This window comes from Pholcus phalangioides, unplaced genomic scaffold (genome assembly GCF_987345545.1).
Source record: "Pholcus phalangioides strain wild (caught in Gottingen) unplaced genomic scaffold, Ppha-v1.0 ptg000008l_1, whole genome shotgun sequence".
Taxonomy (NCBI): Eukaryota; Metazoa; Arthropoda; class Arachnida; order Araneae; family Pholcidae; genus Pholcus; species Pholcus phalangioides.
In genome coordinates this window covers 46,641,070-46,767,796 of record NW_028301601.1, presented here as the reverse complement: position 1 = coordinate 46,767,796, position 126,727 = coordinate 46,641,070, and the positions used below count along the sequence as shown (strand labels likewise).

Sequence of the window (126,727 nt, the reverse complement as noted above, 5' to 3'; positions counted from 1 at the left end):
TTTTTTTTTTCAATCAATAGTGTAGGTACTGCCATCTAATTTCAGATTTAAAATTAACACATGTGGTGAAGATGAAGTTCAAAGAAAAAAACTATGCTTCATTCCATTCAGTTCCTTATGAACGAAGCTCATAAACCGAGCTGGATGTTTAAACTAAAAGTTCGGTTATTTTATTTGGGCGTAAGGAAACATCCAAAACAAAGGACCTCTTAATGAGCAGACGACAGGCAGAAAGTCGCTTTGTTTGATTCCTTACAATCTAAGCTCGTAAACTGAGCTGGCTATTTGAAGTATAAGTTCAGTTATTTTTCATAACACAAGGAGACGTCCAAAACAAGGAAGCTGGAGAGAAGCAGACGACAGAAATTCTGAGGCTTGATTTATATACTGTTGGTGCCCCCATCTAATCTCAAAATTTTCAACAACTCAAATAATGATAGAAAACAGAGCAGAGATCGGTTTTTTAGAATAACAAAGCTGACCATATTTCCTCGACATAAATACGGGAAATTGGGATTCCAAATACGGGATATCGCCAAAAATAACGCTAAAATTAAACAAAGTTGTGTCGAATATTGCTGAAATTGCGGAAAAATCACAATGGTGGGAAATTAATCATTACTGCAAATTGCAGTGGATTAAAATGAATTCCACGGGGGAAAAACGTTCACTAAGGCGCATCAGATCAGGGCGGCTATACTATAGTACTATATGGCCTTGGCATCAGCTACTCTGTCGTCTGCATGCTCTGGTTTGAAGAGAAGGGAAAGGAAACACACAAGAGAGTGAAGAGAACATCGGCAAAACGCGCGGCGCACGACGTATTTGACTCAGCAGTCGGCCAATCACGCCCGACGTAAAGCGCTGTTGCGAGGCGTATTGAGCTCTGTAGGAAAACAGTCATGCTGCTTTTCTTATTGGTGAGTGGACGGCGTGTCGCGCTGGGCGAATCCCGTTGCGCGCGGCACAGGAAACCTGCTCCTAGGGAAACTTAATATTCTTAAAAAGCTTAATATTCTTATTTATATTTGTAATTATCAAAACCGGGACAATTTTGCCAAAAAGTTGGGACGGCCAGAGAAACAAAAAATACCGGGGCTGACCCGGGAAATACGGGACGTATGTTCACCCCGAGAATAATTAACATCATTGACTTTGTTATAAATATAAACCAAAAAATCATTGATCAAAATAGGGGAAAAATGCTTTTATGATAATTTACTTACTCTTACGCATGGTAATTATCGTGAAATTTTTTATGAGACGAAAATTTCGGCAACAAAATTCGTAGACTTGTATAATAATCAATAGATTAATTATATTTTTAAATAAATAACTTTTTCGATGAATAATTATATTTTTTCTACCAAAAAAATTATTTTTTGCAGAAAGAATATATATAATTATTTCTTTCCATAAAAGAATTTTGACAATATGCATAATCGAACACATAAGTGAAAATACGGATTATGTGGTCTTCCGATAGGGTTACCAGATTCAAAATGGAGTAAGGAGTACACCTGGCGCTCACCTTAGATAAAACTACTTTTCCAATTTTTTGAAACAGATGACGCCACTATACCAACGGTAAAATTTTATAAAAACGTAATTGAAACCTGGTTTTCCTAGAACTCCTTAATACAGTATATATAATTAGTATATGAAGGCGTCTTAGGTTTTCCTATAGGAGTAGGCTTTTTGCGCCGCGTTTACCGAACTAGATAATTTCGCACCGATAGAAACCTGTTACGCAATCACGCCACGCGTGCCGCAACTAGGGAGTGGGGAGTAGGCGGGCGCTGCACCAGAGGGGACACAAATTTTACTCACAAACTCTCCTTCAACATCATAAGGAAGCGCCAAGATGCGCACTTGCCCCGGTCCACCCTGGGCTCTAGCCCCATTAGCCCCACCCCCTGTAAATAAGCTCTGTCTCCAAGTCACACTTTTAGTCACTCACATGTTTTCACACTTTCTTGGTAACTTTTTCTGGTCACTCTCTAAATCCCCATTCACATGTGCAAGATTGGGGGTCGCTTTGGTGATAATTACCGGCATGAGACAACTTTTTTCCCCTCGTAGGGAAGAAAAAGGAGGGAGAGAAGCTCATCAAAAGAAGCCCATCTTTCTTGGGGTGGATTGGTGGTCGACACCGACCTTCTCTCCCATAATCCTTTGCGCAGCGAAAACTAGTATAAGCTCCTTCGTTAGCCATCTTGAATCAATCACTTCCGTTCAACCTACGTAACCAGTGACGACTTCCGGAAAGAAATGGGGGATTACCGGCATAAACTCCCATATTCTGTAGATCACTCATATGCTTGCTCACTTTCTTAGTTATTCACATGCTTGCTAGCCCTTTAGGTCACTCTTTTGATCTCTCACTGACCAGGTTCCTTGCTCTGTAGGTCATACTTTTGGTTACTCACATGCATAGGATTACACAGAGTTTTCTCGGGGGGGGGGGTTCAAAAATTGTCTTCTTTTGAAGGATTTTTTACGTTTTTTTCCTGCAAAACAACACCATAATTTTCGGCTCGTGGGGGGGGGGGGGGGAAGGGGTTGTCAGACCCTCATCCTCTCCCCTCCCTTTTGCATACGCCAATGCTCACATGATTGCACACAGTTTTGATCCCTAACAGTCTTGCAAACTCTCTTGGTCGCTTGTTTGGTCACTCACTGATTCAGTCCCTCACTTGCTCGGCAGAGGGGAATTCATGGTTTTGCTTATGGGTTATGCAGAAATGCCTGTTTGTGTATGCCTGTGGCAAGGCCGTAGTGGGGGGGACGGACTTGGAGAAATGGTCAACACCCCCCCCCCCCCCGAGATGAAATAAAATGACCGGGAAAAGGTGGCCAATCTTCTACCACTTTGGTCCCCCGCGAAATGGAAGTGGTACCCCTTCAACAGTGCCGTACGCATGGGCCTCACCCGGGGGGCCTCAAGAGAATGCGGGCCTCACAAAAATGAGAACCAGTTAAAATTTTCGAGAATTTGCCAGGTGGGATCTCAAAAAAATCACTTGGTCCGGGGGGGCCTATGATGCTCTAAAGACTGCCCTGCCCTTAAAACGAAATTTTTGGCTACGGGCCTGGCCTGTGAAATTTTGCCGTCCTTCTCCCATTCTACTAATTTTCTTGACCACTTATTCCTCAAATTTGCAACCCCTCTGAACTTGTCGCCCTCGGCTATAGTCCGTTAAGCATCCCTGTAAATTTACTTCTGTTTATAACCCATATGGCATTGAAGATTAAACAAAAGAATCATTCGAAATACGCAATGTAAAGAGGAAATCAAATTTTACTGAAAGCAAAAAGAAAGCATCTCCATAAATTTCTAGAACAAAAAAAAAATTAACCACAGGTGTATTCCCATTAGTCCCTTTTTATCTCTTTCATACCGCAGTAACAGAAACGACACCAAAGCGTTTAATGAGAATAAAACAGGAAACTTGATACTGTATAAGACTTAGAAAGAAACATCTGTTATAATAACTGAAGAACAAAAAACCAAACCACCTGTTTTTGAAAACCTGAAGGACACGAAAAAGAAAGAAAGAAGAAACACACACACACACAATCTAATTTTTGTGTTTTTAGACAATAGAAAATCTAAAGCATCCGTGGAAAATTCGCATTTTACAGCTGCCTTAATAGACAAAGCTGCTTGCGTATACTTTTGACATCATTTGCTTAAGTATAACTTGAACTATTTGAATCTGCTTATCCTCATCAACAGTCCACGACTTTACGGATGCATCTTGGGTAAGTAAGTCAAGTGAAATAATAAACCATAAAATATTTATTTTTAATGGGGATTTTTTTTTCGATGCTCCGAAAAACACATCATAATCATTCTTTTATTGCTCACTGTAATGATATTAAAGCTGTAACTTAAGGATAGTTACGGTTACGCAACTCATGTATTATTTTACTTTTTTATTTTGGCTACCACAAAGAAGAAAGGGTATTCCATTCGGATACATTTCGTCCGCGTGCGTGCGTACGTATGTAGCCTACGTACACGCAGCGCTTGATACGAAGTAAATTGTTCATAAAAATGAACGAAATAATTGTCTCGCTGAATGGGCTTTACACATTAAAATAAAACTCTTGACATAGAGAACAATACGTCCGCTTTCCCCCGTAATATGGAACCGCTGTAACACAATAAGCGTTTGTTCGAATCGGATCGACAAAATGCTTATAGCTCACATCAACAAATAAATAACGAAATACGTACACGCGTATATAATGAGTTTTCTTTTTCTTTTTCTACTTCCTTTGCAAAAGTTTAATGTACATTTCCGATCGTATTGCATAACTGGAAGAACAGTAAAAATCCCTCTTTTACGTACACTAGCAGGACAAAAAAAATTCTACCGTAAAAGAGGGGTGACCACATCGGAGGGGGTTCCTGTTGAAGCCAGGGGCATCGGAAGTGTTTCTAAACTGTGGGTGCTCGTCTTTAGTTTTATATCGGAAATTCTGGGGTGCAATTCTGAATCAATTCTGGGGTGCAGGGATCCATGCCTCAAATCACTATGGGTGCTTGAGCACCCACAGCACCCCCGGCTCCGACGCCACTGGTTGAAGCTGCAAAATACAGTATTAAAAATAACTGAAATGGTTCTTTGTTTGCAAATGAACGAAATTGTGACAATATAAGATGCGTTTAAAGTCATGAAAGTACATAATTATATATATACTAGCTCTGCCCCCTTCCGCCTTTGGCAGCCAACCCCCCCCCCCCCACTTCTCTTCCCAACATATCTTGTTTGTTTCGTCCCACTTCATCAGCGTACTATGGAAAGGGGGAAAGGGACGTGTGAAAGCACCAGTTTACTGAAGAAGCGAATTTTAATAAAAATAATAATAAAGCAACAAAAAACAAATGAGATTCATCAAGTACCCCCAGAAAACTTCCCCATGGGGGTCCCCAGATTCAATTCGCTGAATTTCAGTGGGGCCCCCCACTGGATATATCTTGGGCTACCGATGTGTTGCAAATTTTACAATGTTAAACCACAAAAATCAATGAGATACATCCAGGGGCACCCCAAAGAATTGGGGCCCCCGACTGGCTTTATCTTGGGCTTCGGCTGTTGCAAATTCTACAGCAGAAAAGAATGAGATTCATCCAGGGCCCCCAAAATGAAACCTGTAAACATGGGGCCCCCGACTTGGAAGCTTGTCGGTCATCCCCCGGTGTGAGTGCCATGAAAAATTTTCATTTGTATTTGTTTTACCAACGAATAAAATCCAGGACCCCCCAACCAATTACCAGGGACACCAATTCGCATACTTTTGATGGAGCCCCAGACTGGATATATCTTTTGCTTCCGCTATCGCAAATTTTTCAACGTTAAAGCAGCAAGAAAACAATGAGATCCATCAAGGGCCCCTGGAAATGAAAACTTTTTACTTATACGTGAAATCTCCCCCGGGTACCCCGACCCTGTGTTGGGAGCACTGCTGTTGTGTGTGTATATTATACATATACATACCTCTCGGCATGGACCCCCCCCCCCCACAAGGGCAGGGCTGACAGGGGCCACAACGATTCTTATCACTTTTTGATTTTTCACACTATAAATTAATCACAGAGGGGCCCCTGAAAAGCTGTTTTGGGGGCTCGAAATCTAAATTCCAGCCTAAGGGCTCTGCTGTAGGATGTAGGAGCCTCTCGGTACATGCACATAACATGGTCCCGATGGGTGCTACAGTTAAATGAATGTTTGACATAAAATCGTAACCGACTTCCGTAACACAAAAACGTAACACATTTCCGTCACTCAAAAACTTCACCCACTTCCGTCACTCGGTTGCTTAGCAACAGGCCCTTTTCGAGTTTGTGATTTTATATTATAGAGTAGATATTGCATAGATACACAACTGAAATTACAAAAGAAGTATTATTTAAAGTTTATATACTAAATTTACATTTTTTGAAAAAAATTATTAATAGATGTTTGGTGTGTTTTGCTGAGTATTCCAACTCCTCCAAACATTTGCCGCATGTGGCCCGCGGGCCAGCTGTTGGCAACCCCTGGTATATATCATTGGCTGAATATCTTTCGATAATTTTTAGCATTTTTTTGCTCCGTTCTTCTCACACTTCATCATTGCATCAGCATATTAACTATACAATTTCGTGACACATACGAAAACGATTCAACCAACCATTTGAAGCTTTGAAGAAGATGAGTCCGAGTTCTTGCAGTTTCTCGAGCTTTTTTTTGTCGAATCTTATCGGAAACAGGTAAATTCTCACTTTTTGCTGAAACAAACCAATCGTACACAACTGTGTGTCTATGGTAAACCCTTCGGTCTTCAAAAATTTATTTTTCCTTGCTTCATTTTAGATTTTTAGCCGTTCATTCTTCTTGCCAATGTTCTTTTTACATCAAAATGGAACATAAATGTGTCCTCCCGACATCGAATTTATTTGCGAGAGCACCACAAACTTCCATTTTACGCTTTTCACTGTACTCGATCACATCGATTTTTTCTCTTCGGAATATTTTTTCTTAGTGGTAGAGAGCGACGATCAGTAGAGCTGGCCATTTTAATCAGCGTGAAATCACGTAGAACATAATGAGCACAACCAGCAAACTGATCACGGTCATTCAGCGAACAGAACGGCCAAAAAGGAGGGAGGTGAAATTCGCGTAGACCAGATATGGCATAGATCAGTGGCTCTCAAACTTCTGTCTTCCGCGGCTTGTCAGAATAGTTCAACAAAGAAAAGCTTCATGCTATTGAATAGGGACACATTAACAAGGACAGCTCACCGCAGTGCCCCGACAATGGTTAGCCCTGCCCCGAGGAGCCACGGTGCACACTTTGAGAACCATTGCTACAATCTATAAATCTGCCTCAAAGCCGAAAAGTTCGGGGGGGGGGCAGATATTTAGAAAAATAAAGCGGAGACTGGAGCAGATACTCAAGAGAGAGCAAAATGAGGGGAAAAAATTCACGAGGGCCTAAAAAGGAGAAAGAGAAATTTTCTGAAAAGAGCAAAAGGAAACAAAAATTCAGCAAAAATCAGGGCATTTATTGAAATGGCTTGAAGATATTGTCACTGAATCCTAAAAATACGAGCGTGACAAAATAAATATGTGCAGGGCCGTCTTAACACATAGGACTAGAATCAGGTGTATTGGTGGACCCCCATGATAATTCATTCAGCCAGGTAAGGTTCACCCGGATAGGATGATGATTGAAATCAGAGTCGCCGACATGAAAAAAACATTGGGGGGGGGGGGGGGTTGAAATTGGCTATTTATCCCGTATAAACGGGACGCAAGCCCATGCGCAGGAGGTGGAATGAGTCGTTGCATTGTATACCATCCATAAATTACTGGGGGTGGGGGGGGGGCTCAAACAGCCTCAGTCCCTAGGTTCCGGCGTCAAAGATTGAGATGATCTTGAATATATATCATGTCCAGATGACACAAGACAACGCAGAAGTAATCGAAACCACAAGAGAAAATAGACCCCCCCACCTGCTTTTTTTTTTTTGGGAAAGGCAAAAGGGGCAATTGCTAACCCCCCCCCCCCCCACCCCATTCCACCTTAGCTTCGGTGTCCGTTCTAATAACGAGAGAATCACCCTGTATGTAGGATACGTCTTTTTTTTTTTGTTTACAACCTCATGGACGTGAGTTTGATGAGATGTCATTCTGAAGATGTTTGCTTTTAGGGAGAGTAGTGCGTGCATTTTCAGGAGTAAGAGGCCATTCAAGTATTACGTAAGCAGATTTTCAGCCATTTTTGACCTCCCCCCCCCACTTGTCAGCAAAACACCGCCCCCCCCCCCCTTCCGTCAGCAAAATTTCGTCAACAGCTTAGAATATTTCATATCTTCAAAAAGGGGTGGTTGATGACTTAAGCAACCTTCAAACCCCCCCCCCCCCCTGTCATCAAAAGTCAGCAAATCCGAAACCCCCTCGATGCTGACGTAATACTTGAATGACCCCTAATTACCGTATCAAGAATATTTCATTTTAACAATATTGAAGACCTAACATAATTTCAATATGGAGCATAGAAATAGAGGAGCAAGCGCATAGAAAATTGCATAAATGAGAGGGGGGGGAAGTTCCTCAGTGACTTTACTCACTTCTACCATGTATCAGGAACGGGGCGGCTCGAGAAGAAATCTGTACCCGTGCGGGACATATTTTTTCGACCCCCCCCCCCGCGTGCCACGGTTTTCTTTTTTGGTCTGCAAGCTTTTTCTCGCTCTTTCAGCTTTAATTTGACACCCCTTCTAGGGCGCTCGAGTGGCCGCAAGAGTAGCACGGCACAAGAGCCGCCCCTGAATAGGAACGTGGGAAAAAAATCATCATCATCAAGAAATGAAGGGAAAATAAATTTCGAACATCATATATGCTCAACCCATGACCCACGAGTTGTGGCCCTCGTGACCAAATGTGGCCCTCAGAGTCATCTCATGTGGCCCGTGACAAATAACCAAATCACTCAAGTAGTTTACGATAGATTATCTTAAACGACCTAAAGCATATTTCAAAAATCACTTGAGCAACAAGCGGCATACCTGCAGATTCTTCAAGTGGCCAGCGGCACGCTTCGAGATCACTTTAGCTCGCAGCGCACTCACAGATCACTTAAGCGGACCGCTGCATTTTTATAGATCACTTAATTATAGTGGCTCTTGGCGCATTTCCAGATAACTTAAATTGTCCGCGGCAAATTTCCAGAAACTCAAGTGAAATGGGTGGAGATACGGTGGACCCCCCCCCCCCCCAGCGTCAAAGGTGGAGTCGACTGATCTAATGTATATAGGTATATATGAAATGACATCATCATCATCGTGCTCCCCAGGCTTCCAAGTCTATCTCCGCCTATATCAAGTGGTAATGTGAAAATAATCTTGAGTGACTCACGGCACATTTCCAGAAAACTCAAGTGGCTCAAGGCTTATTTCTAAAAAACTCACGCGGCCCAAGGTACATTAGGCACATTTCCAGATAATTCAAGTGGCCCGCGGCACATTACAGATCACCTAGGTGGCTCGAGGCACATTTCCAGATAACTCAATAGGTTCGCGGCGCACTTTCAGAACACCTTAGTTACTCGCGCCACATTTCCAGATAACTCATATGGCCCGCTACGCGTTTCAAAACCAATGAAGTTTTGGCCCGCATTCTCCAAAACGTTGAGCACCCTTGCCGTACACGAAAAAAAAAAAATTAAACGGAAAAAAGGGATTATTATATGGTTCCTCCACTTCATGGTGGATACAGAAGCAAACAACGTCGTCATATGAACTCAACGACCTGTCATAGTCACTAACCAAAAAAAAGTAAGACACATTAGTGGAATCAAAAAAATGAAAGTGTTACATATAAATAACATCATTCTGACATGCAGTAAGAACTCGACGGAAGAAAATGTCCTCCTCACGTTTCTTCCAGATGTTGCTGAGAATTTTGCCATCCGTCAGCAATGATGACTCCATGTGCGCGTGTTAAAAAAATAAAAACCATTACGAAACTCATTCATGAAGTTTTCACATCTTGTTTTACTCACGTGATCGAATTCAACCAATGAGACTTCGTTTATTTGTTGTTTATCCAAAAAAAAAAAATACACTCACCGAAATAAAATTGGAATTTTCCATGTGTGGTTTGGCGGTTTCCACTGCCGATTAATGCACTTGACAGTACTGTTTACAAGGCCGTCTTAACGCATGGGCCCCACCCGGACACGACAAGGAGGCTTCAAGAGCTGAGGTGTATAGGCGTCGAAGTGTTTTAGACCTGTGGTTACTCAACTTGGTCTTTAAATAGCAGATTTTTATATTTTTCGGAATTAATTCTAGGGATTCAGTTCGATGCTACAAAATGCTGGAGGGGGGGCGGGGGCCTCTGGGGTCCATTGCAACCCCAGCTCCGGTGCCATTGCATAGGGGTTCCTCCCGATAATGAAATATGATACTAGGATTTTTGAGAGTATGAGATTTTGTGGGCAGGTAATCAGAGACTGATTTGTTGTTTTGCCGCTCTTCTCCCATTCTAGTCTAATTTTCTTGACCCTACTCATTTCTCAAATTTTCCGCCTCAGGCTATATAACGCCTCACTATAGCCTGCTTAGCCCACACCACCTTCCCTGTGAATACGCCTGTCTTTAAGTGACTCTTTTGGTCACTCACATGCTTATACGCTTTCGTGGTCACTCTTTTGTTCACTCACGTGCTTACACAATCTCCAAGTGACTCTTTTTGGCCGCTCTGATCAGGTCCCTCGTTTTCTAGGTCACTCTTTTTGTCATTCACATGCTTTCACACTGCTTTGGTCACTCACACGCTTACACACTGCTTTGGTCACTCACACACTTGCACACTGTTTTGGTCACTAACATGCTGGCAGACGCTTTAGGTTACTCACATGCTTGCAGACTCTTTAGGTCATTTTTGTGGTTGCTCAATGACCTGTACCTTTGTTCACTAGGCCACTCTTTTATTCACTCACATGCTTTGGCACTTTTTGCTCATTTCTTTACGTACACTGTTTCTAGGTCACTTTTTGGATCTCTCACCGACCTGCTACCTCGCTCTCTAGGTCACTCTTTATAGCCACTCAAACTGCGCTAGCAAACTCTCTAGGTCACTCTTTATAGCCACTCAAACTGCGCTAGCAAACTCTATAAGTCACTCACCGACCAGTCTCCCGCTCTCCAGATCACTCGTTTGGTCGCTCATTGACTTGGCCCCTTGCTCTCTAGGTCACTATTTTGTTCACTCACATGCTTACAAACTCTCTAGGTCACTTATGGACCTAGTCCACCGCTCTCTAGGCAGAAACAGGCTTATGGTTTTACCACCTGTGGTCTATACAAATTTTGCGGACCTTCTTTCACTCTGCTATTTTCTTGACCGCTCATTCCTCAAATTTGCCACCCCCCACCCTCACTCTAAACTTCAAAACCCAGGCTATAGCCTGCTAAGCCCCTCCCCCTCCCGCTACCTGCAAATACAATTCTGCAGGTAATGGAGTTAGGTAGAAGATTCTCCCCCCCCCCCCGAACATTCGTTTTTTTTTTGGGGGGGGGGGGGAAGCTCCATGAAGCTGTTTAAACGGCCCCGGCTGTATGAAGCAACAGTGAATTCATCAACCCGCGTCTTATTAGATGGGCCCACCCGGGAACGGCTTGGGGGAATTTCTCATCGTGATGAGATCCATTTAAAATTTTCGAAAGTATGTAAGTGGTAGAAAAATATTTCTAGTCAGGTAAAGGAGGTTTCAGGAAAAACACTTTTCCCAGAGGGCCTATGGTGCTCTTAAGACAGCCATCGTATTAATGACCTACCGTGTACAAGTGCAAGTGATGCACTGTTGAACAAATTTCTTGTTATTTGCTTCATCCATCTTTGTAAATGTTTCATCCATATTTGTAAAAATTTAAAATTTCAAACAGGATCCTTTCCTATCCAGGAAAGGTCCGGAAGTTGTGCTTTCATAACTAGATCATACCTAGGTTATCTGGGGGTTGGGGGTTACGTAGCCCATCCCTCCTACGGTGGGCAGTAAAACTGGATCAAATTACCATTGACTACGCATTTCTCTTTTATATTCTGTCCCGAGGTCCAGGGCAAAGCTAAGCAATTCTTGTGTCGCTCCACAATAGCTGTGTGCATGGAAACTCGCAAGTGAAAGAAAGATGGGGCTTTCTTTCCTGCACAGTGTTTCACTTTCTTTCTTTCACACAACCAGGGATCCACGGGTCCTCTTAGGTGTCTTTAGAAGAGATTTCAGGGTGCTCTTATGAGAATAAAATCTATGCTAGGGCTTTACTAAGATATTGATATAAAAGAGAAATGCGTAGTCAATGGTAATTTGATCCAGTTTTACGGCCGACCGTAGGAGGGGTGGGCTACGTAACCCACAACCCCCTAGATAACCTAGGTATGATCTAGTTATGAAAGAACACAACTTCCGGCCCACGGGCTGAATACAGCTCACCATCAGTCTCATCCAGCCCGCGAAAGGCGTGTTCCTGTAGAAAAATAACAGTACACACGACACGATAAAAGCCTAGGCTGGCCATATTTCCTCCATAAAAGTACGGGATCCATACGGGATATCGCCAATTAGAGCCAAAAAAAAGTCAAAGGCAAAGTAAGGTCACCAATAATAGCCAAAAAAATTTTCAAAGCCAAGTAAAGTTGCCAACTTTTAACCAAAACATTGTCTCAGACAACTAAAGTTGCTAATTACAAACAAAAAAAAATTGCCTAAGACAAGTAAGGTTTCCCATTGCAGCAAAAATCAATTGTCAAACGCAAGTGAAGTTACCAATTAAAGCTAAAAAAATTGTCTAATTGTCTAAAGTAAGGTTGCAAAACAACATCCAAAACAAAGTTGTCAAAGGCATTAATTTATTAGTCATGAGAATATCTCGAAAATTCACGTAAGCCTCGTTGAAAATAATCGAAAAAACGGGAACTTTTATGACAAAGTTGGGACGACTAAAATTACGGGAATGTCCCGTAAAATACGGATCATATGATCACCCTATATGCACAAGTCTGTCCCGCGAGCGGCAGAATTACAGCCTATCCGGCCCGAGAACTAAAAAAATATCGTGCATCTATAATCTAGGAGGTCGTGCCCAAATCTAGATCTGCCTAGGCCAATATTTCCCATTGATAGTAATAGCTCAGAAACAAAACTGAAATATCATAAGATTTTTATCCCCGGCCTCAAGACTGACGACCTGCAATGCTGTCAGATGGAGATGTAATGCCCGAATAAGGAGACCATAAAAAATCTGAATTTTTGTCCTTGGAGTTTATTTCTCAACACATTACACAAATTAAAATTCGTTTCCACGTTTTCGGACATTAAATCATAAAATTCAGAAACATTTTTATGAAATATTTACTCGGATTACACCCTGAAAAAAATATTCAGATTTCATAAACATCCGGGCATTGACTTGTCCGTAAAAAAAAACTTACGTGTATGTTTTTTAATAGAAAAATTACATAGAGAGAAATAATACAAAGCCAATTCTCGCCATGGTTTCGATTCGTTTTGGCTCCTATTTGGCGACCACGATTCCAAATGCTCACCGAGAGAGTCGGAGTCAGAGAAAGGAGAGAGAAGCAACCTCCTCCTCGGCCTCTTAAACAGAGAAACAGAACGGGCTTCGTGAGGCCGTGTGGCCGCACTTTTCTTTGGAAGAGAGTCACACACAGTCTCGTCACTACTGACATCTTTTTCTTAAGAAAAGAAAGGTTGAAGTCGTATCCTAAGTGTTACCGCCAAGAAGAAGAAGGGGAAAAAAAGGCTCCCTTCACGGATTACTGACACGCTAGGAAATAGGGAACACAGGCTGAAATATTGAGAGATAAGTTGCTTATGATCCGTGGACATCACCGCAAACGTCCGCAGCTTATCCGCATCGGAAATCGAGCAGCTCCATGGAGAAAGATGCACTAAAGGTAACGGGAAAAATTTGTTTGGTTTTATGGAAAATGATAATTGATTATATATAAATGCATTGTTTGTTGTTCTCGTATGGATGTGGCCTTTCTTTCATGGGTGAGTCTTTTTTGGCATTTCTCCCATGTTAGGTAAGTGCACACACACACTCACTCTCACATTAAATGGGAACGAGACTGGAACGTCTCTTTGTGTTGTGATTTACTTATTTATTTTTTACCGTTTTGAATGCAGCTTCCGCCAAAACAAATCGGCTTCCTGGTGGCCTTTTTTTTAACGAAACGTAATTTGTATTATATAAGAGGCTGAATGTATAATGTGGGATCGATATATGTCGGTTATTATTGTGGGTAACTTTGATTTTTTTGTTTGTGTTATAATATAACAGGATTTTTCCTCTCTACTCTCGTCGGTATCCACCGTCGAAGAGGAGATTTAAAATCGAAACTTTTGGTAACTCAGAATCATTGTTATTTTTCCGTCCCTTAAGTAGAGGCGTTCCTTAACCCCAGAGCAACCCTTACCTCCAGAAATTCCCCTCCCTTAATTTCAGAAATTGATGAAAATTCAGAATAAATGAGAGAAATAATTTCAGAAATTGATGGAAATTCAGAAATCCAGAAATTGATGGAAATTCAGAAATCCAGAAATTGATGGAAATTCAGAAATCCAGAAATTGATGGAAATTCAGAAATCCAGAAATTGATGGAAATTCAGAAATCCAGAAATTGATGGAAATTCAGAAATCCAGAAATTGATGTAAATGCTGAAAATTCCAGCGCGTTATTTCTCTCTAGATGAAAATCAAAATTTATGAAAGAAATTATTGTTACTGTAGTTGCGGGGGGGCTCCCAAAACACGGGGCGACCACACCTGTCACCCACCCTTAAAGGTAGCTCTGCTTAACCCATCATTTAGCAATGTTGCTCTCAAAAACAACATGGTTTTCCTATATTTTTCAAGTAAATGCAATTTATACATTTTGAGCTCGTTTCGGCATTTATGCTTCTAAGCAACTCCTAAACATTGAGATGTTCATGAAGTTTCTATAATTACCAGAAGAATGGCTCAAAGTGCGCATGTTTCCTATTTTCTGACAAGCCCAGCAAGAACGATTTTTAAACCCTTGAATTTTGGACGGAAATACCATGCGTGGAGGAGACATATTGCTGTGCATTCTTCAACAATGATAGAATAATAAGCTCTCAAACAATAAATGGCATTTTTCATACTATTCAAGTCAATGCAAATCTGTATCATTATGTTCCCCCTGAAGTGTAACATCCCATGTTTTTTAAATACTGACAATAATTTTTTTTTCATATAATAATATTCAGGATACCCCTCATTTGCTTAATATGACCCTCAAAATTTTTCTCTTCTGGTTATTTTAATGCTTGCCAATTAAAGGGTTAAACAGAGGTTTGATTGTATATTATAGAATTATTAGAATATATATAATATTGGTTCACACAGAAATTTATATGGGTTGTGTAAACTAGTGTGAGTGTGTGGTTACCAACGTTTTTACTTTCCTCTGAAAACCTTGATGATTACGAGACTATTCAGAAGAAAAACACTGATGTAAAGTGAAAATTATTACACTGACCTTTTGTACCGTCAAAACGAGGAATACCCGTCCCTCTTCCACCTTTTTACCAATAAAGCGAAAGTCCCCGACCGTCCTTTATACCATAAAATGAAAGACATGAACTCCCCCCCCCCCATATGTATAAATATATATACAAATAAAACGAAGGCAATACAATGTGCTAAATATCACCCATGTCTTATCATTTAGAAACGAAGCATCTCCGACCTTCATTTCTAGGAAAAATTTGACCTCGTCTAAAAAGAGTTTTTAGAACTTTATGACCAGTAAAGCCATGACCAAGCTTATGACCAGCATAATTTACAAGGAGGCTTAGCCCAGGGCGGCAAATTTCAGGAATGAGTGGTCAAGAAAATTAGTAAAATGGAAGAAGGGTGGCAAAATTTGCACCGCCATAGATCCACCTCTGCCTAGAGAGCGTGGGAACCACGTCATTGAGTGACCTATAGAGCCTATTAGCATGGGAATGACATAGAGAGCAAGGGACCGGGTCAGTGAGTGACCAAAAGAGTGACTTGGGGTTTGTGTGTGTGTGCAAGGATGTGAATGACCAAAACAGTGACCCGGAGAGTTCTCCGGGTGACTCTTTTGGTCATTCACATCCTTACACACACAGTAGAGTATGTAAGCATGGCACTGACCAAAAGAGTGACCTAGAGAGTATGTAAGCATGAAAGTGACCAAAGGAGTGGCCTAGAAAGCGTGTAAGTACGAGAGTGACCTAGAGTTGTGCAAGCATATGTACTCATAAAACAGCAAGCGTGTGAATGACCAAAATGTTGTATAAATACGGGAATGACTAAAAGAGCACGCAAGCGTGTGAGTGATTTATAGACACAGGCGTAGTTACGGGGGGAGGACAAGTGGGTTATAGCACAAGGAAGAGAATTCGAGGAATGAGTGGTCAAGAAAATGACTATATAATGGGAAAAGGGCGGCAAAATTCGAGTAGCCCACATGCAGCAAACCCATAAATCCACCTCTGTTTATGACCAGACAACCAACATATTTGTGTTTAATAAAGGCAGCCTCTACGAATTCACTCACTTAGTCATTAAGAAATTGCGTGAATTGCTTGAAGGCCTCTGGATCGGATGAAGTTCAAAGTGTTTGTCACAGGCTTGAGAACGCTGAATCATTTCCAACGCTTTACATCAAACAACCTGCCCAAACATTCTAAAACTGCAACGGAGAAATTGCGGTTTTAGAATGTCTGAATACATCTACTTTAATTTCTCTTCAATATATTGAAACAAATTTATTTTATATATATATTTACTAGCTATAATACCCAGCGCAGCCAGGGTTTTCTTCAATGAGGCTTTTTGGATCATGCGATATCTCCCTCTTTCTTTGAGGGACATACAAACCGTGTCCAAGTTAACCAATATGGCGACTTCCTGCGCGGCTCATGAAATAAACAAATCTGGATTTCCCCCCCCCCACTTGAACTTCAAGCCATCCATTTGCCTATTTCTGCTTCCAAAAATGCTTAGTTAAAGCTGTGGAATTTCTTCGATATACTTTACGGGCCCATAATTAATTTTAAAACAACCTAAACTATATGAATTTATGGTGTTCAATATTAAAAGACAATACGAAGACATTAATTTTCATGCTTGAGAGGATATAAATAAAAAGTAGAAATCAATGTTATTGCATGGATATACAACTCAAAAGTAGGTCCGGCTAATTACTTCATATTCAATTTTTTGGGCTTCTTATACCTCTAAGCGAACTCAATATTTCAGAAATCGAGAATTCAGTACAATTTTTAAAATTATTGATGTGACAGAAAACCCCACCAAATTTCCGCATTTCTACAGTAAAATTGGCAATTTTAACACTGATTTCTATGAGGATCACCCTTTTCCTGACCCGCAAAGCGATGCTGATGATGATTCAAAAAGCTCATTACTGGGAGTATTGAAACTGTGGCAAACCATTATAAAGGTATTGACTATTATACATACACACTGGCAGCGTTAAAGAAGTGACAAACCATTGTAAAGGCATATTACACATCTGAAACGCATTGCTAGGGAACCACGGTAACCAAAGTAAACGTTCCGAAAGTGATTGTTGAGGGCCCCAAAACCATTGTTGCCTGACAGATTTTCGCCCATTTCGGGCATTTGCCCAGCTCTGACGAACTTTTAATGTAGCCTATCATTCAAGTCGGATCCCATTTGGTATGTATGCAAAATTTGGCGACGATAGATCTACAATTGTAGATTTGTATAGATAACATACACACACATAGACAGACAGAAAATCAATTTTATATATATACTCGTAGATTGCTTGTTTGCCATCATCATTGGCTTACCACCCGTTCTCACTGCTACGAATTTGTTCATAACAAGTTGATATTTTTCTGAAATTCTTATTTTTGATACAGTCAAATCTCAATAAGTGTGCAACGGCCGACAAAAAAACTTCGAGTTATCGTTTGTTCGACTTATCGGAAATTCCGATTTCAGTGTTAAAAAAGAAACATTTATTAAAATAACAGCGCTATTTACGATTATCGCATAAGCAAAACATCTCAAACTACTGGATATCTAATCATATTTAATTATTGAATGAAAATACGTAAAAATAAACTAGATGTACGTATACCGTATTATGGAAATGGATTCTTACAAGATAATCGTACAAATCAAGCGAATTACATATAAAAAGTGTGTACAAGATTATTTTCTGTCAAAAAAAAAGGAGTGATTTTTGACTGTCTCACAAAGGACTTCTTTCGTGAGAAAGTCATTCACTTTTTGAAAGTGAGATAAATGGATCTACTATCTATTGCTAAATGCTGAATTCTATTGCTAAATGCTGAATTCTATTGCTAGATGCTGAATTCCATTGCTAAATGCTGAATTACAGTCGATTCGTGATAAGTCGAACTCTGATAACTCGAATTCTGTTTAAGTCGAAGTTTTCACTCAGTCACAGAACTTTTTCAACATTTGACATTTAAAATTTTCCTTTAATTCCTTTAAGTCGAAGTTTTCGGGAATGAGGGAAATTTAAAAAAAGCACTTAGTAATAGAATTTTAGCATATATCAATACATTTTAGAATTTTTAACATTTGGCAATATAATTCAGCATTTAGCAATAAAATTCTGCAATAATATAATTCTGCATTTAGCAATAGAATTCAGCATTCAGCAATATAATTCAGCATTTAGCAATAGAATTCAGCATTCAGCAATATAATTCAGCATTTAGCAATAGAATTCTGCAATAATATAATTCAGCATTCAGCAATATAATTCAGCATTTAGCAATAGAATTTCAGCATTCAGCAATATAATTCTGCATTTAGCAATAGAATTCAGCACTCAGCAATAGAATTCAGCATACAGCAATAGAATTCAGCATTCAGCAATAGACAGCAGATTCATTTGGCTTGCTTTCAAAAAAGTGAATGACTTTATCACGAGAAAGAAGTCCCTCTTTGTGAGACAGTCAAAAATCAGCGCACTTTTTGACAGAATATAATCTTGTATAGGCCCCGACACTTTATAATTCGCTTCATACGTTCGATAATCATGTATGCACCCTTTCCAGAATACAGTATATATATGTACACCTAGTTTATTTCTAAGTATTCTCAATAATTAAATATGATTAAATTAGAATAACTTATCTTTTCGAATTTCTTCATCTCCGGTTAGTTTCACGTTTTGCCAATGCGATATTCGCACATGCTGTTATTTTAATAAATCTTTCTTTTTCCCTCCCACTCTGAAATCGGAATTTTCGACAAGTCGAACTAACGATAACTCGAAATTTTATCAGCCGCTGCACTTATTCGACTTATCGGGATTTGACTGTATATTGCTAAATGCTAAAATCTATTAATACATGCTAAATTCTATTACTATAAATGCTGTTTTTTTTTTTTTAAATTTCTCTCATTCCCGAAAACTTCGAATATGACGGGAAAATTCAAACTCTTAAATATATATATAAAAAGTTCTGGGACACTGAGTAAAAACTTCGACTTAAACAGATATTCAAGCTATAAGTTCGACTTATTGGGAATCGACTATATTTTGAATAATCGACTGTATCAAAAATATATTCCCTTGTTGGGGGTTTCAGGGGGTAGAAAACATTTCCAAAAACTTTTCAGCAAGAACGTGGGGGGTAATGCTCATTCATATTTTCATCGCAAGCCAGAAGAAACAGGACGTAATTTGAGCTACCTCTTGAATACTGGAACTTTCATCGAGCGCTATTAAAAAAAACACTGTACAATTGAGGGTATATTGACTTGCGGGTATTGAGGGTATTCCTTTCAACTGGTCGGACAAATAATACGAAGCTCTATTGCTGTTTTGTTTCGATTTCAAAGTAATTCCTAATTTTTAAAGAAAAATGTCACACGAAATAATTGCACCTTTTTGAGTCAGGCATTATCTGCTTCTTTTATGTTCTTTTCCTTGAACCAAGGAACCGTCAGTAAAAGGCTTGTAATGCTCTTCCGCAATATGTAGCTGAGATTTCGTAAAAGGGCTGTTACCTGCACTTCATTCTGTTGCATAACTTTTTGACTTGAATTCTTCACACTTTTTGGTTTAAAGAAAAATATTTAAAAAGTTTTTTAAATAAAAAGCGATATTTTTCAGATCTTCCTGGATCCTCGTAGTCAGCCACTTGTACCTTTGAGGACCGCCAGTTTGACCAGCACCTCCTAGAGATAGAAGGCCTCTGCACTGTTTGCCATAAACGTTATTCAGACTACCTAGCAAGTTTGCCACATTTTGAAACACGGCATCCTATTTCGTTTCTTCTTTTTTTTGGCGTAGAATATTCCTGATTGACTCACAAATAGTGATTAGATCTGGGGCATAGAAATCGCCAATTCTGAGCCCGATCATTTCTTTTCCTCACAACGATTCTTCTCCTCACTGGCATGAGCTGGGAATTTTTTTCCCCTGAATATTCTGAGGAAAAATGGACTACTTACTGACATCACAAGCAGAGTGCAGAGGCCTTCTATCTCTAGGAGGTGCTGGTTTGACACCCCTGCCTTATGGTAATAAAATGAAGGCCAAGGCCCGCTTGTACCAATAAAATAAAAGCCAAGAGACCCTTTACAGAGTAAAAGGGAGCGGAAACTCTATTAAAAGGAAAAAATATAATGAGCTAATTGTTATCTTACCTAAGCTCATGAAGCCCCCGAAATCTTACCAAGGAGGTACGTGGACCCCCCCCCCCACCCCCTGGTTGAGAACACTAACTTAACTACCGATCAAAACGTCTTGATGAAGGCAGGAGCGTTTAGAAGTGTTTTACCCCTTCGGTAGAATATTTTGACGAATTGCACTTGATCCTGAGGGTGCCCGAGCATTCTCAGCATCCCCGGCTCTGTCGCAACTGAATGGAAGGGATAGGGAAAAAATTGAGTAAAAAAAAAACGTCACTTCCGACATTTAAAAACCACTACTGTGTGTTTACTGTCGATATTGCATTACACGCGCTTTTTTTTTTTTTTGCATACATGTAACGAAATTTCTCAAGTTTCACGGAAGGTTTTTTTTTTGAACACCTGTCATTTTTCTTCACAAAAAGAGCATGTCGTTGTTTACAAGAACGTGCTTTTTTACTGGTGAAACTCTTTTACGGACAAGGCGATTGATAAGCACCAAAAGCTATGCTTTAGGTAATTTTTGGTCCTCACTGAAGGGCCTCGGAAAAATTATCCTTATATTTTCATTATATTATCTCAGCAGTATGCTGTGTATCAACTTTCGGTGCTCATATATCACTCGGGTGCTCAACTTTTTGTGTTTATAGAAGCATGCCGCATGTCGCTTAAATGATCTGCGAGTGTGCTACGGGTCACTCAAATGATCTGGAAATGCGCCGCGGGTTATTTAAGTAATTTAAAAATGGTCCACACTCAAGTACTAACGTGCGCAAGGGATGGGTTTGTGTTTTTACCCTCCCACCCCCCCCGTGCGGAGATGTTAAGTGTAGTTTTGTGGTAAAAAATGACAACACTCCCCCCATCTCTACCGGAAGAAAAAACATAATGGAAAACCTCTCCTTTGAGAAAATCCCGCCTACGCTAATGCACTCAAGTGATCTAGAGATACGCCGTGGGTCGCTCAAATGATCTGTAAATCTGCCACGGACTAATTTGGGATAAGCATTGTTCAACCAAACGAAACTGGTCTTATGTGTGCTATGAACAAGCTCAAATTAAGTGATATAAAAATTAGGTTTTTGGTCACGGGCCATATCATATGAGCGCCACATTTGGCCCGCGGGCCATTGGTTGAGCGTGTATGCTGTATATGATATAGGATTATTAGCATGAATAAGTAGACAGCGAGAGGCCGAAACAGCTAACAGTTGACCCACCAGGCATCCATTTTCTTTACCGATTGGAGGCGTAAGCGATCCTGGACACTACTACTACTACTGCTTAACCGTGCATACACCTCGTACACATTCCACTACGTAATTTCTGACGAATCGGCACATGCCGGAATGTGTGTTCTGAGGGTATGTGTGGCCCCAACGTATTTATGTTGTGGAGTTGCACTTGTTTCGTACACAAGCTGCCATCTATCTTCCATTTTCTGAAGTAAAGATGTAAATTCCCGGATTTTCAAGCCTGTATCGTGTTGTTGTTTATAGTAGGTCTACTACTAAACCACACATGCACCTCGTTCATATTCCTCTGCGGAACTTCGTGTTGTAAGTCTTTCTTTCTTTTAAACCGAGCACAACTCAGGTCTATCGCCAGCTGTACGCAATTTACTACCAACTGAGTTGTGCCGGAAGTGTAAGTGTGTAACCTAACAGTCTGAGTGTGTGTGTGTGTGTCTAGCATTGTGTTCAGTGCTGCCATCTATATTTCAGAAGTGAAGTTTTATGGTTGAATTACATTTGTACTGTTTGTAGGTCTGTTGCTGTCTGTGGCGAGACCTTTTAAAGGAAGGAACGGCTCGCATTCGCGTCTCGAAGTGTTGGAAACCACAAAAAACCAACTTCAGCCGACCACAACTGTGGCGACGGTGGGGTTTGAACCCGGAACCTCGCGACACACGAGTCCGTCACTATGACCACTCGACCACCACAACGGCTAGGGCGTTTAGGCTGGAACTTTGTCGGGTGCCAGGCCAGATTTTTCATGGACCACCACCCCTCCCCTCCCACCCCGCCGTATGATGAATTTATGGCGTAAAGAACAATAAAATTTCAAGAATTGTCCCAGGATCTCTCTGCTGGGGCTTCTCAAAGCTGGAAAACCGCAGAAAGCCAACTTCAGATCGATCCTGAATAAGGGGACCGACCCAATGGGGAAATCCGGAATCTTCTTGCCGCTTAACGACGGCAACTAAATATATGATCGCACTTTGAAAAATTTAAACTGTTTCCGAGATTCTGAAATCACAGGAAAATTATATTGATTTATAAAAGATAAATAAATGTCTGTAAGGGGCCCGGGATTACACTATAAAAACACTTCATAAAATTTCATTTATAAAAATTCAACCAATAAGGTTAACGGTTACATTCCAGCAAATGCAACCGACGTCTTTATTGGTTGCATTTTTCAAGTTTTATAAATTAACTTTCATGAAACTTTTATATTGTAATCCCGGCCCATTAATAAACAAATTAATGTTCGCATGAATATTCATCTCGAGGCATTCGAATGACCCGAAATGATGGCTTGGCATTATAAAAAGCCGATCCATAAATTTCCTCATACGTGGAAGATCACGCATGCGTTTCGAATTACAAATACACTATACGTACGTACGTACGTACACACATACATACAATTCCGCGTTCTCTCTCTCTCTCTCTCTTACGGAATTTCTTCTCAGAAATATTCCATTCTTTTCAAAATCAAGAGCAGAACATATTGCGTGTGTATTTATTATTATCATTATTATTGTATTTTGATAATTTCTTTGGATATGTCTTCTGAACGACACGCCTAATGTTTGTTTTCAAGTATCCTTCGAAATACTTCGGAATGTGAACTGGTTAATGTGAAGATCATCTAGATTTTTTTTTTTACATGCAATTTAATGAATGAACATAATCACATATTTTATTAAATTGGCGATAATTTGATATACAGGGTGATTATGATTAAAGTTCCCGTACTCTGAGTAGTTTTTGAGGAAAAACTCATCCGAATATAGTCAAATTTTCAGGATATCTTAATGAGACCCATTGGAGAGAGTGATTTGTGCAATTAAAAAAATAGTTCAGTTATTGACCAGCAGGTGAAGTGGCGCTTTTCTATAACATTTCCTTTTTTTTTTTCTCCATGGCGTCCATATAGCGTATGTACCAAGTTTCAATGGAATACGTCCATCAGAACGAAGGCTACATAGTGTAGGTCTCTGAGTAGTTTCAGTATACTGACACTACTCAGATCTATATAGAGCCCGTTCTGATGGGCATATTCCATTGAAACTTGGTATACAAGCTGGGGGAAAAAATGAAAATTTAATAAAAAGTGCCACTTATATTCACCTAGTGGTCAAAAATCGAACTATTTCCTTTTATTGCATAAATCTCTCTCCCATGTTCTCATTAAGATATCCTGGAATTTTTGGCTGTATTCGGAGAAAAACTATTCGCAGAGTACGGGAACTTTAATTTTAATCACCCTGTATTTTGAAGACTTTTGGAAATTTGTTTATGCTAATTTTGACTTAACATTCTTCTTAAGATCCCAGCAGGAGGGTCAGAACTAGAGGGGAGGCAAAGCGGACAACTGTCTCAGAAGTTGAGAGGGGTGACAAACTTCAGGTTTTTCAAATTTTTAATTTTCTGCAACATTTTTACTTATTAAATAAATAATTTTCCCAGGGTTTCCCGATTCGGGACACGACAAAAAAGCTCCGAGATCGATGCGTTGAAAACCCCTAGCTTAAAGCCACAGAATCTACCTTAGCTTAATTAAACTTGAACTTTTCTTCAGCGCTTGGGATACGTAGAATCGGTACCACATCTACGTTATATTTTTCGAACTATTTTTTTTTTCAATAGTTCAAAAAATATGTAGTAGATGGCAGCACTGTAACAAGCATTACACAGAAACAAGTGCTTCGAGTTAGGTTCACAACACGGACATGCACATCCCAAAATGTACCAATTTGTTAGAAATTCCGCAGAGAGGAATATGGACGAAGTACATGTATGGTTTAGTTGTTAGTAGTAGAATCGGTACCAATCCGAAATTTTCGAACCACCTTTCGTCTAATTGGTTGTTTCACTGAGAATTCGACAAGTTCAGTTTCCATTGGATATATACTACTTCTACTGAACTATACACACACTTCGTAAACATTCCACAGGGGAATTTCAAAGGGCAATCCACGTGGAGTCGATGAGCAATTTTGTAGCCGTGAGTAATTAAGTTACGAGTTCAATGGTGGCGTAAATGCTAAAATAGGGAGCATTAGTAATTCAATCGCTTCCTGTATCCGGGGTTCCCATCAAAACGCGCGTACGGATGACGGCGTTTCCTGATGTCGAATATATCTGATTTCAATTTCTATCTTTATTTTGGGGAATTCCCTTGGAAATCGCTTCTCTTCTCATTTCGTTACGACATGTACGAAAAACGGCCACATGATGACGATGATGATGATCTCTTTCGTTCACGAGGAAATGACACGGGAAAAGTTTTCATTTCTTTTTCCCTCCCGTCTTTTATTGTCAAATGATGGTTTGACAATAATAAAGTATCGACAATCGTTGTTGATGCTGCGTAAATGTCTGACGAAGTTACTTGAGAGAGAGAAAAAGACTACGTGTTCCTGTATCTGCACGGAATAATTTTCCCATGGTCTTATTGGATTACTCACGCATCGGCGGATGTCTATGGGATTCACGAGGATCAGACATGTGACATCGGAGTATCGATGAACGTTTCGGAATTATTCAAGAATTGATCCTCACCGTTCGTTTCTTATGCGATTAACATTATTTCATTGATTTTCATTCTGTGACGGATCCTCCTTCCAGCAATCAGCTGACTACTACTCTGTTGGAATACCTACTGGTACTGGGATTGGTAGTAGGAGGCTCCTTACTCAAGGTATGTCACTTTTTCCTGGTATTTATTAGGGGAACGGCATTATGTGTTATAGAACAAAGATCTTATAAATAAGATCGAGAGAGATCTCTGTAACCCTGGACCGGGAACGGATCCAGAAGGAGAGGGGAGGGGGTTGATCATCCCTCCCAAGAGCCGAATTATAAGTCCCTGGAGCAGGGACCCCTAGGCTGAGCTGTTTGGCGCACCCCCCCCCCTCCAGCCAGACTTTTCACGGGCCCTTCCAAAGTGGATTTATAGCATGGGAAAAAAATTATGATAATTGTCCCGGGCCCCAGGACTAGAGCCCTGTCATCCCCACCGTTGTGGAGGGCCATGATTCTGGGGCCCTACACTTAGCTGGAAATAACCGTTTTAACATACACTTTTACATATTTACACTCGGAAATCATAGTACCAGATTTCGTGGTGTCTAGGCTCTCTATGGACAGGAGGACCCCAAGCCATGTCCGCATAGGCGAATGGGTTAAAATTCCCTGGTTACATGGATAGCACGGCTGGATTCTGAAAAAAGAAGTCACATTTTTCCAAACCATATTTTCCTTGAAAAAGCTTTATTTCTTTAAATTTCTGTGAGTCATCTTCACCATTTGTCGTGGCTCCCCTTTCACCTGATTTCAACCCGTGGCCCCTTAGACGGCAGGAGGCCCATATGGCCACCCAGGTTGTGAACCAGTTATAGAATATGGCCAGATCCATTCAAAACCAATCTCCACTTGACTTTATAAAAGAAAATTTAACATTAAAAAATTTTACCCATACTGAACATGCATCAATTCCGAAGAGGGGGGGGGTCCCCTTCTAAGAGCTCATATCCTGACGCAGTGCCCGGATTTTATTTGACGGGGGGGGATGGGCTTATGAGTAGAGTCACAGAAGTTTGATAGACTAATGAATATGTGATGTTTCAATTTAGGGTTGATTCTCTCTAATTAAGGAGAACTTTTACGAATACCCCGCTTTGTCGAGGAGAAGTCAAGCCTAGCCCTGATCCCACTCGCTGACTCATCGTTATTTATGTTCCACTAGGAATATAGCTAATAGTATAAGGAGCTTATAGTAGCTTATAGTATAAGGAATATATATTTTAAAAAAAAATACATGGAGAGAGAGAGAGAGACAAATTTCAACCGAATTTTTAACGAATTATAATATACTTTTGAAAAAATTTTAATTGAATTTTTAATCAAATTTGTAATCAATTTTCAATGAATGTTTTTGAATTTTATTTGAATTTCTAACGAATTTTAATCGGATTTGGACGATTTTCGGTTTTATTTGAAGAACTTCAATCGAATCTTTACCATATGTTAATACTCATGTACCAACTCATGTACATGAATATTCGCCGGGTCGAGGTAAATTACTCATACCATATGTTGATCGAATTTTAACAAAATTTTTAACTAATTTTAATCGAATTTATGGAGTCGGTTACAAAACATGAATAAAACAATCGATTACAATATAATGAATTTTGAAAAAAAAATGTAATCCAATTTTGATCAAATTTTAATCGAATCTTCATCGAATATTAATCAATTTTTTTTATCAAATTTTAATCGAATTTTTATCAAATTTTAATCGAATTTTACTAAAATTTATCGAATTGATTACTAATTCAACTAAAAATTTTAATAAAATTTTTAACAAAATTTAATCGTACTTTTAACGAGAATTTTCATCACATTGATCGAGTTCATAACTCACCTAAAAAAATTTTAATCGTGATAAAGAATTGATCGGAACAGCCCTAACATTTAACGATACGTCCAGCATTTAATCGAAAGTTTCACTATCAGGTCATGCGGTGAGAGGTCATGTGCGAATTAGTTCTAGCCTGTCTCGGGAAGTAGACGATACAAAATTTAGTAGAAAATCAATATTTTAGGGTCCCGCTAAATAATTTTTGTCTACGGATTACGCTCACTGATGTTTGGAGTCCCATGTCCAAGCATACTAATACTACATACATGCCCCCCCCCCACATCCAGCAACAGGGTCTCTAGCCTGGGATATTTGGTAGGCCCCATGCTAGTCTTTTCACGGGCCCCTCCCTCTATAATGAATTTATAACGTGAAAAAAACGAAAAATTTTAATAATAATCCCGGGCTTCCGACCTAGAGCCGTGTCAGCCGCACTCATGGGCAGTCAGTCTTAACGCATGGGCCCACCCGGGGACTGCCCGGGAACCTCAGGAGAAGGGGGGCTCACAAAAATGAGATCCGGTTGAAATTTTCTAGAATTTACAAAGTAGGGCTTCAGAAAAACCACTTGGCTCGGGGGCCCATGATGTTCTTAAGACGGTTCTACTCATGGGAGGGGACATGACTACACATTTCTGTATCTTTACGTCGGTCGGCAGGGGATGCTTGTCTAAATGTGGTATGCCGTATTTCCATTGGAAGACATCCACTAAAAATTTACGGAAGCAAGTTGTCCCTTTCTGGACCAGAATCGGAGGCCAATAGCACCATTTATATATTGTTACGCGCTTTGCAAGTTGGTATCCGGTGATTTCTTGGCACCTGTGCCAACGAAATCGGTTCGAAGACGAGAGGGGCGATACATTTTTATAAATGGTAGCACTGGACAAAATTGTTGGCAGGACTTTTGGCGACAGATTCCGAGTTTATGTGTGAGTGAAATAGAGAGAGAGAGGGTGGAAAGCCTTGCGATAACACATTCGCCATCTCTACAATCGATACATGGAGTGTATGTGGAGAAAGTAAGGTCATCAATGGGCTGTGGTCCTTCCGCCTCCGATCGATGAGGGATCGAATACGACCGCAGCTGTAATGGGCTTTTGTGTGAGTGTGTGTGGTTGAATGTATTTAAGCCAATTATAAAACTGAAATCGAGCAAACAATGAACAGAGTCATTTCGAGAGAAAAAAAAAAAAAGAGCCTCATGAGATGGACTTTTTGTTGAGCCAAACGTCGCCAGGATTTCCACAAAATTATTATTCATAATATTGCCTTGTGAAATTGGATAAGAGGAGTGGGGTTGGTTTACTTTATTTTTTTTTTTGAATCTCCGTTTGTTCTTTACCCAGCCAATCTTTTGGCGCCACTTGATCACGGAGAAGAGTGAAAAATAACTGCACTTGAGAGTGTTTGAGGCTGTGCTTTTTATTTTTTCATTTTGAAGCACTGCATTACGTTTGTGGCATCGTGTTGCAAAATCTTATTTTATGGCTTGTTTATTTGTTTTTGGATGAACATTCATTTATTTTTTAAATTCCCGCATAGAAACGTTTCTTCAGCTCATGAATTTTGCAACAAGTCCCATACGATCTTCTAGATATGACGTCATGGTGACCATCAATTTCAGGGACAAGCAAATGTAATATTTTACATACTTCACGTGTTTTTGTGATATGCAGTTAAGTCACTTTCGAAATCTGTTTGTACGCATGTGGTGGTTCCCCCCATGACCGACAATGTTCAAGGAAATGAATGCGTAAGTTTCGGATACACTCTCGAATAGCGTTGCGCTTATGAAAATTGTACGTAGGATGGAAATATTTCCAAAACATGAAACTGAGGTATCTTGGCGATTATCACCACATATCACCGATGTTTACCAAATTTCGATCAGTGCGATATCAAATGCGATCAGCATATGTTAACCCTTTCAGACTATGATGCCTCAAATGAGTGGGTTGGTTTTTCTTTTGACCTCAGGGAAGTTAAGCCCAGACTTCAAGATTGTGTAAGTCATGAGTTAGGAATATCATGAATATGAGCTTTGGGGGGCTTCATCAGAGGGCAGCACTTAAAGTTGAACTTTCGGGGGGGGGGGTTTAAGATGGATTCCAGGAGCAAGTGCCTCCTAGAAAAGTGTGATTTATAACAAAAAATTTAGCTATAAAATACTGGAAAAATTGTATGTGAAGATGAATATATTCTGCATCATCTTGGCGAAAAAAATTTAACGAAGCGAATTACTCCTTCACAAAAAGTTGAGAAACTTAAAAATATAAAAATTTACTGACATTTATGCTTTTAATGCATTTTTTGAGTATCAAAAATTAAAAACATTTCGAAAATTCCAAAAAGTAAATGCTCTGAAAGGGCTATTATGCGACCCAAATTTTCTGTGCAAACTTTTCGTGCTTGTGGCACTATGGAAATGTACAATTAGAATTTTATATGAATCAATTTCTCAATTAGAATTTTACATTTATCTCATGACAACCCCCTTCAACCCCCCGCTCAATATTTCGGTTTCTCAGTAACATAATAAATTATTGTGACACGCAGTTTATGGATCACAATCCAATGAAATTGTGTTCGATTTTATACCCAAAATATCTCTTGAGATTTGAGAGGAGCTCATGGTACCTTAAGCAGGGTCGGAACTAGATGGGGAGGGGGAAGCAAAGCTCGCTGTCTGCGGAAAGACTTTTTCAAATTGGAGACCGTCACGCATTCACACCTAACTTCAGCCAACACCACTGTAATGATCTTATGAATGCTAGAAAGAATAAAAAAGCCGTAGGGGGGTAATCTTTGTAGTAGGAACCATAACCTAAGAAGAAGTCGCCATTCTCTACTCAGGACAATCGCTATGATTCGTATGGCCGCTGGCGTGAACATAGATCAAAGAAAGAATACAGATTCTGCAAAAAAATGGATGTTCAACTGTTTTTCTCAAATTGTAAAAGGGTTTAGTGTTTTGTGCCACATAAGAACTGTTTCAAAGCTTTCCATATCAAACTGTAAAGCGTTCAGATTTGTTTTTACATTATTATATGCCATTTATTTATAGTAGTACCTAGAAGTATATATTTTTTTCCAAGTTGAATTCTTGTTCATGTGATTTATGCTTTGTTTTCTTACTTATACTTTGTCAATTTTGGCAATAGGCAACATTAGTTTCGTTTTTCTATGTTGCTACTGGGTTGGCAATGTTGTTTATTGACAACATCCCGTATTTTTTTTTAAATATTAACAATAATTTTTTTTCCCTAAAATGGCATTCAAGGCACTTCTTTTACTCTATATAACTTCTTAAAAAATTTGTTTTGTCCTTTGAATATTTCAATGTTTGCCAATTAAAGGGTTAAGATGTTAAAAAAAATATACTTGTAGCTAAGTTCCTTTAACGTGAAATAGCTCTTCAGCTGTGCAACACAGATGAAGGTACATTTTAATGACCGCGACAAATCATAAGCAACTCTGAGAAAGAAACTCTCTCAAAGAAAATTAGCCATTCAAAATTAGAAATGAAAGAAGATAAAACAAAACTACCAGTTACAAAGTTATAGAACACTACGAGTACAGTACGTACAAAACAACATACAGTGTACAACGAGTACGGTAAATGTTGGATGCCTAAAATACAGACTATATACAGGTTGCATAGCTAACAGAGTGTATGGTATTTTGCTGGTGAACCGTTGATCCTAGAGGCATACTTCCAATTGGAAAAAGTATCCAAATAAGGATATAAAAACTAACTATTTATACATAGAGAAAAATTAACACGTACATGAAGAGAAAATGTAAAAATGAACTTTTTATGCAGTCTCCGTGTGCCCGAAAACCCAATTAGAAAGTTGTTGCCCTGACTCTCCTGACGCCAACAAAAACAATTCAACGTTTATAAGTGCAATATTCACTGAGATATTCGAATTAGAAAACCGGAAAAATTTGAAAAAACAGTACTAAATGCGGGTAAAACAATTTTCCCGTTTTTAATCCTGTTTTTTTTTTCTACTTTCCTCCGTTTTTAGGATTCGAATATTTCAGTGAAAATTGCACTAAAGAACGTGGAATTTTTTATTTTTTTTTTTTTTGTTGGCATCAGCAGAAACAGGACAACAACTTTCTAATTGCGTTTTTGGGCACATGGAGACTGTATAGAAGGTTAATTTTTATATTTTAATAACTACAAAACCCCCTTGCAACACGAATGTTATATCTGAGTACTAAAACATATTCGGATACTTTTTCCGATTGGAAATAGTATAATGCCTCTAGGATCAACAGTTCGCCAGCAAAATGCCTCTGTAATACTGTATATGAGGCTCATTTTGTGTGAAAAAGAAGAGAAGATCTGAACAGAAAATAAACAAGTCAAGCTCATCTGAATGAGAACGTTTTATCCCCCAGGGGTTAAGCTTTTGTGTTCCACGAACCCTTTTTGCCAAAAGATGAAGTCCACGGAACCTCCCTGTGCCAATAAAACATAGGTCACGCGCCCCTTTACAAAATAGTAGTTAGTGTATACTGTATAGCCACACAAAACAAGGATTTAATTATATCCTCATCCAAGCTCACGAACCCCTGTTTTATCCGTACAGGAATGGATAAAGAGGGGAAGGAGTTATCGCCCCTCCCAAGAGCCATAAATACAGTAGAACTTGGTTAATTGGAATTTTGGATGATTCGAACTTTTACGAACTCCCCTCAAGTTTTATATCTAATTTAATGTTAAAAATTTCATGTTTAATTCGTCCCCCGCCCCCTCCCGAATGTTTTGAATAATTCGAAGTTGGAGGAAAAAAATCATGATTTTTGTACAAGCAAATCTTCAAAAAGCCACTCTTCAAATCTTCAAACAACAAATCTAAGTTTTAAAATTCTGTTTTTCTCTACCCTTTCTTCGATAATTTAATGCCCATTTTAGCATTGTTCAGCTGGAATGCACATAGAGAATGTGTACCACTCGATACCGATTATGTTGTTCAACCTATGGATCAAGGTATACCATTCAAAATCTGAATCTTTTTATCGTCATTAAGAGCGTGGAAAGTATCGGAGAGTAGAAACTGTAATAAGTTAATGAAAGTAATATTTCCTTGATAGCAATAAGAATGATAAGGAAAATTACGAAACAGTTTCATGACGGGTGATCATGAACTGTTTTCGCAAATCTGGTTTTGAGCATGGTAACGAAATTCTGCAGTGATGCTGATTCTCTCCCTGAACAGTAGAATAATGTAGCACCTAAGATCAATTATTACAATCATAAATTATTAAAATTTGGGAAACTGTTTCATAGCTGATGATGAAAAAAATTTTAATAATTGATAATTATTATCCTATGTGAACGTTGATGATTAAGTTGCAATTTGCAGTCATTTGCATAACAAACATTACACGGAAACAAACTTCACGTTAGGTTCACAACACGTACGCGCACATCCCAGCATGTACCAATTCGTTAGAAATTTCATAAAGGAATGTGTGTACGAAATGCATGTACGGTTAAGTAGTAGTAGTCCTTTCACACGCATCTAGGATAGATTAATGGGAACTTAATTTGAACTTTATTCTCCAGTGACTTTGGAATTAACCGAGTTTGACTGTACAACGGAAAGCAATTCTGTCCCGTAAAATATGGGACGTATATTCATCGTACTCCCTTTGCTACCACCATACAATTCCCTCCTCCTCCTCCCCAACATAGTTTTGGATCTGTTCGGTCATAAATTACACAAAGTGCCTTTCGGTTATCGTCGAGCTTTATTCAGAGATAACAGGCAACACATATTTAAATTACAAACATGGGCTCTCCGTCAGAAATAAGACGTTTTTAAATTTATCCTTCCAAGCATTTCTTTAAGCGGCTGTTTATCTATCGACATGCCAGGCATAGTCTGGTTATGCCTGATTACGATATTCACCAGCTGTTCGCGTCCTCTTTTTCACCAATGCTACAGATTATCACGTTTTCGCTTCACGGAACTTCCGAAGAATAAAGTAAAAAAAAAAAAATAAGCTTTTTTTAACCGTAAAAATAACTCGTATGTTAAAAAAGGGCCTTACACGACCAAACGACGCATAAAACTCGTACGCGTACTGTATGTGTGTATATATGTATAATATGGCTTCTTAGATTAGGGCTTTCATGCGCGATTCTTTTTCCCTTTGACTTCCGTCGGAATATTTCTTATCTCTCTCTATAAGCGTGGAGGCCAGGCTCTGCTGGCCTCTCTCTCTCTGTAAACCAAAATATATACATACATCTACTTTGCTTTTGTTTTGTTTTTTCTCACTCGTATAGTAGGAAGAATCGCTAAACAAATACCAAACGTGCGGCCTAGATCAGTGGTTCCCAACCGGGGGTGCGAGATGGGGAAAAAATTACACGTCGACTGATTATTAAGGAAAATTAAAATGATAAGAATTGATTTTCAATTCCATAAAAAATGTGTGAATCATACCAATATTTTGACGCCTCATCTTCTGACTCCTGCTAGAAGAAATGCGTCATATGAAATTTGCGTTGTAAAAGTTTCTTTTTCGATTAGGGCGATCGTATTTGTTTTCCATTTCGGTTGAGGAAAAAATACCATTATTTACCTAAACTATTTCGTGGTTGGTTTACATTGGTCCCTCACGTTATTAGTATGTTGTGCTTAAATTTGACGCTGTCGTGAACACACGTGACTCAAGAAAAACGCCAAAAAAAATGCAGTCAAGTGTCAAAGAAACATTAATTTATAGTTATTGCGGCTGGAAAAATAAGTGAAGACCTATTCAATGCAAATCTGTTTTTTTTCCAAATCTCAAAAATATGTTAAAAAATAGTAACTTTTTCTTTTAGTTTCGTTTTTCGATTGATTTTCAAAAAAAAAAAACAAATGAAGTCCAAACTAAATATTAGGCGTTGCCGAAAAGACAATAAACAATAAGTAAAAGAATTCATAGGAATTAATTATTGGATATAATTAATCTAATCAATTACAGAAAAAAAAATCCGAATTTTCTAACAAATAAAAAACTTATTATCCAAGGGGGGTGCGGGAAGGTAGATACTGTTGATGTGTTAGAAATACTGTCAACGTTTTCGTGTATCACTCAAATGTCTAGAACAGGGTGCACAAACACCAGCCTGCAAAAGTTGTTCCGGTAGATAAGTGTCAATACATACAACGCGATAAATACCCAGATTGACCTCATTTCTTTCATACAAATACGGGATATCGCCGGAAAAAAAAAGGTTATCAAGGCAAGCACAATTGCCAGTTACAGCCAAAAAATTGTCAAAGGCTAGTAAAACTGTAAAATTGCCGATCGCAGATTACGATGGCCAAAATGTAATTTGCCAAAAAAAAAATTTGTGTTTGACAAATATGTGAGATGAATATACATATTTATATGATTCGAATTAATTTTGATAATTAGACTCATAATTATGATGATATTTGTTTCATGAAAATAATCTTGATTTTCGATTTCAAAAATTCAACAATGCTTGCTTCTTTGAAAACAAATGAAAAAATGGGGCATTTTATAAAAAACAGTTGGGACAGCCAAAATTACAGGAATGTCTGTAAAATACGGGTCATATGGTCACCCTATAGGTACATGTTTCTGGCCCGCGAATGACAGAAATACCGCATATTTGAAACGCGGACTGTAAAGGTTGTGCACTCCTGGTCTAGGGAATGAGAGTGCTTTTTGTGATATAGCTATTTAAGTCTTCAACAAAATTCTGCTCAAAATACTGCAGTGGTTGAAACAGATGTAGTGTAAGAACCCGTATGGCTCATTATTCGATTGACCACAAAGGAATGTAACGCCGGCCAAAGGTCCCAAAATGAAGAAAACATTGAACAATTTTCAGTTGTGTACATTAATCCCTTATGCAGGTGGAGTGATGAATTGTGTATTCATCAAGTATTTGGGCTCCTCAGTCCCCTCGTAAAATTTATTGGGTGTGGGGGAGGGGGGCTCAAACAGCCTCAGTCCTCTGGTTCCGGTGCCTATAACGCTGGCTGAGATTCGTCGTGAGAATCTGTGAAGTGCATGTTTCGAATGCCAAGAATGATAGTGTTTCAGACTCGTAAATGGGTGAAACTGTTTAATGGTGTGTCTTCATGCGTACGCTATGCGTTGTCGTCCTTGGGTGGGATTTCTCACCCATGTGAGAATGTTAGTATGTTAGTCACCCATGTGAGTATGCCTCACCGTTATGCGGCATACTTCATCTTAAGCCAAACAACGCACACTACACGAACGTCAAACTTGGGAGAACTCACCGACGATGGATTCATTAAAGGAGCTTGCGTTACGTCTCTTTGATTTTGTATGATGGGAGCTGCGGTCGGAACCGAATTGTGTGTGGGGAGAGAGAGAAGAGAAGGAAAAAACGAAGGAGAGAGAGTGGGAGCGTGGTGAATTCGCAAAGCAAAACCACGGCGAACAGGAATCGGTGAGTGAGCGCATGTGGACGCGCCTTTAGACTGTTTTTTTCTAGTTATAAAGTCTTGAAGAACACTCTGCTTAAGATATTGCCGTGGATGAAATGGAGGTGTTTAAGGACGATCCGATTCCTGACCAAAGGAATGTCACGCCTGCTGAGATTCGTCGCAAGAATCTGTGAAGAGTATGTTTCGATTTCCATAAATAATTGCAAGAGTTTCGGGTTCGTAAATAAGGAGAAATGTCTGAGGAAGCCTCGGAGAACTTACTTGAGGAATTATTCCCGTGCTATTGCGTCCGTTTTCGCCAACGACCTCGTTCGTGCTCTATACGCTATGATTTAAATATTCCCCCTGCCTTTCTTATACATTTCATCCCATTTACGGGGGGGGGGGGTCTGATATCATTATTCATGGCATGCGGACCACAAGAAACTGGTGATGCATTTTGGCTTCGTGCCAAATTTCTACGTGGTAGTGTTCAGGCTGAACCGGAGGTCTACCACAAAAATGAGAGGGTGGTGGGTTGTGTTATTACACGTCTAGACAAACAACTTTCCTGATGGATCCCGGGGTTGCAACCCACTTATTTGGAGGATACGGGCATTTGTTCTCGATACGTTCTTATCGCTCTTGAGAAGCGGCCAAAATATAGCAACCTTGCTCAGATTATGAAGAGTAGCTGCGGATCGGCTCGAAAGAGAAAAGACTTTATTACTTCCGTATTAGGCAATATGATGTCCTCACATGATATGTATGAGAAAATATCGTCTTTTCCTCTGAAACAGTATTATATGTGTGGAAGGAAATATTTTTCTCTTTCGCGCAACCACGATAACTTCAGGATTTTCTTTAAATTTTTTTTTTTTTTTGGGCTCCGTTGACTCAAATTGCTGGTTAACATGCGCTAAATAAAAAAGTTATTTGCCGCCCAAGGGTGTATTTCAAAAATTATTTGTCTTTACGTGTGCTATCGCCACTCTCATTTTGGAGGTAGAGTTCCGGGACACCCTTTACAAGAAGCCAACGTATACCTGAAGAGAATGAGTGGCAGAACGTATTGGTTACAAGAAGCCAAATCGGATTCTTAAGATGGAAAACGTAGATTTGAACCAATTTAAAAGAACCTTCAAATTATAGTAAAAAAAAAAACTGCACTACTTACAAAACCATAAAAAGTACCCCGATATATATGAACAGATTTCGCAACAAAAAGCCCGGTAGCATTTTCAGTTGCAGGTTAAGAAACCACAGCGAACCCAAGGCTGTCCGATGCCCCTTACCTGACTATATAAATGCTTGCTTACCAATATACAAGCTTGATCTCGAAAAATCTTAACCAGATCTCGCGCACTTCAAACCCTCCGGACCGTGCCAGCACCAGCTGAAGAAAAACATATATTTCTACTATAAATAGCTTCCTGATGTTGGCCGTGCCCGAGTAGGCCCATGCGTTAAGATGACACTGGGCCAACCAATAGGCAAATGCAAAGTAATCGCCCGGCTCTTCGATTAAGGGACTAACCACCAGGCATCACAGAGCGTCATTTTTAGGCCATCCAGAAGCCGAATAGCAAGCACATCAACCTCCGATCCAACAACTTTACGCATAGCTTTCTGTGTCACGCATTTCGGCTCCAAACTGTTAGTCCCGGTCTAATAAGCCAATCAGATAAATTTCAGTCCGGGATGCGACAAAAACGAACAACAAATGAAATGTATTCCAGCTTTGTGAGAAAGCTAGCTGAAGTGTCGAGTAGCTGACAGGAGTAGGCGACGATGGAATTTTTCTTCTCCTGCTGTGGGGAATAAGAAAAACAGTAATAATGGGTCACAGAGAAATGGGTTTCGGTTCTCTATAACTTAACGCCAGCCTACATTTTTTTTAAACCACAAAAACAAAACAAATAACGAAGAAAAAGATGCAAAGAAAGAAAGAAACCTCTTTGGGCTCGCTCTCTCTCTCTCTTCTCTATAAATAGTCTTGGAGCATAAGAAAAACATTCCGATGATGGCGGGATCATTTTTTTGCCTCCTTCAAGTCACACAAATGTAGAAGGTGGATTCACGATGCCCTTTCTTTTGGCGAAGAAAGGGAAAAAAATGTGCGCTGCTTTCCGAGTCAAGTATGCAGCGGTGGATGCAACATTGAAGATCAGTGGTTCTCAACCTGGGGATCATACATATATGCCCGCCCCCCTTCCCTTGCCGTCCTGAGATATTCCAAGGGGACCAAAATCAGAAAAAGCGGAGTCATGACGAGTGGTGAAGGAAGCGACGGAGAACTGTGAAGAAATAAAGCTTCCAAGTGAAATGTGGTGGTGGGGGAGAGGGGAGGGGGTGGAAAATGTGACTACTGTACTTGCAGAATCCAACAGAACTATCCATAGAACCAGGGCTATCTTAACCCATGGCCTATGTGGGAATGAACTGGGGACTCACATTCATGGGAGGGGGTACTACACGATAAGATATGGTGCAATGAGATTTTCAAATGTAAGTACGCAAATATAAAGCTATTACACTTCCAGCTAAGTATAAGTTCCCCAGAACATCGCTTTGCCTGAGGACGGGCCCACGAGTGTAAAACCATGCGTAAACCCTCTAAGATAAAAACTCACTGCCCAGGATAGGCATGGACCCAGGTTGAAGTTTCGGGAGGTTCGTTGAATCTTCCCGTATTTTACGCAGACCTATTTTTTTCCTTATAATTCGGCTCTTGGGATTGGTGATCACCCACCATCTGGGTCGGTGAATGGCCAACACCCCCTATAGATAAGATCTTATCTATAAGGGGTGTTGGCATGGCCCAGGGTTCTAGAGATCGATCTTATTTATAAAAATTTTGTTCATTATAAATTTAGTTTTTAGATTTTAATTCCCTCGTGTGCAGAAAATGACCGTAGTTGCGGAAAAATGATCAAAATGATTAGGTTTCAGTTTCTCGCACAGCACCCTCTGTCGACAAAAATTTCAACTAATTTTTTTTTCCGTACCAAAGAAATCCCCTTTCGTGAGTATAACTTTTTTTTCGCAAACCACATTTTTTTTAAACATACTCCTTCAATATAATTATATTCCTTCAATTTTTATGAATTTTTAAACAATTTATGGGACATCCTGTATATGATTGGTAAGTGAGGCCTGGACCTATAAATTTTGGTGCGCCGGCCACTCTCCTGCCACGCACCAAAAGAGAAATTTTACCACTCTTCTAGTACTTACGGCCAATTGTAACATTCATTTCCATTAATCAAAGCAATTTTCAGTACATACAATTTCTAATCTAATTTTTGTTCAACCATGGACGCCTATGAAAGATATCTATTTTTTCTGGGTTTTTTTTCCAGATCGAACCGGAGTGGTGGCGAATACTACCGGACGCGTCCCGGAAACCAGCAGCGCCCGACTGGATAAAGAACCTTGAGAAATAAAGAACTCTTTTTGGTGCTTCGAAAAGAGAAGCCTCGCAAACTCTAAAGTACATTCGCCGCTCGCTTAGTTTTTTCTCTCTATGCAATATATATAAGGGAAGCCTTACTAGTATATACTCATACATCTCTGGAATCGGATGTACTAAAGACGGCTGCGACTAGGCGCATTCTCTACAATTTCGTCTTCACGAAAGGAGGACAGACAAAGACTTGGTCTTCGTCTTGTTGGAGATCACAAGAGTAAAAAAATCATTCGTCGATTGATTTTCGGAGCTTTAAAATAACATGACGAAGTTGTACGAGTTCAACTGGCAGCGACCGGTACCACCTGCACTGCTCAAAGGAGGTATATTCGACCGGTGGGAGGAGGTAATATATCCGCCGTTTTTTATCTCTCTTTAGAATTGGCGTATGATTTTTTATGTTTATCATGTCAATACTCAGGAGGTTGAAAAAAAAAATTAAATTAAGAACGCATTATTTTTCTTAACTCAAGAATTAATAATTATTTAAAGAATTTATGGCGATGCTTTTTTTACGGTAACCAACCTGCGGCACGCGTGCCCAGGTAAACAAATGTTGCCACTATTGATTGATGTCAACTGCTGCTGTTCATCTATACTAGCGTTGTCCTTCCGAAACCCTGAAAAAAATATCGATGTATTAGGGAGCCATTGAGCATTATGCGAATTCCTGGGAACCCTTGAAGCAATATCACTATTTCAGGAAACTTTTGAAGCAATATCACTCTTTCCAAAAACCCTTAAAACAATATCTAAATTCTAAAAACCCTTAAAGCAATATCGAAATTCTGAAAACCCTTAAAGCAATATCGAAATTCTGGAAATCCTTCACAAGTAATACCCGAGTTGACTTGAAGTAATACTCAAGTTCTAAGGAACTTTTGAAGCAATATTTATGTTTTACAAAATACCTGAAGCAATATTCATGTTTTACAAAATACTTGAAGCAATATTCATGTTTTACAAAATACCTGAAGCAATATTCAAATTCTTGAAGTAATAGCCTATCCAAATTCTAGTGAACTCTTGAAGCAATATCCATGAATAAAGGAACTCTTGAAGTTCCCAAGTTCTAGTGAACCTTCGAAGCAATACTCAAGTTCAAGGAAACCCTTAAAACAATATCCAAGTTCTAGGTAACCCTTGAAGCAAAATTCATGATTTAGGAAAACCAAGAAGCAATATTCAAATTCCCGGAAACTCTTGAAGCAATAGCCTATCCAAATTCCAGTGAACTCTTGAAGCAATATCCATGTTTCAGGAAACCCTCGAAGCAATATTCAAATTTCCGTGAACTCTTGAAGCAATAAGAAAATTCTAGGTAAGCATGTCCATGTCCAACTAAGTCCATGTTTTTAGAAACACTCAAAGTGTTATAACGCTTTGAGGTTTTCTTAAAGCTCTCTTCATGTTAATAGCGGTGCATGTAATACGCTCCACAAAAAAGTCATTTGTGACCTCAGATTCCATTGCAAAAAATATTGTTTGCCGCCTTGGCATGTATTAACGCCGCTCTCATTTTGACTGTGGAGTTCCGGGACACCCTGTACATGCCAAACTTTATCCAGCACCGCAGAATCATTATATCGCACGATATCTGTTCATTACTGGACTCTATGAAATGAACTCTCTCTCTATAGTTGATGGGACATGAAAAGTCTTATCGACATGTCGTGCAACGCGGAAGAATTATAAGAAATTCCACTCAACGATGTTACTACATGTTTACTTTCATAATACAGTCATTTATTACATGATCGGGTTCTTCAAAAACAGAACCCTTTTTATATTATTAAACCTATACGACCTAATGGCAGTTAGAAAATAGCTGTAAAGGGGATCACGCATACGTGTCGAGCATACATGTGTATGTCGAATGCTCTTTGTCTGTGTGCAGACACGCGTACACGTTTCTCCCGTGTCGTTTTTCTCCCACACGTGTCACGTGTCTCCATATTATATGGATATAAATGCGTGTGCCTTAAGGTGGGGGGGGGGGGGATGATCCGATACAGCTTCATATTTCCTAGGTGAAAATAGAGACCGATTGCGCTCTGCCGTGATCTACTTTCCAACCGAGCCAAAATGATCATTGTGTGTGTCTGTGTGCCCTTGGAAAAACGGGAGAAAACGGGATCAATTCGCTCCGGTCTGTTGCTATGGCTACCGGGAATATGTGTGTATGTCTCTGTCTCTCTCTCTCTCTCTCTCTCTCTCTCTCTCTCTGGTACTTGCTACCGGATACGGATGTGACAGGCGATAATGTATGTTCTCTTCCTATCTTGAAAACATAACACCTGCTGCTGCAACTCTAGGATGTCGTGATTTTGCTCTAATGATCATTTCTCTAACGAATTAAGGGCAGGGCTGCTTCAGCAACATTCAAGCGATGCTCTAGGGCAAAGGTGCACAACCTCCGGTTCACGAAGGGGTTCCATCCAGCCTGAGGAAGGTGATGCGATAGAAAAGTATTAATACACACACAACACGATAAATACCTGCACTGATCATATTTCCTCCATAAAAATATGTGAATTGGGATCGATACGCGACATCGCCAGTTATCACCAAAAAACTGTCAAATGCAAGTGGAATTGCCAATTACAGCTAAAAATGTGTCATTGAAGTTGCCAACTGTCGGAAATAGAAGGCTACTGCAAAAGCTCGACCCCTCCTAGATCAGAGATCTTCAACCTTTTTCAAGTCGCGAGCACTGTTTGTACCCATCATCAAAACAAGAGCACTCTTTCGGCAAGTTTATGCATGATATCAGGATGATTTCAGTCCTTTAATACAATTTGCACAAGGTGTCTACTTAAGTCGAAATTGGACACGAGCATCGAGCATTATGAGTGCATTAGAGAGCAGCACCGTGTTGCTCGCGAGCAACGGGTTGAAGATACTTGTTCTAGTTAATCTATATAGGTATAATCTAGGAAGTCGTGTTGCAAGTCGTAATGGTTAAAAATGTAATTCACCAAAAAAGTCTGTTTCACAAATATGTGAGATGAATAAATTAAAATGATTGTAGTTAACAATGAAAGTTATTATTAGTGTAATATAATTTATAAGTCATGAAAATGAATTGTTGGTTTCAAAAATTCAAGCAAACCTCAGATTTTATTGTTAAATTTTAGCCCCTGAAAATGAAGAGGGAAACGGGGCATTTTAAATTGAGACGGCCAAAATTACGAAAGGTCCCGTAAAATACAGGTCATATGGTCTCAGGTCAGGTTTCTGGCCCGCGAGCGGCAGAATTACCGCATATATCTGGACCGCGAACTTCAAAGGTCAATCTTCTGCTCGCGGCCAAATACGGCCCGCAAAAAATTTTCAGGTATAAAAGTACCAATGGGCTTATACAACAACCCGATAAATACTGTTCTTAGGGGATGGCCATATTTTCCTCAAAAAAATACGACAAATCGCAATGCATAAGGATATCGCCAAAAAAAAAAAAAATTCAAAAGCAAGTAAAATTACAAATTATAGCCATAATGACTGTCAGAGGCAAATAACGTTGTCAATTATAGCCATAATAATTGTGTCAGAGGTAAGTGAAGTTGCCAACCACCACTAAATTTGATGAAGAATTGCCAATGGCGAGGGGAAATGATGGCTACTGCAAGTCGCAATGGTTAAAAAAAATTAATTCACCAAAGAAAAAGTATATGATTGACAAATATGTGAGATTATTATAATTTATATGATTGCATGTAATTAATTATAATGAAAAGCCATAATTACCATAATATAAATTTACAAATTCTTTAAAATAATCTCAATTCTTGGTTTCCAATACGTTCAGTGAAATACACCCAATACAGTCGAACCCCGATGTAATGTCACCATTTGTCCCGCAGATTTCTGGTGCTATAACGAATGTCGCTATATCGAATCATAAATTAGCGTGTGTAATCCCTATACTATATGGAAGATTTCAGTGGAAATTTTGGCGTTATCGGGGTTGGCACTAAATCGGGAGGAGCTACAACGGGGTTTGACTGTATATACAAATTTCTGGCCCGCGAGTAACAGAAATACCGCATGTACGGCCCGAGCGTTTATTTTCAACGAGGTTCACTTGCATTTTTGAAATCGAGATTATTCTCATGACATAAATTAATGCATTTGACAATTTTTTGATTGTCAAACTTACTTGTCTCAGTTATTGTTATGAGTTACTTACCTGTCATGAGTCGTTAATACACCGTCAATCAACTGTTTCGACAAGGAGACACCAGTTTAGTAAGGGACAATTCTAAGTTGTGGTGTGGCAGAAAGTTTTTCCTTTAATAGGGTTGCCAATAAATGAAATAGCTTACCTCCGGGGGTCGTGAATTCTAACACAATTGACACGTTTAAAAAAGAAGTATGATACATAGTGGGATGAATCGAGATGCTTAGTTCAAACAACCATAATTTTTTATGGGCAGTATATTTATAGTATTTTATCATAATTATTGGTTTTTTTATTGCCCTTATTGGGTTGCTGTATTTTTGATGTATTGAATGTGTATTCGATATCTAATTTTTTTATTGGCATCTTTTTTTCAGCCACCTCGATGAGCATTTTACTTGTTAAGGCCTTTATATTTGTATTACACAATTTTTTGGCTGTAATTGGCAACTTCCCTCGGCTTTGAAAATTTTTTTGGTTATTACCGGCAACCTTACTTGACTTAAAAAATTTTTTTGCTGTAATTAGCAACTTTACTTTCATTAGACAATTTTTTGGCTGTAATTTGCAACTTTACGTGGCTTTGAAAAAACTTTTGTGGCTATTATTGGCAACCTTACTTACCTTAGAAATTTTTTTTTTAGCTATTATTGGCAATCTTACTCACCTTAGACAGTTTTTGCCTGTAATTGGCAGCCTTAGTTGCTTTAGACAGTTTTTTTTTTTTACTGTAACTGGTAACTTTATTCGCATCAGCCAATTGCTTTTATATAATTGGCGATATCCTGTATGGTTTTATGAAAGAAATATGGTCAGAGTACGCTTTAATCGAGTGTATTGATACTTTTCTACCGGAGCACCTTTCGCGGGCCGGATGAGACTTCTTGGTTGACCGTATTTGGCCCGCGGGCAGAAGGTTGTGCACCCCTGGTTTAGAGAGTGTACAAAAGTAATAAAATTCTTCGGAGCATTTCAGAGTTAGTTGCGCATGGGGAAAATTATCAGCTTCGATTCAGCTGTAACAGACTTACCTCTTTAAAATTATAATTTGAAGAAACGTGAGAATCAGATTTTGTGTAATTTATAAACAAAAAATGCGAATCAGTAAAATTTTTAACTTTCAATTTTATTTCGGAAAAATTCGCCCCGTAACATGTGAAGAAAGTTTTTCTGATTAAATGTTAAAAATTTTGACAGTCAGTGTGCACATTCAGAATAAGCTTTATGTGTTATCATGTCATAAAATAGATTTTCACAAATTTAAGCTGTTATTTTGTTCAAACCCCTTTGATTTGTCAAGACAAGGTAAAAAAGTTCAAGAATTTTCCACCAGGTGGCGGCTTAGTTGTTATTATCGGTTAGCGCATATATGTCCGATTTAGCATACCCAGACACTTTTTCCATCTCTGTATGTTCATCCATTCAAAAGTTATGACCACTTGAAGATCTCGCGTACAATAATCACATGCGCAGCCTCTTACAACTATTTTCTATCTCCAAGGATCATTTCGGGATGCCCAGGAGCAAAAAGGAAATGTTTGAGAGAAATAAAGAACATTGGAAATTTCGTATAATCTTGAATAACTCTTGAAATATGACAGATAGAATCATGGAAGTAGCGTAATGGTATAGCACAATACGAGAAGGCGCTAAATGATAGAAGGTTAGAACGCCACCTGGCGGAAATTTAGGAACTTTTTATGCTATCTTGAAATCTAAGCAGGATAGACCGAAATTCCATCAAAACTAGGTCTCAGAGAGGCATTTCGTTAATGAAAAACGTACATGGGGTTATGGATAATGAGTACCAAGTAATTTAAAAAATTATGTAGTCGGGCGTGATCAGTTTTAATAAGCCTTTGTAAGTTCTTGTTATGGATATAGATCCACTATCATGTTTAGGTCCCTAAACACTTTCTACTTTTTTTTTTCCAAATCAAGAGAGACCTTTATGGCAAGAGATATGGAGACACAAAAGCGGCGTTTCATGTATTTTGAATAGTATATCAGTTGAAAACACCTCAAAATTTCTTGCAGAAAGTAGTTGAGCAAAAAATTCAAAGGTGCATCGATGCTTATAGTTATACAGCTTCATCAGGGTGCTGACGAAGGCAATATTTCGTCTCTGTGAAACACATCTACCCCCTTCAGCGTTACTGCACGACCTCACTTTTGCAAAATCCCCAAAAATTTATCAGTAATGCCAAGTGCTGTTTAATGCAAGGGCCAAACCGCTCACCTCACGAGGGGCCTCAAGTGCATAGGGGAAAGGGGATCTCATGATTGTGAAATCTGCGGTTATGATCTCCGATGGCAAATATCTTAATATTATAAACATATGAAATGGCAGGCTGTTAATTTCAGTCAGATACGGGGACTCTGAATATCACTTGCCTGGGGGCCCACGATGCTCTTGAGCCAGCAGAAAGAGAACCAGTCCCCAAGAATCGAAGATGTGACTTTTGCATTTATCACATGACACTTCATTCGGGTTCCATGACAACCACTGAAAGTTTGTCTTGAAACCTGACAACTCACTTCACCACCAGAACCTCGCAGATTGACAAACTTTGTGACTCCGGTGAGAACTCACCACTCAGGCATCTCATTCACGCCCTCTGGTGTAGGCGCCAAAACTACGTCGTAGATTTGCCTTCTTCTGAACTGAGCATAAACGTGGTCGATCGGCATTGTGGGTGATTCACTAACACAATTACTCTAGAGCAGCGGTTCTCGACCTTTTTCGACTCTACGGCGGAGCCCCTAGGCCAATTTTTTAATTATTCATCAGTTACCGATTTTTTCTTTACTATTTAAAATATTTGTAATTATTTTTTTAAATTTTACTGGTTTTTTTTTTCCTCGAGTGACCGCGGAGCCCCTGGAGAGTGCACAAAGAGCCCCAAGGGCTCCGCAGAGCACCGGTTGAGAACCGCTGCTCTAGGGGATTGATGCCGGAATAGGGTGTGTGTGCATACTAAAATATGTGTGCGTATGCAGGACCTGTTTCTGGCATGGGCAAATGGGGCACGTGCGAGGGCTCACAATTTTTTAGAACCCCGACACTAGCTTATTTTTGTGTTTTAGGTACGGCCCACGCGCTCTCTTTCCCTGCATATGCCTCTGCCTCAAAGAACCCTATATAATAAGGGGTTCGAACTTATCAGGAACAAACCCTGTGAGTATGTAGTGCTGTGTGTGAATTTAAGGCTGCTTTCTTTATACTTTAAAATGAGTGAAGTCTGAAGTGTAATGATTGAATATTTGTATCGTTGTGTAGAGCAGCGTTTCTCACCCTATGGTCCGTGGACCATAAATGGTTTGAGACGATGGCTTAGGGCATAGTTTCCCAAACTTTTTGTTCCATCGCCCCCTTCATGAGCAATTTTTTTCCTCTCATCGCCCCGAACTCAAGTGAACCCATAGGATCCTATGTTAAGTCCATAGCTTCTATCGCTCCCCTGGACCATTCCATCGCCCACCAGGGGGCGATATTGCCCACTATGGGAAACACTGGCTTAGGGGGGTCCGCAGGTATACTTGATAAAATTATTCATCCGTTGTAATTGATCTTCGTAACATTCATATGGGTTCAAATAAAATTATACGTTCATACTCAGGTTGGCCATACATCATCCAGAAGAATCCAGGAAATTGCGATCCCCGGAAAAAGTATTCAAATAATCTAATGACCATATTTCATGGAGGAAAAATCAAATTCTGTTATAACTGGGATCCTACGACTTTAGTAAATATTACAAACTCAAATAAATGTCGTTAAAAAAAAAGGACAAATGTATAAAATTACAGGAAGGCCCATAATACGGGACACAAGTGTTCCATCAAATTGTTCCAGACATTTTACTGGTTATCCTTGTTTTCCAACAGTTGAGAAACACTGTTGTAGGGTATGTTGGTCTCTCTCGGCAGTGAGACGTTTTAACTCAGCCTCATTTGCACTTTGAAGTCGAGAATCCACAGGAAACTAATTTAATGCCAACCACCACTGTGCTGCCTGAGGGGGGAATCGAACGCGGTTCTTTACGATGCGAGTCCATCACAACGCCCACGCGACCGCACAGCTGCCAGATATGTAGATATGTAGTCGTCCCCTCTCTCCCTCCCCCCAATCGAAACAGTCGACAGTTGAATAACTTGTGTAGGCACAGTTTGTTTCACCCAATAAGATAATAAAGGCTTGTGCTCTTTCATCCACCCAGACTAATCCACAAATACCAACGGTTCCCAAATCAAGTTTTCTCTGTCCGTCCTGGTGTACCAAAGACAAAAGTCACTAGCACGTGCAAATACACAGTGGTGGCCGGCTGAAGTTGGTTTTCTGCGTTTTTCCAGCTTTTAGGCGAGCAGGCAAACCTACAACACGATACTGACATAACATGAAAATTCAAGCATTTCCATCTTTACTTCAGAAAATGTAAGGCAGATGGCAGCATGAACACGAAACAAGCGCAACTCAACAACATAAATACGTTAGGGCCACACACACACAGACACACCCAGATCACACATTCCATCATGTGTCGATTCGTTAGAAATTTCGTAGAAGAATGTGTACGAGGTGCATGTCTGGTTTAGTAGCATGTGTAAATGAAACAATTCGTTTTCACGTAAATTCTGATACTCATTTGTGTATTATGTCACCTTCGCATTTTATCATTTCACAGGAGAAAGAGCAAGCGGTCTACGAGCCAAACGCATTTTTCAAGGTTGACGAATACGGCTTCTTCATCTTTTGGAAGAGCGAAGGCAGGGTAAATACGAAATTTCTCTCCTTTCCTTTTCCATTTTAGCATCAATACGTACGAACTTATGAACGCAATACGGACAAATGTGCAGAGCCTTATATTATGATGAGAGCCGATTCCTAACGTCGATTTCCAACGATTAAAAGCGGAGAATCTTTCCCAACCACTGTATAACGTACGGGGTGTCCCGTAAATTCGTAAACCAGTTAAAATTTCATAAAAATTGAAGGGATTGGTATATTTGTATGCGGTTTGTGTGAAACCCTTATTGTCACGAAGAGGAATATTTTTTTTTTTTTTTTTTTTTTTGCACAGAAAAAAAAAATTATTTCAAATTTTTTGTCGATAGAGGGAGCTGAACGAGAGCAAATGACTGGAAATATTCAAATCGGAATCCTATAAAGTTCAGGGGTGTTCGATTAACAGCTCATTTCTGAATTTTTCCTGTTTCTAGCGCTTATATAAGGTTTTTATTGTAATGTTGATATTGGTGGATAAAGCTCTGTTGATGAACTTGTTTTAAATGATCCACGAATCACCAGCTGAAACTTTACGAACGTTTCGGACACAGAAAGGGATTGAAGAAAGGTTCAGGTCCGATCACTACCAACACCTTCTACAGCAGAAAGCCTCCTCACGAATCTCGTGACGTCACTAAAGTCGTCCGTTTCATTTACAGTCTATAAACTGCAAAGAAAGGTAAAGATTTCGCATACGTCGGACTGCTATATCGAATGGCTACAGGTCAAATGGACGACGTCATATGGTGACGTCAAAGTTCGCGCGGAGGCTTTCTACTATAGAAGGTGTCACTACCGTCAGACTTTCGTGCAGTGGCCTCTCTCGACAAAATTTTGAACTATTTTTTTTTTCCGTAGCAAAAAAAAATTCCCCTCCTTGGGAATAATTTTTTCGCTAATATAATCGCATACACAAACACACCAATTCCTTCAATTTTTATTTTATTTATTCAGTATACAAACCTGTGAAAAACAGGGCTCGGGCTTCACTATGTGCACAGTACAAACAACCAATGAAATGGAGAGGAAGAAGTAGGGGATATCAGTAAAAAAATACAGTAAAACATCTGTTTTGCGGTCACTTTTGGGACAAAAAAATTCGTCGATAAAAGAGCGGTGAGAGGGTTAATCAGGGGTTTTAAATGCATACTTTTATTGTACGAGGGGGGAAAAAAACATTATTTGTCCGTAGAAGAGGGTGTGACCGCATCCGAGGGTTGTCCGTTAAGAGAGGTTTTACTGTAAATAATCACATACATACACTAACATATGCAAAGGAGAAATGTGCTAAAAGATGACACTAATAAATAGCTTAAAAAAATATCCCCGAATACATAGCAAACAGCAAAATATGCATAATTTTTATGAATTTTTAAACCATTTACGAATTTATGGGAACCCTGTATAATGCAAATAGGTGCTGTATATAATGTGTAAAAGTAAAGCTGATCAATGGACAACTTTCCCTCGTGGGAGTTCGTGGCCCACACATATATCATTAAGATAAAGATCGTCCTAGAAATAACTATAATATCTACGTTTTTTTATGCGGTTGCAGTGCCATTTCTGGTCACGGGCCAGAAAATTTCGACCAGACAGTTGGAAACAGAGTTCGCTGACCTGGGACTTTCCAGTCAAAGATTTCTTTCTTATTCATGAAACAGTTCCCGATTCCGGAGATTTCCTTTTCTTACAAAAAAAAAAAGAAACTCAATATACAGAATGTCTGTATTCAAGGGTTAGAGAGTGTTCTGGACTTTCTACTGCCTTTCTACAACACATCAGAAAATAAGGAAATTTTGGGAACGTTCCAATCAAAGGGAGTCCGAATAACCAGGGTCCAACTTTGACATAGGGGGGGCTCTGAGCAAAGCAGCAGTAAGAGGATCCTAACTGGAGCCTAATCATACTAGTTATCGATAACAGATTTTAAATCTTTGCAGAAAGAAATTATCAAATTTGAAGTTCTTGTGTTTTTCATTTTGGTTTTTTTTTTTTTTTAGTGTGTGTTAATGAAACATTTCGATTTGTCAATTACAGGATGGCCAAGTTTTGGAGTTATCTCAAGTCAATGACATCAGATATGGTGGAGTACCAAAAGTACGTTCTCTATTAGCATTATTAGGGGTCGTTCAAGTATTACGTCAGCATCGGGGGGGGAGGGGGTTTCGGATTTGCTGACAAGGGAAGGGGGAGGGGAGTTTGAAGGTTGCTTACGTCATCAACCACCCCTTTTTGAAGATATGAAATATTCTAAGCTGCTGACGAAATTTTGCTGACAGTGGGGGGGTCAGTGTTTTGTTGAAAAAGGTGGGGGGGGAGGGGGTCAAAAATGACTGAAAATCTGCTTACGTAATACTTGAATGGCCCCTTATGTATAATCATCTTCCAAGCACTTTCTCCTAGAGTCCAGGAGCAGATCCAGAGTGAGGCGTGAGGTGGGGGGGGTGGTACGATTATAACACCTCCCAACAAGAGCTAGATAATGTCGTCTGTCTCGTAGAATACGGGACGATCCTACGAACCTATCGACACATCACCCTGGATTCGCGTCTGCTAGAGTCTTGAAGTCTTGGCGCATCACAGGTGATTAACTATAATCACGGTCCTGTACTCCGTATATGTGAAGAATACAGTATAGGTAGAATCCGGCCTATTCTGCCAAATGAAGGGGTGGGGGTGATAGACGAGCCCAAGTGTATCATGAAATAATCTACGTACCAACCCTGTCCTACCTCAGAAGTTTTCGAGTTATAGTGGATAATCGATTATCAATAGAAAATGCGCGAAGTCTGAAAAAAACAGAATTTGTGAAGTTTCTGAGAGACTGACACGCAAACTAAGCACATATTTGGAAAGCGCAGAAAAAATACTATAAGGTCACACCAATTTCATTGAAATGATGTGATTCTATGGGACTAAATGGAGAAATTTAGTCGTTTGTTTGCAATACATCACTGAAATCTGCGTTCGTCGACGTAATTTTAGTAGGTTTTGGCGACAACTCTATTTTTCCCACTGGCACCCTATTAATTGCAGCAATTCAGGTGATAAGAAAATAATTCGCAGCCAAAAGACAGGGAGGGTTAGGCCGGTATTACACTATAAAAGTTTGATGAAAGTCCTTTTATAAAACTTGAAAAATGTCACCAATAAAATTATTGGTTACATTCTAGAAAATGCAACCGATGATCTTATTGGTATCATTTTTAAAGTTTTATAAAAGGACTTTTATACAACTTTTATAGTGTAATCCCGGCCTTAGTCAAATTTACGGGCCGCTCAGATACATTGGCTAATTAAAGCTCGTTATTTGGTGAATTCGATTCGAATGAATCAAACAACATTTCGACACGAATTGGGATGAAACGGAGATTAACGGTGCAAACACTAGCTTAAATGTTACCAATATTGCGCCAAGCAGTGGACTGAAATAAACTTTAACGATCTTGCAAAGAATTCGCCTGCCTTGAAATGCCGATGTGAAAAATGCAGTTACATATTATCATATTTGGAAGATCTGAGAGGCGTGCTTAGTGTATAAATCTCTGATTCGGCTTCTAGGTTCGATTCCCGGTTGAGCTTTGAACTACACTTTTAATTGTAAGTTGTTCTAATGTCCAACTGTCCCCTCCCCAGTGAATAATCCTAGAAATCTTTCTTGCTATGTAAAACATCAGGCTTCAAGGTAGGATGGGGTGCTTAACCTGGGGAACATCGGATTAATCCTCCCCCCCTCCCCGCTTTCACCGACCGTTCAACATCACAAGGGGTGCCAAAATGCACGTTTTGACCAATTCCCGCATGACCGGGAGATCGCTAATCGGTCATTGACCAAACTTAATCAGAATGAGTAATTATTATCCAAAGAGACAACCTATTCCTGATCTTTTCCCACTCTGGTTATAGATAGAATGATTAAAAATTAATAATTTGACCGACCCCCTTTTCGCTCGTAAATTTTCTCATCGCCGTTTCTATCAAATACTGTAATTGTTATCCCGGAAGAAAAACCAATGGCATCCATATTTATAGCCGTCCCCCCTTTTTTTTTCACAGCAGATAACAATAAATTATTGTCATAATTATTATCATTACGCAACGCTGTTATGGAACAGAGTTGCTCTAAACACTTCGATGAGTGTACGCGCGCACGGGGGAGTTTCTTTCTATCGGTGTTTAAAAAAAAAAATGGGTGTGGCCTTCTTATCACTAGACGGTGTTCTGTTTTGTTTTTTTGCAGTGAAAGGGTTAAAATATAGGCTAATTTTTTTTTTTTTATGGTGAGCTAAAAATATTTGGAGCTTTGCCACGTGTTTCTCGTAAAAAAAGAGAAGTGAACGGTCCTCGTGCTCGTTATATAACGTTCAAACAAAAGCAACGAGAAGAGAGTCGATGAATGACTTATGATATGGTGGATGACCATGTGGGTTTCCTTCTCTCACGCCCAGTCACTGGTACCATATTTAGAAGCTTCTGAAATTGATACGCCGAAAGGATTGGCTGGGGATTGGATTTCCGATAATGTCCAGTACAGTCGACGCCGAGAAAATTAGATTCATAATGTTATCATTTGGGTATTGTTATCACTTTTTGCACAGGACGGGGCAGACCAATATAATAACACGGGAAAAAAATCGTTTGTAGTTATCGGATAATGTTATCGATTTTTTTCCCCGTCGAAAGTTCTTTTTTTTTTTACTCATTCTGAAGCCATCCAGCCAAACTTATTTTACTTTCCTTGCAAGTTATCATTATCAGGCTGCAAAACAATGTAGGAGACTAGAAGACTACTTCTTCTCCCTCCCTCACCTTTCTTGTTGACTAATAATTTCCGCACGTAAATCGGTTGTAATCAGTTCGCAGTATTCGCTGTGAAGGTTAATGTATAACAAAAGAAATCCTTCAGTTCTTGATCAGTTTCTTTCAGTTGACTAGATTCAAATTTCTTTTTCCCGGAGACTTTCTCAAGGAATCTATGAAAAATGAAAAATATCGTACGTTAAGAAAATGTTGTTATTCGTGATATACATAAGTTAGACAGTTTTTTCACTCATAGTTTCAAAAATTGATGGCAGATGGCAGTACTATAACTAGCATTACACAGAAACAAGCTTGACGATAGCATTCACAACACATTCACGTACATTTCCAAAATGGTCCCGGTCTTCGAACACCTGGTAAAAAAATCTCTTCATTGAGACAGAGCGGCGAGCTATGATCTGGTTAGGAGGAGTTAGGGGCCGTTCAAGTATTACGTCATCGTCGAAGAGGGGTTCCGATTTGCTGATTTTTGATGACAAGGGGGGAGGGGGTAAAAAAATGACTAAAAATTTGCTTACGTAATACTTGAACGGCCCCTTAGGCTGTGCACATAGTGAGGCGACCACGAAGTACAGCAGTGCGTAGTAGAGATTGACGACAAAAACAATTGTATTGTTGAGCTCTACACCGCACATACCCAAAGAGCGAGGCGGAAAAGAGAAGAAAGCACTCAATGAGGTGCGGGATTTGAACAATTATGTTTGTTTTCACCTCGATCTGCTCGATTTTCGCTATCTTCTGATTGGTCCGCACATAGTGAAAGAGGATAGGGATGAAGAAAATGACCGGAGGGGGTTCGGAAATGCAAGGGTGTGATGATGATGATGATTATGATCCCTCCGCAGAAGTGGGGAAAGAAAAAAAAACAGAAATGAGACCAATTAGCAGAGAGCGAAAATCAGCAGATCGAGGTGAAAACAAACCGGATTGTTCACCTCCCACACCTAGTTGAGTGGCCTCTTTCTTTTTTTTGCCTTGCTCCTCGAGTGTGTGCGGTGTAGAACAAAACAATACAATTGATCATTTGATCAATTTTGTCGCACGGCGGTCATTTTCTGCACACGAGGGCTAATTAGACCGGGACCTACAATTTATTGCCGGTTCCGAACGGCAGGCTTGTTTTTATATTCATCGAGAGGTTGGTGCGCTAACCCCTCGATGTGGAACCCGCTGCGGTAGAAATCGTTTTCCGCGGTCATATTACCGTTTCTGTTGTACTCCTGTGTCAGGAAAGTTTTCTGACAAGGACGAACCGAGTATCGAACTCGCGACACCTCTAGTAAGCATCCTTTGGTACTTTAGGTGAGTAACAATACAACTGTTTTCGTCGCTTGTCTTTCTTATGCACTCCCGTGCCTCGTGGTCGCCTCACTATGCGCACGGCCTTTTAGACAGTTCCATTCCAGCGCCTCACACCAGCTGAATAAGGCCCCTTTCACACGGAGCGGATGCGGACGCGGGTCCGGATCCGCTTGCCCTTTCACACTGCCTCTAAGAAAGGGGGAGGGGGGGAATTCATTTCTACGTTTCTTTAAGTCTAGATTTGTTTATTTCATGAGTCGCGCAGGAAGTCGCCATATTGGTTAACTTTAGACACGGTTTGCATGTCCCTCAAAGAAAGAAGGAGATATCACGTGATCCAAAAAGCCTCATTGAAGACAACCCCGGGCAGCGCCGGGTATTATAGCTGGTAATTTATAATTCCCGAAACGCATGATCAATGCAACGAGAATAATGTGTTTCTATAATCTTTTTTCCAGGACCCACGGCTATTGGTGGAGCTGCAGGCGAAAGTCGGACGTGATTACAACCTGGGGGACGTTTCGCTGACCATCTGCAGCGGAGTGGACATGGTCAACATCAATTATACGCATGTCGTGTGTCCGGACATCGAGACGGCCAAAGTGAGACGATTATCATTATTACTTTCTTTTATTTTATACTTTTTTTTTTTTTTTTTTTTGTATATGTGCCTGTTTGGATTGATATTCCCGTAGAGGCGGTGCCCATTCCATGTCTCGTAACGATTATGTTGTTCTCTCTCTCGTCAGCACCACCACCACCACCATCTTATACTGCCGTGTTCGGGTGAATGCCTCGCTCCTGGCTTGGCGTCACCTGAGTAATGACCAAAAAACACTGAACGTCATTGAAAATAAGTTTCAACTCCCTGACTTTGGATGGATGCATTTTGTTTAAAAATAGTGCCAATGAAATTTTGTAGTACCATCAGAGTTCTCTTGAGAGCACCATAGCCCCCCCCCCCCTCGGGCGAAGTGAGTTTTCTGAAGCCCCTACCAAGACCAGATACATCTTCTCCTACCGATTTACATACACACTTAAAAATTGTAACCATTTCTCAGTATCATGTGATGATCCGGGGTGTGCCCAGGTGGGCCCACGCTTTAATATGGCACTGAATACCATACTAGTAGCTCCTGGAGGTCTCCCCCCCCCCCCCCCTTCAAAATAAGTCCCGCTGTAGTCAGCAGCAGACCTATATTATTGGGGAAAACGTTTTCGCTCAATTCGGCAGTTTCTCACTTCCGATTCGGGTGATAGGTGACAGCACCTCCTGTACACGCGAGTACAGTACAGAATTTGTAGGCTTCGCAGATTACATTTCAGGCATAGCTCGCCTCCTTTGGGGTGAATCAGCAGTTAATTACCTCTATGGCAGTGGTTCTCGAAGTATGCTTCGCGGTGAGCTGGCGATATTGATGTGTGCTTGTTCGGTGCATTGAAGGATTTTTTTTTTTTACACTATTCGGTTGTCACAGATGAGCGCTGATCAACGCAAGGGAACCGCGGAAGACAAAACTTTGAGAACCGCTGCATGGTGATAGCCTGGGGTTGTATACACCAGCAAAGTCCCGTGACCGTATTTAGACATGTTCGACATACTATGCAGCTGCACAGGGCCGCAAAATTAGGATCCGGAAAATTCACCTCCGACATTTCGTCTCTGAACATTTCGGCTCGGATGTTTCTCCCCGGACGGGGGCCAAGAGTGAGTTGGTAAGTGAGTGACCCTTTGAGTGACTAAGTGAATGGATGAGTGATCAAGTGAATGGTTGGGGGAGCTGGTGAAAACGTGTTGGTCTGTCTTTTACACATACACTCACTCAATCTCTCAACTCAGTCGGTAACTCACCCATTCACTTGGTCACTCATATTTTCACTCACTTAATCATAGTCATTGATACGGTCACTTATACGGTCATTCACCGACTAATTTAGTCACTCCTACGGTCATTCATCCACTCACTTGGTCACTCATCCACTCACTTCGTCACTCACACGATCACTCGATCACCCACACATATGGTCACTCCCCCCACTCACTTGACCCTATCAGAGGCGAAATGTCGGGGGCCAAGTTTCCGCAAACCGACAAAATTTGAAAGGCAGCCGATTTCAACTTTAAAAGAGAATTAAGTCCGCTTTTACTTGGAATTCCTTAAAATTGGTTAACCGTGTGAGCGGGATGGGGGGGGGAATGTAAAATATTTGACGGCACAAAGAGAGAGAGAGAGGGGGGGGAGGCATAGAAACCTTTAAAATACAGTAAACCCCCCCCCCTCTTAACGGACACCCCTCAGATGCGGCCACCTCTCTTTAACGGCCAAATAATAATTTCCCATTGTATAATAAATATATGCATCTCAAACCCCTGATTAACGGTCACCCCCCCCCCCCTTTTACGGACGAAATTTTTTGTCCCAACGGTGACCGCAAAAGAAAGGTTTTACTTCACTTGCCTTCTTCAGCCTCAAACCAATAAAAAGTAATTATTTGAGCAACTATTTTTCGATAGCATGTCTCCAAATCTATGAATGGGGTTCTGCGTCAAATGCTGCTGGTTTCTTTGATGCGCATACGTACGTTATGTAACTTGCTAATTGTTGCATTTTAACGTATATTATCGTCAGGAATGGCAAGCTGGCTTGAGGAGAATCACGAACAACATCAAAGCAAACAACGTTTGTCCTATGACCTGCCTGAAAAAGCATTGGATGAAGCTGGGATACTTGGTAGATCCGGACGGAAAACTCGCGATACGAAGGATAGCTCAGACGTTCGCTTCAGGCAAGACCGAGAAGCTGGTGTACCAGTGTATCGGTGAAGTCGGGTTGCCGAACGGAAAGGTAAGTTGACACCATCCTTCTTCTAGATATTGCACACCACTGAATTCATACTCGAATACAGTGCGGAGATATCCCGGATCTCTCTAGTATACAATAATTTCTTTGGATGGAATCTGTTTCAGAATGACGTCATAGAAGTCAGGGACTTCACGTTCGAAAAATTCCACCAGCTGTACAACAAGCTCTGCCCTAGAAGCGACATTGAAGAGCTCTTCAAGAACATGTAAGTAGTTATTTCGTTATAAGTTGAATGATGCGATTCGATATAGACTCAAAATCAGTATTATTATTACTTTCGGCGGTTTCTCGCTCCGTTTCAGTTGCGTCACCACAAGGGATAACGAACATTTCATGCTATCGGTTATCCCACTCAAGTTCGATACGGGGGGGGGGCGTGGAAGTCATTGCCCCCAGCGTGGAGTCGACACCTTTATTACACCTTAATGTATATATGAATTGACATCATCATCATCGTGCCACTCCAGCAATAATGACCGTGCCTCCCCCACAGACTTCCAAGTCTATCTCCGCCTATGGCTGGAAAGAAGAACATTCCTTGCATTCGAAGATCAGGTTTCGTGCATTGGAATATTCACTAGGGCTGGAAGGAAGAACTTTCCTTGCATTCGAATATCCCACCAGAGCTAGAAACAGGGCCGGTTCTGGACATTTTTCAAGTGTAAAGCCCCGTTCACATGGGATTTTTACCGATGACTGCTCTCCATTTCTTTCCTTACGAAAGAAAAAAGTCGTCAAGCGGGTGCTAGCACTCCCAATGCTACCGCAATATTTGCACATGTGAACGGCTCTCAAGTGAATAATATTTTGGGGATGAAAATCGCCCCCCACCAGTCGAATTGGCGCCTTCTACGACGACCTTCGTAAAGCGCAGGATTCAAGGTCCGGCACTGGCTGGAAGAAAGAGCGTTCCGTACATTCGAATATTTCACTCTGGAAGAGAAAGAACCTTCTTCGCATTTCAATATCCAGTTTCATGCATATTGGAATATCCCACTAGTACTGTAAAGAAAGAATGCTGGTTGCATTCGAATATTCCATTAGGGCTGGAAGGTAGAACGTTTAGTGCATTCCACATTTGACAGGCCGTGGAGTATTTAAGCAACGGAAGGGGCGGTTTAAATAGCTATTGAAAATCGGTTTTTTTTGTAAGTATGAGCAAAGATATCAAAATTGTATTGACTTTTGATGAATCAGAGTAAAATAAAGTAGAAAACCGAGTGAAACTCACACTCACATCGCAAATGCCTTAACACACATCGCCATCTCAAACTGAATGAATAAATAAACAGAAAATAACTGCAGAGTGTGATCTGTGTGTGCGAGATAAGATAAAAAAAACTGTTTGAATAAGTGTATATGTTTGTTTTATAATTTATGGGTTTTATCGGAACGCCCTTATCATAATCATCACTTCTCTTCTTCTTTTTTCAGAACCCAAGACAAAAGCGACACCATAACTGTCAAACAACTGATAAATTTCTTAAATAAGGTAAGACGCCAAAAAATTTCTTTCAAGGTGTATTCAATATTTATTGCATGTCGTGCACCAGAAAAGAAACTAGAAAGATAACATTCGAACCCCGATTTAGCGCCAACCTCGCTTATCGCTAGCAACTTTCAGTGAACAAATCTTTCACGTTTTGTGTGGGAAATATCGTGAGTTTAGCCACCCGGTTTAACCGCCTAAGCAGAGAGAGAGAGAGAGAAAACATTTTGAACAACCAAATCACTCTAGTAACCTGCGGTGTAGTTCCAGATCACTTAAGTGGGCGTGACCTACAGCACAGTTCCAGGTCACCTAAGTGGCACGGGGCTCAGTTCCAGATCTTTTAAGGTACCCGCGGTGTATTTACAGATCATCGCGGCACATTCACAGATCACTTGAGTAACCTACGACACAGTTGCAGATCACTCAAGCGACCAGTGGCAAATATACAGATCACTTAGTAACCTTCGTGGCTGTTCCAGATCACTTAATAAAGTGGCTCACACTCTCCAAAAGGTTGAACACCCTTGCTGTGAAGTGCCCAGAATTCCGCAAAACTGATGCGGGGAGTTGAATCGGGGCTCGACGATATTTATTTCTTACGTATAAGTGCGTAGTCACCACTCAGTAGTTTGGGATGCGTAACTCCCCTTCCCGGCCCATAGAGTGAACTGACCTGGCCCTTACGTTCCTGCACCTATACTATCGATAGTTCCCTACTGTACGTACTAACTTTCCAAAAAAACGGTAAGATTTTTATTCTTTCCTATGACGTTCCAAAGAGCGTCGTAGAAAGATGAGTCTATAATGATGATCCTCTGCAAAAGTAATGATGATTATAACAATGGTAGTAACATAACAGGTTCCAATTGCGCGCATCATTAGCAGCTCCTTTAGTTCGAATTTAGTGCTTCCGGTCGGTAAAGTGTTAACTTGTTAATCACCCAGTAAAGTGACGTCAATCATTTAATAAGGAAAATGAAATAAAAACATGGTCCCGTACACTCCTTTCATTACGTGAGCGTTTTCATGAAAAAATATACGTCGCTAACATCATCATCATAATGGTAAGCGTATTACCTAAAACGTGGGCAGAGGATTCCTTGGATTCGTGAAGAGGATATGAGTTCTAGGATTTAAGTGTCTTGTTGTCTTAATTATTACCCCCCCCCCTCCCCCACATCCTAGAGAAAAGCCCATAAGCATCGGTGGTGCAGAAAGGTGGAAGCAAACACGCTACATCCTAAGCTACTTCCAGTTTACTCTGTAAGTGGCATAGACGGGAGGGCTATCGCCGTTCGAAGAGTCTACATCCACTTATGCCCATGGACAGAGATCTTAGGTGAGCCTTAGGCCAGGATTTTTTTCACGGGCACTTCTATAACGAATTTATAGTTGCAAAAATTTAAAGAGATAACGGGAATCGTCCCGGACCCACATGCTGAAGCCTCGTCAGTCTACCTCCCATGTAGGAGAGCCATGGTAACGATTAATTGTACTGACAAAAATTAATTTCTGCTAAATAATAACTGTCCAGTTAGCAACTAAGAGCTGTCTTAGCGAGTGAAATGATCCTATCAACATCTGAAAAGTTTAAGCGATTACAGAAAATGATAAAAAAAATACCTACACAAAAATATGCATACGTTAACCAAGAATTAAATGAAAATTAATATTTAATGAAGAAAAAAATGTTCATAATATCAGAAAATGAATGAAAATCTATGATAAAGGACAGAATTAATGAAAATTTTCAATAATTTTTACGCCGCTATTTGACTCCCCGCCCCAACGGTCAACCTGTTAAGACGTCACTCAAAAAGCGTTTATTGAAAAGAAACCATATATTTAATCATAGCCATAAGCAGATACAGGGTCAAAATCATTTTCCCCAATTCACTAAAAAACATGATGATTTTATGACCGAAAATATAAATATTCATCTCACATATTTGACATGCTCAACGTTTTTTGTCATGAATTACATCGCAATTCTCTGCGATTTGCAGTACCACTTCTTTTCAAATTCCCCCCTTCCATTTCGCGAATTTTCAGTGATTGTGGCGAAAATCACTGAAAATTTTTGTCATTGTCTTTTAACCCCTTCATGATCACGGACGTAAAATTGCGTCCAAACACCAGTGGAATAAATTTAAACAAATTCTCCGTGTTTTCTTTTCTCTCTCTCTTCACCATCGCAAATACTTTACAGTAACCCCATCAAAACCCTATCAACTGAAAAGATGCCTTTCTTTAACTCCTTTCTTTGTATACTCCTGTTAATGATTTTTCCCCCACATATAATGTATGTTTCTACTATGTATATGCATGTAAGAGCAAAATAATAACGCGTAGGGTGAGGGTGTGAAAAGGCACTCTAAAGAAAAACTTTCTCGTCTACCTCATCTATTGCACTTTTACCTTTTATATGCAGTACTTCCCCCTTTTCTGTTTCTAACGTATAGTTAGGTGAGGACGAGATTGCCAGATTTATCGCCGATTCGTTAAATAACGATAATCCGAATTTGTTGCCAAAAGCTTGTGCGTGAAGTAGTGAATCCCTGTACGATCAAGGGCGTAATATTGCGTTCAAACACCAGTGGAATAAATTCATACAAGTTCTCTCTGTTTTCTTTCCTTTCTCCTCATCATCGCAGCTTTGTTGCAACCCTATAATTTTTTTTCCTCTTGGTTTTTTGCATACCCCTGATAGTGATTTTTTTCCATACATGATTATCTTTCTTACAAGACTGGAAGAGAGAGAGAAAACGGGTACGGTGAGGGTGAAAAGAGAAATCTACTTTGTACCTACATTCTTATCAACTTATCTATTATATTGTTTTACTCTTTCATATGTTTTCTATTCTTCCTTTTCCCTTCTACTTTTTTCCTCCTTTTCCTTTTTCTAACGTGCTGTTAGGTTAGGATAAGGTTACCATATTTATCGCGTCATACCATATTGTTCGTCAAATATAGAACATCCGAATTTCTGGCCAACCGTTTGTAAGCGAAGGGGTTTAAAAACTTAATTCGCCATAATTGGCAGTGCGCTCACCTTAAGCATCGCTTTGGCGACTATTGGCGATTTCACGTATTTTTCCGTTACACCACAGAGAGCAACAGGCCTACAAACAGTACAAATATTCAATCATTGCACTTCACTTCTGAAATGTAGATGGCAGCACTAAAAAATCAGACACAACATTAGATGCGCATTCGGACTGTTAGGTTCACACACTTACGCTTCCAGCACAACTCACTAGATAGTAAATTGCCCACGGCGATAGACATGAGTTGTGCTCGGTATGAAAGAAAGAAGAATTTTCCCCTTACAGTAGTTTCGAATTCCCGTATATTTCTCGAGGAAGTATGGTCAGCCGGTCACTAGTCGAATTTCGAATTCCCAGACATTTTTGGGGGCATCAACAGGGTAAGACGCCTTCATATGTATTAAGAAGTTCTACAACAGGGCCGTCATTTCAACTTTTTCCAGGGGGGAGGGGCAAAGAAACATGTACTCTCCCACCCCCTCCCCCCCAAATGACGGGCCTGGGCATCAAGATGACTTTGCAACTGGAAATCGAGTGTAACAAAAGTATGAATTCTGTTGCCGAAATATTCGTCTGGACAAAATGATTAGTTTGCTGTGGAGACGCGAGTAGAGCGAGTGAATATAATCTAAAAATACTTTTTCCGTTTTGACAAATTATGTTCCGAGTTCGAAATTATTACGAACAGTCATCATCGTTGCTGTGTTGCAATTTTTATAACAACATTTGTATCGTCACAGTATTAATCACTTTATATTTTGAGGGCAGATACCCAAGTAGCACAAAGATATAGATCTATATCGTAAAATTTCAGTTTCCAATATAGATCTATATCAGGTCACGATATTGTTTTGGCTAAAAAAGGCATAGTCAGAGATAAATAGATCTATATCGTGAATATGATATATTCAAATACTTCAAATTTTGGACGATAGATGGCGCCCTTTCAGAAGGAAAAAAAAGGTGTATTTTTCTGTAGGTGGGTGGGTTTGAACCCATGTACCCTGAACCCTTCCCATCCCATCTGTAACTCCGCATCTTACCAACCCACCACAACAGAACTGACTACAGGATGTTATTATCACATTAGTTTACAAGTAATGGTTTGTTTTATTTGTGTTTTCAATTAAATTTATTCATTTTCATATGTATGCACACAAAAATTACAAAATAGAGAAATAGTGAGATATATTTATCATTTTGAGGCAGATAATTGAAAAAATTATATTATAAATAAGGAAATTATAACACAAGAAACAAATTAATGTATTGTGTAGTATATTAATTATTTATTTAAAATTATTAATTTATGCTAATAAAACATAATAAAAATATGCAACACAAAAAAGTTAAAACTCTCAAAGTATGGTGAAAAATGAAAACACAAAGTGAAAAAATAAATAATAAATAGTTTTAAGAAAAACACACATATACAACAAAAACAAGAGCAAATTTTTCTAACTTAAAAAAATATGTGCAATTATAAAGTGGCAATTAAAGTTACGGTGGATAAGTTGTTGCTCCCTACTAAAATACCAACATCTACGATGTAAAACATACACAGTAAGGATTCAATTATAACTGATGAAATGATTTTTATATATCAACATAATTAATCCTATTAAAATCAAAATTTCTTATGAAAAATTATTCATTCAAACGTTTTTAATTTCCATTCAAACAAAAAATTGTACGCTCGACTTTAAATTTTCTCCAAATTTTTATTTGAAGGCAATATTTTTATTTAAATGGACACAATATGTTGATATATCAGCATATTGTGTATCCGATATATATCTTTGTCAGGTTCACGATATAGATGTATGTCATGTTGAGGATATAGAACTATGTCTTCTTTGAAAGATCTATATCAGGTCTATATCGAGAATCTGATATAGATCTTTGTCCGGTTCATGATATAGATCTATGTTTTTCAAACTATATTAAAATAATTTATTGTCCCAAGTTGTTGTCCTTCAAAGTAGAGATTATTCACATGGAATCAAATACATATTCGACTGAAAAATTAAAGACTTGATCAATTAACATCATAAATAATTTGCACCATATAGCACAAGATCGTTCTATATCATAGTTATGACATCTGATATTCCTCTGACATTTCGATATATAACGATATGGTCCAAATATTGTACTATATCGTTGTGCTACTGGGGTAGAATACATCAAAATTATATTTCCGCATGTCGTCTGCTTCTTTCAAGATTGTTCGTTTTGGAAGTCTCTTCATAAGCGCGAAAAAGAACTGAACTTTTCATTCAGTTCAGTTTGTTGGCGTTGCTCGTAGGGAACTCACTTGATTGAAAAATTCTGCTCCCTTGACCCAAAAAATTTGAAAATGAAAATTTTTTCTACTTTTATACATATTTTTTTTAATTGACCCACAAACGGAGTATGAAACTAAACGTTGCTTCTCAGGATTACATCGCCCTCTATTGATATAACAGGAAAGTATTTTAACTCGTCTCTTTTTACAACTAGATGGCAGTAAGAGCTCCGTTTCGCGGTCGGTGCATGGCGGATTGGCGGGCTTATCAACAATCAATCCGCTTTTCAATTAAAAGAGATGGCGTTGTAAATTTCTATATTCAGAAGGCGTATTGAATCGGTGAGTCGTTGGGGAAATTGCTTAAACGGGCGATTGTTCACAGAGTTAATCTGAATACTCTATGTTACACTAATACGTACTGCGAGCGCCAAATTCAAAAGCTCCAGTAAACAAATTACAGGTTGGCGCTTAATTTTTGATTCACTGTCACAATTACATCGTTTTGGCGAGTATTGGTGCTTAATAAATTGATTCAAGGTGAGATATTTTTTTTTTGAAAAAAAAAATCACTTTGTAGATATAACCATTGTTACTTTTTCATTAAAAAATGCAGTGCAGGGTCCACCTTGATCATAGGCGTACGCAGAATTTTCTTGGGGGGGGATTCAATTTTTTTTCTTCTCAGAGGGAATTTAAATTTTTTCCCCCAAAATAAAACTAATCTCGGCTGGCTTGAGAGGGGAGTTAGAACCCCACAACCTCCCCTTTGTGTTCACCAATGACCTTGATGAATCGCCAACCACAAGGTTCCTTAGGGAGTAATAAATAAATGCACTTGGCTTCCGTTCATTTTTTTCCACTTTAGCACAAACTGGTTGCAGCTCTATCACAGCACAACTCTCGTCTATACAAAAGAAGTTCAGGAAGCATAACGAAAGTCTCTTTTATGTACCAACACAATGTGGATCCTGGCGAATAGCCGATTTATTGTTTGTCCCATAATTTATCGTCCTGTCCACATTATGAGAGATCTGCGAATCACTCAAGGATAAGGTATAATGTAGACCTCCGCCATCCCCCATTCAGCAATCGTGTGATGACCCCACAACCCCTCGTGGATGTCAGTATGCTGTAGTGCTGCCCGCACGATGGCGAAATCATTTCATAGATCAACTAAATGCTAATTATCTGCTTTGAGTGCAAGTAATGAATGAAGAAAAATAATTTAAAAATTAGCCAAAACATTGCAAGTGACAAGGAAAAAAATGAAAGTCATAAGCTGAGCATATTGAAGGCAATATTAAAGCAATACCTGCTGGAAATCAAACTAGCATAGCTGCCAAGTCTCCAGAATTTCGACTCCCAGAATCTCCCAGACTCCCAAAAATTTCTTATATCTCCCGAGTTTTGCCCACGATTCTAAAAAAAAACTTTTCATTTAGGGGAAATAATTATTTCCTAAGAATTAACCCAAAAAAAAACTGCTGCTTCATAAGCGTTGTATAAATTGTCTGCATTTCGTCAAATCACAAAAAAAAAATCATTTTTGGAGAGAACAAAATTCGGCAATCAGCAAGCGTTAATGTAGCCTTTTGAAATCCAAAATTAGCACAATCGCGTGTATCTGCTTTATCCATATGTCCCATTTTAGAATTGACAGATTTTTTGGTTTGCAAGATTTGATTTTTGACAGGAAATTTAACCCCCCAAGGACTTTAACCTACTTGTTGGCCATAATTGGTGATGGCTTGCACAGTGGTGTCACGGTTTTTGCAACGGGAAGATATCTCTGAAATTTCCCTTTTACTTATGGAAAAATCCTTAAAATGTTTTAAAAAATCCCTTTTAAATTTATTTTTGTACGGGATTCACACGAAAACCTCCCTAATTCTCATTCTCTATAGTTAGCAGCTATGAACTACTATTGTCGTGAATATTTTTCGTCACGAAAAAAATGCTAACTTGCACAGATAATACCTGAATATACCATTGATGCTTTATTTTTGGATAATCTCAAATCATAGCCTTTCAGCCAACTGAAACGCTGGGAATGTAGACCAGCAGCCAAAAGTTCTATAAGTGCTTTGTGTATTTTTCCTTTATAACCATCCACTTAGTGCATTTTTTGTCTTGACGACCACTTCACTGGCCAACTGGGGATTTTTGTCCATAATTTTACCCTCACGATGGCAATGATGATATATTTCGTCTAACTTGGTGCCTTTCATTTCAGCCATCCAGAAAAATATTGTGTTCTTAAAATCCTCTGATTTCGGGAATCCCAAGCTCAGCTTGCTCTGTCCAGAGTGCTTTGCATAATAACATGTTTTCCTCCCGTCAATCAACTGCCAGTAGGCAGAGTCAGCTTTTGTTCAAAGTTAAAGATAACAAAGAAAGAGATGGTGGTTCCCCCTCCATCTTTTTGTAGTAATGCGGAAATATGCATACAGCAGGGATTCTCAAACTTTTTCCACTCGCAGCACCCCTTTCCCTAATCAACATTTAATCTGCAGCTCTCCAGAGCAGTTTAACAAAGAATCTCTTTGAAAAACCTTTGTCAGGCCATTGCTATGTGCCCCTTAACAAAGGTTGGAGGTGCACGGTTTGAGAACCCCTAGCATACAGAATAAATTATAGAAGAGATATTTTCCCTGTGAGGTATTTTTCAGCATTCGTATGATTTCTGTAATTATGTGAACTTTTTCGTCTGTGAGCAGCTGAAAAAGCTTCGAGGGCAACGGGTCGAAGACATCTGAGAGTATTTATCTCCCTTGTTTTATTATTATTCTGCTTCCGAGGGGTGGGGGATTTCACTATACAAGATCGGAAAAAATAATCTTGAAAAGAGGTGGCAATTTCCAGAAGGTTTAGGGATTTCCATGGTGGCAGTTATAATGAGGATCAGGGAAATTTTAAAAACAGCTTAAAGCAGTGTTTCTCAAAGTGTGCATCGCGGCTCCTAGGGGCGTCGCCAACCGGAGGGAGGAAAAGAAATTTTTGTAGGAAAATAATTGGGCATTGCGGTGAGCTGGAGATATTGGTAGGTGTGCCTATTTGTATGATTTGTGAAGAGGTTCTTTTTTTGGGAAAATATCTACCAAACTATATATATATTCTGAAGAGCCGCAGATAAACAATAAATTGGGCAAGTGTGCAAATTTCAACCCTTACAGGGGTTACAGGGGTGCTGTAGCCCAGGTCGATATGTTACTTGCCTAAGGTACCAAAGGATGTTTAGAGGTGTCGTGAGCAGGGCTGTAACTAGGCAGGTGAAACAGGTGCGCCCGCACAGGGCCCAGTTGGGGGGGAGGCCAGAATGGACCTAAATTCAAATTCTTACACAGAGCACTGAAATGGCTAGCTACTGCCCTGGTCGCGGGTTTGGTATCCGGTTCGCCCTTGTAAGAAAATTTCATGATGCGGGGATTACAACAGAAACAGTGGCATGGCCACAGAGAAAGATTGCTACCACAGGGAGTCCCACACTGAGAAGTTAGTGCACCAATTTTATCGAGTGAGTATTAAAAAAAACACTGCAGTTCGAAATCTGCAATAAATTGTAGGTCCCAATACTTGTGTGCAGAAAATGATCGTGGTGTAAGAAAAGTGATCAAATCACTTACAACAGCAATCCTGAGATATCTCATCATACTTGATCAGCTTTATTTCGGCCACCCTGAAATATCTTGGATTTTTAATATACTTTTATTTCCAGTGTGGCAGTTATAATGCGGATCAGGAAAGTTTTGAAAACCGCTTAAAGGGTTTTTCAGATTAATTGAGGCAACTAAAATGTTTAGCTGCGATTAACAAGTGGTTGATTAACCAACCCGATTGATCAGACCAACCCTACTTACTAGACTAGTCATATAATACCATAAGCAATTTTAATATAATTGTATCTAGCATTTGGTTTGCTAATATTGATTTTTTTCTTCTTCTTTTCTTATTTCTAGAAACAAAGAGATCCACGGTTGAATGAGATTTTGTATCCTTTCTACGATGAGCAAAGGACGAGAGAAATTATTAACACTTATGAGAAGAACGCAGAACTGGCTACTAAAGGTATCATGAAAATGGGATTTGTTGATGCATATTTCTAAGAGCCTGCTGACAAGTATCTTGAATTTCTAAATGTGATTTTAAAAAAATGCTTTGTATCGAGGTTTGACAAATCACAGGCACCAGGTCCCCATGCAACTAAAAAAAAAGTTGGCATTCGCACCTGTATGCCGAGAGCAACACAAAATTATCAGAAATCACTATTATAGACTGTTTTTCTTGGGGAAGAGGGGGTGAATATGTTTGGCATCTGTGAAATTTGAATGAAATCAAATGCTTATCACTAGGACTAGGATTTTTATGACTTTGCATATTTTGTTATTTTTATGTGATAGAGCATTTTTTCATAACTTTCAGTGATTTTGACAGTTTTCATGATTTTTCAGTAATTTATTGCATTTTTTCACGATCTTCAGAATTTAAGGCATATTTTTATATTTTGGAGCAATATTTTGTGTTTCAGCATAATAACAAAGAGAGATTTTTCTCCAGGTTCTCACTTCTTTAGCTTCATTTCCCGCACCTGGCGATTTTACTGACTTACCTTTGACATCGTTTTTGGAAATGATTGATGATTTTTTGATGATAATAGCAACTACTAGCAATTTTATGTGTGTATCTTTGGCATCATTTTTGCCAATGATTAGTGATTTCCTGTAATTTTCTGTATTTTGCTCAAGGAAATATGATCAGCCTATTTATAAAAACATTTTAGGTTTTATCAGGGTACTGCGGTTTAAATCATAAAATTTAAATTCCGTTTTTTTCTTTACATAAATTCAATGATATTGAAGTAAAAGTAACCTGGTATGGTATGCATGTTATTGATATGTGATAAAGTTTGTAATTAAAAGAAGTATAGATCTTTTTTTTTTGGGATAAATATAGACTTCTCCCTAGATACAGATTCCACTGTCCCTAAATACAGTGCAGAAAGAAAGGAAAAAATTGCAGAAAAATATAGGGATCTAAACTTAACAGTTCACTAAACTGCACTAATGTGTGTGACACTAGTCATTTAGTGACTTTAGTCATGAAGTGGCACATTAGTGTCACTTCACTAAACTGCACTATTGTAATGCACAATGCATTACAATGTGTCACTAGGGTTCCCCTGATTAAAAAAGATAAGTTATTTTTTATATTAAGCCTTGAATTCTATGCCCTAATTGTTGATTCAAAATAATGATAGATGTTACACCAACATAATGAGTTTTGGATTTGACTGACCATTTGACTTTAGACATTTTCACTTTTTTTATTAAAATTTCTAGAGTTTGCTTGTGTTTTTTTTTTTTTTACCAAAACTCATTAAATCTGTGAAATAATAAAAATGTGTAAACTATTAAGCAACATCATATAAGTTGGAAACACATCCACCAATTGTGCAAGAATAGAATTTGCTTTATTTAATTGATGCTAAATGGCCCTTTGGTTGTGCATGGAGTGAATTGAGATATATGTGCACCATGTGTGTGAAACTGAGTTGCCACCACTCATTTCACTTTAATGGGGGGACCTCATGAATAAAAGCACTTTTCTTTACAAAAAAAAAATTTTAATCCATGAAATTAATTTGGGTTCAATGACCTTTCATGTTTTGAAAACAGATTTTTAGTTGTAGTTCATTTGCAGCTTATTCATTAATGCTTAATTAAATTTGAGTGATTAGGGGAAAAAGCAATTAAGTAATATGGAAATATACATTTTTAATGATTAACAAGATTTATTTTAATTAATAAGCAGTCAGTTAATTTTAATTAAAAAAAATCAGATTTAAATTTTAAAAAATCTGATTTAAATCAAAAAAGTTCCTTTTTTTATATTTTTTAAAAATCATGATTTTTTCATGACACATTTTTTAGGTTTTTATACTGCATATTTTTAGTTTTTTTATGGCATAAATGGAGTATTTTTTATGGAGCATGTTCTGTCGGATTTTAGGTGATAAAAATCCTAGCTCTACTTATCACCATAGTATATTGATTTTTTTCCCCCACAGGTCTTCTCAGTCAAGATGGCCTCGTCCATTACCTGATGTCAGATGAGAATGCGCCAGTGTTTCTCGATCGTCTTGATATCTACATGGAAATGGACCAACCTCTCGCTCATTATTATATAAACTCATCTCACAACACCTACCTGACAGGAAGACAATTCGGCGGGAAGTCATCCGTCGAAATGTACCGCCAAGTTTTATTAGCAGGGTGCAGGTAAGTTTTTACTCTCGAGTCTGACAAAACATCTGATCAAAGCATAAATGCAAAGGAAAAATATTCTTGTTCATTGTATACAGTAGAGCCTAGATTAACTGAGGAGATTTCATCTTCATACATGACACGATTAATAGAGGCCTCAGTTGCAATAAAAGCTAGGCTAATCACAAGAGTTTCTACCTTGTAATGTATTTAGAGTCATTTCTAAAGAATATTTTTATCTCAGAGGTTCTCGCCATCATCATCATAACTAACCTCAACTATTCATGGAGCCACATTATCATTTGGCCACATGATTTGGTTAATAGAGGCCTTGGTTGATAAGGGCTTGACTAATTAAGGTTCTACTGTATAATGTATTAAGAATTGTTTTCAAAGAGGATTCTCATCTCAGAGGTTCATCATAATCATGACTAAAGTGATTTTCATTTGTGTGAATAAGAATTAAAATTTTTGTATTCACTCAACATTATGCTCTTTCTGTCTCGCTATGAAAAGGTGTGTTGAACTCGACTGCTGGGATGGCAAAGGTGAAGACGAAGAGCCCATAATTACGCATGGCAAAGCTATGTGCACAGATATTTTATTTAAAGTAATAATTTTAGCTACATTCACTCACTTTGATTCACCAAATGTCTTTCAAAATAACATTCAAGATTCTATTGTACGTGTATGTATGTACATTTATTTATTATTTTTTTTTGTCTATATAGGATGTTATAATGGCGATTCGTGACTGTGCATTTGTTACGTCTGATTATCCTGTTATTCTTTCTTTTGAAAATCATTGTTGGTAAGATTTGTTGTTGTTTTTCCCCCATACAATAACATTTGAAAGGTGTGTGGTCCCTTACTGTATTTCTTGAATACAGTAAGGAACCATAAATAAATAATAAATGTACAGTTATCAAATACAGTAGCACCTCCTATTCAAGTTATAAACACTAAATAGTCACTAAAAATTTTTCAACTTCTAAGGAAACATTCTACTTATAAGTGAGAAAAAAGTCATTAGGGACACATGAAGGCTTGGGGCATCTTACAAGTGCAGAATGGTGGACAGTGCTATGTACTGCATTCCTCTTGCTAGCAAAACTGTTTCCAGATTCTGTGTAGTATAGGCTATTTTGCACCATCAAAATTCATTTTTGTATGAATAATAATAAATTGGTGTGCAAAAATGGAACAAATTAGAGATCTTTATCATTTCAAACTGTAAAGTTTGCTTCAAAATACAGTGATGCCTCAGCTAAAAAATGCTGAATCTGTAATGAACATTTTCGTTCATGTGAATGCACATGCTGTGTCATTTTTTTCATTTCATTAAATTCATTAAATCTCACAAATCATCAGAATTAGCTCATTTGAGGCTGATTAGTTCATGTCTACCTCGAAATCCTTTTCCAGATGTACCTCCACTTCTCTTTTTGAAAGTTTTTGGACCATTTCATGTAAAATGAAAGATTCACTTTTTTGCGTTGACAAAAAATGCAAAAATGCATTAAATTGAAAATACAATGAAAAACAGGAGAGCTCTTGTTTTCAGAGCACACATTCTTTGTGTGCAAGGCTCTTAGCATCAAACTAAACAGTCTGAACATTTTAAGACAGTGTTTCTAAACTGCTGGACCACAGGCAGCTATCGGGTGCTAGCATCAGTCAAACTGGGCCATGAGTGATTCATTTCATTTTTCCCTATTTATTTCCCATTAGTCGTGTTTATGACTGGGCTGTCTACTACAAATCTTATAGGTAGGATACTAAAATAGTGCTATAAAAAAAATTTAATTCTAAAAAATATTTTTAATAAATTTAATTATGCTGTGATTATGTTATCTAAGAGAGGTACCCCCCCCCCCACCATCCTACATTTTAGTCCTGCTTTTCCCAATTTTTTAAATGGGAGCCTAAACCCAGTCTTTAATGGAACCTGTCTTCAATGGAAAAAAATATTTTAGTTTCATGATTTTAATACCAAAATACATATTAAAAAACCTGAATTAACCAGAACTATCTAAAGAGGAAACAGAAAGAAAATTTGTATCCTCTTAATGGAAAATTTGGCAGAAACCACTACGAGTGTTTCACAACCAATACACCAGGAATCATACAAAATGTTAAAGTGTTTTACGGAAAATTTTTTATGCAATCTCTGCTTGTCAATATGGGTTCTTCATCATCGACCACAACATTAGCAGAAACTATTTCTGTATTTGATGATGTGATTTTAATAAGCCAGTTGCTTCCTGAAAGTGTTACAAAATTTTTCGGGAACACAGTCTTTTCCACAGGAGAAGTGATCACAGTGCAGGGGATTGCATAAACGTAGACGATGTATGAGCTGAGCCGGACACGACAAATTTTGACACTCTTATTGAAAATTTTAGAGAAGTTCAAAAAGAAAAGGATGAAAATTAGATAAATGTAGCCATTTTTGAAGGAAAAATTGTGTAGGGTGAAGTTTTATACAGATGCTGACAAAACCTTGGAAGAAACACAGTAATGTTGCTTTACAGCATAATGACGACTTGGGCATTTTTGGCTTATTTCTGAAACAAAACTGTTTACTGAAAGTCAGGCAGCAAAGGGTGTAATCTGCATTCAAAACTCTTACTGACCACTGAAAAAATAAAAATTTATTTGTCGTACTGTTTTTAATTTTTTACTCATTATTCAGTAATGTGAATAGTTAATATATGCGTGATATATCATATCATATATCGTATGGGAGGAAGTTAAGTTGTACCGATCCCCTTTTTTTGTTAGGGGTGGGGTTCCCCCTAAACAAAACGATGAATGCTTATTACCTATCTGAACTGGTTCTGGAAGTAAGGGGTTGGGCTTGGGAGGATGCAGATTTACTATTCAGAATATAGTAAAAGACAATTTAGTATTTCATCAACAATAGAAATGGTGGATTTTGTTAGATAACACTCCTGTTTCTTGGTAAAATATTGATAACTTTCACTTGATATATGATATGCGTTAATATGTACGTGTATAATGGACTATATACATATAGCATAGCTGCCAAGTCTCCCGAATTTTAGCTTCTCTCAACCTCCCAAAAAGTTCTTAAATCTCCCGAATTTTTACGAAAATCACAAAAAATTCCTAGTTGTCCCTAAAAATTCCCTACTTCATTTAAAAAGAATCCCCGCTTCTGAAAACAATCCCTAAGGAATTCCTTGTGGGGCAAAAAGTCTTTTGCCTCTGTTTTTTTCCCCTTTCGAAATGACGTCAGACGTCGTAAATGGGCGAATAGTGGGAAATTCCTTTTTTAGGAAATTTCACAAACCCTCTGATGGTAACAAGAAAAGTTGTTTGTCTTATCGTGCAGGCAAATATGTAGCAGCCAATAGTCCTGGATAATGATTGAAGATTATAGTGATATGCATGTGGTCAAAACTTCCTCTTTTGTTGAAGTTACGTACGTGCGATGACAAAACATGAATACTAATAAGCCAAACAATATTTAATCAGTTTTAAGGATACTTATTCTCTGATGAATTTCCTTTCATCAAACGTTCCAGAAAAAGGCCAACTTTTTCTTTTTGTACAAGTTGTGTTAAGGACATAAACATCGGTCATGGTGGAAAGACTGACATCACCCATGTGAAATTAAAAAACATCAAGCAAGTGTCAAAAAGTCAGTGTTCTTCAAAAATTGACACTTTTTTCCCTTCATCTCTTCAGATGATTCGGTCATTCGCACAGAATGTTTGTTCACATTGTTTCTGATTGAACACAATATTTTTTTATAGATCACTATTGAAGTTTTGGCCTCCAATTTCACTTGTTTTTGCGTAGGGATGTTATTCCCTACATTTTAACTTTTATGTGTAGAAAATCCCTATTTTATTTGGAAAAAATCCCTTTTGTATTTATTAGAGAGTGGTTTTAGTATAAGATATACGGGTCCGCGCGAAAATCTCCCTAATTTTCATTTTCAAAAGTTGGCAGCTATGATATAGTGAATGTTAAAGTGAAAACAGTGTATGCATGTATTTTTAACTGATAATGTATCATATCAAATTATGAATATTTTACAATTATAGGGTACATTATGTACATTACTTTATTTTCAATTAATTTTTTTTTAAATATTTTATTTCAATTTTATACGAGATCTTTACATAATTTTACACATATGGTCAATTGAAACGCTATTAAGCAGAAACCTGTGTTCAACATAAGAAAATCTTGGTCATAGGCAATTCTGTTGAAGGTTTTACTGTATCATAGTTTTTAATTTTTATGTGCATGTGTGTGTGTGCACGCGCGTGCACTACCCCTGAAATATCATTAATATTTTTTTTTTTTTTTGCAGCAAAAAACAGCAGTACAAGTTAGCCAAGTATTGCGATGAATGCTTAGGAGAATATTTATTGAGAGAACCACTGCCAAACTTTCCTGTAAGTATCACTTTCATTACGATAATTGAGAAAAACATTCTATACCTTACAGCGAATGTCCTACTTTTTAGATGCCAAAATGCAGAGACTAGCTGATGAGAAAACTTAGAATCCACATTGCCCTTTTATTTGAAAAACAACAAGTCAAGTTCTTTCTCTTTCTCCATAGTAGCGAAAGACTTGAAGTCTACCAGAAACAACATTATAAGATATTTATTCACTTTGGTTTGAAATTGCTCGGTGGGCCACATTAATTGCTGTTCTATGCATTGGGCCACAGGTTTGATACTTCTGCTTTATTAGGATCAAAGTATGCTATCATGATTTCGCTCTTGTAATTTCCCTTCTGTTTAAATTGCAGTTAGATCCCAATGTGCCACTTCCTAGTCCAATTGACCTCAAGAGGAAAATCATAATCAAAAACAAACGGCTTCGACCTGAAGTTGAAAAGCGTAAGTTTTTTTTTATTGACTTGAACATTTTTAAATATTTTTTTCTTATTCAAATATTTCTTTTTGATACTTTTTTCTTAAAAGAATTTGATCTTAAAAACTTTATTAGATTATTGAAATGGATGATGTGAATTTTTTTTTCAAATGCAGTAAAATCTATGTGTGTAAAACGGATTGTCAAGAGACTGAAACTATTTTCCATTCCAGACAGGTTTCTGTTTCATAAAGATGTACACAAAAATATATATGCTGTGATTTATTTTTGACATTTTGCAAAACTTAAATTTCGAGAATATCACTCTAATTACTATAAACCAATGAGTATTAAACAGAGATATGCATATTATTATTTAAATTTTTTTATGTTTGTTGTTTCAAATTACTATACATTTAAAATTTTATATTTAATGCGCTAATAGTTAAACTTCAATGTAAACTGTTCTCGTGAATAGCAATAAAATGAACATTTACTTTTGCCAAAAATAAAACTTATTTTACACTCAAAATAAAAAATTGAGAAATTGTGTATCTTTTATAAAAATAATGACAATGAAATCAACAACCAGTATTGTTTGTAAAAGGAAGATTCTGCATCTCTTTAACACTTAAATTTTGCTTTTCTCTTGTTTCTATGGCCTCCATTTTTGTGTTTAAATCAAATATGTACTTCTTGTGGCTCGTGGCGATCTCTACATTGAATGAAATGCTAAAACTCAGTATCACTAAATTGTGAATAAATAATTCAGTTCTCCTTGCCTATTTCTCTCCTGAACTAGTGCAAGTTATCAATATTTTACCAAGAAACAGGAGTGTTATCTAACAAAATCCACCATTTCTATTGTTGATGAAATACTAAATTGTCTTTTACTATATTCTGAATAGTAAATCTGCATCCTCCCAAGCCCAACCCCTTACTTCCAGAACCAGTTCAGATAGGTAATAAGCATTCATCGTTTTGTTTAGGGGGAACCCCACCCCTAACAAAAAGGGGGATCGGTACAACTTAACTTCCTCCCGTACGAAGGACAAAAACTTGCACTTGGCCAAAAATTCTTTCAATTTTAGCATGTTTTTTAATCTACAAAGTTGGCTAAATATGCCTTCCCTTTCTGCGTTAGACAGTTTCCATCTTAAAAAGGTTTCTCCTTATTGAAAGAGCATCAATTATCAACTAGACTATTTTTCTATTTCCCTCAAGACAGGTTTTCATCTCATACAGGGTCCGTCTTAGACAGTTTTCACTGCATTTATTTTATTCAAAATTTTTCTTATTTATTGTTGTCAGATAGATATTTCTTCTTTCCTTTGAAAATTAACTTTTTCATATGAACTTCAGATCATGATTCTTATTTATTTCTGCAGAGGAACTGGAGTTATGGAGGAAAGGTCAACTTCAAAATGATGATGACGATGATGATAGAGAAGATGCTGCGCCTGATCTCACTCTTCCAGATGATGCCGCTCCAACAGATGGAGGTATGTTTCTTTTTCTCCTCATCTCAGTGTATTCATATTTTTTACTTGAAATAAGTGGAGGTTTTCTATCTTAAATTATGATTTTTTTAATGTAAAAAACACAATACTAAAAAAATCCTCAGAATTTATTTTGAAAAATTCAACTTATTTTCTATTTCATAAGGAACATTTGTATCAGACATACCTATATTTACTTTGAATGTGAAGTTTTTATTAGGTTAAGCACTGAACTTTCTACAAGTATACCTTCTGTCTTCAGAAATAAACATGTATCAAAATGAATATCCATTTTCTATTTCAAATTTAATTCAGCTGAGTTATTATAATTGTAAATATTATTGTGGCTATTATCAGTACTTGTATTGATTCCCGTGAATATTTTTTGCTGCAAAATGCTTTCAATGTATCCATTCTTATTGTCCGATTGCTAATTCCTAATCTGTTGGGCTGGTCGTTCACTGGAAGCTAGTACAAGTGATAACAAGTCATGTGTATGTACAAGAGTGATAGTTTTCAGAGACCATATGCTTTTTCCAAGACAGTGGTCTATAGAGTAATGACTTTATGATCAGCAAAGTAGGCAAGAACCACTTTCAAGATAAAAAAAAACTTATAGAAGTGGTAAATAAAATTAATGAAAGATGAAATGTCTTCCTAAATGAGTCACACCTCAGAAATATGAGTGCATTACTACTTCACAAAGACTCACACGATGACTTTGTAAACAGTTTTAAAACTGAATCATGGCTCTAACATGGAATGGTTTAACAAAGAATTCATATTCTGTCTATCAAGACTTTTAAAAATTGATGGTATAACATGGCAATGTTATAAACTGTCGACTTTATATTGACCAAGATCTTACTTTATTACTATTTGTCGCTTTACTTGTAATGCTGCTCTGTTTGCTACTTTCCCAGTTCTGTTGCCTTATTCGCTGCTTAATTTTTTAAAAAAATGTGGAACAGTAAGTATGAAACACACACACATTGTGGTTGTGAGAATCCTAAACATACTCTGCCTTTATTCTATATACTTTTTCTACTGAAATGAAGGCAGATTTTGAAAATTTCTGTTTTTCAAGACCTATTTAAAGCTAAAAGCATCTTTTTTTGTCTTCCCCCCCCCCCTTCTTCCTTGTTAAAAATTTCTTCATATGAATGCTTTTATGTGTGAAGCATGTACCCGTAAATTTTGATTTATGTTACCTATGTGTTTGGACATGATTTTTCTGGTTTTCCCCTTACTTTATGCATTAAGTTACACCATTTTCTTAAAAGAATTTATTTACATATCCTATTAGTTGAATGTGAATGTTTTGTGTGTTTTTCAATGCTTTTTTTTGCTCCGGAAGTTTTTTTACTTTTTAATCATTTTTGGAAAAGACCCACTATTTTTGTCATATTATCCTGTCATGACTAAAATTTTACATTTTTGTTTTTTATATATTTTTTAGCAGGGGACTTCTTTTTCTCTCACAGGCATGGCACAACTATCATAATCCTGGTATTTCAACCGAAGTTTTTTTTATATGAGCAAACAATTTTTTTCCTGAATTCGCAATTTTAGAATTTTCATTTTTTATGCATGAAAAAAGTATATTTCTTTCGATCAAAACATCATCAATGACTAATAAGTTTTTCATAATGAGACTTGAAAATATGTGATAATATTATGTGAGCATATCCCTCCCCACCTTTTTTTTTTAATTTTGCAGTAATCATTACTAATGGTTTTTTATGTGTAATTTTTCTCCTAATGACTACAAACTTATCAGATATGTACATTATCATTTTTTTTTAATGCATATCAATTTTTAAACTGTTAAAATTTTTCTTTTAACTCCCCCCCAAATGCATCCATCCATTCTGCAGAAATGGTTTGATATCTCTTATCAAGATGAGAACCTGACTGTGTTCGGCTCATCAGTTTCTCCAATGATGGTTAATTTCATGAAAGTAGTCATATGTCAAAACAAAAAAAAAAAAAATTACTAATATATCTAAGCACATGCATTTATAGCAATCTCTGTTAAATATTTTGCTATCAAATCACCATATATGCAGTGAAACTTCGGTTAACAAGCTCAATTTGTTCCATAAACATGCACGTTATCTAAAACACTCATATATTGATTCACATTTTCCCACAGGAAATAATAGAAAATTGGATGATTCGTTGCATAATTATTGGTTCAGAAAAAAATGATAAAATAAAACTACATTAAATCAGTAATACAACACAATAATAATTGATAAATAATACAATACGATAATCTTATAATGAAATGATGAATAAGCATACAATGTGTACTAATTTAACTTACTCCAAACAATGAGAGAGAGGGAGAGGACTGTCATTTTAGGACGATTTACAGACTCTCTGTTGTTTGTAAACTTATTCTTTTTCATGTAACTTTGAAAAAGAACCTATTCAATGACACTTCCTTTTGCCTCCTTAGTATTTCTCAAAAATAGAAAACAGAGTTAATGCTTGCACTGCTGCAGCTTCATTTGGATGGTTCTTTCCTACAAAATGCTGCACAGATTTCCACATTCTACACATCTCTCGAATCGCATTTGGAGTTAGGAACTCCTCCTCATTTCTCTCTTCAGATGAGATTCTGTTCATAAGCTCTTGCTTCAGCCACCTCGTTGGGCATTTTGCCTGTTGTGGCTTTGTATATGTATTTGTTGTGCATAATGGAGATCCATCAGTTTGTCGGTGGTCAACTCTTAACCATGTCCTCCACTAGTTCTTGAATGTCATCCGCATTCACCTCCAGTATTATGGTCTTCCCAAAAAAACAATATCTTGGACAACTGGTGGCTCCTGTTCATGAACTAGCTTCTCAAAGTCACGTTCAATAATGCGATCAGCCCACAGTTTTCTCCAAGCAAAATTTTAAACTTCAAGTGCATATATGTATGGTTACAATGTTACATCTAGTTTGGTATCATAAGTGCTGTGCTCGCACGTGTGTTTATTTTTCGATTGAGGCATGCTGACTGGAAAATGTAGGAAAGAATATTACCCAAAATCTGATGGTGCGTGTGTAAGAGAAAGTGAAAAATCATCCACTCAGTTGTGATAACACAAAACTAAATGAACAAGGTGCAAATGCTCATAATGTGAATCATTGCTTATTAATCAAACAAAAATTTTTGCTCGTTAACCGAAGTTCCACTGCGATCATATATAAGCTGACCTTCCTTCCCCAATATAGCTACAAATTTTTTGAACAAAAAACTCCCTGTATACACAAGTACATGATGTATAGTATTATGAAAATTTGGAGTATAACTTTTTTCGTATACCATATTTTAAGTAAACATGCTGTTAGTATTTTCCATACACAAATTTTCAATTCTTCAAAATCTTAATTCAATTTTTGTTAAGGTTTATATTGAATTCAAAGAATATTACCTCATCATTGGTTAGTGAATTTTTTTATAAAGTAAAAACTATCATTTCCTTAAAAATTGTGATAACCTTTTTCATTTTTCAATTTTTTTTGTGGTAGATGAAGGAACTCGTTCACATTTTTTCTAGTCAACTAAAAAATTTTGGGCGCTTTAGACGTTTAAATGTGTATAAGAAAAAATAATTATAAAATACTGAAACACTTTTTTTCTTAAAATCTGTGACTGAAAATATTTTACGATCACACTTAACCTGTTGTCTTTTCACCTATACTAATTTATACTCAACAACCCCTTTTTGATCAATGTCATAGACCTGCTGTTTCAGACTTGTCAGTCACTGACTCTTATTGATTTAACTATCATTGATCCAAAGATTGCGTTGTTACACTTTGGTGTATTGTTAATCAAAGCAGACACACTCAATGAGACAGCTGTAAATTCATAAAAAACAATGTTGAAAAATGCATTGCTATTTTAATTAAGAAGATTGAAGCAAAGTACGGGGTGATTCATATAGAACTGACCCCTACCATACACATAATTATGTGCTTGATATACATAACTGCCTTGAATTATGTTCTGTGCATTCCTCATTCTGATGCAAGCATGTGTTGAGAGAGTGGGTACCATATTCTTGAAGGCACATGTCTACTCGATATTTCATATTCTCAGTAGTGTATTGCAGTGTTCCTTTGGTAAGGCACAAATATCAGCCGATCTCCCCTTTAAAAAAGTTTTGCACTTCACTCATAATTGGAAAAATTGATGGCAGATTGTGGCACTACACATAACAAGCATTACACAGAAACAAACTTCACATTATGTTTGCAACATGTACACACACATTCCAACATGTACCAATTTGTTAGAATTTCCACAGAGGAATATGGACGAGTTGCATGTATGGTGTAATAGTAGTGTTCCTTTGGTGTTTGTCCTGATCACAGCAGGAATTTTATCCTCAAATTTTGTTATGTGTGAGTGTGAGGTTCGCTTGTGTACACTCTGGTATACACATATCCTTTGGGAACACTTTGTTACCTTTCTGAGATGTGAAGTAAAGTGTCTCTGGTCCTTCAATGTTCAATGGTACTCTGTTTTTCAGAAAAATCCCCCCATAAAAAGACATTTTCGTCTGAGGATCTTAGGGGCTTATGTGTCCTTGAACTTAGCACTGAATGTGCTGCCACCTGTTTGTGCCATTCATGAATTATTCGACTAGTCCACCTTACAAAGTGTCAGAATTAACATGTCCTATAACAAACGTTTAGTGGTTGCATGCATCGACAAAATTATTGGCAAATTCATTGGGTAGGTTCTATAAGAACCACCCTGTATATCAGAGAGTGCAATCCATCCCAAAATGGTCTCTCTGGACTGTTGTGTCTGTCTTTATATCAGAGAAACAGAAAAAAGTAACCGAAGAAACCCTGAGTTTTTAGGTCTGACTCCCTTTTTTAGAACAAAATTATAATATTTGAGTAGAGGTTAATGTGTTTAATGTTAATTCATTGATTTTAGAAGTAATTAAGTCCAATAAATAAGCAGAAATCAAGGTACAGATAAATGTGTCAAGCTCAATCCTTGTCTTGAATTTCTTTGATTCCAGTAGGGTTTTATTCATTTACTGCAATATGTATGTTATGAACTGTGAAAGTTGATCTTGTAATGTATGATGTTAATGCGTACATTCATATTGTTTCATCCTAAGAATTTATGCAACCATATGGTATATCGAACAACTGTGAGTGTGAAATTTATAAATTCACTAATTGTTTCGATTTTGTCTTTTTGTGTACTTGCAGAAAAGAAGGTAAGTAGCAGTAATACGAGTCTATCAGATGATTCCACTGCTACAGAGACGAGAAGTTCTTCAACCAAACGTTCCATCAAATCTCCTGCCCAGAAGGTTGAACTGTGCAGAATTTTAATGTGCTTTTTATTTTTCCTTTCGCTCATGATTACATTTGCTTTACGAGTTACATTATCAGTTAATTATCCATTCAGAGTATACAAGGGGAAACAAAAGATTCAACATTTCCTTTGAAATTATTTTTTAGAGCATGGATGCTCAACATTTTTGAAAGTGCAGGCCACTAATGAGATTTAAAAACTTAACACAGGCCACTCAAATCATATGCTAGAGCAGTGTTTCTCAAAGTAGGCAATATTTCCCCCTGGTGGGTGATGGAACAGTCCAAGGTTGAAGTGATAGAAGCCACAAGTATAACATCTTATGGGTTTGCTTGAGTCGGGGGGCAATGAGAGCGAAAAAAAATTCTTAAGAAAGGGCGATGGAACAAAAAACAAAAAGGTTGGGAAACTATGTGCTAGAGGATCATAGTCTACAATGAAATGCAATATTTCATAACTTTTCACTTCATTTTTAAGTGGCACACAGATGATTTTAAAACAAAAACCAGGCATTTTCATTATTTTCGTTAGACTTTAATACAGTACTTATCAAAGAGTGACCAATTTCAGTTTTCAGGAGTTTTGACAGGGACTGAAAAGGTTATGATCCCTAGACTAGGGTTTTTGCAAACTGCCAGGGCAGAATTTTTCAATGTTACCGAGAGTGAATATATAGAAATAGTACAATCAATTTGAGTTGTGAAGCTTGTAACAAGTTTCAAGTAGTATGCTAATGATGTATGGGGGGGCGTTTGCTCAGTTTTATTTGTTCTGATACAGTATACACTCGGCCTATTAGCTAACAGGACATTGGATGCTTGTAAAATAGATGCATGTTAATTTCATAGATTTTTAATAGTTATTCATGAGTTATGGGATAAAACTTTTACTGCTAACCAAAAATAACAAATTGTTGATGAATGCTTGGTAATATTTACCTTTCAAACGATGGGTACTAAGATATCATGTGTATCATGTAATAGTGCTGACCTCATTGAAGCTGACTAAATTAGTTTTATAATATTTTTTTTATATAGTTTAGGCAGCCCATTTTACGATTTTTGGCTTTAACAAAATTCATGAAACTCAAAATCTTAATCATGAAATTGATCAGGTTGGTAAAATCAACTGACTACCACTACCACCACTTTATGTTGGCATGGAAGACATCTTTTACCCAAGTCCCTATCACTGGTTATGATAGATGATAAATATGTTGTCACTTCCCTCAGTGTAAAGTACTTTTCCATTTGAATGTGTACATATATATGTGTAATGTATGTAATTTATCTAGCCTTATATAATAGCATGCTTTTTTGCGCATGTCACTAATCAAAAAAAGCTTTGTAACACTCTCGCTATCTTTTTTATTGCTTTAAGCCCTAAGCATTATGCTTAGTTATTTCATTGTAGTTGTTTAATTTCATAGACTAGATGCAGCAAACCTGAATGTATGCTTATTCGCGTGAGCTTGGTTTGTCTTGTATTTTTAATAGATCATTAGTTATAGAATTATTTTTAACACCTCTGTAGCTTTCATTAGTTTTTGCTGGAGCTATGTGACAAAAATACTGTGATTTTTCTGGCTGAATTATTCAGTACAAAAACACTGTTAAGTAACTGGTTCCTTTAGAGATATTAATGGTGATCTTCCGTGGAAAATTTTTTAAAAGGATTTAGCTCATTGTTCATGCAAAAAAGTAAATACAGTAAAACTTGTGTTTAACAGTGGCATCGGATCCTTGGGTGCTGTAGGTACTCAAGCACTCACAGTATTTTGTATCACCTGTCTGAGCACTCCCCAGAATTCAGAAATCAAAATCTCATATAAAGATCAAGTCAAGTACCCGCAGGTCTAAAACACTTCTGATGTATCTGGTGGTCTAAGACAAACGGACACTGTATGGAAAAAGTTTTATCTTTAATTAAGTTGTCTTTTAATTCTTATCTTGAAAAGATAGTCTCGATCGCTAATTAGTGTTTTAGTATGCACCTTTGTAAAACAAAAACCTGTCTAAAACAGAATAATATTTCAGTCTCTTGATGTTCTGTTCCACGCAAGTTTCACTGAAAAAATTTGACTTAAAGCAATCTTTCAGTTTGATGCGCATATAATAGCAGTAATATGATAAAAGCTCATCTGATATCAGAAAGGGACACTATTAGCCATTAATAGAAATGTTTTCAATAGGAAATGTCACAAATTAAGGTAATCAGTCATTAATTGTTAATATAAAAATATCTGATGTTCAGATGTGTATATGTATTATGAATTTCTATTTTCAATATTGATTAACAGTTGCCATAGGATGTTTCAACAATTTACCTAAAAAAAGAGCTTCTTTGTTTCCTTCAAACTGCTTATTCTCATACACGTGTAAACATGATACGATTCCTTACAAGTGGGTAATTAAATTATTCTATGTATCACATCATATTGTTCACCTTCATTGAAATAATAAAAGGTCTGCTGAGAGCCTGAGATTTTTATTTAAAAAATTTCATTCGGTTTATGTATGCTACAGTAAATGTGATAAATTTGGTTATTATGCATGAGCGCCAAGCATTTTGGTAAGTTTGATAAAGTTCCCTAAATTTATCACTTTTACCAGTGATTATACATAGTACCTAAGCGTTGTTAGTAAATTTCATAAATTTCCTTATATATTAATCCTTTTTACTGCTGATTATACTTAGTGCCCAAGTGTCATTGGTAAATTTAATTCTATAAAAATTATAAATTATATGATATATATACATATATACTAGACAATAATTCTTACATGTATTGCATCATTATTTTGGGGTACAATCGTAAAAGTTATCATTATTTCGGGGTCCAACTATCTTCATCACACATACTACTACTAAACCACATATGCACCTCATCCACACACATTCCTCTTCGGAACTTCTAATGAATTGGTACCTGTTGGAATATACGTGTATGCGTTGTGAACCTAACGTAAAGTTTGTTACCGTCTAATACTTGTTATGTATAGTTCTGCCATCTGCCATCAATTTTTTTAACTATGAGTGAAGTGTAATGATTGATTAGTTTTTTTGTTGTGGACCTGTTGCTCTCGGTGGCGAGGCATTTTAATTTTTGAGATGGCTTGCATTCTCGCCTCAAAACACAAAAAAAATCTTGAGAACCGCAGAAAACCAACTTCAGCCAACCACCACTGTAGCAATGATGGGGGTGTGAACCCAGTTCCTCGTGATATGACTCTGTCACTATGACCACTCGACCATTACATACTAGACTTGTTTGGAATTTTTTCGTGTTTACCAAATTCACTAGAGTATTTTGCATAATCACAGACAAAGGCGATAAATTTCAAGTATTTATCAAATTTACCAACGACGTGGGGTTATTTTGCATAATCACCAGTAAAAGCTATGTTTTCAGTATTTATCAAATTTACAGATGATGCTTGGTATTATGCATAATCTCTCCAGTAAAAACTATAATTTTTTTTTTTAACATTTCCGAAATTTACCAACGCTTGGTATTATGCATATTCGCCAGTAAAAGTAATAAATTTATCAAACTTACTGAGACAATTGGTAAGTATGCATAAAAACCAGTTATTATGTATATTAACCGATTTATCACATTTATTGTAACACATACTTAAAAAAAAGTTAGCTTCCAACTCATTTACAGTATTTTTCCATAGGCTGTAGATATTTTATGCACTTAGGCTTTTTCTTCTTTCCTTTTAACCATTTTTTGTTAAACATGGCACTAAAGCTTTGATCAATCTTTTTCCATAGCTTTTCTCATGATAATTAAAAACTTTGATAAATATTAAAATCAGTTTGAATATAATGTATTTTTATTTGTCTATAATTTATATATTTATACTTCCAGGAAGCTCCACAGCTTGATGAACAAGTTGCAATGGCAAATTATCAATACACAGGAGCAACAATCCACGTTCATCCATACCTATCTTCCCTTGTTAATTATGCTCAGCCTGTTAAGTTCCAAGGTTTCGATGTTGCTGAAGGTGAGTTTTGCAAAGGTTTTTGAGAGCTTGTTCTATGATGCCATTCCCCGTAGTCAGTGGTGTCTTAACGAATGGGCCCAAGTCGAACAAACAAAGGCTCTTAAAAATTATTAAGGTTTTTCATTAATACTCATATATATTCAATATATGTATTTTTTAAATTTAGTCTTTTTCATTGAAATAATAAAAAGAGCCCGTAAAAATGTTTGAGTCCAGTCCCTAAACTCGGTGCCTGAGTGGCAGGGTGGTTGCCGTTAGGTCCCAGGTTTAATCCCATGGAAGAATGTAGATAACAAGATATTTTTCCTAACAAACTTGTTTCGACCACTGATAGATGGTACCTTTATTTCTAACCCAACTTATTAAAAACAGTAAATTTTGTATAGTGATATGGCAGGAGTTGGTATGCGGTGAAATAGTTCCTGAACTCAGGGTTGCCCTTAGAAAGTGTGCTCTCCCTCTTTCCCGCCCCCCCCCCCCAGTGCAAAAAACCAGTTGTAGACCCATTCGTGAGGGATATTAAAAATAATTTTCTCTAATCCCTTATACAGTAAAACTTCCCATAACCACAAGCGCCAGCTTGAAGAAAACATTGGAGGGGTTAGAAATTGCTGGTCATCCCATATACGGGACTCAAGCGTGTACACAGGAGGAGGAAGTTGCATTGCATTGTTTTTTCAGAAATTATTGGGGCTCAAATGACCTCAGCCCCTAGGTTCCGGCGCCTATGCCCATAATAGACATTTTCCACAGTGGACACTGCCTGTTAATGGACACTTTTCTGAGTCCCATGAAATAGGCCAAAAATGTAAAGTATTTACTCTGTATTAGCTTATACCCTTTTCTTTTGGGGACATAATTTTCACTCCTACACAATTCACCATACACTCTCAATTTTATTTTCTTCATTTCGACATTCCCCCATACTTTCTCTTACATTTGCTATCCTGAAATTTTTAGAAATGTTCAGTTTTTCTGTTCAATACTTTTTAATTCAATGCAACTTGCAATAACTCTTTATTTCTCCATTTGCAAATCTTTTAATGATTTTAACTATAAAGTGGCAACTTTTGCATAACAATTAATTATGCCCCATAATTTACCCTACAAATTTTTGCAATCATTATACTTAAAGAGCCTTTACCTTATTATTGTATTTTTTTCCTTCACAAAAATAAAACCTGTTTTTTTTTTCATTTCTATTTCTGGAGTGCAGGGCCCAGTATAATCCCACCCTTAGCACATATTTTAAGAGCAGCATTGTTTCCAATAAGAAAAATAGAACCAATAGTTGTGATAATGCAATGGCAAATGGCAGTTCCTGAACGTGTTAAGACTGCCCCACCCACAATGAGAAAAATAGAGCCAAAAGTCGTGATCGCCTGATGCAGGGCAGACAGCATGAATATACAAAGCCTCTTATACTGTAGACCAGGGGGTGCACGACCTTCTGCCCTCTAAGATGTTCTATCTGGTTCGCGAGAGGTGTTCTGAAAGAAAAGTATCAATACACACAACATGATAGGTACATTAATTTCTAGACTGTGAGTGCCACCATATCACATTTCTGGTGCACTGACTAAAAAGGTTGAGCACCCCTGCTGTTGACTGTTCCTCATCTAAGAGGCTTTGGTATACATACAACTCGCATTGCAAGAAATCTCTCATTTATAAAGTGAATGTTTGCTAAAATTTTTGCTCGTCTTGCAAAACACTTGTAAACCAAATTACTTCCAATATGAAGTTTTAATGTACATTGTTTCCCTTGAAGTTGGAACTTTGTTTTTGAATACCCATGTAATTTCAAGAGAATCATTCTTTTTTTTTTCAGAAAAAAATTTGACCTACAATATGTCTTCCTTTGCCGAAAACACTGCGTTAGGTTATTTGAAGTCTCAAGCAATTGAGTTTGTAAAGTATCCTTTTCTGAAAATCGAAACGTAAAAATGGATGGTAAAATGGTAATGAATTGCCCTATGGTAATAGACTAGATTGTGCATACATAACTCACACATCTTTAGGACCAGAGAGTCTTGCACAGTGTTATAGAACTTATTTCCCTGTAATTGAATAATTATAATTTTGTTCACTATTTAGCTTAATATAACAAAGCACAAACGTGTACAGACACAAACATATACATAGATACAAATATACACTTTGTGACCTGAAGGGACTTCAAGGTCCTTCCAGCAGGGTTAGAATTTCAAATATGTTTCAAGCAACAGCTTATATAAAGACCAGACACATATTGTATATTTGTTCATGTATTTATGATTGTATTTTTTGTATTGTGTTTTTGTTTATTGTATAATAGTTGTTACCCACAGCTTCTCTTGTGTGAATTTGGTAATCTGAAAGTTCTTTCTTAAGACCCCTTTAGTGGTTTAATTTTAAAAAAATCCTTTCTTAGTGAGTTTCTACATTATTAACTAAAACTACTGACCAAATATCATGTTTATAGCTTCAGGGGTTTGGCATGGGAATGTGCTGCCCCCATATAACTTTTAACCCCCCCCCCCCCCCATGATCCCATGAGAGGATGAATTTTGAAAAATCCCTTGTTAGTGAGTCTCTACATTATAAAATAAAACTACTGACCAAATTTCATATCTATAGTGGTTTTGGCTCAGCAATGATGAATCAGTCAGGACATGTTATTTTATATGTATAGATTTTGTTTAAATAATACACATTCCTTGATATTTTGATCATTGCCTTGATGTCAATTGATGCATCTTTTGCTATTTTGTGTGTTTTTCCTTTGACCATTTGAATAGCTATAACAAAAGGCAGCTGAGTAGAATATATCCTAAGGGAACGAGGGCAGATTCCAGCAATTATTTGCCTCAGGTGAGATAGTCTGAAATCTTCCAATAAAAGACAAATTACATTTCATTCATCACTATATAACTAAAAACTGTTTTTGAGAATATTTAAAGTTTTTCCCCTATTTAGATTTTTTGGAATGCTGGTTGTCAGATGGTTGCTTTGAATTTTCAAACACCAGATCTTCCAATGCAACTAAATCAGGGAAAATTCGAGTACAATGGAGGATGCGGGTAAGCTTCATTAGTTGCATACATGTAAATACATGTTATTTTCCTTCAAAATATTACAAATTTTTAACTGTAACCACTTTTGTGCTGTAATTTTGTGCCTGTAATTTGCAAATCATGCATTTAAAAGATACCCGAATTTCTTAGCGTGAACTGCAGCAATTTATCTGCAGTTTTTTTCCCCTGAATATGGTTTGAATAAAAGTAAATATTTCTAAAAATGATCCACAAAAAATTTAAGAGATAGTATGTAGATGAGAGCAGAGTCATATTTACAGGGGGGAGGGACTTCCTTACTAGCCGAAACGGTGACGCAGTCCATATTAGGGAGAGGGGCAAATTATATTATTTAGGGGGACAAGGCAGCAAATTTAAGGACTTGGGGTGTCTAGAATGGGAAAAGGGTGACAAAACCATAAATCTGCATTTGTCTAAAGAGCAAGAAACAGGTCTTAAGATTTGGTAATCATGAGAGTCATCTCAAGAGGGTGCAAGCATATCATCACAAGAGTGATCCAGAGAGTGTGCAAGCATGTAAGTCATCGTATAAGACTGACCAAGAAAGTGAGGTGCCAGATTAGTGATTGACCTATAGAATGTGTAGGTATGGGAGTTACTCAGAAGGTGCATAAGTATGAAAGTGACCTATAGAGGAGTAACCAAAAGAGTTACCTAGCCAGTGCGGAAGCATCGAAATGATCTAGTGAGTGAGTAAGATAGGGGAGGTATCCAGAGAGCGTGCAAACATATGAGTGGCCAAAACAGTGACTTGAAGACAAGCGTGCATATTTACGGGCAGAGGGGGGGGGTTAAGCAGGCTATAGCCCAGCGCAGCCAATGTAAGGAATGAGTAGTCAAGGAAATTAGACTAGAATGGGTAAAGGGGCAACAAAGTTTGTATAGCCTACACAAAGGCGGAAAAACCATAAATCTGCTCCGGTTGAGAGTAGAATCAACTTTTTTTTCCCATAGAAAAATTGACCAACAGCATCTTCTATTCCTTGGTATTTTGTTAGTGGTGACGCAGATAAGTACCAAAACTTTACACTTGCAGATTACAGGATGACTTTTTTTCCCTCAAAGTAGAAGAATTCACATTTTTTGATTATACACTGCCATGACAAGAAATAACGGTAAATGATTTCATGATTGAAAAACCAACTTCAGAGAATTATTATTATACAATTCTCTTTCATATTAACCAGGTATCTTTTGAAGCCGGACTTCATGAGGAGACCCGATAAAACATTTGATCCATTCGCCGAATCCCCTGTAGATGGAGTGATAGCTGCTCAGTGTTCTGTGAGAGTGATTTCTGGTCAGTTCCTTTCAGATAAAAAAGTTGGGACGTACGTTGAAGTAGACATGTATGGTCTTCCCACGGACACCATCCGTAAAGAATTCCGTACTCGCCTCGTTCCAGCAAACGGACTTAATCCTGTTTACAATGAGGAGCCTTTTGTTTTTAGGAAGGTACTGTATGGTTTACTTCTATAAATATGTTGCCCATTAAATTAAATTTAATCTAGGTCTAGTAATATAAAGCAAAACTAAACAATAACTAGAGAAAAATTATTAATTTCTATGTTGCAAACACTTGCTGCTATGAAACATGTCATATATATTCTTGTACAAGCTGATTTTTTGGTTTGAAAATTTGTTTTTAGATTTGGGGAGGGGGTTAACTTATATAAATGAGTCAGTTTCTGGGGAAGGGGGAATTCAAACCAAGTTTTAGGGGTTCCTGCTTTTTTTTTGTGACTTTAATATCCCACAAATATATATATTTTTCCCTAAAATGTGTGTAATTTAAAAAGAAAAACATGGATAATACTCTTCTTTCTCAGTTAGTCTCTGTAGTTTATGGGTGTGTTGATGAAAGGAGTGACAGCTTGTATAAAACATGCTTAATTTATCCAAATATTATATGATAAAATAAAAGACTATAAAAACATTCTTTTGGCAACAACAATGACAGTCATTCCTAAGTGCATTCGAAAACTAACTCTCCTATTGTTGATGGCCTTGACTCTATGGTCGGCTTTGACTGAGTCCTTACAGCTAGTCTCCCACCAACGATAGAGAACTACTTGCAGGGCAGCCGCCTGACCCGTCTACCAGAGCTGGTGGTTGAAAGATTGGTGCTTGTCATTGGAAATCTGTTGGTCATTGGAAGCTTTTATCTGTTAGTCATTGGAGGTCGCTAGAATTTGCTGGACATGAGTTGGCAAGCGCTGCAAGAGCAAAGTTTCCAGGAGGTTATCACCAATGTGGTCAGACACCTTCCTTCGCATCTTGAGAAGCAGCCAGGATAGCTTCTGGTTGCCCAATTGCATGCCTGAGATCAAGTCTTTAAGACAATGTGCCTCAGTATCGGCATATTGGGAGCACAAGCGATGTATCAGATCTGTGAATGGCAACACAGCCAGAGGACTAGTGAACACATGCCTAACCACAGCCAATTCCTCTAGTTCCAATGCCACCAGGGCATGATGGAACTTTATCTCCACTGTCACTCCAGTGAGAGTGAATTGAGATTCGAACTGCAGGAACCTCATTGAGAAGGCAGTTTACCAAAATCGAGGTGGTTTAATCCCAACCCGATTAAGTCAGTTCTTGAGCCATGAAATGAGATTCACAATGAATAAAATATAAAAGAGAATATACGGTAGCGAGAGCAGTATAGAAATATATATATACGGCTCAGATCACACCCGGTGTACCCAATTATGGGTGCAAAAGGAGTGGCATCTTGTGTAAAATATATTTAATTTACCAAAATATTATACAGTAAAATAAAAGACTATAAAAATATTCTGATGACAACAACAATCAAAGCCATTCCTAAGCATGTTCGAAAACCAATGCTCCTATTGTTGATGGCCTTGAATCTGCTGTCAGCTTTGATAGAGTCCCTACAAGTTACTATTGGTTAGTAGGTTTATTATTTCTATTCATTCTTTTAATCATAGTTTTGATGTGAATCAAATACTAGCAAGGATTTCTTATATTTATAATTAGATTTTAATCCATGTATAGGTAGTCCTTCCAGATCTGGCTGTGATTCGAATTGCTGTATTTGATGAAAGCAGCAAAATGTTAGGTCAAAGAATTCTTCCTTTAGATGGCCTGCAAGCAGGTAAGTGAAAGGACATGGAAGGCTTTTGAAGTTAATCATTTTCTTCCTGTGATTTTGACATTTCTTGTTGGTTATCTTTACTGAAAGTTCATTTCTTTGACTTCATTGATCAAAACATTTTTTCCCTTCTTTGTCAACTTGCCTTTCTTCCGAGATACAATGATACCTGGTGTTGGGCTGGGGGTGGGGTGTCTCTACTCTTGAGAAATTTGAATTTTGAACAAAAAAAATGTGCTTGAATTTGTTAGCAAATATTCCAGTTATGAGCTGGCAATAAGAGGAATTTAGTTTTGAGAAATCATTGATGAAGTCGAAGCTGACAGTGATTGTCATACTGTACTGTACTTATAAATTTAATTTGTCTTTCTATCAAAACTACTCTTGTTATTACGCATGTCACCACACTACAGTATACTAATTGATTTTTATGCAAGTACTCAAGGGTATTGGAGCAGAGATTCAGTGAGTGCTTGAGCACACCCACATTATTTTGAGTCGAGGGACTGAGCACCCCCCCCCCCTTTCCTTAATTGATTCTGAAATCAAAATTTCTAGCTTAGAACTCTAGCTGAGCACCTGCTGGTCTAAAAACGTCTGACCCCACTGCAAGTGTTAGTAAATTGAGTGGGGGGATTTGAAAGCAACCTCAATTTTATTTTAAATAAACAAAGTTTATATGTAGAGAGAGAGAGAGAGGCATGCTCTCTCTCTGGCAAAATGCCCAATGAAGTGGCTGAGAAAAAGATGGCCATAACAAATATGGATGTCATGTTTTCTAAAATACAGTAACCCAATTAAAAATACGATAATAAAAACTAAAGACTATATATACATGATAAAATATAATCCAATGCCCAATAAATATATTCTAAGAATGGATAACTTCTCAATTTACCCCAATATCCTTATAATTTTTTTTAACGAGTCAATTGTGTTAGATATTGATGTTTAAGATTAAGTGATTTTGATGTTTTCGTATATACAATAGAAGTCTGTTATAACTGGGTTGGGTTTCCACCATCAAAAACCTAAATGAATGCTTTTGGATAATATTTTAAACACAATTGGTTAATAACATGATGAGTAGAGCCCGGATTATATACACTTAAAAAGTGGCAAAATATGCTTTAAAAATATGCAAATATTCACGTAAAAATGTCAAAATATATACTATCTTTACACACAACCATATCTTTTTGAATATTTTTTTTCAGCCACCTCGTTAGGTGCCTGATGTGGCCTTTGTGTTTGTATTTAAAAAAAACCCTGAAAAAAATTAAATTCCAAAATATGTACCAAAAATAAGAAAATATGCGTTAAAAAATCACTATGCAAGAAAAAGCAGATATGTTTTTAAAATGCATATTTTATATTTGTTAGTGCATATTAATTTACAAAAAAATATCACCACATATGCATATACTGCATATGCAAATAACTTCTAAATATTTTTATTTGAGCATTTTTAATTTCTAGTTATAGTTGTGGCTGTTCGGTAACAAAATACCGGTAAAAAAAATTTCAAGGCTATTTCTAAAAGAACTAAACATTTTTGATGCTATCTCTAGAAATAGCGTTACAATGAAACTGTGGATATTTGAAGAAAAAAAACAATCACACCTGCGAGGAAAAAAACCGATGTAGGAAAATATTATGAGCAATATTCATTGGAGAAATTATGAAAAAGTGATTGAGCATCAATAAATCTTCACAAATATGCATTTATTTTGAAAATTCTTTGATTTTCTGCATTTATATGCATTAATGCTGGAAAAAGCCAAAATATGCAAATGCATATGTTCATATGCATTTGCATATAACACGGGCTCTAATGATGAGAAACCTTCCTTTTAAGCATATTACAATGTTTTATTTTTAAACATTAATTTATTACAATAATTGAGAAAATATTAATTACTAGCTATAATACCTGGCGCTGCCCGGGTTTTCTTCAATTACTGAGAGGATGAAAAAGTGGCAAACCATTACAAAGGCATGAACTATCATGCATAATACTGCTAGCAGCATTAAAGAAATGGCAAACCATTATGAAGGCATATGCATGTCTGAAATGTATTGCTAGGGAACCACGGTAACCAAAGTAAACATTCCGAAAGTGATTGTTGAGGCCCAAAAACCATTGTTGCAGACAGTTTTTCGGCCATTTTGGGCATTTGTCCTGCTCAGACGAACTTTTAAAGTAGCTATCGTTCAAGTCGGGTCCCATTATATATCCAAAATTTGGCAAAGATAGATCTAAAATTATAGATTTGTATAGAGATCATACACACGCACACAGAAAATCAATTTTATATGTATAGGTGATAGATGATAAATTTTGAATTTTTCGACAGACAAGAGTCTATAATTTAGTGGTCCATTTTATCTAAAATACTGATTACCTAGATTCAATTTACTAAGTGAAATAGAGTTGTTTATTCAAAATATGGGATAGACCAGAGTTTGAGTTTCCATGAGGGCAGAGATGAATTTTTCTTTCCTAAACATCAATACATCAATATCTCTTCATATAGCCAATTTTGTCGTAAATATCATGAAAAAGTTTGTCAACGTATTTTTTCTCCAATTTCATGATAAGAATTACTTTCAGAAGCAAATTAAACTTACATACAATTTTTTTATCATTATATGTTCAAATGATCTATTTTCTCGCTCATCGATATTCATATGTTTTCTGTTTAGCAATTTTGTTGTATAATCTTAGTTATAGCAAATCAATTTTTTTTTATGCATAGGCTATCGTCATGTATCACTAAGAACTGAGGGAAATTTCCATATGCCATTGGCTATGCTTTTCATCAGTGTAGAACTGAAAATATATGTGCCTGATGGTTTAGGAGGTGAGATATGTTAATCTCTTTGAATAAAGTTTGGTATTAACTATGTTATATAGCCATTCATTTTTTTTTCTTTATACAAATTGAATGTTATATAGTATAAGTATGTGTGTCTGTGGCTTGTCTGTAAGTGCTCTATGGGTAAATTTTTGGGTTCTGATTTTTTTTTATTTGCTTTTCACTGCAATTATTAGTTGTTTTTGCTTATTCATCGTTTAATAACCAAATTTAATTTTTTTTCGACTGTTCATTAACACTTTAAAAAAAGTCTGATCAAACTTTTAAAATCATGTGTGCCTAAAATCTCAAAAACCGTGAATTTTGCATTACCTACTGGCCACAGAAGCCTTGTTTGTTAGCAACGACAAAGTTGCCAATTAAATGAAAAACAATGCATTATGAAAATAAAGAATTTGCGATAACATCATCCATGCCTGTGACATGTCAAAAGATATCTGATTGGAAGTGTTTCACGAAATAAAAATTTCTTTTACTGAAAAAAATTCTCCAATGTGTGAAGCAAAATGCATGCAAAAAATCAGCAATTAAGAGCCACTTGCACTTCCCAGATGTAAGGGAAGTCGCTACATCAAAAAGTTTGAAAACCAGTGAGCTATGATATATTATATTTATTTGTTTTGTGTGTTAAAGATTTGATGGATGCACTTTCGGACCCAAGAGCATTTCTTTCGGCTCAAGAAAAACGCTTGGCACAGATGAGGGCAATGGGAATCGAAGAGGCAGACATCCAGACTAAAGATTTGCAGCTTGGACCATCAAACTCTGTATCAAAGAAAGAGGATGAGAAAAAAGGTATGATATATTCTTCCTTATATAGCTTGCATGAAACATGAGCGGATACTGGCTCCTTGAATGAATGACTAGATCACAGAAGGTGTGTACAGCGAATGGGGAGGAGAAATGTCCACTACTCACGTATGCCAATAATTCAATTTTTCCACTACACGGGAGGTAGTGATCACTCTCTCTGTAGCCATCTATGCAGTGACAGGTATCAGATTTACTGTAGATAAGCTGTTGGAAACATTTTCCAACATCGGATACACACTTGTATAAAAATTGTGTTTAGTATATTTGATAATGATGTACAGTGAAACTTGTCTAAGATGGACACTGTATGAGATGGAAACCTGTCTTAAGTGGAACAAATATATAGTCTAGCGAATAATTAATTGTTTTTCAATATTAGGAAACGTCGTTAACACTGAAACTGTAGAATGCGGAAACTAAAGGCATATTTAGTCCATTTGTAGATACAAACCTGCTACAACAGAAAGAAGTTGTTTTGATCACCATTTTGTTAGACAAACTCTTTCACTTCTTGCAAAAATGATGAATGCTTACTATCTATCTGAATTGGTTCTGGGGCTCTGGCTTGAGAGGAAGCAGATTTACTATTCAAAATTTAGCAAAAGCTTGTTTAAAAAAGCAAAATTTAAGTGTTACAGATATGTAGAATCTTTCTTTCACAAACGTTATTGGTTGTTGATCTCATTATCACTGTTTTTTAAAAAGGTATGAAATTTCTCAATTTTTATTTTAAATACAGTGAAACCTTGCTACAACGATACTCGATATAAAGATATCCTTTACTACAATAAATCCCTCTATGATGATATTTTTAGGAGATTTTTGAAATCGCTATAAAACTATATTTTTTTATATTTTGCTCAAAATCGTTTTGAATTTAATTTTAACTTTGTCACTTGTTTTCCTTCTTCTGAAGGCATCTGATAACATCAGTATTTTGCTTTAAAAAATCATGTGTAAGAATTTTATTTTGAAGTTTAACTATTAGCGTATTAAATATGAAGTTTCAAATGTGCAGTTATTTGAAACAACAAGCATGAAAAAAATTCAAAATAATTATATGCATGTCTCTGTTTAACACTCATTGGTTTATAGAAGTTGGGGGTGATGTCTCAAAACAAGCTTTGTAAATGATAGAAATAAATCACTGCATATATTTTTATGTGCCCCTGTATGAAACGGAAACCCATCTTGAACGGAAAATAATTCCAGGCTCTTTTGAACTTCCGTTTTATACAGGTTTCACTGTATATTTAAATTACACCTGATTAGAACGAAAATTAATTTGGAATTGAATCACCTGAAATTGAACTTTCATATGTTAATGAAATAAACTTCCAATCATTGCAGATGATTTCAAAATTGAGCCAATCACAAGTGAATCATTGAAAGTAGAGAAGGCATTCATGAAACTAACGAGGAAGCAGCAAAAAGAACTGGAAAGCCTCAGGAGGAAGCATCACAAGGAAAAGGTTGTTATACAAAAGCAACAGTGCACTTCCGTAGACAAAGCTATGAAAACCATCAAAAAGTAAGCTTATAAAAAATTTATCACATAAAATTATCTAAAGATAAATCAAGTACAGTAATGTCCCCACCTTACCCAGTAATTCATTCATGGGTGACTCATGGGTGTATGCAGGATTAACCTTTGGAGGGGCACACCGGGTTTGGGAGGGATACAATAAACTTCTTCCAGAGAATTTTGGGTTAGCAACCTTCAAAAAGTATTTTGAATTAACATAAATTGATTAAGGTAGCATATAAATCATAAATGGTATTTTCTTTCGATGTCTTAGTCATTTTAGAAAGAAATTAAAAAATATATTTTGAATTTTTTTGATCATCTTCTGGGGGCACGAGTCCTCCTGTGCTCCTCCTTACATATATCTCTGCTAGGACTAATGACGTAAGTTGAGGTAAAGTTTTTACTGTTGATACACCTCCACCTCTGCTCCAAGAAAAAAGTAAATGTTCGAGTTTTCTTCATTTTTCCTTATCTATTTGTCATTTTGATGAGAATCTCATGGGCGAAACATTCCCAGTCTAAGGAAAAGAGGCCAAATGCTTGAATCTGCTCAAAATACATCTAATTACAAAAAAACATTTTTAGGCCAAGATGGCATAAATGCAGAATGATGCAAGTCAAGGTATTACTGTATGTACACTTTAAAGAAGAAATAAATTACTGCATTTAAACCACTGCATAATAATCCAGAACAGGATTTATATATAGATTTCTCTATTTTTTTATCCCATTTTGTCTTAGTAAAAATTTTTAAAAGAATATTTTTCTCAAAATCTTTTTAGTGATGATGTGGCGAATGACCCTCAGATTAGAAGCTTAGTTGTAGATCAGATGAAGCAATGGTCAACCATGATGGAAAGGCATAGAAAAGATGAATGGGACCTTGCAAGGACTCATTTGCTGCAGCAACGCGAGATTCTTCAGAAATTGATGGAAATTGCGCAAGCTCAACAGATGAAACAACTTGAAGGGAAGTTTGAAAGGTATTGATTTCTCTCTTTGCAGTTTACTCTATCGTATAGTCTACTCTGTCTTTAGACCTATAATGCATATTTAATCCATCGAAATTCAACAGAATGTTTTCTTTAAAAACATAAAACTGATAGTTATAATGAGTATTATACATACATACATACATATATATATATATATATATATATTTTTTTTTTTTTTTTTTTTTTTGACTGATCTAATTTTTTTTCCATTGGTTCATCTTCAGAGAAAATAAGGAAATGAAGGGGAAACAAGCTAAAGTATCTGTAGAAACAGCGAGGGAAGTTGCCAGTGACAAGACACTCAGGAATAAAGCTGAAAGGGAAAGGTAAAAAAAATTCAATTTTCAATAACCCACAATAATATAAATTTCTGGGAAGCACTTTGATGTATCAAAGTTCGACAGTATTTATCTTTATTTTAATTGTTGAGATCATCCATATTTAAGAAAAAAACAAGATTGCATGCTTTAAACATTGTTGAGTGAAAACCTTATGTAGTCAGTTCTTGATAACTTGAATTCCAATAAGTCAAATATCTGTCTATGTCGAAGTTTTCTCTCCACTTCAGAACCGTCAATATTATTTTAGTATTAGCATTTTTCGTTAATTGGAAGTTTTCTTCCTTAAGTCATATTTTTTTTGTATGGGATGAACTTAAAAAAAATGAATTTATTCTCCCAGTGGGATATGGGTCATCCAAGATATTCTTTCCCCTTTCTCCCATCTACTCTACTTTTTTTTATAAATGCTGAAAAATTGCAATGAAGTTGGTCATTTGCAGTTGTAAATCATTTTTTTCACTGTCTGGTCTTGTCAAAATCTCTATTTTGCTTTCTCCCAGTTGCGAGTGAACTTGTTTTGAACTTTTCAAAACTTTTGAAGGGAAAGTTGAAAGCTTTAGATTTGAAAGAAAAGTGAACAAATTATAGATGAAATGGAAAGAAACCGATTCTCGAAAAAAAGTTTGTTATTGAAAAAGTTTTTTGCCGGCCGCTGCATATTTTTGTTATCAAGATTTGACTGCATCCATAAAGTACCATATGACATTACATTTAAGTACATTTTCCAAGCCTATAAAAAAATAGGACTACCTCTCCAAAGAGACTAATAGATAATTGATTGGTTAAGACCAGATCAATGGCTTTTGCAAACTTTTTAGGAGTACAATTCCTGTGTAGGAATGAGCTCAGAGCTTTCTTACATATTTTCTTGGCATTTTATGTCCTTTTTGACTGGAAAAAAGAATAAAAAGTAATTTATTTGCTGTCACAAAGTCACCCCACAGAGTAACAGTTTTTAGGTTAAGCAAACATAACTCATACATTAAGCATTTTTAATACAATCTAGTTGCGTGATTTTATTGCCAAAAAGTTTAGTTATTGAAATAGTTACCTGTATTAATCATTCATTAAAGACTTCACTAGACATCACTTCTGCAAGAAATAGTAAGGAGCACTGCAAATAGACCTCAAAACAAGAGCTATTTAGAACGTAGGTAATATTTCAGAAAAATATATTCTGCAACGAGAATAATACTAATTTTGAGCCATGGGATACTGTTTCATAGGTGATTCCCAGAACATGGTGAAGTTTCAATAAGTTAAAACTGTTAGCTATACTACAGTAAGCTGTGGCCGTAACACTGAGCAAGGCAGAGCTTTGTTGAGTGACTGTTAAGTTGCAGCATATCTCAGACTATTCGATTGTGGCATTGCAAGTTCTCCCGAACTTGGTACTAGATTCAAAATATCAAATAAAGCCAGTGTCGCAAAGTCACCTGTTATTTTTTCATTAATTATGAAATCATTTCAATAATTCTGAATAAATTTCTTTCATTAACTTTAAAGGTATTTCTTTAAAAATTTCTGAAATTTCTTTCAGTAAAAAGTTTTTGGAATTTCTGCAAATTTTCTATAATTATGTATGCTTTTTTTTAGATGACGTAAGAATCAATAGATTTTTTTTTTCATTACTTAGGAAGGAGTGTCATTTATACTATTTTTGCATTATGAAAAAGATCAATCCAATGGGGTTTTTTTTTTTAATTAATATCTTTTTGTATTAATTCTTTCGTACAATGTTATACATTCCGTTTTGCTCCATTCATAGTTTATGGTTACTTTATTTGTCATGTCCTTAGGCGACTGAGGGAAAAGAACAGCAACAATACGAAGAAGTTCATTGAAGAAAGGAAATCTGCTGCACTCAAGCAGAGTAAAGAACGAGAAAAGCTCAAGAAAGTTCATGAGAAACAACTCGCAGACTTGTCCAAAGAAACCGAACAGGTATGTAGAAACCTTAAAATAATGTTTTTTCATATTCAACTGTTTAACCCAAAAATATCTACGCATATTTACACATCGTGTTTAAAAAGTCCAAAACTCTATGCTTCATGCTTTAGCATAATGGTTCTCAATCTTTTCGAAGATACAGCTGGTAAATTACAATTCAGATCAGACAATGAACAATTTATTGATACATCAATTACTCATTATTTATATGATTATTAACTGACACTGTATTAATTAACTAATTGAAAACAGCTAACTAATTAAAGACAATGTGGTGCTGCGATCACGAACTGAAATGTGTGCTTCCGGGGAAAGGAGATATTGTTCAGCCACTATTCCGTCCTCATTCAGGGTATCATACTACTTTCGCTATTTGTATGAAAATAAACTAAGTGTGAAAGAAGTATGATATCATTGAGTTAGGAGGGAAATATGTTTGAATGATTTCTTTTTTTCCTAGAAGCTTGTATCCATTTACGATTGCAGCACCACAACACTTTAGTTAAAAAGAACACCTGGCAGTTGAGGAAACACTGCTTTAGCATTTTGTTCAGTGGGTTAAGTCTTGGTATGTGAACCCTCTATGACAGAGTCACACAATCTCTGGACCTGTATCTTCTGCATGCTTCCAGGCAATCTGTCATAATCACCAATGGTAAATTTTGGGATTTTGCATGCTTGGAAGCACTTCCACCATACGACTGTGCACACGAGCAGCTTTGAAGGAGCATTGCCTTGCACTTTTTGAAGCCAACCAATATCTAAATACCATCACACTGTATGGCAATACCTAGCACCCTACAATTTTAACATTTGGCTAAATGCCAAAAATTTATTTTGGTATAAGGGCTAGTATACACATGCTGCTAAGTAGCGCAAAAGCATGCTCAGACCTGCCAACTCTCTTGATTTAGGCGGGAGACTCTGGATTTTTCATCCTTCCTCCCACTCTCCGGATTTGTTAAAATTTCTCCGGATTTTAGCAGAAAATTAGATTTTACACGAGCTTTCACGTTGCCTTGGCGTCAATGATTACCGTCGTCGTTAGGAAAAACACCCATAGAGGACAGCCGTGGTCATTTCCATCGAGCAGTCTTAAAAAAGTCTCTGTGACCGCATTTAAGCAACTGGCAAAGAAGCAACTTCGTTTTTGTAGCGTTTATCGGCAATCATTTATCAGGGGCATGACCTTAGTTGACGAAATTCCTGTATAATCGTTATTGTATTCCATTAACAGCCGTGCAGTAAACATGTTTTTTCATCGGCAGCTTTGTAATTTGAGTTTTTTTTAAATTGTTTCTTCCGATTAAACGTGTTCAGAAAGAAAGTATAAAACTTTAAGCTATAATAAAGCTAAAATTAGGTAAAGGTCTTACTGCTTAGCTTAAAAAGGTCTTACTGAGAAAAAGGCAGGGTGAAAAACTTCATTATATTATATGACAAATTTCTTGATATTGTGTTTAGGCATCGTAATTTCTGGACAAAACAGTCTAAATGCAAAACAGGAAATAATTTGAAAAGTGAATGGATTACATATGAATTGAAATGTATGGTCGATACTAAAGAAAGACTTTATAAAGTTTTTAAACGAAATCCTTCAGATCGTGATAAGGAAAATAATTACAAAAACTATAACAAACAGTTAAAAAAGAAGCTAAAAGCTGCAAAGGATGCTTTTTACTATAATAAATTTATAAAATGTGGTAACGACGTCAAGAAACAATGGAAAGTTACTAATGATATCATAAATCGAAAAATAAATAAAATAGTACTTCCAGTAAATACTAATCCTGAAACAGTGAATGAAATGAATGAATTTTTTATCAATTCTGCAATAACTGAAGATTCTGAGTTAATAGATGAAATAGAGCTTCTAGTACCAAACCAGTATAATTCTATAGTTGTTACTGAGATAGAGGAAAGGAATGTAAAGAATTTAATAAACATACTTGAGAATAATAAAGCGGTTGGTTATGATGGAATCACTCCAAAAATGCTAAAAATTGTCAGTAAATACCATTTGAAGTTTATAACCCACATTATAAACTCTTCAATTCTCAATGGAGTTTTTATTGATAAATTAAAATGTGCTCTTGTTATACCCATTCATAAATCAGGTAATGTCAATGATTTCAAAAACTATCGTCCGATCTCTATTTTGCCCGTCTTTTCGAAAACTTTGGAAAAGATAATGAAACACAAAATTATAAATTTTCTAAATCAATTTAATTTTTTTTCGAGCAATCAGTTCGGTTTTCTTGGAAATAAGAATACTGAGATGGCAATTTTGAAATTTTCAGCAAAAGTATATGAAAGTATTAACGAGAGCAAAAGAACCCTTGCTATGTTTTTAGATTTAAAAAAAGCCTTTGATAGTGTCGATCATCCAATTCTTATGCATAAGTTATATTGTTCAGGTCTGAGAGGCAACACTTATCACTGGTTTAAAACTTATCTGTCAAATAGAATGCAAGCAGTTAAAATAAATGATACAATAGGTACATACAGGATTATTAAAACTGGCGTCCCACAGGGTTCTGTTCTTGGACCGATTTTATTTCTAATCTTTGTTAATGATATCAATAACCTGGATCTACATGGTGATTTGATTAGCTATGCCGATGACACAGCTATTGTTTTGTCAGAACAAACGTATACCATGCTGAAATCTGATACTGAAGAAGATTTAACAAAAATTAACACTTGGTTGAGGCATAATAAGTTAACCTTGAATCTCAACAAAACTAAATACATAAATTTTCAATTATACAATAGAAATATTGAAACACTTATAATTCGATGCCATGAGTTGGGATGTTCTGATGACCAATGTTTTTGTCCGATTGTCTCGGAAACTGAAGAGTATAAATATTTAGGAGTCACTATAAACAAAAATTTGAAATGGAACTCTCATGCAACTGCACTTAGTAACAAAATAAAATACATGAATGTTCGTTTATATTGCTTAAAAAATATTATATCTCCTCAATTTATTCATACACTTTATTTTGCTTGGTTCTACTCACTTATCCAGTATGCTATATGTGTTTGGGGAGGTGATTATGAGTCCAATTTAAATGTTTTAATAAGTGCTCTGAAAAAAACTATAAATATTATTTCCTCTCGTAACCCTACACCATCTGCCTATAATTATAAATCAGACTATAGATTTAATATTGAAAAATTGTATATATACCGAAGTCTAATGTTTATTTATAAAAATCCTACTTGGTTTGAAATCAAGCAATGCCCAACAAACACACGTCTCCGTCGAGGTTTTCAATATAATATTATACAACCTAAAAAAACATTAACCCAAAAGCAATTTATATATTTGGCTCCATTATATTTTAATAACCTGCCAAATGAAATAAAATATGAAAATAAATTAAGAGCTTTCAAACAATTAATTATCAATTATATTAATATTTTACTACAATAGGAAGGTACTTCTCGGCCCCCAGTATACAGTGTTGTGTCACCTAGGCCTTTGAAATATTTGTCTATTTCTATACTTGTATTTTGCTTAGTACTTGTTAGTAGCCTATATGAAAGTGTTTGCCACCACAGAAAAATTTATGTTTGTATACTCTGGACGGATCAAGCGATCCCTTGAGTAGAATACTGTATTTATATATTTATATATATTGTTTTATTTTTTTCTTCTCTTAATAAACTATTTCTATTTCTATATAAGGCTTTTAAGAGTTCATATTCCCAAAATAGAATCGCTGATAGCATTCACGAAAAGAAACATATATTTTATGAACAGTATGTAGATGTGATTTCTCTATTCTGCACGGAAAGACTGACATGGAATTATATTCTGCTCAGGGGCAATGCAGAACCTGCCTTGGTGAGGGGGAAATGTATTAATTGTTGAAAAAAAAGGTTTTTTTGATCAAGTCTGTGAGTGCCCCCGCCCCCCCCCCCCCCCCGGAAGAATCTCAGAATTTCTGGATTTCAAAAGTTGGCACGTCTGCATGCTAATTTCAAGCACATGCTACCAATAAGCAAATGATTTTCACATGTATTCAAAACACTTGATTGCCTATTTTTCCATGCTTGATAGTATGCTGTTAGAGGGAAAGAAGCAGATAAACAAGTCTGAACACTCTGCACAGGTCTAGGATGCATTAATTTTGTTATTATTCTGTATCGATGGGGGGCGATGAAAAACTTTTAAATTTATTTTTTTATAGACACATTGAGTGCATACAGAAAATCGACTGTACAAGAAAAATTGCTCAACAATTTTGTGCATTTTTGTAGAGGAGTAGTTGATGAAATCAGAAAATATTGTACACATTATTTTGTGAAAATTTTAAGAGCAAGAACATAGCTTCCCACCCTAAAAGAAAACATTATTTTGTGTTACTTAATCAATAGAGACGCATACATTTTGCATATAAAAAATCCAAATTTTGCATTTATTGGAACAAATAATTTCCACATCAAAAATTTTGCAGTTGTGTTGCCAATTATATTTCCCATATTGAAAGTTCTGAATTCATTTGCAAAAGTAAACTAAACTAACAACACAATTTTTTTTTTCAAGTTCAATGCCAATGGTAATTATTAATGTGCAGTACTTGATAAAAAAAAATCTAGAGTTCAAATGTTCAGCAAAATTATTACTTATTCTGGCTTCAAAAAGTGTAAATTATTGAGATTTGGGGGGAAAAGTGGTGAAAATCAAATTTTCTTGTTCATTCATAAAAACTGGCACATTTACCACATCTGATTCTTAAATACGAAAAATTATACATCCTTATTCATGAAGTGGTGAGTGTGGCACACACACACAACAAAGTATACATCAAAAATATGCCTATAACAAGCAAGCATTTGGCTGTGCTAGGTCCTAGCAAATGTATGCTCGGTAAGCATGCTATGTAGTAGCAAATAAGCAAGCTTTTTTTTAGTAGCATGTGTATCATACGCCTAATGGAAGAAAGGTACAAATTTTACGAAAACTTTTTGTATTGCAGGGAAGGAGATACACAAATTTTTATCCCCCTTTCCCCAAATCATCATTTCACATGCTTCTGCTTTTTTACACCTGATTAAGGGCAGCCATTTCACAATACCATTATTCAACTTGTGCAGCTGCTGCTCTTTCCACTTACAAGTCATTTTTCCTGAATAAACTGTATACTTGGGGATGGGGGTCCAACCTGTGACCCAGAGTCATTGCAGCCTAACATGCACTTTCAAATTTACATATTTTTCTAAAAATAATTTATATATTTTAAAAAATAATTAAAAATAATTAAATAATTTTTATATTTTTCTAATAAATTAGTACCATTTCTTTCATAGGATTCAAGTACATTTCACCACCAAATAAAAAAAAGAAGCTTTGCTCGTTTTTTCACATTTAGATTGGTAAATTTTACTTCAAAATGCTCTTTTCGCATTTCATTCATTTTCAGTGCAGCCTGAAATAGTTTTTTTCTCCTCTCAATATATGCAGCTTTCTTTCTCCCCCCTCCCTTCTTTCAATACAGCGTAGAAAACCAAAAACAGTTGGATACCCCTGCTTTATACAGAGCACTTATTGCATACATCCCCAGAAACTTAATCTGATATTTTCAATTCATACCATTTATACTAGCATCACCAGAAATAAAGTAATTTAACTGTAGGATGACATTTTCCAAACAATTTCAACATCAGTGATATTCTCAGCTTGTGATTTAAAGTGCATACATTTTGTAATGAAATTATTTTCCATTCTTCTTTCCAATTTTCACAGGCGATCGAGATGTATAACAATGCAGAAACTGAATACAAACTTGCAGCAAAACTTGAATGTTTCGTCTGAAGCGAAGAATTCAGTGCTGTGTATACACTCACACATATACCATGTGGCTGCTTTGTACATAGATAATTCCAATTTTGAAACTTTAAGTATTCTCTTCTTTTGTGTGTAATTGAAAAACTCTTCTTTTTTTCCCCACTTTTTTTTTTTGGTTTTTTGTTTCCTCTTGTAAAATTGTCATAAGTGCAATGGAAGAATAAGTGATAAAGCAAATCGAAATGTGCCAAAAAGAAAAAATGAGAAGTTTGAATAACTCAAAGCCATTCCAGTTGTTCTTCCCGAGCACCTGTCCGTGTTTGTTACCCATTTCAAAATGTATATTAAGATGGGGATAAAAATTGGAGTCTTTATACAATTTTAATGCTTAATAAAAAAATGTTTACATACAAGTCTATCCCGAAAGAGAAATTTTTCGATCAAAGAAATAAATTTTATATATATATATATATATTGGGGAAAAATACGCTATGTTCAAGCATTTGAAAAAAAATTGGATGAATGTTTCTTAACGGACTTTCATCTCATTCATAATTTTTACTGCCAATTGAAAAGTCTGGTTTAAGAGAATTATATTAGGATGCACTTTGAAGAAAAAAAACACATTCATATCATTCATTATTGCATGAAATATATGTCATACTCTTTGTTATTCAAACATGTTTTTTTAAAACATTTTTGAGAAGGAAATAGCACCATGATTATATTACTGAAATTAAAGATATTTTTTTCCGTATCTAATTAAATTTCTCTTCCCGATAACATCGGTAAACATGCATTCAAAAGAGTTTAATTAACAACAAATTATTGTTTTTAAAGAATTTGAATGCCCATCAACATTCTTAGATGCGAAAAATTTTAGTCTGTGAATATGGTATAAACCAGTGTTTCTCAAAATGTGCTTCATAGTTTTCAAGAATGTGTCGCTCTTCATCAAGGATGTCATGTTTAGTAGACATCATTGACATAGTGATCAGAAATTAGGCTTTGCCTGATTTGTTATCCCATTTGCCCAATCGTTACCGCCATGAGAACATCACAAATGCTTGACTATTAGGGCCAGAAATAGATATACAAGGTGGGCAAAAAGTCTGTGGGGCATTTTAAAAATTAATAAAAAGTCAACAAATTGACATAAAGAATGTGTGGTTTGTACTAAAATACTCCTTATAGAGTTTATCTTTGATAGTTTTTAAAAATTGCTTAAAATTTCACTCACTGATGGAGCTGTATTATGAAATACTTGACATATTTAAAATGTGATTAACAATGCATAACGCAGGTCTGCGATGAAAAGCTTTCTTAAAAATTATTGTTCTTTATAGTTTTTGGATGCTAATTACTGGAAAAATAATTTAAAAATTCCGTCACATCTAGTTTTTGAGATAAAGTGGAAAATTAAATTTTTAAATAATACCATAAGCATCATGCAAATTACATTAAAACATTTTTACATTAATTTACATAAATTTTTACATTAAAACCGTGCACTGTAAAAAAGTATAGTAAATCATTGCCAAAGATAATTCAGTGGTTTTAGGATGATATTGGGATGCTAATTCCGAATCTGGCATTAGTTTTGTCATATTGCCTCTACTTTTTGAAAAAACATACAAATTAAAATTCTCAATAGTATTACTATAAGCAGCATACAAATCACATTGAAACTGTGCATTATAACAAATATAGTAAATCATTGCCAAAGATATTTCATATTGGTTTTGTAATGAATTTAGGGCCAATCATTATAATGACAAAGCTAAGATATAAATGTGAAGTATGTATATTTATGAGGTGATGAAATAAAAATTCCAAAACATTTGGATTTTAGTTATTCTCCCAAAATGTGAAATTGTTTTGTGAAAAACCTTACATGATAGGAAAAAAAAGAATTGCATTTTTGGAATCAGCTCTGAAAATAATATAAAAATCAAATAATATCAAAACTTTAAAATCTTTCAAAAAAGTATTTTTCTTATAGACCAGAGTAATTAATATTTATTTTGATTCATGTTACTTATAACTAGAGCCCGGATTATATGCAAATGCATTTGCATATTTTGGCCTTTTTTAGCATTAATGCATATAAATGCATAAAATCAAAGAATTTTCAGTATAAGTGCATATTTTTGAAGGTTTATTTAAGCTCACTCAATTTTTTTTATAAATTTTCAAATAAATATTGTTCATAATATTTTCATAACATCGGTTTTTTCCTCCGCAAGTGAAATTTAGTGAATTAATGCATATTTATAAAGTATTTTACGAATATTAACCGTTTTATTGTAAGGCTATTCTAGGGATATGTCAAAGTGTTAATTTTTTTTTTAGAAATAGTGTCGAAATTCTTTTGTTACTGATATTTTTGTTATTGGGCAGCTACACCAACCTGAAAATTAATGCCTGAATAAAAAATGTGTAGGAGTTATTTGCATATGCGGTATATAAATACAGTATATATGAGGGGGTATTTTTTGTAAATGAAAAATACATATGCATTAAGAAATACAAAAGATGCATTTTTCAGAGCATATTTTGGCATTTTAAGTGCACATTTTTGCATTTTTAAGTGCATATTTTTGCATATTTGCATATTTTTAGAGCATATTTTGCCACTTTTTTAGTGCATATAATCCGGGCTCTACTTATAACTATCACTTTTCAATATAAGCACCCTTTGTAGCTCAGGCTACGCGCAAAAGGTACTCAATTTCAACCCATGTATCTGCTAGCATTGGTTGCGGAAGAGTCTCGATCACTTCCGCCAATCTTGTCTTCAGTTTGTTTCTCTTTATTGCATGTGGCACATAAACTTTGTGTTCGACATACTTACCCCCCAAAACAAGAAACGGGGGGTTGTTAAATCTGGAGACCATGTTGGCTATAACAGGAGTTTATCTTGTCAATCCATTGGCCAGAGAATTCCTGATGCCATTTATATCACTTTTTATGTGTTATTTTCAGGTTTTTATGATACAGTGCCATCTACAGGTGAAATTTTGAACTTAGTTTTTAATTGATAAAAAAACTCAACACTATGATAAGTATTCTGGTGCAAACCTCACTTTTTTTATGTCAATTGGTTGATTTTTTATTTTTTGTTAGTTTTCACTAGATTTTTTGCCTGCTTTGTATTATTGCTAAGGTGAGGGAGGCACTGTTAATCAATCGCTGTAGTAAGAGGGTCTCTCGAGTAAATGATCGCTAAAGCAAAGGTACAAAAGGAAAACGATCATTACAGCAGTTAAGCCACAGGTATTTAATTGGTTTGTCAATGGAGCTGTGAATAAATGATGCTACAATGGTGAGGGAGCTTTGGGTGGCTAAATCAAGGGAATACACAAGAAAACAAGTAGGGGGGGTTGCAACTAAGGCAGAGCAGGCGTGTTTTAGGTAGCAAATTGACCCTTCAACTGCTACCTCATCATTACACAGGAGCACAAGAAGTGTGCTTGTTTTGACTAACCAAACATAGTTGCGGCTCTGTCACCAAGATAAGAGAGCATTGGATAAGTTATAACTCCAGCAAGAAAGCCTGTTGATGCCAAAATTTTGAGAATCACTGGCGTGAAATCGTCCCAAAATAGATAAGCGTAAGTTAGAGCAGCGTTTCTCAACCTATTGTCTGCGACGATAGCACAGGTGGTTCGCAGACGGACTTGATGATTCAATTTTGATTTAATGAAATAATATTCTGTTGTAATTGATATTGGTGAAATCTTTATGGGTTCATATAAAAAAAAAATGAGACATTCATATTAAAGGTAACCATATCTCATTGAAGAAAAGTACATAAAATAGTGATCCTAAATGCAGGATATCACTATTTAGAGCCAAAACACATGATTTTTTATAGATCTGCTTATTATTGCTACCTTTTCCAAAGCCTGGAAAAACAATGGGATGATACAAATCACAAAAAAAATATTTTATGGGAAAAAAATGTTCATCATATAATAGGGGTTACCATATTTTATTGAAAAAAAATAATTAAAAATTGAGATTTTTTTTAAATATATTTTGTTGTATTTTATATGTGAAAAATCTCCAATTTCGTCAGCAAAATGTTTGTCATAAGTCTGCAAAATCACCAACTGTAGAAATTACCAAAAAATAAACAATGGGTGTGAAATGAAGGGCTATTTAAAGTTGCAATGAATTTTGAAATGCGGTGCATGAAATTATCACAGTATAATTTATAAGTTGTGAAAATTATCTTCATTCAAAATTGTAGTAAAGATCATAAATTTTCAAATAGTTTCGTTAAAAATGGGGATAATTTTTTTGTTTAAAGGAAGTCCCTCAAAATACAGGACATATGGTCACTCAACTGATATTTACTGTAAATTAGTATCCCATATAATTGCTTCAGACGTATTACTGGTAATTAGGAAGATAAAGGTTGAGAAACGCTGAGTTAGGGTATCATGAATATATTAATTTTCTTCTCTGATGAGAAATGCTTTGAATACATCTAAATGCTTGGAAATAATCTTAGAAACTGCAAACAAGATTTTAGCATACCGCTTGAAAATGTATTTGAAACAAAATGCAGTTGTAAAATATTTCTCTCATAAATGTATTAGTGACGTTTTTTTTAAAAATATTTTGCTTGAACTCTGGATTATAAATCAATTTCTCACTCGCTAGTCACACAATTTTTTTTTTTTTTTTTTGCACCGTACAAAACATTGTTTATAAAAAAAAGATGATAGTGTATATATATTTTGCGATCACATGAAATTTTGAAGTTGTTTATAGAGTTGGATGTTATTTTCGAATTTTAATCGCTGTATCGTATTTATAGATGAGAACACCGAGAGAAGTTTTAGCCGCATCTTCATATTTATAGTCAAAGAGAAAAAAATGAAATTTTTGTTACATTTTTTTTTGTAAAAGAATTTTATTCGTACATGTAGAGGGAGTACCTAGTACTGTTGTTTCTTAAATATATATATATCATATTTGTATATCTATGGTGCTTTAGCTTTACATTTATAAGCCAAAGATTTTTCGTTTGTTTTTGGTGTATGTTTTTTTTCATCATTGATTAAGTAAATACCAAATATGTCTGGAACTTGGCAACTATTCTGAGTTATTAAACGTTATTTTGTGATGTTATAATTGTAAGATTAGGATACCATTTGCTAATAATGAATTTTTCTGTGTAGAAATCTTTCTTGTTTATATTCATTGTGGTCATGTAACATAAAAACGCAGATGTCACTTGTTGTGAAAAAAATAATACTTAAATAAATATGAGGTGGTCAGGGATGCCGGATGTTACTCAAGCAACACCATTCAAGTTTAGCCGAGAAAGATACACTAAAAATGTTCGCTCTTTCGAATATGGTTAAAAAAAACTACCTAATTACTATGAGGTTGTTGGTTTTTTTTTTTTTTTTCATGTTTCTAGCGTGAGCTTGTACTTCTCATGCATATGTTCTACTGATTCCATGGTTACTTCTAGGCCATAAGAGATTACAGGCTCTTCGAAGGGTGTGGGAGGATCAATAGTGGAGGGGAGAAAGCATATTTATCACTTCCTGCCTATACCAATAATATAAATTTTTCCTGTATCCACCTATGCCAAAATTTATAGCTGGTCATTGTACATTGATTTTCTAGTAAATCTGCAATATTGAAAATCAAGAAAAAATGAGTTTGTTTCCAAGGTCTACCAAAACCCCACCATTTCAACTGTATGTGAGGAATTCATATGAGCCATAGGGGAAAGAACCTGGAAGCTCCAGATGTTTGAGTCCCTTTCCCCTTCAATAAATTATGTAAGGGTACTGAAAATTCAAATGGCAACACCAACTTTTTTGCATTGCATAATGATCAGCTTATCAAAAAAACATGAATGGCATTGGAATGGTACCTGCAAGCGCATTATGTAGATAAAAAGATTTCACCAAGGGGTTGATGCGCTAGACGCTCAGTCGAGGAATTTCTTCAAATCTGCTGAAGTCCCTCACCGAGTATCTAGAGCATCAACCTACCAACACTATTTATATTTTTGCGATACGCTGATCATTTTGTAATAGGTAAAAGAGGGTGTTTGCCATTCAAATTTTTGCGAATTTTTTTTTCGTTTTGGTCGTAACCGCAAGAGCTAGGTTTTCAGTGTTTTTTTCACGTACTCTGGAATACCTATGTCTCAAATTTCATCCAAATTCATTGGTTTTTTTAGTAGCCGCTAGGGGCTTGGATATTAGCAAAGTTATTTTATGACCACCCTGCATATCTATATTGTACATTGGAATAGATGTTATTTTAACTGTAAAATATCAAAAATGTGTATGATATTTATTTCGCTCAAATAGTCATCGGCTCAATGTCAAGTTCCATGACATATTTATAAAGTCAATTAATACATTTGTTGTATTTTAGATCTCTCTCTCTCTCTGAGGAAAAGTATTACCTATTTATGTATCATACATATTTATGCTGTAAATATTCCGCCACTTTATTGTAAATAAATTTTAAGCAAAAGAAAAAAAATACTAAAACTTTTCTACATTATATAGTATGTATGTTTAGTTATATAATGTTCAATTTTTTCTATTTAAAACAAAGTTCGTTACAAAAATATCTTATGCATTGGTTGAGGGAAAAAGAAATGGGAATGTGTCTTTTTCATGTTTTGAAGAAAAAAAATGAATTCGCTGATGTTCTCTCATTCGTGTCATATTCAGATCTATCATAGTGTCTGTATACAGTGTGGGCGATAATATTACTTATCATGATCAAAATATCTGAATTTCCATGTTTAAAAAAAACTGTTCATAAATAGTATTATGAAATATTTCTAAATATTCGTGTAAATAATTTTTCGCCCCCTCCCCCCTCTTTCTGTTTGGAACGATGAGCTTTTTGTGCAGAAACTCTTGCAACATTTATATTTTAAAGGAAGTTGTTGTATTATACATTCACAAAATGACCGCTTGTACCAAGCAACCTGCCGCAGAAATAATATATAATATATACAAATAATGTTTGTGCACTATGATAATAATATCGGTCAAAATTTATGCTCAGAATGTATTGTATGTGTGTGTGTGCGTGTTTGTTGTTAAGGTCGATCCCTTTACATCCTGAGAAAATGTATCAAGATTGAATGACAGAAGTGATGTTGTGTAAATTTATTGCTGTTGGAACCTGTTGAGAATTTTTTTTGGAAGGGTGAGTGCAATGCATAAGTAAAAAATAGTCATAATAAACTTTTATTGTTCACAGAAATAGTCCCATGCGTCAATTATTACATGTAATGTATGCAGGGTGTCTTGTAAGTCTTAATTCAGCTTTTTATCATCAACTGCTTGTCATAGAGGTATGATTCTAATTTAAAAAATGCTCAAAATGTGTTCAAGAATTCTTCTGTACGAGTTTCGATACCGAAAATGTGGTATGTCATAAAATAAAAACATCTGAATTTTTATATGTTCCTGCCTGTTTTATAAATAATTAATAATAAAATTAAATAATGAATTTTATATGTTTTCCTGCCCTGTCATCTAACTTCCAATTAGAAAGTTGTTTCCCTGTTTCTTCTTGGGCCAACAAAATTCCATGCTTCTAAGTGCCATGTTCGCTGAGATATTAGAATTAAAAAAAATCAGAAAAAAATTAGGGAAGACATGCATAATGGACTTCTTCATTAATTTATGCCAGTGTTTCTGAAAGTGCGTCGCGGCTCCTAGGAGCGTCGTGACGAGCTGGAAATATTGATGTGTGCAACTATTTATGCTTTGAAGTGGTTCTTTTATGAATGCATAATATCTAACAAACTATGTGTATTCTGGGGGAGCCGCAGATAACCCATGAATACGGCAAGAGAGCTGCAAGTGATAAAAGTTTGAGAACTAACTAGTTTATTCTGTTATTTCCCAACTTTTCTCAGTTCCTTGAATTCAAATATCTCAGTGAATATTGCACTTGGAATCTCAATTACGTTTTTGAGGACAGGGTTTCCGTATAAAAAAATAAAAAAGTATGACAATGTATAGTGTGTCATAAAATAATTGGAAATTCTTGAACCCATTTTGAGCATTTTTCAAAGTGTAGCCATACCTTTTCGATGAATGGTTGATGAGATAAAGGTGAAATTGGGATTTTTTTTTTATAGTTAGGACTCTGTATATACAGAAAAGAGGCGTACACAAAGCGGGACATGGGAGGAAAGGTGCCACCTCCACGAATATATTTTCGATAAAAAAGTTTAATTATCAAAAGAAAATACCTTTATATGTTGCCTTAATCAATTTCTGTTAATTTAAAATGCCTTTTGAAGATTGGTAACTGAAAATTTCTAGAAAAAATTCTTGTGCTCCCTCATTTCTACAAAGGTTAGTCCTGCATACCCCCTGATGCAGAGGGGTGGGGAATACAAACCCCCTCCATGCATTAAGAAGGCCCTGCTTGCGAGAAATTTCTTTAGGACCACTTTTTGACCCTACAAGTCAAGACATCTGGGCCCCACACAAATTAATTTTTGGAAGAGGGAGAAACAAAAAACGAAGTGGAATTGCACTTGCTCCAAAATTGCCTCAAATTATTAAAAATTAGTAATATAAATCAGTTAATTGGTAGTTACAATTTTGTCAAATTGATATGAAATTTTTATTAAATAGCAATTAAAAACATTTAAAAAAAATTTGTTTGATAGGAATTGTGAAGGGAAGGGACAAAATTATAAATATACACTGCTGGCCACCCAAATTGCAACACCATGAAAGACAAGAGATATCGCAACAATATTTATTTTGTAGATAACATGTTGACCAAGCATCAAATGATTAAATTTATAGACTTCTGTGAAGTGTGGTTCCTGCCAAAATCAGTAGCCAGAGTAGCCGCCATTGTTGGAGATCACCGCTGCCACACGCCTCGGCATTGATTCAAAGAGACTTTGGATGTGTTCTTGGGGTACAGCAGACCAAGCAGCTTCCACGCGTTGCCAAAGTTGATCTGGTGTGGCAGCTGGGGATGTAATCTGGGTCAATCGTTGAGCAACCATGGACCACATGTTTTCTATCGGCGAAAGATCCGGAGAGCGAGCTGGCCAGGGAAGCAATTCAATCTGGCGATTGACGAAGAACCTTTGGACAATGCGTGCCACGTGTGGTCGCGCATTATCCTGTTGAAATATGGCTGTGGGCAAGCCCTGAAGGTAAGGAAGGACAACTGGCTCCAACACCTCGGAGATGTAGCGCTGGCTTTTTAAAGTACCGGCAATGCGTACTAGAGGAGTGCGAGAGTGATATCCATTACCGCCCCATACCATAATACCCGGTGCAGGACCAGTGTGGCGGTGCATAACGCAGCTGTTCAGCATCCTCTCTCCACGGTGTCTTCAGACTCGAATCCGACCATCGTGGTGTTGCAGACAGAAGCGTGACTCGTGAGTAAAGACAATTTCATTCCATTGTGCCGTCCACATCCTTCTTTCATCGCACCATTGGCGGCGGAGACGTCTGTGGTTCTGCGTCAAGGGTAGACGAAGCAATGGACGTCTTGCGGACAGACCACTCTGCTGTAAACGGCGTCGAATGGTACGCGCAGACACTGGATGATGCGGTACAGACTGAATGTGCTGTGCTATGGTTCGTGATGTGGCTGAGCGATCCGTCACTGCCATACGCACAATACGCCTGTCATCACGTGAAGTGGTGCACTGAGGTGGATGCGATCGAACACGTCGGTCCGTCGTACCCTCCTGCATCCAACGATCACATATCCGCATTACAGTTGTTTGGTTTCGTCCAACACGACTACCGATTTCCCTGAAAGATAATCCACAATCTCGGTAGGCCACTATCCTTCCTCTGTCGAACTCGGATACTTGATCAAAAGATGATCGCTGTTTTCTACGAGGCATAATTGATCGTTTTTTTGAAAAAACCACTAGAAAAACACAATTGCCGTACTTCAAATCGTCGAAATCTCCAAGCCTTAAATAGCGCTTTGAAGTGGCGCCACAGGCGCGCGTGATGTGCGTCTGCGCTGAAATTCTAATCATTTGCATACCTCACCTCCGCTAATGCATGTTGTAAATTTCATATTATTTGCATGCTTCCTTCAGGGTGTTGCATTTACGGTGGCCAGCAGTGTATATATATATATAAACCATATAAAATTAATTATACCTACCTATATACCAACCAAGATTTTTATTGATCAACTGTTGACACATAGGAAAATAATTGGGAATATTTTATTCTGAATGTCTTTTTAGCAGATCCAATTCCCATTTAAATTTGCCCTTACCTGAAAAATATGTGTTGTTAGCTGATCTTTCCCTTGACAATTGGATATTAAAGTTATTCAAATGTCCTATAACAGTGGTTCCCAACCAGGGGGGTGCGAGATGGGAAAAGAATTACAATATGGTGACTGATTATTCAGTAAAATTAAAATGATGATAAAAATTAAGTTTTTCGATTCTTGAAAAATATGAATCATGCCAGTATTTTGACGCCTCATCGTCTGACTTCTGCCCGCAGAAATGTGTCATACGAATTTTGTGTAGTAAAAGTTTCTTCTTTTCGATTAGCGATCGCACTTGTTTTTAATTTCGGTTGAGGAGATAGATTTTAACTATTTCGTGGTTTTTTTTGCATTGGTACCTCAGCATGTAGATTATCATCAAATTTGATGTTGTCGTGAACATACGACTCAGGATAAACGTAAAAAAATTCAGTCAAGAGAATGGCAAAGGAACATTAATTTATAGTTTTTGCGGCTAGAATCAATACTACTACTCAATGAATCTGCCCAAATCTCAAAAAAATGTTCAATTAATGTTAAAATAAAAGAAATGACGTCAAAATTAAATATTAGCCATAGCCGAAAATATATTACACAATAAGTAAAAGAATTCATAGAAATGAATTATTGGATAATTAATGCAATCAATTACAGAAAAAAAAAAAACCCTGAATTTTCTAACAGTAAAAAACGTATTATTCAAAGAGTACGGTAAGATAGGCCGCATTGCTCTGGGAGTGCGAGAAGGAAAAAGGTTGTAGGTTGTGGGAACCACTGTTCTATAATATCAATAAAGAATGCTAGATATCGCACTCGTTATCATAATGAAACAAAACATCTTAATGTTTCACTTCTAGGAGCAGTTTTTATCTTGTTTAAAGGTAGAAACAAAATGTTTTTTAGAACTTTTTTTTAAAATAATAATAAATAGTTTATTAAGAAAGAAAGAAAAAAAACCAATATATATATAAAAACAGTATTCTCTCTACGCAAGGGATCGCTTGATCGGTCCAGAGTATACAAACATAAATTTTTCTGTGGTTTCAAATACTTTCATATACTGACAAGTACTAAACAAAATAGAAGCATACAAATATATTACAGAGGCCTTGGTGTGACAACACTGTATACTGGGGTTGAGAAGTACCTTCCTATGTAGTAAAATATTAATTAATGTTTGACAAAACAATCAGCATATTTCTTTGTAATGAGGTAGCTTCTCGAATTTGCTCTCCAAGTCTGAAATCTATGAGATTTCTAGATCAGAGGTGGGTTCACAGTGTTCGTTACGAGCGCTGCTGTTTATTTCCAATTCTACGGCAGTTTTCTGAATGCATTTCGCCTCCGATTTCTCTCTGTCTTGACGCAAATTTTTCATTTTTTCCAGACATTGCTGAAGAAACATTTATTAGAGCCCATGACCCCCCACAAGGTGGGGGGGGGCTGACAGGGCTCCGGCCCTGGGACCTGGAACAATTCTGATTTTTTTTTTTTCACACTACAAATTCACTATAAAAGGGCCCGTGAAATCCGGTCCGGTGGCCCAGCCTAGGGGCCCTGCTCTACGATGTGGGGGGGACATGCTAGAGCCCCATCTTGAATACCCGAAATTGCATTGAGCTTTATTGAAGAACACTGTGCATTTGAGGATACTCCTTTCAGCTAGTCACGTAGATTATCGCTTATTGCTGTTATTCTTTCGATCACAATACGTCTCAGTATAAAAAAATATCATGGAATGCTTGTGCACATTTTAGATAGACATTTTCTGTGGCATTTGCCATTTATTTCTCAACCAAGGAACCGTCGCTGAAATGCTTGGAATGTTTTGCGAATATGTGTATATATTTCGAGTTTTAGGTATATAGATATACCACAAAAAAAATTGTCCATGTTCGACCCAAATTACGTATCAAAAGAACGTAATACCGCGCAGAGGCGCCACCATAAAGAAAACATTGAAGGGGGGGGGCTGAATTAGTTGCCAGCAGAGGCGGGAGCGCCCCCCCCCCCCCGACTTCTAAAGGGGTCCCCGAAAAACCAAAACTTCACACTTTTTCCTAATTTAAGATGCCTAATATTTTCTTCTTCGCCCTTGGCCTCGATAGACTTTAATCCGCCACTGGTTGCCAGTCATCCCGTGTATACAGGTCAAGCTCGTACGCAGCAAGAGAGAAAGGTGCATCGCATTGTATATATTCATTATTAACTATTGGGAGAGGGACTTAGTCCCATCACAGAATTTATTGGGGTGGGGCTGAAATATAGCCTCAATTCCCAGGTTCCAGCCCTATGATACCGCGACAAAAATGAATCAAAACCAATTCTTGAGGTTACTGTTAGGTTAACAGAACTGTACAAGTGGTTACGGAGTGCTGTATTAATATAATTAACAAATCGACTGAATACCAGTGTATAAATAACTTTGCAGCAGGTTTTCTAAGAAATAAGTACGTATGTTTAATTTACTTCATTTTTTACTGTTTCATCAGCGTTGGAGCTGAATTACGATTTAAATCAGTCGTGGGGCCCCTAAGGGGTGAATCTGACAGGGCTCCAGTTCAGGGGCCTGGGATTATTCTCATCATGTCTTGCTTTTTCCCCGCAAAAATTCACTACAGCTTCTTAAAAGTCTGTCCTGGGAGCCCGCAGAGGATCTCAGCCTAGCGGCTCTGCTATGCATTATGTGGGGGAGAGGGCATGAAGCCAGTGGTTCTCAACCCTTCCAAACCCAATTTATTTCTTTAAGTCGAGCACCCGGTCATACATAAGATTAATGAGATGTGAGGGAAAAACAAGCGGTTATTACTTGCGGTCAGAGGGATCCAAAGACCTCCAGTATTTTACGGGATTGTTCATTTTTTCCTGCTCTTGGGAGAAGCAATCGCCCTCCTCTGAATCCGCACCTGCTCCTGGATGAGACGGAGGTGGGACATGAGATGAAAATATGGTCCGAAGGGAGTCATGGGCAAAAAAAATGGGAAAACAAATAGACACAGCTTCGGCTAAATACCGTTTCATCAGTGGCGTACCCAGGTTTTCGTCATTGGGGGGAGCGAAATTGGGAAAGGTGCCTATTTGTGTTCCTGATTTATGCACAAATTTAGAAAGTATTTCAAAAGTTAATGAAAAATTTAATTAAATTTATTTTCTATTCTTAGTTCTTTACAAATTGAATTAATTTTAATTTTTCGATTGATTTTGAAAATTTGAATAATATTTTAGTATATACACTGCATACAAACCCTAAGGCCGTAACTGGAAAATTGCCCAACTACGTGGGTAAAAGTTACTGCCAAAAAAGGCAGTATTTCGAGAAGCTGGAACTCTAGCCAAGGTGCCCAGGCCCATAGTTGGTGGTTGGCTGAAGTTGGTTTTCTGTTATTTCCAATTTCGAGTCACACACGAATGCGAGCCGATCGATCTCCCCGTTAAAATGTCTCGCCACAGAGAGCAGCAGGCCAACAACGGTACAAATATTCAATCATTATACTTCACTCATAACTTGAAAAATAAATAGCAGGTGGCAGCACTCTAACAAGCATTACACAGAAACAAACTTCACGTTAGGCTCGCAACACATACACGCGCATTCAACATTTATTCATTCTTTAGAAATTCCATAGAGAAGAAATATGGACGAGGTGCATGTATGGTTTATATGTATGTATTAGTAGTAGTAGTAGCCAAGGTGCCTATAGAAGCGATTGCTTTCCAGATGAAGAGCTTGAATACAATTTTGAAAACGGTGATAACCTCGGTGTACACACACAACCAAGCCAAGGTTATCACCATTTTCAAAATTGTATTCAATTGGCTACTTTTACTAATACATACATATAAACCATACATGCACCTCGCCTTCCTTCCACCCCTGTCCCGTCCCTAAGGATATGCAGATGTTGTTGAACAGACGTCGCCATCCCGCTCAGTACTCAATGCGAATCGACGGGCGAGACGACAAATAATTCCCCGAATCGAGAGCCAGCGAGTGTCTGGTTCCAGGGGTGGTGCCAACCCTCTTACGGCCGTATTCACCACCAGCGGTTAATCGGTAGGTAGTTGTAAGAATGACGTTATTTGAAAAACGGTATTCTCCGTACGTTTCACCGACGAGTTACCACTCCTTTTCCCCTTTAACTTTTACCGCTGCTTTTGGGCGGTTAGCATTACCGGCGCTGGTAAACGAATGCGCGCTAGTATTATTTACTTCTTGAAACATGGCTTCCTATGGTAGATATTTGACGTATCTTCAAGCTCTGCAGGAAATTGAAAATGTAGAAAGAAGATCGCGGATCGTTTACAGTGATAGGTGCTCAGACTTTGACATATTATCTAATGAGGATTTCATGTCCCGGTACAGAATAAGTCTGAGCACTGCAGAAGAAATTTTACCTTTGGTTAGAGACAGTTTGCCTCCAGATGTCCGTCGCGTAGTTTTTGGCTATGGCTACAGAGCAAGGCCGTAGCGAAGGGGACGACGACTTGGGAGTCTGGTCCCCCCCCCCTCCCCCCGAAATGTGAGAAATGGCCGAAAAAAGTTAAAAAGTTTCCCCAAACGAAATTTCTGGCCACGGGCCTGTTATAGAGCCAAAGCCACTGACCCCAGGGCTTAGTGCAAACGTGCACCAAGCTAATAGATTTATCCTCTGTATCGATCCGGGGAACCTCGGCCTGTACACAGTAAGGTAAAACAAACCTGTCTCACGACGGTCAAAAACGGTGATAAAAAAATCCTTCCGTTTCCCCTCTCTCTTTCTTCTCTCAAATTAATAACGCAAATCCAATCACAGTGAAATTGCAAGAGAAACATTTCCCACATGTATTTCTAAAATGACACAAGGCAAAAAAAAAAAACTTTATTTTTGAGTAATTATCACCATGGAACGATTGGGTAATGTCTTCCATCAAATATCAAAAGTTTACCCAATTTAGCTTAAATCCCGCCCGACAGAGAGCTAAATTATTAGTATGTAAATGTTTTTTAATAGGTCCACTTCATAGTTTCCCCGTGATTTCCTCAAAAGAAGAATTTTTGATTTGTTTCGCTTTTGAAAGACACACTCGTAAAGGGAATTTTTAATTTTTTCACATTTAGGTGTTAATTTTTTTTTTTAGGTGATGAAGTTATATATACATAGAAAATGAAATGCTTAATATTTACCTAATTTTTTTCTCTTTTTTTTGGAAGATCAAAAGTCACTTAGGAGAATAGGTGCTAATGTAGGCAAAATTTTGACTGGGCGGAGCCATCGCTCCTTCTGGCACTCCCCTGGCTACGCCGCTGCATTTCATCCTTTTCCGATTCATCCTCTGGTCAAAATGGTGCCGTTTGATATAAAAACTTTCTCGTTCTGAGAACCTCTGTTTTCTTCAGCCCCGTTTCCTCCTGTTCTACTCCCTTCCCGCTAAAGTTCAGAGGGCTTCATAACTTCAAATTTGGATATTCCTGCGACACAGAGTCTGGTTCAAAATTGCATGCCGATGACGACTCGCGAGCACCGTGGTGCTTTTTAAAGTATTAAGAGTGCTCGCAATGTTCCTGATTCTACACTCGTGAGATCGATACCCGTTTTAAATATTCATAATTTATCTTGCTCATAGTTTAAGCATGTGAATACGTAAGTCATACATACTTAGCCCATGAACTGCGGGCCCAAATATCGCGTCGGAATCATCTGATGTAGCCCGTGAACTCAAGCCTAATTTTGTAAAACCTAACTAGGTGTCACAGATCACTTAAGTGACCCGCAACACATTTACAGGTTGCTCAAGTGAACCGCAGCACATTTACAAATCATTTAAGTGCCCCGCGGTACATTTACATATCACTTAAGTGACCTGCGGCACAGTTACACTTCGCTGAAGTGGCCTACGTCACATTTCTACATGACTCAAGTGACCCCGAGGCACATTTCCAGAACACTGGAGTGATCCGGGGCTCAGTTCCAGAGCAATCACATGGCCGGCGACACGTTTTTAAACCAATAAAGTGACCCACACTCTCCTAAAGGATGATCGACCTTGACGAAGGTGATCCTCTTCTAATGATAGGTATGCACCGTGCTCTTGACTCAAATAATACTGTATTGAAACCCACTCCGTTTCACCATGTTTTTAACATGTCACCATACGTACGGGAGGAACGACATCACCCACTGCTTCAAACGATGTAATCCCCTTGTTTAGTTTATGTTCAGGGACGTTTTAATCCACTGCCCGATGGCCTCTTGATGCCTGAAGAAAGTTCTTGATGACCTTGTATAGCAGCCAACATCAATTTTGTCAGAACTGATGGGGAACTCTCCCCCCCCCCCCAGTGCATTCATTGCACTTCCAGGGTGCAGCGGGGATGCGTTGGTTCTGTTAAGATCCCCCCTCCCCAGGCGATCACTATAGCTTTTCGTACAATATATCGATCCCGTTTACAGGAGGCTACATAGTTGAAGCAGATCTTTTTGTCATCATCATCGAAAAATGGAGGAAGACTACATCGATACGGATTGCGCGTGCGAGTTCAATCTCCCGCACACGGCCTCGCAGGTCGACATATACGCCAGAAGAACGATGCCGCTGGACCAGTTTGGAATGCCCAAAGAGGACATGGAGTTCGCGTCGGAACAGGAGAAATACGTCCAGAAGCTGGCAGAGGCCGTCGAAGACGCCTATACAGAGACGGGTCGCCTCAAACAGCGGGTCGACAACGTGCAGCAAATGATCAAGGACGTGCAGGAGAAAGGAGCCATACCGATACATAAATGCGTCACTGCCAAAAGGTACGAAAATTACTGACTTATCTCGCCTACCCTTATTTGAAAATCGATATCATGAAGTCTTCTTCGCTGCCTTCTCCATGAGATGGCCATAGGCCATAGGAGGGGATAGACGTGGAAGTCTGGGGGGGGGGGCACGGTCATTATTTCTGGGGGGCACGATGATGATGTCAATTCATATATGCATATATACATTAGATCAGTCAACTTCACCTTTGACCCCCTCCCCCCCCCCCCCCGGATCTCCGCCGATGGAGATGGCAAAGATGACTTTATTGCCATCTTATGGAGAAGTCAAACTTCCTATGTGACTCAAAACAAAAATAGTCACAAGTGGAGTTGATCAGAGACGGATTTATGGTTTTGCCACTTGTAGTCTACACAAATTTTGCCTCCACATTTGCGCCTCGAAGTTGGGAACCAGAGAAAATCTGTGAGTGACTAAAAAGAGTGACCTAGAAAGTAAGGAACTAGATCAGTGAGCGACCTAAAGTGTGATTAAGAGTGTGTAAGCATATGAGTTACCTAGAGAGTGAGGAATCAAGTCAGTGAACTACCAAAAGAGTGGCCAAGAGAGTGTTCACGCATGTGAGTGACCTGTAGCGTGTGAAAACATGTGAGTGACCATAACAGTGTGCATGCATGTGAATAATCAAAAGAGTAACTTGGACTATGACGAGATCAGTGAGCAACCAAAAGAGTGACCTAGAGAGTGTGTGAGCATGAGAGAGACAAAATGATGACCTAAAGACTGTGTGAGCATAGGAATGATCCAGAAAGCCAGAAACTAGGTCGAGTGACAAAAAAGAGAGAAAAAAAAGAACGACCAAAAAAAAAAAAAAATATTGCCAAGTGTTCAAGCATGGGAGTTACCAAAAGAGTGACTTTGAAACTGAGGCGTATTTCCAGTGGGAGCTAGACGGGCCAAGGGCGGCAAATTTGGAAAATGAGTGGACAAGAAATTTCGGCTAGAATGGATGAAGGCAGGCAAAATTTTTGTAGTCCAAAGGCGGCAAAACCATAAATCCGGCTCTGGGCGTAGATTGTGGGCGGTTATTCACCATGTTCCTTGTGTATTTTCTGCGTGTGACCTTACATTATGTTTACGGAAAAGGTTCGATGAAAATTTGGAGCCGCAGCGGCCAAGTTCGCCAAGCAAGGACAAGGCTTTCATCAGGGAACTGCAGGAAAAACTGGATGCGGTCAATAAATCGTCCGTTCGTCGACGCAACGAGATTCGTCAGCTGAAGGAAGACCTCGCGATCGCGAAAACTTTGCTGAACCGTGAGCTCGGTATCGCCGAAGAAATCAGCTTGAAGGAACTCATGACCATGAAAACCAGCTCGGGCTGGAAAGGCAGAACACAAACGATCCAGTCTCTGCAGGCGAGAGTCGCGGACCTCGAAACGAAGCAAATGGAAATGCCTCCTGCCACCCCGGCTGGTAGAGGAGGCGGCCAGGCCGGTATGCCAGGAGGGAGAGGGGGTGGTCAAGCTGGAATGCTGGGCAGAGGTGGCGTTACACCCGGGACGCCAACCGGAAGAAAAGGCGCCTCTCCAACTCCACCATCTGTACCACTGACCAAAGCCGAAAAGCTAATCCCAGAGAAGCAAAGGAAAGTGATCAACAAGATCTACAGTGACAAGAACGAACAGATACGTAACTTGAACAATCATATCGAATTTCTCACAGGGAAATACAAAGAGCTGGAGACTCTGTACAAAGCGACGTCTTCCCGGAACAAATACCTGATCAGGAAACTGAAAGACGTTACCGAAAAATACAAATACTACGAGAACAAGTCCAAGACCGACCAAGTTCTCACTAATGTGCTGACGAAGCACCACAGAATCATCAAGAACATGCTGGACGAACAGAAGAGAGTCGGCCAGCTTTCTTTCATCAGAGACGAGGAACTCGCCCGTCTTCTCGCAACCTCGGACAGCACCAGGGCCGCTACCACCAGCGACGGCAACACCGTGGTCGAATGCGAGAAGTACAAGACGCTGTGGAAAGCCAGCGAGGAGACGTCGAGCAACTTAGAGAAGATGATCCTGGAACTCCAGAGGAGGCTGGAAATCGTCACCGGCCAACTTATGCAGGCCGAGAGCCACTGCTTCGACCACAAGTGCCAGTTGGAGCAGTTGAGAACCGAGCTGGAGCACCTGAAAAAGAGCGGAAAGTTGCCGTCGGCGAAGAAACGCCCCTCGCAGAAGGACTACAAGCAGATGCTGACGGAAGAGTACATGAGGGCTACCCAAGAGGAGAACCGATTGCTCAGGGAGATCCTCCAGAACTCGGTGCTCACCAAGGCAGATGACTTCATGACGTACAAGTACATACTAGAGGGCGCGAGGCAGGAATACCTGTCGTCCGTGCAGAAAATTAACGAGATCATCAACCCACCACCCGCCGAGGATGAAAACGACGAGGATGAGGAACAAGAAGACGACGACTAAGAGGGTAAATTAACTAACTTCAAACTGCTGAATCCTTACAGGCTTCTACTGAAAAATCGTTGTTTCGAATCACGTGATCTATTTTGTCGCATATTCTGCTATTGTGTAATTTTGTAAAGAATTCAGTAAAGTTTTTAATCCAAGTTTTTGTACCTCTGTGAATTGATAAAAAAAATCTTGGGTGCGTACAGGTTTTTTTTTCGAAACTTTTTGAAGACGTCACTGTCACCTTGGAACCCTTGTCAGTCATTTTGTCGATCATTTCATAAAAAAAATTGACCTACTTTACAAAGTGTTGGGGGGGGGGGAAGAAAGCTATATTTCTTTTGGACCCTGCATATGCACAAATGCATGGGTGGCGTTTTCTCACTTTTTTCTTTTGCCGTCGGGAGTTATACTTCAAGTATTGTGCAAGTTTTGAGTTAGAAATATGGTGAATATGAACTTTGGGGGTTTTCGTCAGAAGTTGAACTTTTTTCAGGGGGGGGGGGGGTTCTCTATATTAATAGTTCGCCATTTGGCGACTGAGGGACTGTATGGTCCCTTTATAGTTCGCCTCTGGCGCCAGGGGCCAGCCCTGGCCCATCGAATGGGATGGGGTGGGGGGTATGACACCCAAAGTCCCCATCTTCCGCTCTCTTCGAGCCCCGCCTACTCTCGGCTCTCGTCGATAGATAGAAGTATCTATCTGTCTTAAGTTAGGAAGTAAGGCTGGTATCGTGCCCCGGGCGCTGGACCCGAGGGGGAGCAAATTTCATTCTGAAACCTCTCCTTCAACATTACAAGGGGGCGTCAAAGCATCTAGTTGCGGCCCTGCCAGTCTCGATGCACTCCAGCTGAACAATGTTAAAATGAGCATTTAATTATCAAAAATAGAGAAGAGAAAAAAACAGAATTTTCAAATTTTTATTAGTCTTTAAAAATTTATTGTTAAGTAACTTGGTCGGGAAAAGACAAGTCTTCCTTGTAGAATTTTTCCAAACTAAATTTGCTCATACAAAGTCATGATTTTTTTTCCCTTCGAACTTCGAATTATCCCAAAAATTCGAAACAAGTTCGAATTAAACAAGAAATTTTCACATTAAATTTGACAGAAATTCGGGAGTTCGGAAAAATTCGAATTAACCA

At 37.4% G+C, this 126,727-nt stretch overlaps 1 protein-coding gene across 1 annotated transcript; it reads left to right on the top strand.

Moving 5' to 3' along the window:
* Positions 1–13,128: 13,128 nt before the first annotated feature.
* On the top strand, positions 13,129–113,470 carry norpA (no receptor potential A). The gene is made up of 29 exons (XM_089234808.1): positions 13,129–13,475; positions 38,709–39,161; positions 47,681–47,767; positions 49,822–49,881; positions 54,366–54,509; positions 56,538–56,753; positions 56,876–56,976; positions 58,206–58,263; positions 67,557–67,665; positions 69,665–69,875; positions 70,377–70,470; positions 70,592–70,671; positions 74,209–74,293; positions 74,655–74,745; positions 76,108–76,221; positions 81,452–81,555; positions 85,438–85,576; positions 87,408–87,492; positions 88,357–88,429; positions 88,535–88,638; positions 89,841–90,108; positions 91,675–91,774; positions 94,531–94,635; positions 95,284–95,445; positions 96,814–96,994; positions 97,774–97,974; positions 98,211–98,312; positions 100,127–100,271; positions 106,036–113,470. Exons 2-29 carry the CDS (start codon positions 39,078–39,080, stop codon positions 106,102–106,104), a joined length of 3,372 nt encoding a protein of 1,123 aa, XP_089090934.1. The 5' UTR covers positions 13,129–13,475; positions 38,709–39,077; the 3' UTR covers positions 106,105–113,470.
* The last annotated feature ends 13,257 nt before the right edge of the window (positions 113,471–126,727 follow it).

Bases quoted from the DNA above. Each gene is read 5' to 3' on its own strand.
- norpA (XM_089234808.1), top strand. From the start codon at position 39,078: ATGACGAAGTTGTACGAGTTCAACTGGCAGCGACCGGTACCACCTGCA. The intron at 95,446-96,813 runs GTATGATATATT...CAATCATTGCAG, and splicing joins GAAAGAGGATGAGAAAAAAG to ATGATTTCAAAATTGAGCCA. The intron at 98,313-100,126 runs GTAAAAAAAATT...TCATGTCCTTAG, and splicing joins AATAAAGCTGAAAGGGAAAG to GCGACTGAGGGAAAAGAACA.